This window comes from Rhinatrema bivittatum, chromosome 3, assembly GCF_901001135.1.
Source record: "Rhinatrema bivittatum chromosome 3, aRhiBiv1.1, whole genome shotgun sequence".
Classification (NCBI taxonomy): domain Eukaryota; kingdom Metazoa; phylum Chordata; class Amphibia; order Gymnophiona; family Rhinatrematidae; genus Rhinatrema; species Rhinatrema bivittatum.
Window position 1 is genome coordinate 277766725 of NC_042617.1, and position 144179 is coordinate 277910903.

General features: G+C 46.1%; 1 protein-coding gene across 2 annotated transcripts; it reads right to left on the reverse strand.

The window, feature by feature from the left end:
* Nucleotides 1–21273: 21273 nt before the first annotated feature.
* Nucleotides 21274–103943, reverse strand: RAB5B (RAB5B, member RAS oncogene family). 2 transcript variants are annotated; one of them, XM_029594763.1, is made up of 6 exons: nucleotides 103798–103943; nucleotides 61886–62143; nucleotides 61328–61479; nucleotides 60674–60796; nucleotides 49620–49713; nucleotides 21274–25563 (listed from the first exon to the last, which is right to left on the reverse strand). In XM_029594763.1, exons 2-6 carry the CDS (start codon nucleotides 62046–62048, stop codon nucleotides 25448–25450), a joined length of 648 nt encoding a protein of 215 aa, XP_029450623.1. In that variant the 5' UTR covers nucleotides 62049–62143; nucleotides 103798–103943; the 3' UTR covers nucleotides 21274–25447. The 2 variants fall into 2 exon arrangements, with proteins under 2 accessions (XP_029450623.1, XP_029450624.1); XM_029594764.1 differs by lacking the exon at nucleotides 103798–103943 and adding an exon at nucleotides 74870–75069.
* Nucleotides 103944–144179: the final 40236 nt, after the last annotated feature.

The window sequence follows — 144179 nt, forward strand, 5'->3', positions numbered from 1 at the left end:
ATTTATTAATAAAGCAAAAATAAATAATTCTTTACCTTACCTGCTTAGTGACTTTTTTGTTGCTAAATTTCATTGGCTAAATCTTCAATTAAAACACTCTCTCCCCCTCCAACCCCCCCCCCCCCCCCCCAAACTCTTACTCACCTGGATTTTCTCACACACACTCATGCTCTCACACTCACTGGCTCCCTCAAATACACACAAACCCAGACAGGCTCCCAGTCATTCTCACACCACTCCCGCTCCATCTTCCAGGCAAGCACCAATTCATTCTCACACACATAGACCCCCAGGCAGGCACCCATCCATTCACACACATACACCCCCAGGCAGAGTCCCATTCATACACATGCACCCACTAAAGGCAGACCCCCCTCTCTTTCTTTTGCCAGGAACCTCTCTCATTCCTCTGCTGCCACAGTCACTGCTGCCAGATGGCTATTGGGGAGGTGCAGATTGCTGCTACTGCCACAAGCCCATTCTGCTGTCTCCTCTGTGCAGACCCCGTGGGCTTCCACTTTCTCCATGCTGATCTCATACATTGTGAGATACGCATAGAGAAATTGCTATTCTTGCACATTCCCAAAAATTACATGTGCCAATCACTAAAAAGTAATTTATTTTTTTTTACCTTTGCTGTCTGATCTTAGTTTTCTAATTGGTTGGTCACAGGCTTTTTTTTTTCCACCTTCCCTTTCTTATTTTTTTTTGCCAATTCCTTTTATAGTCTTTTTTTCTGTTTCTTTTCTCTCCATCTTCTTCCCTCAAACACACAGTCAGGTTCTCATTCTGACATACACTCAGGCTCTCACTGTCACATGCTCTCTCTCATACAACCATTCATACACACAGTCTTTCACTGGCACATGCTGTCTGACTCTCACACACACACAGGCTGTCTTTCACACTCCCACATGCTGTCTTGCTCACACACAATCTCTCAACTCATCTCATACACACACACACACACACACAGCCTCTCTCTCACCTCTGGGCCTCCTCTTCACGGGTCGTTGCAGGATGTGCTCTGCAGCGGCCCTAATCTCGGGCCGCGGCAGCCCTGCTACCGGACCTCTTCCTCTTCTCGGGCTGCTGCGACTTGGGATTTGCGGCGGCCCGTAAGCGCAAGCACTGCTTCTCTTCTGCACGCGCTGATGCTTCTCCTTCCTGCCCACGCGGCTCCGGCCACGTTTACGTCTGGGGCCGCACAGGCAGGAAGGAGGAGAAGCATCAGCACATTTAAATGCAATCTTTTTCTTCGGGCCATAGTGATGTGAGCCTCACCACGGCCCTGCCTATCTGCCTGTCGCGCCGCATGAGCCTCCCTGCGCCCTGGGGCATTGGGGGGGGGGGGGGTGGAGGGATACTAAAAAACTAATTTTAAAGGTCAGCGCAGCCGATTAAAAAAAAAAGGCTCGGCAACAGTGCTTGTTTATTTTTCTGTTGAGCAGGGCTCTGAATCTGAGCTCAAGGTTCCTATGGCCCTAATAAATCAGTTCCTGGAGGGTGGCTCCAGAGTACCCCACGGGGTATTCTTAGGACAGGAAAGGAGTTGCGGGCAGGTATTCCCTTGCAGCTCCCCATTTTTCACCTTTTTGCCTGTTCTTGCTCCCAGAGGTTTTGGTAGTGAGGCAAACCCCCCCCCCCCCCCCCCCCCCCCCCCCCCCCGCTTTGGCCACCAGATGTCACTGTCCCTGTACAGAACGCACGATTAAGGAGCCATCCATCCCCCTCAGTATCGCCCACTTGCAGGTCAATCCAGTAAGGCCGCGGTAAAAACAGTGAGGTAGTATCAGGCGCACCCTTCCTCCCCGCATGCACAGTTCTCTTCACTAACTCCCCGATACTCTCCTCTAATCGCATGCAAATGCATGCCGCGGCTGTGAAGCGTTAGGGAAGGGTTATGCCCGCGCAACCCATTTTACTGTATAGGCGCTGTAACAGCGCCTATACAGTAACCTGGGTGCGCTGGTACCTGTCATTTCAAATGACATTTGAAATGACAGGCACCAGGAAGTGTAAAAAAGTTTAAAAAGTGTAAAAAACAAAAAACCTGTGTGTTATATAAAAAAATAAAACAATTTTAAATACCTGTCGGAGGGCCGTGGGTCCCGGTGGGCGGCGGGCAGCCATCAGCGGCATCCGGTAGTCCCTTCTCCCTTCCTCCCTCCCTCCCCTGCCTGGATGAGCGCCAAAATCGCACGGGCGGGTCAGCAGCGGGGGGGGGGGGCGGCAGCGGCAGCATGTTCGATCGGGTAGGCAGCTAGGTGGCAAAGTAAAGATGGCCGCCTGCACGGGAAAATCGTGCAATTGGCCGCTGAAGACGTGACGTCACACCCCGTGACGCCAAACGTCGTGACGTCACGTCTTCAGCGGCCAATTGCACGATTTTCCCGTGCAGGCGGCCATCTTTACTTTGCCACCTAGCTGCCTACCCGATCGAACATGCTGCCGCTGCTGGCTCCCCGGATCTCGCTGCCACCCCCGGACCCCGCTGCCGCTGCCCCCCCGGACCCCCCTCCCGCCTACCCGCCGCTCCCGGATCCTGCTGCCGCCTCCCCCCCCCCCCGCTGCCGACCCGCCCGTGTGATTTTGGCGCTCATCCAGGCAGGGGAGGGAGGAAGGGAGAAGGGACTACCGGATGCCGCTGATGGCTGCCCGCCGCCCACTGGGACCCACGGCCCTCCGACAGGTATTTAAAATTGTTTTATTTTTTTTATATAACACACAGGTTTTTTGTTTTTTACACTTTTTAAACTTACCATAGCAAGCCCGAGCCTTGCTACTTTTTCGTTTGTTTTTTTTTTTGCCCTGGTCCCGTCCGGTCTCCTGCAGCCCCGTCCGGTCCGGACGGGGCTGCAGGAGACCGGACGGGACCAGGGCGGGTAAGCAATGTTTTTACCCTACACTACACTAACTCCTACTAGGGGGAGGCGGTAAACTAGCAGGTTAAGGCCGCGGCAGAACAGCGGGTTACGGAGGAGATAATATCAGCGCCCGTTACAGTATCGCAGGGGAATAGCTAATTCCTTCATTATACAGCTTTTTCGTTCATTTACATGCCGGGTGCGGAAAGGGTTATGCGTCTGTTTTCAGAAGCGATACGGACGCGTGAAACTGGAGACTGTATCGCCGAATTGCCTTGCGCGCCCGAATTGTGCGCTACGAGCACGTTACAGACGGGCAATCCTCGAGCGGACGATACTGGATCGACCTGTTGGAGAGCTGTGGTTCGATGCCTCAGCGATATTTAGCCTAGCCATTTTAGGACGGTTGAAGATCAGTCTAAGGGAGCTTTGTAAAGGTGAGGATGTTTAGGTTTTACACTCTGCTGAGGCCTTCTAGCTTCATCCAGATGGAGTTTCAGTTAAGTGACACCTCATCATGCACTCCCTGCCAGAGGGCCCTCCTACTAATTTACACAAGAGAGAGATTTTCTCACCTAATACCCTTTTCCTGACAACTCTTTCATTGTCGCTTATGAAAAGAACTGGTTCAAGGACAGATTCCTGAGGCACACTGCTAATAATCCCCCTCCTCAGAGAAAACTATTTACCACTACCCTTTGTCACATCCCAGTCAGTCAATTTCTAATCAAGTCTGGCACTCTAGGATACATACCAAGGGTGCAGAATTTATTTATAAGGTTTCTGTTTGGAACTGTGTCAAAGGCCTTGTTGAAATCCAAGTACACTACGTCTAGTGCTCTCTCCCTTGATTCAACTCTCTGGTCACCCAAAGAAATTGATCAGATTAATCTGACAAGATTTACCTCTAGTAGGACCATGCTGCCTCTGATCTTACAATCCATTGGTTTCCAAATATTTCACTATCCTCTATTTTAGCAGCAATTTCATTAATTTGCAGATTACAGAGGTCAGACTAACTGGGCTGTAGTTCCAAACTTCCTCATTACTTCCACTTTTATGAATATGAAACATCTGCCCTTTTCCAGTCTTCAGAACTACTCCAGACTCTAAAGAAGCATTGATCAGCCAGTACAGCTGCCAGGATATCTGTTCCCTTTGCATTATCTACTTTAGGTTTAGTTAGCTGTTCACAAATACACTGTTCTGAAAATTGATTGAGGTTTACCTCACTTCCTTTCTTATTTATGTTTGTTTTTTGTGGTCCTGTCCAGGCCATTCCACAGTGAACACCGAACAGAAATTTGTTAAGCAATTTATCTTTTTCCTAATCAGCCTCTAAATATTAATCCCCTTCAACTTTGAGTCTCACTGTGATTTCCTGCAGTGTTTTAATACAGTGTATTAAATCACAACTACCTGACATTGCCCTTATAGAGAGGATTACTTATTCTTTACGGGAAAAGATGGATAAATACGACCAAGTTTGGGGGAGACACTAGGACTATGTATAAATAAAATATGGTAAGCTTATTATATAGGGGCACTTGAAGGATCATGTACTATCTAAAAGGGACCTGTGGATGGTTGTATTTGACTTTTGTCTGTAAACTCACCTTTGTGTTTGCTGTTTTTTGTTTTTGTGTACACATATCTGTTAAATAAAATATATATTTAAAAAAATGCCATTGACTGACATATTCCTAATACTGCATTAGCTGTAAATGTACCCAAACTGTCACTATTCATAATTAAAAACTAAAAAAAAATTTGAAGAATAAAAATGAACAGTGTATGTATCTATCTTGGAAAACTGGACCAAAAACAGAGGAAGGGAAAGGGAAGAGACAGTATGGAGAGAGAAAGGTGGAAGAAAAGGGGGAGGACAAAGTGGACAGGGAAGAGGGAGACGCTGAGTGAGGTAAGGAAAAGGGCAGAAAGGGGAAGGTGGTAGGAGAGAAGGGGCAAGGGGGAGAGGGAGAGAAAAGGGCAGAAAGGGGAAGGAAAAGAAAAAAGAAGGGGTAGGAAAGGGATATTAAGAAAGTGGAGAGAGAAGGCGGGGAGAAGAGGAAGAGGAGAGGAAAAGAGGGAAGAAAGGGGCAAAAGGTAAAAAAAATAAAAGAAAAAAGGAAAACATTAAAAATACATATAAAAAGTTAAAAATAGAAACCAATAGAACATATAGAAGGTATTAAAATAAAAATGATAGTAAGACTATAAAATATATGCACATACATAAATTATAAATAAAAAACTATATAAAATATAATATTGATGAAAACTAAGAAAATATATAATAAAATGATTGTTACAAACCATCAGAACAATGTAAAATCTGAAAATTACTCTTGATACAGGTGTCCCACAGGGCTCAGCATTGTCTGCCACTCTGTTTAATGTATATGTTACCTTTGTGCCACCTACTGGCTGGATTAGGCTTAATATACTATATCTACTCAGATGATATTCAGATTTTAATCCCAGTTAATGAGACTCTGGAAAAGGCTTACAAATTGGCGACCATGTACTTAAATATTATCAATCAACTGCTTACGCACCTGAGATTATGTCTAAATATTAATAAAACTGAGATAATGCTACTTGAAAGAAAAATAAGACAGGACCCCATCCCAGATATGTCATACGATAACATAACGATTAATTTTTGTTGTAATATGCTTTTTTAGATTAAGTTCTGTATCTATTATGATCCCAAGATCTCTGACCTGATCTGCTAGTTTAAAGGAGGCTATAGAAAATTAAATGACATTAAGGCAGCTAAAGCCTCTACTAACAGACGAGGATTTTATAACAGTACTGCAGCTTTTAATTTTCTCGGGTATTGACTACTGTAATTCCCTGCTGTTAGGTCTACCAGACTCAATAAGCCCTCTACAAATTTTACAAAATGCTGCGGCTAGGATTTTAACTGGGGCAAAAAAGTGCGATCACATCACACTTATATTGTAAGAACTCCACTGGTTACTCAAATGATTGGTTAAACTCAGCAATTAGATTACATAAACCGCAAAGAAACTTGAGATCAGCCAATAACAGGATTGTTAATACCATCGGTAAAATCAGCCCGTCTTAGTCAGATAAGAGAGAGAAATATCTCCCTGGCAGGCCCAAAACTGGAATGAGATGCCTGTAGAGTTAAGAATCCAAACAGAGAGAAAGACCTGGCTCTTTAGAACCGCATATGAAGAAATTGACTGAGAGCTATCTTAATGTTATTTTAACACCATTTTAAGTATTTATCTAAATATCATTAGGCACTTAACTCTTAACTGAGAGGGAGCACTTTTTAGTATAAACAAGTATTTTAATATATATTTGATTTGTTTTTAATTGGATTACATTTTTCTTCATTTTAATTGCTTATTGTATTTGCTTTTGCTTTTATTTTACTGTTTTAGGAATAATTGCTCTTTAATTTATTATTTGTTTTATATATGGAAACCGTTGTGATGGCCAGTCTGAACGATGGTAAATAAGAGCTTAATAAATAAACAATGTCATAAATTATTATTAGATTGGGGGAACCACCCCTTGATCCTGGGAGTGAGCAACAAGGAGTGGATTTAGCCAATTCATCTAGGAAACCCAGTTTAGCCATCAGCAGACAGGCTACTGGGCTCATTGAACTTTGAGGCAGCACAACCTCTGCAATGGATCAAAGATCAAGGCCACCGGCTGCAAGATGCAGAAAATTGCATTAGATCTACATAAAGATTTACATTGCTCCAGATGCTCAAAACCAAGAACTGTGCATTTTGAATTTATGCATAATGGAGAATTTATTTACCTGATAATTTAGATGGACTCAGGACCAATGGGTATTGTGCTCTTTTGCTAGCAGATGGGAGACTGCATCAGATTTCAAAGCTGATGTCACTAGATATACCCCTGGCAGTAACCTCAGCTCTTCAGTATTCTCTTCGAAAAACCATTGTGGATATATCTTTGCTTAAATAATTTGATTAAACTCGAGTAAACTTGAACTGGTTAGACTAATTTCCAAACTGGAGACCGCCAGTGCACTCAACCAATTAACGCAGACACTGGACAAACTGTGGGTGTCTTGAACTAGGGGTAGGCCGCGGCTTATCCGTATTTGCTTAGTCTCGAGATTTGCAGGATGCTGAATCCATCTGTCTACACTAAGGAAAATGAAATTATCAGGTAAGTAATTTCTCCATTTCCTAGCATGTAGCCAGATGGACCCAGGACCAAAGGAATGTACAAAAGCTATTCCCGGACAGGGCGGGAGGCTGCCCGTGGCCCACTTAATACTGCATCTTCCCGGGCCTGAACATCCAGGCAGTAGAACCTGGAGAAGGTGTGTATGAAGGACCATGTCACCGCCCGAAAGCAGCTTAGTTTCTGCCCAAGAGACTGCCTGGATTCTTGTAGAATGAGCCTTAACCTGTAGAGGTAAGGGCTTTCCTGCCTCTATGTAAGCAGCCTTGATAACTTCTTTGATCCAGTGGGCTATGGTCACCCGCGAGGCTGCTTCTCCTTGTTTCTTCCCGCTGTGAAGAACGAACACTGGTTCCGTTTTGCGCACCGGTTCCGATCTTTCTGGTATCGCACTAGGAGTCTGCCGACATTCAAGTGGGGAAGAAGGCGTGAGTCTTCAGAGTCCTTATATTCATCCAGAGCTGGTAGTGAGATGGTTTGGTTCAAGTGAAACTCTGAAACCACTTTCGGAAGGAAGGCGGGGACAGTGCGCAGTTGTATGGTTCCAGGTGTGAACCTGAGGAACGGTTCCCGACAGGATAGAGCTTGTAGTTCAGAAATGCGACGAGCTGAGCATATTGCCACCAGGAATGCAGTCTTCAATGTTAAGAGGTGTAGTGACAGACCGCGTGTTGGTCTGAAGGAAGCCCCAGCTAGGAAGTCTAATACTAGATTGAGATTCCATAGAGGCACCGGCCACTTTAGGAGTGATAGGAGTTGTTTAACCCCTTTCAGGAAACGGGACAAGTCCGGATGGGTTGATAGCCGGATACCGTCCATGTCTGCTCTGAAGCAGGCCAGTGCGGCTACTTGGACCTTGAGGGAATTGAGTGATAAGCCCTTCTTCTTCATACAATCTTGTAGGAAACTCCAGAATCATGGGAATCTTGGTTGTCTGCGGGAGAATCCCGCAGTCCTTACACCAGGCTTCAAATACTCTCCAGATCCATATGTATGACAGGTATGTGGAGAACTTGCATGCTCGGAGCAGGGTGTCAATCATGGCCTTTGAGTAACCGCGCTTCTTCTGGCGAGTCCTCTCAAAGGCCAGACCATAAGAGAGAATCGTGATGGATCTCTGTGGAGAATCGGGCCCTGCTGGAGAAGGTCCTGTGTGGAGGTAGGTACAGAGGGTTCCCCGCAAGAAGTTTTTGCATGTCTGCGTACCATGGTTGTCTTGGCCAATCCGGGGCCACTAGTAGAACTAGTCCCCTGTGATGTTCTATCTTGCGGATATCCCTGCCCAGTAGTGGCCATGGGGGGGGGGGGGGGGGGGGGGGGGGGAAGGCATACAGTAAGTCTTCCTCTGGCCAGGTCTGGACGAGAGCATCGATTTCTTGGGATTGTGGCTCTCGTCTGAGGCTGAAGAACCTGGGGACTTGGGCACTGAGATGGGTGGCCAGTAGGTTTGGAAGGCTGTGGTCGACAGCGTCCATTCCCCCGGGTCCAGGCTCTCTCTCTGCTGAGGAAGTCTGCTGAGACGTCTTTTCCTGCGATGTGGGAGGCCGAGATCCCTTGTAGGTTTATCTCTGCCCATGCCATGAGAGGGTCTATCTCCAGATACACCTGGCAGGATTATTTATCTGGAGAGAATGCTTTCCGGAAGAGTCAGGTTTTGAGGTTCTTTTGGAAAGTAGGTGTGGAGGGGGTCAGTCCTGAGAGCAGGTGGAAGGTTGTTCCAGAGGTGAGGGCCTGCTACGGATGCAGCACGTTCTCTAGTGGAGACTATGTGTTTCTTTGGTGGGGGGGGGGGGGGGGAATGGGGAGTAGGCACGTGTTGGATGAGCGGAGATTTCTGGTGGGGGATCAACTGTCCTTGTAGCCAGCTGGCTTTGTCATTATGGATTGCTTTGTATTGGGATCTGAAAGGGATGGGCAGCCAGTGGAGTTGTTTGAGTGCGGGCGTGATGTGGTCTGATTTTTTCTTATTTGTTAGTGACCGCACAGCGGCATTTTGTAGAAGCTGGAGGGGCTTGAGGGTGGACGCTGGGAGGCCGGTTAGGAGGGCGTTGCAATAGTCGATCTTGGCGAACAGGAGGGACTGCAGTACTGTCCGGTAGTCTGGGGGATGAAGTAGAGGTTGGAGTTTCTTCAGGATTTGGAGTTTGTAGAATCCTTTTATCAGAGTCTTGATGTGAATTTTGAAGTTTAATTCCTGGTCCAGGGTAATTCCGAGGTCTCTAACTGATGAGAGCATGTTGTAGTTGGATTGAGCTGTGGGGTCGGGGATGGGTGTTATGATTTTTCTGGAGAGGTGGAGGATTTCTGTCTTGTTCTGGTTGAGCGTCAGTGCCATTTTTGAGAGGATGGAGGTTGTGTCTGTCCGGTGTGTTTCCCATTGTTTTAAGGTATTGCCGATGTTGTCTCTGATGGGGAGCAGGATCTGTAGGTCATCGGCGTACAGAAAGTAGGTGAGCCCTGTTTTGTCTAAGTATTTGCATAGTGGAAGCATATAGACGTTGAAGAGGGTGGGGGATAGGGATGAGCCTTGTGGGACACCCTGTGGGAGGGGAATTATTTCTGATGTTGTATTTCCTTGGGCTACTTTAAAAGATCTGTTTGTGAGGAATGATAGAAACCATTGGAGAATGGTGCCGCTGATGCCTATTTCACTGAGTCTGTGGATTAGAATCTTATGGCTGTGTCAAATGCAACGGAGATGTCCAGTAGGATCAGGAGGAAGGATATGCCCTTGTCAAATCCTCGTAGTATGGTGTCAGTGAGGGTGAGTAGTAGTGATTCGGTGCTGTGGAATCGTCGTAATTGTTCCATCAGTTTCCTTCTCCTCGGGGGAGGGAGGAAGACTTTATTCTGTTTGGTGTCGAAACAGGCCCCAGGTACTCTAGCGCTTGAGAGGGCTGCAGACTGCTCTTGCCCGTGTTCACGACCCAACCGAGTTCCTGCAGTAGGCTCTTGACTCTGGTCACCTGCCAGCTCTCTTCCGAAGACTTTGCCCTGATTAGCCAATCGTCCAGGTAAGGGTGTATCAAGATCCCTTCCTTCCTCAGTGTTGCCACCACGACCACCATGATTTTGGTGAAGGTTCTGGGGGCGGTTTCTAGGCCAAAGGGTAGTGCTCAGAACTGGTAATGGTGATCCTGTATCGCAAAGCGCAGGAAGCTCTGGTGATCCTGATGGTCTGGGATGTGAAGGTAGGCTTCGGAAAGGTCCAGGGAGGTTAGAAACTCTCCTGGTTGTACTGCCATTATTAAGGAGCGAAGAGTTTCCATGCGGAAGTGTAGAACCCGCAGATGACTGTTGACGTTCTTGAGATCCAAGATGGGCCGGAAAGATCCTTCCTTCTTGGGAACAATAATAGATGGAATAGCACCCCGTATTTTGTTGGGGCGTGGGAACTGGAGTTATTGCCTTCAGACTGAGTAGTCTTGATAGAGTGTTTCTACTGCCAGTCTCTTGGAATGGGAATGGCAGGGTGACAAATTTGTCTCGAGGGATGCTGCGGAACTCCAGAAAGTAACCTTCTCGAATGATGTTTAGAACCCATTTGTCAGACGTTATCTCGACCCATCTTTGGTAGAAGAGGGCAAGTCGACCCCCTATATCTTTTTCCTGTAGATGGGTTGGCCAATTCTCATTGTGGAGCATGGCTGGAGCCTGCTCCTCTCTTGGTCTGTCTGTTCCGAAAGGGCTGGGACCTTCCGGAGGGACAAGGTGCCTGGAACTGTGAGTTCCTGTAGGGTCTAAAGCGCTGCGATCCTCTGCCCTTGGTTCTTCTGGGGGAGGGACACAGATCTTTTACTCCTATCTTCTGGTAGTCGAGGCACTGGGGATTTGCCCCATTTGCTGGCTAACTTCTCCAATTCGCTTCCAAACAAGAGAGATCCTTTAAAAGGCATTCTTGTGAGATTCACTTTAGATGTCCGTGTCCACAGACCAATTCCGTAGCCATAGTTGTCTTCTGGCTGCCACTACCAAGGCAACGCCCCTGGCTGAGGTGCGCACCAGGTCTGAGCTTGCGTCCGTGAGGAAGGCTGCTGCAGGTTCCATTGTCTCACTGGTATACTTTAGAGTTATTTGCCGCTCTCTCTCTCTCGAGAGGAGCAAGCAGGAACGTGCCCACCAATGCGCAGCAGGAAGCAATCTGCAGTGTCATTGCTGTTGCGAAGGCCTGCTTAAGGATGGACTCCAATCGTCTGTCCTGAGTGTCCTTCAATGCAGCCCCTCCCTCAATGGGAATTGTTGTTCGCTTTGAGACAGCTCAGACCATAGCGTCCACTTTCGGGAAACGCAGGCGTTCCTTGGTCGCTGGTTCTAGAGGGTATAGGGCTTCCAAGGCCCGATCCCCTTTGAAGCTGGCCTCTGGGGCATCCCATTCCAGGTCAATCAGTTCCTGGATGGCTTCCATCATTGGAAAGTAGCATGAGGCCTTACGAAGGGACACCAAGGTGGGGTTCTTCTTTGGTTCCGCCATAGGGTCCGTGCCAGGAATACCCAGTGTCTTCAGAGTCTGGGAAACAAGGGCTGGTAATTCGTCCTTGTGGAAGGAACGAAGCATGGTTCGGTATGGTTCCATTCCTGGAGGGATTTCTCCTTCTTCCAGGGAGTCGCTCTTCATCTGAGGTGTCTGGGTCCCTGTTAGGGAAGTTCTTGGTTAGGCGAGGCATGTCTCAAGTATCAGAGCTGGGCCGGATCTTGTGCTTCCAGCAGGGGTTGAGCCTGGGGCGCAGCTGGGGCTGATTGTGCCTGAACGAAGGCTTGCAGCCCTTGGAAAAATTCCAACCAGGAGAAGGTCCATGGGTCCATGTTAACCCCATGGGGGAGTCTGGAGTAGGGCCCCCAAGGTGCCCTCCTGTGGGGAAGCCATCTCGGAGATGCATAAGTCCGGGGAGCTATCGTCAGTAGTTCCGGAACCATCTCCCGACAGTAAGGGGCCAGGCTTTGGTTCCCCCTGGGCTTCTTCGCAATGTTGACACAGGCAGGACTCCAATTCAGGCTGCATGGTTCTTATGTGGCTGGCTGTGCAAAGGGAGTGCTTTCTGGGTGCCATTGTCTCTATATGTGTTTGTGCGCGTGCAGTTGTAAACGCGGCTGTGCGCTTAGATATGTGCCCGGGCCTGCTCAGTTGTGCGCGTCTGTATTGGATGTGCGCAAGTTAGGCGCATTAGCCGTCTGGCCTGCCCCGTGCGTACTGCTGGTTGAGAAGGGAAGATGGCACAAACTACCCCCGCGCATAAGATGGCACCCCCTAGGGTCTCCACATGTGTGGACCTTTGCACCAGATCGGGGTCTGGCCCAAACAAGGCTGCTCAACCCGATTGGTGCTCCCTTCTAACCTCGCCAGGGACAGATTCGGAATAGCAATCCGAGCTCTGGAGACCGGAGACCTGAATTTAAAGATATTTTTCTTACCTGGTCTCGGCGCTTACCGTTTGTGTGTTGGATTGTCTCCAGCTGCAAGGGAAGAGAGGGAATTACCTTCACCACAGCGCTTGTTTTTGCATCCGCTGCCTTTCAGCCACACTGGGGTGCTAAGTCCACACCAGGAACTGGCTACTGGACCAAGGCACACCTCAGAGATATCGGAGATTAACCTCAGGAATTCGACTGGGGGAGGGACCCTTACGTATCACCGCAGGAGAGCGGGGCTGGATCTTCCTTAAGGTAAATTTTGTTTCTTCTGTAATTCTTAACACTATTCTAGTGTGTGAGATAGTGTTCGCATCTGCTAGGAGACAGATACTGAAGAGCTGATGTTACTGCAGGGGTATATCTAGAGTGACATCAGCTTTGAAATGTGACTCAGTCTCCCAACTGCTAGCAAAAGAGCACAATACCCATTGGTCCTGAGTCCATCTGGCTACACGCTAGGAAATACACTTTTACTTTGTAATCATCCCATTGTATGTACCTAAGTCTTTCTTCAAGACATAGAGGGTACCAACAGTAAGGAGAAATTACTACTTACCTGATAATTTCCATTTCTTTAATAAGGCAGGTGCATCCAAAACCAGTGGGTTATGCACCTCTATCAGTAGATGGAGCAAAGCTGACAACACAGTGTATATATATACATACACACACACATATACATATGTATATCCCTGTAGTGACATCAGCCCGCCAGTATTCTCTGCAAAAGCCAACTGTGGACATACTAACAAAACTTGATTATTAACAGATAACCATTCCAGCACTCAGCCAACAGGAAAAACTCTGAGTTCAGACAAAGTGTAATAACACTAGTCTAGGGACTGGAGTAACATCAGTAACCCCCGGAACACGCAGCCACACAAGAGGACAATAAGCACAACCATCCAGCAGCCAAGGGCATGAAGGTGGATCCACTTATCTTTAAAGAAAAGGAAATTATCAGGTAAGTAGTAATTTGTCCTTAGCATATGGACAGGTAGATCCAAAATCAGTGGGATGTACATAAGCTACTCCCGAACAGGGCAGGAGGCTGCCCGCAGTCCAACACCACACGTGCAAAGGTTGTGTTCTCCCAGGCCTGCATATCTAGGCGGTAGTGCTTGAAAAAGGTGTTGGAGGACCACGTCACAGTTCGGCAAATACTGACGGGAGACAATCTAAACGTCCGTCCATGACACTGCCTGAGCCCTAGTGGAATGAGCCCTAACCTGATTAGGCAATGGCTGCTCAGCATCCACATATGCGGCTGTGACTACCTTCTCAATCCAACAGGCTACTGTAGCCTGCGATGCCGGCTTGCCCCGTTTACTCCCCTTGTGAAGAAAAAAAAAAAAAAAACAGGTGATCAGTCTGAGAAACCTCCAAATACCTCAAGATATGCCTCTTGACATCCAAGGGTCGTAACAGGTGATTTTTCCACATCTTTTCCTGTCCAGAGCTGGCAAGGAAATTGATTAAAGTGAAAATCAGAGATTTGACAAAAACGAAGGAATAGTATGCAGCTATTTTGCCTCCAGAGTTAAACGGTAAAAAGGGCTCCCAGCAAGATGAGGCTTACAGTTCGGAAACCCTACAGGCCAAACAAATTGCCACAAGAAACAGTTTAAGGTCAGTAACCTCAAGGAAAGGCTACACATCAGTCAAAAAGTGAGGCCCGCCAAAAAAAATCCAAAACTAGATTAAGACTCCACAAAAGCACCGGCATCCACAAGGGAAGACTAAGATGCTTTACTCCTTTTAAGAAACGGAGCACATCTGGATGAGCCGACAAGAGTCCACCATTCACCTGACCTTGAAAACAGGCAAGAGCTGCCACCTGTACTTTTAATAAGTTAAGGGCCACCCTTTTACTCAATCCATCCTGCAAAAATTCCAAAATGAGCAGGATCTTAACCGAACGAGAAACCACCCCTTGATCTTCACACCAAACCTCAAACACTTGCCAAGGATAAGGAAGTGGAGAACTTTCTCGCTCAGAGCAAGGTGGCAATCACCACAGTAGAACATTCAAGCTTCAGCAATTAATCTCTCTCAAGGGCCATACCATAAGACAAAACAATCTTCATGAAGAACAGGCCTCTGCCATAACAGGCCTCTGCAATAACAGATTCCTATGAGCCGGAAAACTGAGGGGAGAGTCTACCAGGAGCCTTTGCAAATCTGTGTAACATGGTCTTCTGGGCCAAGCTGGTGCCATCAAAAGCACCAACCCAATATGACTTGATCCTCTGAATCATTCTGCCCAACATGGGCCACGGGGGTAAGGCATACAGTAGCTTGCCCTCTGGCCATTCCTGCATGAGGGCATTGGTGCCGAAGGACATTTGATCTCTCCTGTGACCAAAGAAGCAAGGAACCTTCACATTGCTAGAAGTCGCCAGCAGGTCCAGAAATGGAAGGCACCAATGATCTACTATGAACTAGAATGCCTCATTTTACAATTCCCATTCTCCTGGATCCAGACTGTCTGCTGAGAAAGTCAGCTCTTACATTGTCTTCTTGCAATGTGCGAGGCTGAGATCTTCTGAAGATGCACTTCTGCCCTTTCCATAATTTGGGCTTATTTCCTGCGATACTTGCTGGCTCTTGGTTCCTCCCTGCCAATTTATGTAAGCCACTGTCTTCACACTGTCCAACGTTATCCAGACCATTCAATCATGCAATTGGTTACTGAATCGCAAGCATTCCAACCAGACGGCACGGACTTCTGATTGATGCCCAACTGTGAGCTCCCCAACCCTGGAGGCTCGCATCTGTTTTGAGTACTAGCCAGTCTGGTGATCTTAGGGAAAGCCCCTCTCTTAGATCTGCTTGCAACCACCACTGCAGTTTTATTTAAAAATTCTTATATACTGCCTATACAATTGGGTTATAGATCTAAGCGGTTTACAAGACTGCATACATACATAAAATTTCAATACAAACAAAAATAAAAGATAAATTAATAAAAATTAGTTAGGCAAAAATGACAATCATAGAAATGATAGAGGATCAAAGAGAAGTGGAAAAAGGTGATGTACTTGATGGGATAGAGTATTGTATGTATGTATTATTATAAGCCAGGGTGCAAAAGTATGTTAAGTACTTTTTAGAATTACTTTGGTATTTGATAGGAGGTGAATGTGTTCTGGAAGAGAGTTCCACAAAGTTGGTCCAGCGACAGAAAATGCATGCTTGCAAGTCGGATCCAGTCTTGCCATGTTTATTGTAGGAACTTCAAGGATACATTTGTCCATTGATCTTAATTGACAGGAAAGTTGGAAAAGTCTCAACCATGAACATATACAGTCAGTTTGGTTATTAGATTGTGTATGATGACGAGCACTTTGAATTGTATACGATATAAGGGAAGCCAATGCAGAATTTGTAGAACAGGTGTAATGTGTTCTTTGCGGGGTATGTTGTATATTATATGAGCAGCTGAATTCTGAATGAGTTGGAGAGGGCAAGTAGTCGAAGCGGGGAGTCCTAGCCAGAGTGATTTACAGTAATCGAGACTTCATAATATTAATGCTTGAACCACTGCATGGAAATCAGAAGGAAATAGAAGAGGTTTTAGGGGTTTTTTTTTTTTTTTAGTATTTGTAGTTTGAAGGATTTTTTTTTACAATTGCAGAGATATTGTTGGTCATTGAGAGCTTTGAATAGATTAAAACACCTAAATTTCTAGTGCAGTTTGTTATGGGAATTGTGTGATTATCAAATGTAAACTTATCTAGGGGACAGTGTGTGGGGTCCGGGATAGTGGATAGAAAAATCAATTCTGTTTTTGATGTGTTCAAGTTTTAAGCGATTATGTGATAACATAGAAACATAGAAATGACGGCAGAAGACGACCAAACGGCCCATGTAGTCTGCCCAGCAAGCTACACACTTTATCCATTTTTTTTCCCCTTTTTCTCTCTCCCACCTGTTACTATTGGCTTCCAGTACCCTCCAGCCCTAATTCCCCTCCACCCCACCACCAATTTAGAGAGCAGCGCCGTATCTGCATCCAAGTGACATCCAGCTCAATTAGGGGTAGCAACCGCTGTAACAAGCAGGCCACACCCTTGCCCCATACTCTTATCCACCCGTTTTTATTTTTTTTGTTTTTTTTAATTAATTTATTTTTTGGAGATAGCAGCCCTCCATTCTTCCGCTCTGTGAAGGTGGAACACTAACTACTGGCCACTGGCATCCCGCTCCATGAATGCCTCTGTGGCTACTGCCGCTCTGTGCAGTGTTTGAATGCCTCTGTGGCTACTGCCGCTCCGTGCAGTGTTTTGCTGCCTCCACTTTATTCACTTATTGTTTTTAAAGTAAAGTTGTAACAGTGATAGAGTTTTGGGCCAAGAGAATTTGAGACTTTGGATTTCGTTAATATGTAGGTTATAGTATTGGAATTAATAGGATGAAATTCAGAAAATGAGCTGATAGCATGAGGGAGATTGGGAAATGGAATTGGTAGTAAAATGAAATCAGAAGAAATTCTCTTTTTTTTTTTTGAAGAGCTGAGCAATATTATTGCAAAGGTCATTGGTATAGTGAATAGATAGATTTTGAGGTACATATGTAAGGGTCTTTACAATACTGAACAGAATATGAGGATTACCATTTGCCGCTTGTATTTTTGAAGCATAGAATCTTTCTAGAATGATTGATTTCTCTTTTGTAAGTAAGTAGGTATAATAAGCCTGTTTATGCATAGAGGATTCTTACGCTAGCGACATTCCAATTTTCATAGTTTACGTTTCACTTTATGTAGAGAGAGTCTGTATAACAGGGTGAGTTTGGCTTTGTAGTAATGTTATGAGATGTTAAAGGAGCCAGGAGTAAACTATTTTCAATTACAGAGTTCCAATAATGTATCATAGAATCAGGATCTGTATGAGGGTGTATGCAGATCTCCATCAGCAGGTGGAAGCAAATAAAAATAATCCTGAGACAGTGGGTTCCAACGAGTCAGAGTGCACTAAAGATTCCAAATATGCACTCTGCTCACGGCACCACCTTCAGGGTTGCCACTATCAACCTGAGTACCTGTAGGTAAGACCACACTGTCGGACGTATTGTGTTAGTCAATAGATGCACCAACACTACCAGCTTCTGAATGCAGCCCTCCACCCTGCCCTGCTTTGTGTCGAACCGAACACAGAGATATTCCAGTGACTGTGATAGCTGAAGATTGCTCTTGGCCAGGTTCACCACCCAACTTAGCTTCTGCAACAAGATCACCTTGTGTGAGACCCAAAGACTCTGAGACTCTTGGCCCTAATCAGCCAGTTGTCTAAATATAGGCGTACCAGAATCCCATCCTCTCTCAGCTGTGTGGCCATCACCACCATAACCTTGGAAAAAGTTCAGGATGTGGTGACCAAACCAAAAGGTAGCACTCAAAACTGATGATGCCCTAAAACCATGAAATGCTGAAATTGTTGGTGCTCTAGCCGGATGGGAATATGAAGGTATGCCTTGGACAAGTCCAGAGACTACTGAAACTCCCGACTGTACTGCCATTATCACTGAGATTATGATTTCCATGCAAAAACAAATCACCCGCAAATGATGGTTAACCCCCTTGAGATCTAGGATGGGGCAAAAAGAGCCCTCCTTCTTGGGCAAACTAAAATTGAATATTGGCCCTTTTCTTGAGACATGGGCACTGGAACCACAGCCCGCAGGCTGAGGAGTCTTGACAATGTACACTCCACTGCCTGTCTTCTGCGGAGAGTTGCAGGGAGACCATGAAAACGTCCTTAGGAATACTGCGAAACTCCAGTGCACAGCCATCTCTTATCAACTCCAGAACTCACTGGTCTTACATGATCTCAACCCACCTCAGATTTAAAAAAAAAAAAAAAAAGAGGCGACCCCCCTAGCTCCTGCACTCAGGGATGGGTGGTAACACCTTGACTGAGAGGCTCGGGGGGGGGGCGCTCCACTACCCGAGCCTGCACCCCTTCTGGAGTGTCTGAGATGAAAAGGGCTGAGACCTACCTGAAAGTTAAGTTCTCTGAAAGGCCGCTCTTCTCTACAGTCGAAAACATCTGAACTCTTAGTACAACATCATCTCGTGCTGGAGGAGCATGGCATCTGTTTCTTATCCTCTGGTAACATAGGAACCTGGGACTCACCCCACTTATTGGCCATTTTCTTCAGCTCACTCCCAAACAAGAGCGAATCTTTAAAGGGCAATTTTGTAAGGTTAGACTCAAGGTTGTATCGGCCGACCAGTTTCTCAGCCAGAGCTGACATCGTGCCGCTATTACCGAAGCCACTCCCCTGGCTGAAGTGTGGACTAAACTGCAGCCTGCATCTGCCAAAAAGGCAACTGCTGGTTCCATCACTGCCCTAGAATTCACAACAGATTCACCAACCTCCTGAGAGAGAAGTAAATAAGAGCGAGCCACCAGGGAACAACAAGAAGCTATCAGCAACTTCATTGGCATTGCTTCAAAAGCCTGCTTAAAAGGATAGTCTCAATTCTCCTACCCTGTGCATCCTTAAAGGCCACTCCCCCTTTGATCCGAATAGTCATCCGCTTGGTAACTGGGTACACAAGTGCAACTGCTTTTACAGCTGGATCCAGGAGGTACAGTCCTTCCAAGGCTCGTCCCCCTTTAAAATTAGCTTCTGGGGAATAGCCTCCATAATAAGGAAGAAAGAAGAGGCTTTACACAAAGTAATCAAAATAGGATTTTTCTTTGGCTCAGACATGGATTAGGCCCCCAGTCTTGGAAATCAGAGCTGGCATCTCTATGAAAGATGCAACATGGTTTAATACGGCTCCAATCCTGGAATTTCCCCATCTTTTAATGAGTAAGAATCAGCTTCATCATCTGTGCCATCTGGGTCCCTATCTGGGAGACCTGCAGCAAACCTAGGTGTACTCTGATGCTTAGCCACAGCACCAAAGTGTGGATCCTGACCTGTTAAGATAAGGTACAGTCCTTTGCCCCAGCCAAATAAGACACTGCAGTCCTTGAAAAAAATTCTACCCAAGTAAAGGCAGAAGGATCCATGCCAAAACCAGTAGGCATCAGACCTGTGCCCACTGAGCTATTTCCCCCCTCCGAACCAGTTAGGGGAGCCTCAAAATCAGGTGACACCTCCGACAGCTCTTTTTCCATTCCCACACCAGGCTGGGAAGAAGTGGGCTTAGTAAAATCAGGTGGAAACAATTCTCCCTGAGCCTCTAAACAGTGCTGACACAAATTAGAGGGAATGCCAGGCTAGGATGCCTGAATATGACAAGCAACACAAAGGGAAAGTCGCTTAGGCTTCTTTGTTATGGGCGCCATCAGTCTGTTAATACGCCCCAACAGGCACCTGATAAGAGTGCACCCAGAGTTTTCATAATGCAAGAACTAGGTGCCAAAATTTAGGCGTTCAACACTGTGCCTCGAGTTCCCACCACAACCCTGCCCAAAAGTATGTGCTCACGCACGCACTTAACTGAGTGCTCTAGTAGGTGCTCCTATGCGTCCAACCTGGACGCACAGCTGGATGCCCAAGCACCAACAGAACTAAAGAGGGCAGTCTTAAGTGCAGAAACACAGGCGAAAACACCACTGCAGCCCACCACGCAACAAACACCTTAAGCCTGACAGAAGGGCCTAGCCAAAAGGCTGCTCAATCCGCCAGGCTGCCCACATCCCCTTAAGCTCCCCCAGAGGCAGGAGCAAACATCGAATCAGCACACCAAGCATGGAGCCAGAGAGGAGAGGAATCCCTACAAAGCTCCCCCTTTTTTTAAAATTACTCTTTACCTTCTCCCAGCTGCAGGGAGAGGGAGCAAGGACCTTCATCACCACCATTTGGCTTCCTGCACCTGCTTGCCTTTCAGCTTTTTTTTTTTTTTTTTACAGCTAAGTCCTCGCTGGCTGAAAAACCAGCTACTGGACCAAGGGACTCATCTGACGGAGGGATCAAAAGTTATCACCTCAGGAATTCTCAACTGAGGGAGGGACCATAAGGTATCACCACAGGAGAACAGGGCAAATCGCCTCCTCTGAAAAATGTTTTAAGCAAGCCCTAGTAGGGAGATGGAGAATACTGGCAGGCTGTCACTGCAGGGGGTATGTATACTATGATGTCAGCTTTGCTCTGATCCATCTGCTGGTAGAGCTATTTAATCCACTGGTTTTGGATCCAGCTGTTTGTATCTTAAGAAAAGTTATATAAAGCAGAAGCCAACATGTGCTGTAATATTTTCTCTTTCACCATATAGAGGGGCAACCCAAGAAGCATTCATTTTTCCATTTATTCTATGGGATAATGGACATACATGGTAATTATTTTGGGTAATCCAGCTCAATTTCTGTGCAGACTATTTACATACCATAGTTACAGGCCTTCACACAAAGGCAGGAGTTCACGCCCTAAGACAGCCCTCCTATACTTACAATTAGCTTGTGTCCTCACTCAAGCAATCCGACTTAAGTGTTATATAGCACTATTTATGAGCCCATATCTCTTGCTATCTTTATTAAAGCTGAAGCATGTAGGGCATCAAAGAGCCATGTGATTCCACAGCAGTACTTCCACAAGTTGCAGGCTATAGCAACTAATGGACTGCAAGCCCAAGTCCAGGAGTAGATGCACATTACGAGCACTACCCTCTCACACTCTTGTGACCTCAAACAGTTCTTTCAACAGCACCTCATACACAGCTACTTAAGAATTGGAAAAATAATCAGTAATCCTATCACTTTTTCCTCCTGAGATGAAGGGCCAGTGCAGAATAGGATGTTAGCAGTACCTAAAGGGAGGAAAAAAAAAAAAAAAAAAAGACACCTGAACAGTACACTTTATACAAAGAGAAGTATAACAAGTTCAATTAATATACAAAGTCCATTGTTCCTCTTTTTTTCCTTTACTTACATTAAATACATTGGTAGAACACCATTATCATGATTGTTATGAATGCAAAGTAGGAACTTAAAGCAAAAACAGTTTAAAAATTGTAGACAGTAAAGAGATGTGAATAAAAAAAAAAAAGCTGCAGTGCCCTCCCTACCTGAAGCTATTTGGTCAAAGGCTCTCATTAGGAAAACAGGGTAGTCATGCTTACACGATGGTGTGTGAAATCCCTCCCTTCCTGGCTCCTTGTTCCTGGGCAGGAGGCTCACGGGTCTGCTCTGGAACATTCATCTAGTCAAGTAAGAGGAACCAATGCAATGCAGTGAGCACTGACCATGTACAAGGGAACTCAACTACTACTGCTCCTCTGACACCATCTAGCACTAACATTACATAATGCATCAAGGCACAGCCAGATCAGGAAGAGCACAGAAAAAGCTCTTCTATTGCTAAAGAGAAATGTGTTATGTGTATATATGCATACACACACTACAAAAGGTTCCCTATAGTTTGTACACCTTCCCTAGCCTGAAAATCAAATGCACATACTGCATCCAGTAGCTAGTGTTCTAACAGTTACCTAACAGCCTTCCTCCAGTGAAAAGTCACTATCAGGTGGAAAGCCTGGCTTAGGGTAGATATGTTAGGGTCTGGTATGGTTTCATAGTTGCTCCAGCATGTATTTTCCACCTTCCCCACTTCCTATCACTTATTTACACATGCTGAAAGACTGACAAGTGTGATTTTTGGGTATGGACATTATCAAACCCTGAAACTGGAACAATAAGCAAAACAAATGACAAAAAGCTTTGGAGACTATTGTTTGTAGACGTGTGAGATACATAAGGGCCAGCAATCAAGATGTACTGCTTTTCAGCCAAAAGATAATAGGAAATTTATTGAAAGCAAAACAACTGACAATGGCTATAAACTGCTGCATAAGTAGTGACATGGACTGCATCTCTGCATTGGTTTTTTTTATACATGCAATCAACAACGGAACCAGACTGCCCTAATTATCCTTATGTGACAAAGGGGGGAATAGGACGGCAGCTTAGTTATCAAAATGAGAGTTCAGAAACTAATTAGAAGAGGTGGGGAGGAGAGAATTATAAGTTAACTCTACTTGAGAGGAAAACAAAGTTGAAGACCACCTTGAATTTTCCCTGATTTGGTTTCACAGCAGTACAAGGTCAGCTGGAGGAACCAACGAACATGCTGAATGCAATAGCAAATGCTCAGAACACTGCTCTTGTGCCTGCAGAAACAATGGGAGTGAATGTGCTGCTGCTTTCCATCATATTTATAACTCCATTATGACATCAGAGGTGCATTTAGGACCCACGGGGTCAAATGTGTGCTCCTTTTTAAAACAGCTCCAGATATGTATTCCTTTAATAAGACTGGAGGCTGAGGCTCAGCCCACAATTGCCAAGTGCCTCTGACAAGCTGTCTCAGAAGGGCAAGCACTGCTCTGGCGCAGAATCAAATAAGCTACTCGCTATAGTCCACTTAGATAGATCTGACCACCTCTTTTTTTTTTCATGAAGGTTAAGAGAAAAAAAGGCACAACTCTAAAATGTTCGCATATGTTTGCAAATATGTTATTTACATATGGCAGGAGAACAAAGAAAGCTTTCCTCCATAGCATCAGCACAGCTCGCTGCACCTAGTCACTAACCAGTGGCACAGCAGCTTTTATCAGCAACAGAGAAACAGAAAGAGGGGGTTTGTATAGTAGAAGAGAAACTGCTGAGCCAGACATAAAAAAAAAAAAATCAGCAAAACAGGTATACGCTTTAATAAATCATGTTATGAAATGATAAAAGTTATTAATCTCTATTCATTCCTTATCAATCATAGCTCTGCTTCACCAATCAGTTCTTTTTTTCAGCAAATTTTGTACATGTATTGAGGCTACCTGCAAAACCTCCAAGGCTGAAGCTATGTTTGACGTCCTCTTTTCTTGAACATTTGATGAAACTGAGAGAAAGCAAAACTAAGGACTGGGTAGCACCCTTTCAGATTGCAGTAGGTCTTATCCTTTGCATTCTGTTAGGTTACCCCATACCCACTAGTCCTTGCCCATGGGAGCTGTCACTCACTTGGAAAAAGGCAGCATGGAACAGTGCAACAATGGCCAAACAGCTCTTCATTCAGAGGGCGGATCGCCAGCTTCAGGCATGCTACATGGCACTGTCCTCAAACTAAAACGCCAACATGAAGAGTCATCAATATGCTATTCCAGACAGTTCCTCAGGGTAAGGCAATATAGTTTTGTGTATCGTGAACATCCCCCCATACAGGCTGCTTGGAAACAATCCACAAGTCCACTCAGCAAAGCCTGCAGCCAGAGGAAGAACTGGGAGGTTTTCCAGCTTATACTAGACACCCAAGGACAGGCAAGGAAGCAAAAATTACTGACCCACACTGAAAAGTATCTGCATGATTTACTTGTGAAGGCAAAGAGCTCAAGTCAGGAAAACTCTGCATACAAGTTCACTTCTCTACCAGACAAGAGGAAGGTGGTTATGGTCTCCTCCCCCCCCCCCCCCCCCCCCCCATCTTGGTTTATTTGACTAGATGCAATTCAAACAGCAGCCATCCTCACCAGCTCTGTTCCTGAAATACTGTAATTAAAACAGGGGAAGAAGATTCAGTCACTGTAAATCCCAAGCACCAACACTCCCCCACCCACCCAGGAGGCTGGAACTGCATCCAACACTTTCTCCTCACAGCCATACACCGAGTGCTCCTGCCTCTGCTTCAGCACTAAAAACATGAGAGACAATGAGGCAAATCAACAAAACCTGTCACAGGCTAAAGTGCACATTGCTTAGAGAACAAAAGATTCTGCCCAGTAATTACACAACAGATGTGGACTGAACCAATTTGGCAGCCTGGGGAAGGAGTATACAAAACAAGCTAGGAGAGGGGAGGCAGAGAAGACATTTTGACCTTTTTCTTCCAGCACAACCAACAAATCCCTGCCCCTCCCCTCCCACAAGAGCCTTCTCGCACAGGTAGGCTGCCACCTCACCTAGGTCAGCCTGGTGAGGTCAATTCATTCCTGGTTTTGCACATGGAGGTGTAGGTTGGATTTTACAAAAACAGGACTATATACTCATGAATACTATAGGACAAAAGCAGGCAAAGATCAGCCTCAGACTGCTACCTTAGGCACGTGCTGTAAAGAGATACCACTGCCCGAATCAATCACCCAAAGCCAGGAGTGAAATGAAACGCCCTCCCCCCCCCCCCCCCCAGAGCCCTGTGGTGATCATGTGCACCTCTATTGCTCACACCAGATTAATAGCAGCAAGGTCAAGCCCAAGCTTCCATTCTGCTGCTCAAAAAGGGAAACCAGAAGTTTACCCAAACCCATCACTAGCATGAGTCCCAGAATCATTTGTGCCCAGCACAGCAGAAAACACGGATGGTAAGAGGGCGGGACACTGCAGCTTTCTCAAAGTGCAAGAAAGATAATGCTGAACACAAATGAAATACGCAAAGTTAAAGAAAAAAAAATCTGTGGGTCCCACTTACAGAAGTTGGTTCTGAATTAAACCAAAAAAAACAAGAATTTATCTCCTTACCATAGAAGTGTTAAACAAAAGAAAGAGGGAACAGTGTTGGTAATAGGAACCCCCCCCCTGCAAACATAATTTTCCGATTGCGCATTTAACAAAAACAAGAGGGGAGGGAAGATAGGTGAAAGCTTAAGGGATGGAAGTGGATTAATGTGAACCCTCCATCCCCAAACATAACAGTGAGTAATTAGATAGCTATTTGCAGCTATAATACAAAGTGAAGAAAAGTTTGTTGTTTTTAGAAGTTAAGAGTCCCAGGTACTCCATTCCACAATCATCAAGAGGGGATGGTGAAGGAGCAAGAGGCTGGCGGTGCTTTCTGAAGCATTAGAAAGTGCTGTTAACTGAGGGTGCCAGAGGGGAGTGGGGGTGTTTCTGGAGGCACTGCTGCAATTATCAGAGGGGAGAGGAGAAATGCTGGAAGGCTTTCGGTTCTGGGAATGGAGGTTACGTCTTATCTCTCGGTCTCCTTTGTCCTGCCAGCGCCAGGGAGGGGAAGGATGAGCTGGAGGGTCAGTTGCTGCAGCATTGACTCTTGTTCTGCTGCGACTGCTCATGCAGGTCCACGCCCCGATTCCTGCCCGCTGTGCCACTCGTGCTCTGGGGCTCATTCTTTGGCAGTTTCTTAGCTGTGGAGGTGGGGTAAAAAAACAAAAACACAGAACAGTGAGAGGCAAGTCCCTAGAAACTCAGGCTGATGAGATAACCCATGTGTTAAAACTGTGCACTGAAATCATAATGTTTAAAGCGTGCGCCAAAAAAAAAAAATAAAAAAAAAGGAACTCCTGATTAGTAGGCAAATGGTATGCTGATGCATGGGAGTTAAAGGTCACACAAAAATGTGCACACAAATTGGAATTAAAATGTGTGCTCAGCCTTTTGTGTTTAGGATGAGCACACTAACTTACAGGGGGGGGGGAAAAAAAAAAAAAAAAAAAAGTCTTGGACTCCTGATTTATGCACACAAAATAAGCACAATCCTTGTTCTGTGTGAATAAAAATCTACCCTTCCTAAGCTAGATCAGAATGCTCTAGATCCTTACTAACCTGGCTTTTGACTACACTACAGCACCAAAACTATACTAATCAGCCTGGTGGATGAATTTTGCCTATGCCTGGATCATGGCCAATCAACAATAATTCTCTTGAATCTCGCAGCAGCCTTTGACCCAAGAGGCCATATCCTCCTTACCTGCAGACTGACAGGCCAATACAGTACAGTGCGCTCCGGTGGAGCGTACTGTTAACCTGCATTTGGACGCGCGTTTGATGTGCTAGCTTTACCCCTTATTCAGTAAGGGGTAGCACGTCGAAAATACGTGTCCAACCCCCCCCCCCCCCCCCCCCCCCCGAGACTAATAGCACCCGCAACATGCAAATGTATGTTAATGGCCCTATTAGTCATTCCTGCGCAATACAGTAAGTACAATGTGCAGCCAAGCCGCACATTTTACTTTCAGAAATTAGCGCCTACCCAAAGGTAGGCATTAATTTCTGCCGGCACCAGGGAAGTGCACAGAAGAGCAGTAAAAACTGCTTTTCTGTGCACCCTCCAACTTAATATCATGGCAATATTAAATTGGAGGTCCCAAAAGTTAAAAAAAGTTAAATAAAAAAAAATTTAAAATCAGCCCGCGGCTTGAAACCGGACGCTCAATTTTGCCAGCGTCCGGTTTCCGAACTCATGGCTGTCAGCAGACTCGAGAACAGACGCCAGCAAAATTGAGCGTCTGCTGTCAGACCTGCTGACAGCTGCCGCTCCTGTCCAAAAAGAGGCGCTAGTGTCCCTAGTGCCTCTTTTTACTGCGGGCCCTAATTTAATTGTTTTGTTTTACTGTGTTGCGCGCACAGGAAACTGGCCTGTGCACGCGCTGGGAGAGCGGGCGCTCGCTCGCTCTCCTGCAAACTTTATTTATTTATTTACTTTTATATACCGGTGTTTGATTTTACATATCACATCGGTTTACATTTAAACAAAATTTGCAGGAACTTATGCGTTACCTTTGTCAAATACATTAAACATTTAAATATGGGGATTGTTAACAAGGGATATATTATTGTATTGGCCTGTCAGTGACCTAGGAGTAAGTAGCAGAACCAGCACTGGCTTGCTTCACACCCTCTCCTTCTATCTAATGGCACTCAATCTGTAGCACTGGAAACAGCTCTTTCCAAAACTTGTGGCCTCTCCTGCGGTGTGTCACCTGGCTCCATCCTATCACCTACATTAGTCAATATTTGCATAGGCCCCCCTGAGCAAACAGCAGAAACTGTCAAATCATATATACAGACAGATTCTGATCACACTCAGCACTAACTAATCCCTAACCATAAGCAACCTCAATGACTGATGAGCAAAAATAGCAGATTGGCTGCACCAAAACAAAACCTAAACCCAAAGAATTGCTTTGGACAGGGACGAGGGGCGGGGGGGGGGGGTGGAAGCAGGCAGAACAGCCACCACCTTTGAAAACTGTCTTTCAATGAAACAACTCTATCCTCCAGCTCTCTATTTGAGAGCTAGAGTATACGATTTATACTGGACCTATATCTAAGCAGTGTGCAAATCAGCTTTTTACCACCTCTGACTCCTTCTGGATGCAATTCCTTTGTAAAGGTTGTACAGATTTAGTTAACATCCCACCTGAATTACTGCAACTCCCTCCAAGATGGGATAACCCAAAACCCTTAACCATCGTCTGCAGCTCATACAAAAAGCTGCTGCAAAGGCCAACGAATTCAACCATGTAACTCGTGTTCTAAAAATCCTCCGCTGGCTCCTGCCACCACCACACTAAATTCAAACTCTTAGTTCTGGCCTATAAAACACTTAAGCCTGGCCCTGATGTACCTCAAGAAATCTCTTGCACATCTACCTGCCCACTACATCTACCTGCCCACTGCACTCAAACTCAGGCACAACTAAGTACCATCCACAAATCAAGTTTCACCAGCCCCAGGAAGAAATCCTTTGTAGTTGCTGTCCTGCCATTGTAGAACTCCCCTACTGCTGCACATCAGACTTGCCCCAGAAACTGCCTTCAAGAAATTTGGTGAAAACCTGGCTTTGTGACTTTAGTTGGGGCCAAAATCTGGTTCAAACCCAGTTAAGGATTCTGTATACAACTCCCTACTGTACGTCACTATTACACATCTTGAATCTTCTCAATGTTACTTAATCCACAGATCTACTGGTTTGTTTAGCTATATGCAACAAATATCTTACACAATGTTTGTTTATATGATTTTCCTTGCCTCGACAATTACTGTAATCTAAATTATAGCTATATTTAATGAGGATCTAACTTTTCAATCACTATACCATAATACAGAAGCTCAGATACATGCCAGCTCCTTGGCTTTGTTCTTAGCATCTTAAAGCATCAACACACCAGCAGCGGCTCTTAAAAGTATAGGAGCTCATAAGAAATTGCCATACTGGGTTAGACCAAGGGTCCATCAAGCCCAGCATCCTGTTTCCAACAGTGGCCAATCCAGGCCATAAGAACCTGGCAAGTACCAAAAAACTAAGTCTATTCCATGTTACTGTTGCTAGTAATAGCAGTGGCTATTTTCCAAGTCAACTTAATAGCAGGTAATGGACTTCTCCTCCAAGAACTTATCCAATCCTTTTTAAACACAGTTATACTAACTGCACTAACCACATCCTCTGGCAACAAATTCCAGAGTTTAATTGTGCGTTGAGTAAAAAAGAACTTTCTCCGATTAGTTTTAAATGTGCCACATGCTAACTTCATGGAGTGCCCCCTAGTCTATTATCTGAAAGAGTAAATAATCGATTCACATCTACCCCTCCTAGACCTCTCGATTTTAAACATCTCTATCATATCCCCCCTCAGCCATTTCTTCTCCAAGCTGAAAAGTCCTAACCTAGTTAGTCTTTCCTCATAGGGGAGCTATTCCATTCCCCTTATCTGTACCTTCTCTATCACAATTATATCTGAGATGCAGTGACCAGAATTGTACACAGTATTCAAGGTGTGGTCTCACCATGGAGCGATACAGAGGCTTTATGACATTTTCTGTTTTATTCACCATTCCCTTTCTAATAATTCCCAACATTGTTTGCTTTCTTGACTGCTGCAGCACACTGAACCGATGATTTCAATGTATTATCCACTATGATGCCTAGATCTCTTTCCTGAGTGGCAGCTCCTAATATGGAAACTAACATTGTGTAATTATAGCATGGGTTATTTTTCCCTATATGCATCATCTTGCACTTATCCACATTAAACTTCATCTGCCATTTTGAAGCCCAATTTTCCAGTCTCAAGGTCTTCCTGCAATTTATCACAATCTGCTTGTGATTTAACTACTCTGAACAATTTTGTATCATCTGCAAATTTGATTACCTCACTCGTATTTCTTTCCAGATCATTTATAAATATATTGAAAAGTAAGGGCCCCAATACAGATCCCTGAGGCACTCCACTGCCCACTCCCTTCCACTGAGAAATTGTCCATTTAATCCTACTCTGTTTCCTTTCTGAGAATGTGTGTAATCCTACATGCCTCTTCCTAGCTATAGCATGAGCCCTAAAGCTTGGTCACTAATGGGCAAAATGCAGGGCATGGATAGCTGGGCCCCACTTTGTGCAGCACATATTGCATACAGCACCTACTTTACCCCTTTGGGAGTTCTTACAGTCTCTGTCTTGCCTCCCGGACAAGTGAGATGTGGATTGCGTGCAAGTACTCTGAATGCTGGGAGCAGCCGCAGTAGAGGAGCTCCGACAGTCCCGAGCAATAGCCATGGTAACTGGGCCAGCTGTCCCCCCCACACAGACTTTTCCCTTATCCTGCAGTTGCACATAAGAGAGAGCAAGTCTATTGTGATGGGTTTGTGTCTCTGCCCCCTATTTTAAAATTTGGAAGGGGGACTGCTGGGACTTTCAGTGCTCCGCTAGCTCTTTTGGCTACAAGTCCTCTCCAAGCCCGCACTGCCTGCTGCATAGAGGTTGGTGTGCCCAGGGGCAGATTGGCCTATCAGAGGGTTGAGCCGGTTGATCCCACTTTTTTTTTTTTTTTTTAAAGCTTCAAGGAAAATGAGATGGGCTGCTGCAGCCTGAAAAAGAGGTCTACAAGGTTACAGCAGAGCCAATCAAGCTGCAGCGGAATTGAGGCCCGTGGGGCTGCGGCAAAGCCCATCCTGCCACAGCAAGGAGCAGTGCTGCGATTCAAAGAGAAGGCCCAGAAAAAAGGGGGAGGCCTGAAAGGTGTATGTACGAGAGCAAAAGAGCCTGCGTGTGTGTGTGCAGAGAACCTGGTTGTGTATGAGAGCAAGACTATGTATGAGAGCGAGAGAGCCTGCATGTGTGACAGTATATATGTGAGTGAGAACCTGTGTGCGTGGGGCCCCTGGCCCCCAATCCACAACAATCTGTGAGTGAAATATTTGGTGTTCGGGAAATATTAGAAAACATTTATGAGTCATTTTAATTATTGGATGTTCATTGGCAGTTGCCTGCTTGACATTTATTCTTATTAGTATGGTTTTAATATGATGTTTTATAGCTTTTGACTTTATTGCTTAATGTTTTAAGAGGAATGATTTCTGGTTTTCCATTGTTGCACTGCATAATGCAGTCAAGTTTGCTGGGCTTTCCAGAGCATGTGTGAGAGCCAATGAGCATGTGTGTGAGCAAGAGCAAGTCAGTGAACATGTGTGAGCCAAAGTTTGTGAGCCAATCAGCATGTGTATGAGAGAATATAAGGGAGTCTGTAAGAATGAACATGTTAGAGTGTGTGTATATGAGAGAGAGGAGAAAGTTTGTATCCCTGACTAATCCATGACAATATCAGGGTGACTGGAGTCTAAAGTTCCCAGGCATGGAGAGCAGGGGATCATTTTTTAGCCTTAGTTTTAATTGGGTGTTATCTGATGTGTGCAGTTTTGAAATATTTTATTGATGTTTGGAAAATTTAAACACAATATTGTATGTTTTAATCATTGGCTGTTCTATTTATCAGCTGCTTTAAAATATGTTGAGTATGGTTTTACTATTATAATGGGTTTATTTATCTTGATTTTATTGCTTGATGTTTAATGAGGAATGGTGATTTTTTTTCCCACTGTTGCACTGCATACAGAGTCTGTCTTGTTATGTTTTCAAATTCAGTTTTTTTCTGCATTTTTCTAGTTATAATTTACCTCTTTATTCTGTTTGGTGGTGAGGGTCTATGTTCTGCATGTATGACTCAGGTGAGGTATTCAGCTAGCATGTAGTTTCTGTGTAGGGATCCATAATAGCTTGGCTTGTTCTGTTTTCCTAATATCAGATGTATTGATGTTTTAGGGCCTGGTGTAATATTTGCATTGTTGCTTTTTCATAGGTAGGGTAGTTAGTCTGAGTGCTAGCGATTAGTACTGTTTTCGTATGGGAGATTTACTATATTGTAATTCACTTTACTTAAAGCTTTCTGAAGGCCAACATGCTTTACAATAATCCTAATAAATGACTGCAAGTGTCTTTTTTGCAAAGTTTTCTGATTGGTACCATAGCAGTGCATGTAAATAATATTCATGTTGTAAGTGGTATTTTTACCTTAGAATACTGAATGTTCATGTAAAATCTGTTACTATAAATGCATATTTTTTAAATTTTAGGGAAGAGTGGGGCCAGGAGTTGTGTGCAAGGCTGAAAGACTCACCTAAATACCCTTGCACCAGCCCTGGATCCACAAGGAAAAGAAGGATTCCATCTGGAACTGTGCTACTTTGGGTTAGTGGCTCTCCCCAGTTTCAGCCAGGGCTTAATTTTCTCTTTTTATAAGCCCAAGGAACAGTATGGGTCTCTTCTGGTCCCTCCCTCCCATAAAAGCAGCAGTGTGCAGTCAATGGGAATACATTAGAGTGGTGGAAGGGTTGCAGAGAGGTGGAAGCAAGCTACAGACAGAGGAAGTGCCTATGCAGTGTTGGGGAGGCTTCTGTCTGAGGTGACTGAACTGAGCTCTGAGACAAGCAGCTGGCTATGAAACCAGCGAGGCTCCTAGAGAATGGGATTGGGAAAGGGAGGGGGGGGGGGGGTGGAAGTAAGAGGACCCACCATTCAAGCTCCTGCAGGGCTGCTGTTTCCTTCCTTTCTAAACATTTGCAGGCAGTTTCACCCTTAAAAAGAGAGAATGTCCCCCCACCTTCCCAATGTTACTGCCATTTCTGAGAGGAAGCAGTGGCCTGGCACTGTTTTGAGGGAAAGAGGAGGCTGAAAATATCTGGAGGGTGGGTGGGAGAGGGGAAGAGAGCACAGCCCCATGGGGACATTTTAAACTTTTTTTAATGGAGAGAAGGAAAGGAATGGAAGATTTATGCACATAAATTCCACCAGAATTCTCAATCAGCTCCACACTAACACTAGCGGCAGAAACTGGCTGACAAGGGGTAAAATTCCGTGTGTAAACAGAACACGAGAAGGGACCTTCATTTTCAGTTTTTTATTTTCCTTGGGAATTTCAATATTATAACAAAATAAAAGATCAGGAGAAAAGTAATTTTTATACTGATTTTTTGTTATACCATTAAAATTCCCAGGAAAAATAAACTGAAAACGAAGATGCCTCAAAATGAGGTAAGCCAGTGCACCTCTCTGCATTGGGAGGGAGGGGGTAACAGCTAATGCATGGGATTTGCAGAAAGGACACTATCCTGTGCGCACATCAAGGCCGATGTTATAAGACCTGCACTCAAATTCCGCGCTTTTTGTGTGTGGATTTTTTTGGCGTGTACAAAAACCCCCCAAAAAACATGGTAGTGCAGGATGTAATAACCACATGCGTTTGGATATGCACATAGAATCCGCACCCCCCAAACAAGCCTGCCATAATATGTGCAGCAATGCACGCTCATGGCCCTATGTGGTAAATTGCGCAGAAAACCACTCTGATACTTAGCATGTGAACAACTGCGATTGATTCTCAGGGTGAAAGCCTCTCTTTTTTGAAAAAATGAATAAGTTAGTGGTCCGGAAGTTGATGTGAACGTTGGGTAGAGCAATATCTAAACCCCTTCATGATAGTCTGACCGCCAGCGAGAGCGTGAAATGCAGATCAGCAATTCTGCCTTATTTAGAAGTTGCCTTCTTTCTAACAGTTCCATCCATCACTTGGCTGACCCTCAAAAGCATTTAAAAAAAAACAAACACACACAAACCACACCAGTCTCCATACTGGTGCTTTCACTTAACTCCTGCCCTGACTCAGGTGCTAAAAACCTGCATTAAAAACCCACACGAACCTGAACTCCCTGCTAGTGCAGCTCCCTGCATTACCCATGAATAGATAATTGACGCTTTCGCATGCTAGTAGTATGCATTTGTGCAGGAAAAGCTATAGGTCAGTAAGCGTATTTGTATGCACTTTTTCCCCGTGCACAAAGCCCTTATTACATTCCTGTATAGGGCTTTGCGCATACAAACGCGCTTAGAGGCGCACACAAACCCATGGCAGCTTCAGTGCACTTTGTTACATCAGCCCTATCGTGTGCAAAACTACTTGCAGCATTGGCAGTAAAATGTGTGCACAACTGTTGGTCAAACTGTGCACTCTGCTGAGTTCTTTATTTTTATATTTCACCTTTTGACGCTTCAAAGCGGATTCCGTTCAGGTACTGGAAGGCTCACGATCTAATGGGCCAATGCACTAAGACGCACATTAAAACATATTGAGCATCCATTTTCCTAATGCAGGATTAGCCATGTCTCCTGGGCACCCGATGCAATATTCAAATGAGCTGCTGCATTAAAAAGGACACTAGGGGAGAATTGTACGTCTAGCACTGAAATGCATTGGCGCCCACAGTTGCAACAGGTGATCAACAAGAGCATCAGTTTTATCCCGTTTCAGGTCGTATAATGCAATGGCTTGATGGGAAAAAAAAAAGTTCTAGATGCAAAATAGCAAGGGGGAGAAACCAGCCTGGAGCGTGTCTATTGTGTCCCCATTATTTTTTTTTCCATCAAGCCACTGCATTATACCATTATTCTTAACCACCACAAGCAGTAGATTTAAGTATCACAAGTATACTAAGTAGGAGGAACCATGGAGGACAGTTTAATTTCTCCTGAGCCCTTGAGTTGCAGATTGACTTAATGCCAGCTCTGGGGCTGGAGGTAAAGTTTGCTACATTAAAAAGCGTGCATTGGGCGCCCAGAGATTTTCCGCATCAGCGGATAATAGCTAATAGCCTCATCTACATGGAGTTTACACGTGATGAGCGCCATCGGCTGTGGGTTTGGGCATGTATTTTTTTTTGGAAATGCTAATCTCCTTATTGCATCAGGTGCTAGTCTAGCACATCCAAAACGCATGTCCAACAGTGCATAAAATCTGCGCTAGGCTGGGCACTCTATTGCAGCAGCCGATAATTTTGTACCTGAGGCTGTGGTGGGTGAAGTGACTTGCCCAAGGTCACAAAGAGCTTCTCAGCCCACTGCTCAACCACTAGTTTTTCACTCCAATTATATCAGCCCCTCTTGTTTGGCAATGGAAGGGAGGAGCATCAGATGTCACACCATATTTTACGAGGTTTGTGGATGCACACAGGAGACAGTGTTAAAAGTCTCCCTCTCCTAGGAAAAAATAAAAAGGAGTGATGTAGGCTGAATCCATTTTTTTCTCTTTTTAAGTCTTATGCTGGTTCTTTCAAGCATCCCCCTCCCCTCAAGGGCATTCTGTGGCTACTTCCTCTTAGGAAAGGGCCATGTATAGCATATTAAAGTGACTTGCTGGGACTCCCTTTTCGTAGTTGTGCCCATCCTTGCTGTGCCTGCAGCAAGACCCCAAGCTCCTGCAGGTGGATTTGTTTTCAATAACTCAGGCAAACACAGTAAGCCATTTTTCACTTTCCCTCTTCCCTTTCATACTCCAGCAGCAAACAGTGCCCCAGCAACCTCCAACTTACCAAGCATCTTCCAGGGATTTAAAAAAAAAAAAAAAAAAAAGTAAAGCACAGACATACAACAGAGATTTCATTCTAACAGCTCAGATACTCAAGTGAAAAAGTTTTTTGCATTTACACAACTTTTTATTTGACCTTAGATCATAAAGCCAGCAGAGGGTGCTGTATTTTTAAATATCCATAGTCACAAGATGAAAGGCAAGACAACCATCCATGTCAGTGCACAAACGCGGACTGATTTCATAAATAAAAGCTGGTGAGAAAAACCTTCAAATCAAAATCCAGAATTCTCCTTTAAACCCTAGCCTAGCAGGCTTCAAATGTATCTTATACAATGCTACAGAAATAAAGGTTAACATATATAAATATACAGCGATACCTTTTTATTGAATTACTACATTTGACTAGGTTTTGAGAGGTAATACTCTTCCTTCAGGTAAGAAACCAAATGAACATAAGATAACATTACCAATGGAGCTGCTTGAGTATTAGCTGAATGATAAGAATAACTGTGTATATTTCCTATATGCTTTTGTCTTTTCCAAACAGGACAGCAACACCCTTCTGCAATCTAAGGCATGTAAAGAATATTCAACTGATGAACCATAAGGCTTTGGAAAGAAAGTCTGAAGATAAATGGACCTCTTGAAGTGCGTAAGAGCGTGCGCAAGTGCGTAAGGTGATTGTTACCCAGTGCTTGTAGTTCGCTTTTTCTGTGCACTGTTATGGCTATAAGGAAAAGTAGTTTACAAGTCATCCATTTAAATTCTGTGGTTGCTAAAGATTTTAAAAGATTTCATAAGTTGAGCAAGAACTATGTCCAAAACTCGGCGGCACATATCCTCACCAATGCCCACCGAAGTGATCACATCACCCCAGTCCTCCAAACACCTACAATGGTTGCCCATCAACGCCCAGATCATATACAAATCCCTAACTATCTGCAACCATGACATGCCCTGGTTCAAAGAACATCTCCAATTCCTTACCCCTAACAGACCTATCAGTTCACAACACTGTGCCACGCTACACACTCCCTCTCCTAAAATGACAAAGCTTAAGTCTACTAAAGAACGTGCCCTCTCCATTGCTGGTCCCACCCTTTGGAACAAGATGCCTCCTAGTCTCCACCAGGAGCCTTGCCCAAAAAGATTTAAACAGAACCTAAAGACTTGGCTCTTTAAGCACACATATACCTAAACCACCTCGATGCACACGTCCCCTCTCCCACCTCCCTCCCTGTAATTTCCTTGTAAATATCTTGTAAATATCTCCCTCATACTCAGTTAATCAATACTATAACTTGTATCCTGTTGATACATTTTGTTATGTGTTCTTTGTAAAGCTTATTGCTGTATTACGTTAACTGTAAACCGAGATGATGTTCCCAACGTATTTCGGTATATAAACGCTTAAATAAAATGTTTACATCCCATTGTGTACGTGGCATTTTTTTTTTTTTGTATTTAAAGATTTTATTGTCAATCAGTGCAAAAAGTAAAACACAGTAATATACAAAAACAGGTAGCATAAACCAGAACGATAAGTACCCCTCGGTATTGTCTATCAACTTCTAGAGAAAGCAGTACTTAACCAAGATTGACCAGTTTGTCATTTGTGTAATCACCCCTTCCCACTCATCCCTCCCCCCGCCCCCCTTTACACAACAGGGTTCCATTAACCGTCAGGGAATGGATGGACTTAAAATCCTGAAAGTGGGTGAGGAAAAGAGGCTGAAAGTTAGAACTAGGAAAGAAAGAAAGAAAGAATGAGGCAGGGAGGATGGGATAGTAGAAACGAAAACAGGAGGAAAAAACTCGCCCGACCTTCCAGAATGAAGGACCCGAATAAGAAAGTATGTATGGGTAAAGAAAACAAAAAACCAGCATGGAGACAGAGCTAAAACAACGAAGAATGCCACAACACTCCAGGACAGGAACAACCTCTTCAGGGGAAACAGTTAAGTAGATGACTTTTGGGTTGCTAGCCACTGGATGTAGGAACCCCACATCCTATCAAACCCTACCAACCGGTCCATGTGCACTGCTGTAAGTCTACTGAGTTGATAATATATGTGAAGTCGGTATTGAATTTTAGCCAAGCTGGGAGCATTAACCCCTTTCCAATGTAATGCTATCTCGGAGCGGACTGCAATAAAAACTTGTAACAAAAACTTTTGTGTGTCTTTATTATGGTCGGGGAGGGGGAGACCTAGGAGTACATGTCGGGAGTCAGCTCGCACTGGGGCCGACACAACTAATGATAGCCATCTTAGAACCTCCTGCCAGACTAGAGCCACTCTGGGGCACTCCCACCAGATATGGTAGTAGGTACCAACGTGGCCACATTCCCGCCAGCATAAGTTAGAAATTGTGGGCTGAAATTTATGGAGTCGTTCCGGCGTATAGTGCCATCGATAAAGTAATTTGTAACAGTTTTCCTGCAGACTGGCCGAGATGGAGCATTTATGGGCTAGAGAATAGATAGAATCCCACTCTTGGTCCTCTAACTGACATTAGAAATCAATTTCCCATAATGTACGATGGCGTGGAGTCTCCTTCAAGAGCCCATTGAAGAGACCGTATATCTTAGAAATGACACCCCGTATGTCGGAAGCAGATTTACAATATGCTTCAAACAGTGTGCCCGTCAGTTTCAAAGTACCCCCCCGTGTCCCACGCTTGACAAAGTGATATAGTTTAGCATAGTGCAAGAAATCCCCGCCGCTCACTGAGTATCGATCACTTAGTTGTGCAAGAGTCATCAGGGACCCCTGATTCAGCACATGTACCACTCTGGTAATACCCACTGATGCCCACCATTTCACAGTCACAGAGTTGTCATGAATGGGATATACAGTATTAGCATACAGATGAGTCATGGTCGAGTATCGTTCAGGCCCAATCAATTTGGACTTCCATTGAAACCATATCTTAAGTGTGGTGCGAAGTGCGAACGGCATGTAGGCAACATGGCCCCCAGTCTGGGGTGGCTGCCACGGAAGAGCCGAGATCGGCACCTTCCCTACCAAAGTCTGTTCGAGAAGCACCCACTGTGGGATATCGTTTGTACGGTGAATAGCCACCAGGGCCCGGAGCTGCGCCGCTAGGTAGTACCATAGTAAGTTAGGGAAGTGAACTCCCCCCTGTGGTTTAGTCCTATATAAAGTCGTTCTAGTCACCCTGGGGGGACGTTTACGCCATATGTAACTACAAAGCATTTGCTGCCATTTCTTTAGTAGGGAGGGGTGCAAAAAAATGGGTATCGTGGTAAAGAAGTATAAAAATCGGGGCAGGATGTTCATCTTGATTATAGAAAGTCGGCCCAACCACGAATGCATCTGATGCTGCCAGTTAGTTAAATCCTTACGGATAGTTTGTACCAGGGGGTCATAGTTTAACATATAGAGCTGACTAGTGGTGGAGCCCAATCTAACACCCAGGTATTTAAGGGAGGCAGTAGCCCACTTAAAAGGAAATTGTCGCCCCAGTGATTGCACCTCAGAAGACGGCAGGGTAAGGTTAAGAATCTCCGATTTGTCAAAATTAACCTTCATACCAGACACAGAGGTAAACCGCGTCAACTCGGACATGACCTGCTGCAAGGAGGATTCCGGATCGGTAAGGGTGAACATCACATCATCTGCAAATAGAGATATCTTAAAATGATGTGCCCCCCTCCGAACACCCACGATCCCCTGTGAATGACGAATAGTCGTAGTGAAAGGTTCAAGGAACAGGGCAAAGAGCAAGGGAGACAAAGGGCACCCCTGTCTGGTTCCCCTCTGTATCTCAAACGCCGCACCATAGCTCCCATTGACCTTGACTCGTGCGAGGGGATGGCTATATAACTTTTCCAGCCAGGTCACAAAAGAAGTGCCAAATGACATTTTATGCAGTGTCTGAAAAAGAAATGGCCAGTGAACCAGGTCGAAGGCCTTCTCCGCATCTAAGGATAGAAGGACCGCCGGTACCCCCTCAGTATGCACGAAGTCAATGATGTCAACTATCCTGCGGACATTGTCCGCTGCTAACCGTCCCGGGACAAAACCCACTTGGTCATTATGTACTAAACTGGGCAAAACGCCGTTAAGACGCGCGGCCAAAACCCTAGCTAGAATTTTAAGGTCTACGTTAATTAAGGAGATGGGCCGAAAGGAACCACATTTTGTAGGGTCACGACCTGGCTTGGGCAACACCGTGATACCTGCAGTGTTGGCGTCCCGGCCAAGGGTCAACCCCATTAAGAGGGAGTTGAAAGAGTCTGTCAGAGGTCCCGCCAGGAGGCGTGAAAACTTGCGGTAATAGGTGCCTGTGAAGCCGTCGAGACCTGGAGCCTTGCCGGGCTTTAAGCGTTTAATGGCTAGGAGTACCTCATCCGGCTCAATAGGCTTGTCTAGGAACACCCTCTGGGAGTCAGTCAAGGAGGGCAAAGTCACGGATTGCAAATAATCGGTAATGGCCCCGTCTGTTACCATACCGTCAGCCGAGTAAAGCCGTTTGTAAAAAGTAGTGAAAGCATGCCGTATACCCTCCGATGTTGTGGTGGCCGAACCCTCTGGAGTTACTATCTTGGCAATGGTCGAGTGAGCTCTTGCGGCCCTCAACTTTTGTGCTAAATATCGCCCAGCTTTATTACCACCCTCGAAGAATTTCTGTTTTAACAGAAGCATATGATGGCTGATAGCCTCATCATCCAGGGAGCGAAGGGTGCTCTTAATCTGTAATATTTGATGGTAAACAGAATTCGAGTGGGTGGCACTATGCTGCTTAGTTAAAACCCCTAATTGAGCCAAGAGATCAGACCTAGTAGCCTCCCGTATCTTGTTGCAGTGTGCCGCCTGTGAGATAAATAATCCCCTCATTACAGACTTAGAGCATTCCCATACTGTTAAAGGATTCATATCCTCTGTCTGGTTTTCTTGAAAATAGAATTTCAAATGCGACTATTTTAGCCACAAAATCCCGATCCTTAAGTAAGCCCTCATTCAGCCTCCATGGTCTGTATCCAGAAGTAGTATCCTGTAGTGCAACTTCTATCCAAATGGGTGCATGATCAGACCAAGTAATATGGTCGATCTCGGCTTTTTGAACCCTATTTTGCATGTGAGTGGATACAAAGAAGTAATCAATCCTTGAATATGTGCCATGGGGGTGAGAATAGAAGGTGTATGATCTAGAATGTGGATACCTTCACCGCCAAATATCTAAAACACTCCATTTATCTAGAAAGGTGTGCCACTTAGACCGAAAGCCAGGGGCGCCACCCGTACCGGGGCTATTGTCCAGAGAGGGGGTTAAGGTGGCATTAAAGTCACCGCCTAACACTAAGTCCCCCTCTAAGTGCTGGAGTAGGACTGCATCAATTTGACTCAGAAAGGCGACCTGATCTGTATTTGGGAAGTAGACATTAAGTAACGATAGGATACTTTTACCCACCCTAATTTTCAGAAAAAGATATCTGCCCTTTGGGTCCACCAGACGAAATAATTCCTCATGAACACAGGCAGCCGAGAATAATATACCCACACCAGCATATTTCTGCTCTTTAGAGCTGGCCGCCCAATAGCAGGTGGGGAATTGAGGGAAGACCAAAAGCCTTTCGTGGTGTCGTCTGACATGCGTCTCTTGTAGAAACGCTATTCCCGCCTTTTGACGCTGAAGCTCTCTAGTGAGTAGCAAGCGTTTCCTCGGAGTGTTTAGCCCCTTCACATTAAGTGATAAAATCTTAGTAGCCATCTCATACATTAATTACATAACCACCCATACATGAGAAAGAAGATCCCCCTCCCTTGAAATAGAGCCCACGAAGTACGAGAATCCCTGACGCCTCCTTTCCAGACCCATTATACTCAAAGAAAAACTCATGGTTCCCAGTGTGTTTCCCCCCAATACTGCAGTATCCCTCCAACCCTCCTGGGGATACATAAAGTGGAGGCCGCGTATTCCCGACTAACAGCAACCACCAGCATACAGCGCCCCCTCCCCCCCCCCCCACCCCTGCTAAGTATACAAGCAAGAACAAAGAAACCTGAGAACAGCCTGTAACTGCAATAAAGTACATATAATAACCAGATATCCAGCGCAAGGTGCAGCTTGTCGTCCCTCGCACCCTGCCACATGGTCAAAAGATGACAGGGCCCTGCAGTGTCAGAAAAATATCCGTATCTGCACGAGGTCAGCCAGCTAAGTCAGAGAATCCTCCAGGTAGAGAAAAGTCAACCTTGATCTTGCTGAGAAGAAGAACGACGAACATCAGACTGCCTCCGAAGCCTCTTCCCCCCTTTGTCCGCTCGTTGCCATCGGGGGGCCGAATCCAGCCGCTCCAGCGTAGACGCCATCTTGGGGGCTTGAAATGTGACAGGGAGCTGCGCTTTAGTGAAGGCCTCCAAAGCTTCCACTTTGTTTTTGACCTTGTAGGTCACCCCCTGAGCATGAAATAGTAACCCAAAGGGGAATGTCCAGCGGTATTTTATATTCCTTTCTCTCAGTGCAGATGTTACTTCTCTCAGCTCATACCTCTTCTGCAACGTAACCGGAGCCAAGTCTTGAAAAATAGTGATGTGCAGATTTTTCCACGTAATCTCCTTCATCAGACGGGAGGCAGCGTAAACCTTCTCCTTGAGGAGGAAGTTGTGAAAACAAATCACTAAGTCCCTCGGTTGCTGGTCCCGGCGCTGCCCCAGGGCTCTGTGTGCACGATCCAGTAATATTTCTGGGGCTGTGGGTGACGATTCATTAGCACTCCCCTGACTGTCTGAAAGTATGTGAAGGCAGATTTGTTGAGCCACCACCATCGCGTCAGCATATTCTGGGGTGTCAGGAACCCCCCTGATGCGCAGATTCTGCCTTCGACTCCTATTTTCTAGATCTTCAAGCTTCTCCTGAAGCACCTGGATGTCCGCGCTGTGTTGAAGCCCTTGGGATTGCAAAGTATTCAAAGCGTCCCCGTGCGAGTCGACCCTGTTTTCAAGTTCGTCTGCCCGGTTCCCTAAAGCTGCCAGTCCCTCCTTCACCTCTGCTACCGAATCCATGATCTCCCTCTTATGCTGCTTCATGTCGCCCCTGAGGTCTATAAACCATTGTCTCGCCTCTTCGCGAGTGAGGGGAGTGCCTGCTGGAGTAGCTTGCATGTCCGGGCACGTTTCAGCAAGCGCCATGACAGCCTCACCCTGTCCTGCTGCGTTATCCTCGTCCTGGCCGCCATCTTGTTCAGAGTCGGGAGTTTGTTTACCATATGAATATTGCCGTAAATCGGCAGTTCTCCGCTTCGCGGCCATCGGGTCAGGTTTGGCGGTTGTGCGAGGCACTTCCAGTAAGCTTTGTTAAGTATTTTGGCTGCGATTGCGCCGGTTTCTGCGGGGTGGGGGCCTCCGGGAGAGCGGAGCTCAGCAGCTATGTGACTGCTTTCATCGGCTGCTCGACAGCGCCCCCCCCCCCGGTTTCTGCGGGGTGGGGGCCTCCGGGAGAGCGGAGCTCAGCAGCTATGCGACTGCTTTCATCGGCTGCTCGACAGCGCCCCCCGTACGTGGCATTTTTAATGGAGGTTTGAGAGGTTTTAATATTGAGCCTCAATATTAAAAAGCTACTTGAGAAGTAGGACTTCTTGCGCTTATTGATAAGTACATTTGTGGTTAAAAGAATTCTAATTGAATCCGACTTCAATCTCCTACTGGACAGATGGCAAAACAAGTGATTTTCACTATTCCTAGAACAAAGCTGAACATTCTTTCCATTTAAAATTATGATCGTGTGGCACGTTTTTGGGGTTTTTTTTAGTAGCCAGTATTACTTCCGATGAGAAACAGTAAACCATTTATAATTCACAGTGTGAATGTTGAACATGAAATAGGGAGTCTGGAGATTGGTATGAAGAAGAGTGCTTTCGAATTGGGCTAGGAGATCCAAGAAGATTGGGAGGTGTATGGCTAGTTTTCAAAGCTATAGAAACCACACTTGGCAAGGCCAAAATTGTGCTATCATTGCACCTCTGTCCCTTCTTAGGTGCAACAGTATCTTGGCTATTAGCAATAAAGGGGGAAAAACATATGAGAAATGAGTCACAGGCATAAGCTTGGTTGGCTTCTTTAAACAGAACAGGCACGTTTGTGATTGCATGGTGATGCCAAGAGGCTTATCAGAGTTGTTCCCCATTTTCTGAAAAGGTCTCACATTGTGGATGTACAGAACACTTGTGCAGTTGAAGACATTTGAGAGTGTCCACGAGAATAGTTTACTTGCCTAGGAGATATATCACTATCATGGTAAGAACATGCCATACTGTGTCAGACCAAAGGTCCATCAAGCCCAGCATCCTGTTTCCAACAGTGGCCAATCCAGGCCAGGCAAGTACCCAAAAACAAAGTCTATCCCATGTTACTGTTGCTAGTAATAGCAGTGGCTAATTTCTAAGTCAACTTAATTAATAGCAGGTAATGGACTTCTCCTCCAAGAACTTATCCAATCCTTTTTTAAACACAGCTATACTAACTGCACTAACCATATCCTCTGGCAACAAATTCCAGAGTTTAATTGTGTGTTGAGTGAAAAAGAACTTTCTCCGATTAGTTTTAAAATGTGCCCATGCTAACTTCATGGAGTGCCCCCTAGTCTTTCGATTATCCGAAAGAGTAAATAACCGAATCACATCTACCCGTTCTAGACCTTTCATGATTTTAAACATCTCTATCATATCCCCCCCTCAGCCGTCTCTTCTCCAAGCTGAAAAGTCCTAACCTCTTTAGTCTTTCCTCATAGGGGAGCTGTTCCATTCCCCTTATTTTGGTTGCCTTTCTCTGTACCTTCTCCATTGCAATTATATCTTTTTTGAGATGCGGTGACCAGAATTGTACACAGTATTCAAGGTGCGGTCTCACCATGGAGCAATTCAGAGGCATTATGACATTTTCCGTTTTATTCACCATTCCCTTTCTAATAATTCCCAACATTGTTTGCTTTTTTGACTGCTGCAGCACACTGAACAGACGATTTCAATGTGTTATCCACTATGATGCCTAGATCTCTTTCTTGGGTTGTAGCACCTAATATGGAACCTAACATTGTGTAACTATAGCATGGGTTATTTTTCCCTATGTACATCACACGTTGCACTTATCCACATTAAATTTCATCACAAGCAGATTGTGATAAATTGCAGGAAGATCTTGTGAGGCTAGAAAATTGGGCATCAAAATGGCAGATGAAATTTAATGCGACTGAAGAACTGGGGGATGTTTGCATTGTGAGATGTGGCCAGTAGATCCATGGCCAGGAAACCCCAGCAATTTACTAGAAGCTGGAAGCCTTTGGTAGACCGCGTCCATTCCCCAGGTCTAGGCTTTCCCTGCTGAGGAAGTCTGCTGCAACATTGTCTTTTCCTGTGAAATGGGAGGCAGAGATCCCTTGTAGGTTTAACTCTGCCCATTCCATAAGGGGGTCTATTTCCAGAGACACCTGATGGCTCTTGGTTCCTCACTGGTGGTTTATGTAAGCAACCGTTGTGTTGTCAGACATCACCTGGATCGCTTGCCCCTGGAGCCTGTGGCTGAACTGCAGGCATGCTAATCTGACTGCTCGAGCTTCCAGGCGATTTATGTTCCAGTTCGTCTCTTCCTTGGTCCATTGTCCCTGGGCTGTCAGCTCCTGACAGTGGGCTCCTCACCCTCGGAGGCTCGTGTCTGTCTTGAGGATGATCCAGCTCGGTGGGGATAGATTTAGGCCCTTGCTTAGGTGGATTTCCTGTGGCCACCACTGGAGCAGAGAGCATACCTCCATTGGTAGGTGGATGCAAATCAAGTAGTCTTGGGAAAGTGGGTTCCAATGTGACAGTAAGGAGTGTTGGAGAGGCTGCATGGGGGCCCTCACCCACGTACGTCTTCCAGTGTTGGCCGAGGACCTGAAGATAGTCCCATACCTTGGGGCGCATTGTGGTCGTCAACTGGCATACTTGGTCCATCAGTTTCCTCCTCATCGGGGGAGGGAGGAAGATCTTGTTCTGCTTGGTGTCAAATCAGGCCCCCAGGTACACTAAGGACTGGGAGGGCTTGAGGCTGCTTTTTTCCCATGGTCATGACCCAACCAAGTTCCTATAGGAAGGACCTGACCCTGCTGGTCACTTGGAGATACTCTTCCACTGACTTTGCCCAGATCAGCCAGTTATCCAAGTAGGGGTGCACCAGAATCCCTTCTTTCCTCAGTGCTACCGCCATGACCACCATAATTGTGGAGAATGTTCTAGGGGTGGTTGCCAGACCGAAGGGTAACGCCCGGAACTGGTAAAGGCGGCCCAGTACCACAAAGCATAGGAAACGATGGACTGGAATATGAAGGTAGGCTTCAGAAAGATCCAGGGAGGTTAAGAACTCTCCCAGTTGCACTGCCATTATGACAGAGCGGAGAGTTTCCATGCGGAAATGCAATATCCGCAAATGACTGTTGATGCTCTTGAGATCCAGGATGAGCCTTCATTCTTGGGCATGATAAAATAGATGGAATAACGCCCTGTATTTACTTGGGGTGTGTGTACCAAAGTTATAGCCCTCAGCCTGAGGAGCCTTATCTTGGATTCCACTGCCAGTTTCTTGAGTTGGGAGTGGCAAGGTGATATCATGAACCTGTCCCGAGGAATGCTGTGAAATTCCAGGGCATAGCCTTCTCATATGATGTCCAGTACCCATTCGTCTGAAGTGATCTTGATCCATCAATGGTAGAAGAGGGAAAGTCGACCCCCTATCTCCTATTCCCATGGATGGGTCGGCCCAACTTCATTGGGAAGCTCGGGTCGAGCCTGAGCCTGAGCCTATCCCTCTATTGGGTTGTCAGGTCCGAAAGGTGAGACCTCCCCAAGGGTCAAGGTGACTGGAACGACTGATTTCTGTAAGGCCAGAAGCTCTGGGAGTCCCTGGTCCGACCCTTCATGGGAGAGGGGTGCTAAGACATTTTCCCTGTCTTCCGGTAGTCTGGGCACTGGAGATTCATCCCACTTACTGGCTAGCTTCTCCAACTCACTTACGAATAGGAGGGATCCCTTAAAGGGCATCTTTGTGAGGTTCACCTTAGAGGTTGCATCCGCTGACCAGTTCCACAACCATAGCTGTCTTCTGGCCGCTACCACCGAGGCTGCTCCTCTGGCCGAGGTACGCACTAGGTCTGAGCTTGTATCTGTCAGGAAGGCTGTGGTGGGTTCGATTGCCTCTCCGGCGTACGTCCCAGAGCTATCTGCCTCTCTCGCGAGGAGCAAGCAGAAGTGAGCCACCAGGGCACAGCAGGAAGTGATCTGCAGCATTACTGCTGTTGTGTCGAAGGCTTGCTTAAGGATGGATTCTAACTGCCTATCGTGAGCAACCTTCAAGACTGCTCCTCCCTCAACAGGGATGGTTGTTTGCTTTGAGCTGGCACAAACCATGGCATCCACTTTGAGGAAGCGCGTTCATTGACCGCTGGGTCCAGAGGATACAAGGCTTCCAAGGCCCAACCTCCTTTAAAGCTTGCCTCCGGGGCATCCCATTCCAGGTCAATCAACTCCTGGATGGCTTCCAGCAGTAGGAAATAGCAAGAAGCTTTACGACAAGACCAGGATGACATTCTTTAGTTCCACCATAGGGTCCGTGCTTGGAACTCCGAGTCTTCAGGGTCTGGAAGACTAGTGCCGGTAATTCATCTCTGTGGAAGAAAAAGCATGATCCGGTATGGGTCCAGGCCTGGAGAGATTTCCCCATCCTCCAGTGGATCCCTGTCGTCATCCGAGGTATCTGGGTCCCTGTCAGGGATACTCAGTGAGGCATGGCATGTCTCGCAGCCCACAGGCAGGGCCAGGAGAGCAAGGACCCCCCTCCCCCCCTTTGGTGTTCAACTTCGGCAGGGACTGGGGCTGACTGCACCTGAACAAAGGCTTGGAGGCCCTGAAAAAATTCCAACAAAGAGAAGGCCGCCGGATCCATATTTGTCCCAGGGGGAACCGGGATAGGGGCCCCTGAACTGCCCTTGCCCACGAGGATGCCGTCCCAGAATTGCTCAGGTCCAGGGAGCTACCAGATAAGGTCATGGCTGACCTGTCCTCCGACTGGGATGGGCTTGGAAAATTTGAGAATCCAGCCCTCCCTGGGCCTCCTCACAGTGCTGACAGGCAGGATTCCAGGTCAGACTGTGCAGCTCTAATATGGCAGGCCGCACAGAGTGTCACCTGAGCTTCTTTGCTGCCGGGGCCATAGCCTGTGTGGTTTGTGCTTTTTGCCGGTTATTGTATATTGTGCGCACACTGACTCGCCTTGGCGCGTATATATGTAAGCGGTTGATAGTGCGCTGTTATGCGCGCACATTAGACGCACAGAAAGCCAGCCCGCACTGTGCGAAACGACGGCCGAATGGGGGAAAATGACACCGCACCAAACCATTCGCAAGATGGAGCTGCCATGGATCGCCACGTGGCGAGTTGAAAGAGCCAAAAACGGGGCCTAGCCCATCGGGGGGTGGGGGGGGGGGGCGGCCGCTCAACCTGCTCAGGACTCCCTTCCCATGCCCGAATGGAGATCAGGAATGAAGTTGGTATAGCGTGTCGAGCAAGGAGACCGGAGGAAAGACTTACCAAAGCCCTTCCACGTCTCTGGATTGTTCTTCTCTACTTACCTGGTCTCAGTGCTTACCGGCTGAGTACAGAGACTGTCTCCAGCTGCAGGGGGGAAGAGAGCTTTGGCCTTCACCGCCATGCTCTGCTTCTGCACCTGCTGCTTTTCAGCTGCTTCAGCAGTTAAGTCCACACCGGGAACTGGCTGCCGGACCAAGGCACACCTCTGAGGGATCTCGGAAATTGCCTCAGGAATTCTCAACCGGGGAGGGACCCTTAGGTATCGCCGCAGGAGAGCAGGGCTTGACCTTTTAAAGTGAAGGCAAAAATTTCTGTGTGCTGCAATCCCACTAACACCGTGCTAGTGTGGGGATAGTGTCCGCATCTGCTAGGAGACAGATACTGAAGAGCTGAGGTCACTGCAGGGGTATATCTAGGGTAACAACAGCTTTGAAACCTGACTCAGTCTCCATCTGCTAGCAGAAGAACACATAACCCACTAGTCCTGAGTCCATCTGGCTACATGCTAGGAAAACAGTGCTTTTGAGGATTGGGATTTAAATGTTCCTGGTTCCATTGTATTGCTTACACAATGAAATAACTTGAGCCTTAAGACTCTAGTGGTCATTGACAGACAAATAATTCTGTTCATCAGTATACTGAAATATGTATTTGTTTTAATCATGTATTTCCATAGTCATGTTTTCCACAATAAATCCTGAATTATAAAAAAAATTTGAAAACACCACTTCCCATTGAAATTTCGTTTTCAATTTTTATATGCATAAAGTAAAAAAAATTTCAAAAAAGTTATGAATATTAATTGTTGGATCTACAATTACATATGACCCAGGGAACAGCGTGCAGTAAAACACTGGTATTCAGGGCAGCTGCATGAATGCTATAATGATCCTATTTAAGTAATAAAAAGCCTGTTTAGTAGACTCAGCGGAGAGTTCTTATAATAGAAAAATATATATAATAGATGTTATTTGTATAGGATATCACAGATACATCTGGATTTCTTGGAATATTTTGAGCAGTTTCAGACCACTCAGACTCACATGGCACCAAAGGATATTTCCACACAGACACTTGCTTTGGTGTCAATTCCTCAGAATGGGTTTTTCTTCTTATGGGGCTCTGATTCTTTTTTGCATAGGTTTACTGCTTTTATAATCTATTGTTTTTGGTTCATCATGTCTTTCGACAAGTGTCCCTTTGAAGAGGTACTAATCACTTCTAAAGGCCAATGAAAGCTCATTATTTGAACTTCAAAGCTATTTATTTATTACGTTTATATACCGTCACTAAGACAGGCCATCATAACGGTTCACAAAATATAGCAATAAAACAATCAGATGCGGCCATAAAACTCATACATAAAATAAGAAATGTAAATAAAATTAAACAAAACTAAGGCCTAAAAATATACAAAAATACAAATAATAATAAAAAAACAAAGTAACCATTAAAAAACGTTCGTAGTAGACTAACACACACTTTAGCTTGTGGAGACAATTTGCAAGAAAGCTTACAATCAGAAGGTATATGTTTGGGAATAAGACATTTTAAACAAATCTTATAAAGTCCTCAATTTCTACCTTGTGATGGGACTTCTCACACTGCTTGAAAGGACTCTTTCCCAATCTTGGCAAAAGAAATAGCAAAAAAGTTCACAGAGAAAGCGCTGTATTTTCTCAATCGTTCACTACTGCTGATCAAAAAACTGAAGGTACTCGCGCAGGAACAGCAGCATGGGAATTGCTGCTCCTGTTCAAAAGGTTGTTTGATTTTCACAAGCTGTGAGAGTTTACATTTCTATACCAGTACCGGACACCACCATCTGTGTGACTAATTATGCTGCCTTTCCACAAAGAACCTTACACCGCTGCTGCCCATGTTGTACCTGTCCTATGGTGGGGCAGTGTGCATGTGTGAGGAAAGCTTGCACTGCTGCTGCTCATGCTGTACCTGTCTTGTGGTGGAGCAGTATGTGTGTGAGGGAAGTTTGCACTCCTGCTGCCTGTGCTGCAACTGTTCTGTGGAGGGGCAGGGAAGAAGGTACATATGTGCGTAGCTTGCCCTGCCACTCCCCATGCTTTAGCTGTTCTGTGGAAGGGCAGTGGGTAAGGGGAAAAGAAAGAAAAGGATATCATTCAACCAAAGTCATATCACTTATGCCAGCTCTCAAGGTCTCAGTCTTACCTATCGCCAGGAAGAGATCATTAACATTCATTGCAGTCTTGGCTGATGTCTCCATGAACAAGAGGCTGTTGTCATCTGCATATGCCTGTGCCTCCTACAGGAAAACAAACCAGTGTGAGCAGATGGGCACACCTAGCAGCACAAAATTGGAGAATCTTAGGTTCCAGTTCTACGGTGACCTTGACCAAAGTTGCCTTATCTCCCTGTGTCATTATGTTTAAGCAATGTAGACTAGAATTTCCTGTGTAATTTAAAAAATAACCAATTCTTTTTATTTATTTATTTTTTTTAATTGAAAGAAAATTACACTGACATTTTAAAAGTTTCAAGGATTACAATTATACCCCAAACATGGCAGGGTGGAAGTGCTAGGACCTGAGGGCAGGGAAGGGCCCTCAGAATGTTAATGGGATTCAGAAAAGATGTTCAGCAAACAGGAGAAAAAGATTAGTAGGCAGGAACCTACCCCCACCTACCCAGCCTTTTGTGGCTGGGTAGGTGGGGGTAGGTTCCTGCCTACTAATCTACAGATCAGAATATAAACTCCTCAAATATTTCTAAATCTTATAGAAATTATAAAAAGTTATGATTGTGGAACTTGATAAAATAATCAGTAAATATTCTATAATAGTAACCTAAACTGAGGAAGAGACCTCAAACAATTCAATTCAAACAAGCCAAGATGTCAATGTCAATCATTGGTCATAAAAACTTTCATCCATTTTCAAAAAATGTTTTCTTTAATGAATTTTTATTCAAGGGTTATGTGAACCAACCTCCCAACAGTGTCTCATTTAATTAGAATACTATTTTTAGATGCTTACATTTACTAATTTTTGTTTTAATATTTAGTCCTCTGGGATTCAAGACTTCAAGTGTTGTATTAGTACAATAATCTCTATATTGCAGCAATAATCATTAAAGTCTCAAAAGCATACAGACAATTTAATTCCTTAAACAGAGCTTATCTGAATACATTTTATATCAGAGGGTTAAGGATATATAGGAAAATTGAGTCTTACCTGCTAAATTTTCATTCCTGTAGTACCACAGATCAGTCCAGACTCCTAGGTTTTGCCTCCCTTCCAGCAGATGGAGACAGAGAATGTTTCGTCGACACTGGCATATAACCTGGCATGCCACCTGCAGTCCCTCAATATGGACCTGTACCCAAGCCAAGATCTCACTGAAGATAAACATCCCCACATAACACGTCCCCCTGAACGAGCAGTAGGATGTGGACCCCCTTAATGGGAACGATCCTTTCCAACACGAACAAGAGAAGAAAACCAAATGAAACTGTTCCATTCTTCAGTCTTTTTATAACAGATCATGTGGACTCTCCAATTCTTTTCACCCCAACTGGGCGGGACTCTGGACTGATCTATAGTACTACAGGAATGAAAATTAGCAGACAAGAACCAATTTTCTTTTCCCTGTATGTACCCAGATCAGTCCAGACTCCTGGGATGTACCCTAGCTTCCCTAAACAGGACAAGACTGTGAGAATCCCACTTGAAGCACCCTTTTCCCAAAGCCTATGACATCTGGAGCCTGGACATCTGGAGCCATAATGTCTGGTGAAGCATGCAATGACTTCCAAGTAGTCTCCCTACAAATCTCTTGCTGTGACACTTGCTAACATTCGGCCCAGGAGGTCGCCTGCGATCGAGTAGAAGGAGCTCTCTCAATCCCTCAGGAACAGAGTGATCCTGACATAAGTATGCCAAACCTATTGCTTCCTTCAGCCACCATGCTATGGTGGATTTTGAAGCCTTATGTCCCTTTTTGTGCCACTCCAGAACACAAAAAGATGGTCAGATAGTCGAAAACTATTAGTGACCTTAAGATACCATAGCAAAGCAAGTTTCACATCCAAAAGCCAACTCTCACGTGAGGCGCAGCTGCATCCAGAGTCTGAAAAGCCAGTTGTTCCACCGACTGAGTCAAATGAAAAGACTATACCTACTTTCGGAAGAAAGGAAGGAACCGTACACAGAGACTCCATCTGTAATCCGAAGAAAAGATCATTGCATGAAAGCCTGTAGCTCTAAAATTCTCCTAACAGAACAAATTGCCACCAAGAAAACATTTAAGACAAGATCCTTCATAGTTGCTCTTCGGATCGGTTCAAAACAGAGCCGTACACAATCCTGAGAACCAAGTTAACACTCGGGGATGGGACTTGCACAACTTCTGGAGGCCATAAATGCTTCGCCCCCTGGAGAAAATGCACCACATCTGGATGTACAGCCAAGGTTGCTCCCTGGACCTTGCCTCTAAGATAGCCTAATGCCACCACCTGGACTCTGGGAATTAAAGGCCAAAGCTTTCACCCAACCCTGTTGCAAAAAAGTCAAAATGTGCACGACTGACGCTGCAGTAGGATCAACACCCCGCTCTACGCATCACACCCTCGCATAGCCAAGTGAGGTCGTAGTCTTCCTAGCTTGCAACAGTGTGGAGATTACATCCTTGGGATATCCTTTGGCCCTTAGACATTTCTTACTCAAAAGCCAAGCCACAAGACAGAAGTGAGCCACTTTATTTGAAAATATGGGTCCTTGATGGAGGTTGGGAAGATGAAGTGGCCTGTCCACTGCGAGACTGATCAAATCTGCAACCCAGGGCCACAGAGGCCACTCCGGTACCATTAAAAACACCTCTCCTGGATGAATCTCTATTCACCTCAACTTTGCCCACCAGCGGCCATGGTGGAAAAATGTACAGGAGGACCCCTCGTGGCCATGGGAGTACTAAGGCATTGACTCCTTCCCCTCCATGACTGAAGTGCAGAGCCTTGGCACTGCTTTGAGTTGCCATCAACTCTAAGCAGGGGATGCCTTACTTGTGATGAATAAGCCACATCACTTTCTTTGACAACTCCCACTCCCCAGCAACCATGACGACTGAGAAAGCTGGAATAGACAGTGTTCAAGCAGTCTATGTGAGGCCGCCAACTCCTCCAGATTTTGTTCTGCCCAGCGAATTAATTACTGGCCTCCTGAGCCATCGCCCAACTGTTGGTACCCCCCTATCGGTTGATGTAAGCCACCATTGTCACATTGTCCAATAAAATACTCATTGGCCGTCCTTGTAAGAGGAAGAGGAAGAAAGGCACTCCCTCATGAGGCGCACTGCTCTAGTCTAAGCAATTGACCACGATGCCTCTTCTAGCAATCACCGGCCCTGTGTTGACTGAATCAGACACACAGCCCCCCAATCAGATAGGCTGGCATCGGTTGTGACCATCCAATTTGGAACTTCCAAGGGTACACCCTGACTCAATTGGTCCCAACCAAGCCACCATGAGAGACTTGACCTGGCTACTTCTGTAAAAGGCAATGGTAGATGAAACCGTTCCGATAACAGATCCTCACTGGGAAAGCAACTTGCTCTCCAGCAGCCCCATATGAGCAAGTGTCCGTGGAACCAATTCCAACATGGAAGCCTTGGAGATGAGAACCTGCATTGAGTCCCACACCCTGGGAATTGCAGTCTCCAACAAGATGCAAGCCCTGCCTCTGTAGCTTGATGATCCATTCCATGGTGAGAAAAAGCTCTCCCAATCTTGGTGTTGGAATGTAGAGATTACTTACCTGATAATCTCCTTTTCCTTAGTGTATGCAGATGGACTCAAAACAAGTGGGTATAGTGTGCTCGTGCTAGCAGTTGGAGACTGATCTGACGTCAGCACGGGTACATATACCCCCCACAGGAAGTGTAGCAATTCAGTAATCTTCCTTGCAAAAGCTTTTATGGATATATGTGTGACTGACCGATCGTTTAAATGAACAGGATTACCCTGACCAATTTGATGGTAGCTGGAGACCGCCAGTGTTCTCAACCGGAAGGCGTCGACACCCTGCAGGATGGGAGCCCTATAGAAGCAAACATGGCTTTCCTTGAGTCGGCAAATCCCCATGTATACTGGCAGCCGGGCGGGATGCTGAGTCCATCTGCATACACTAAGGAAAAGGAGATTATCAGGTAAGTAATCTCTACATTTCCTAGCGTGTAGCAGATGGACTCAAAACAAGTGGGATGTACAAAAGCTACTCCCGGACTGGGCGGGAGGCTGCCCGAGGTCCTTTTAGGATTGCCCTCACAAATGCTGTATCCTCCCTGGCCTGAACGTCCAGACGGTAGAATCTGGAGAAGGTATGGAGGGAGGACCACGTCGCTGCCTTACATATCTCTGCAGGTGACAGCATCATAGTTTCTGCCCAAGAGGCCGATTGCGCTCTGGTAGAGTGAGCCTTGACCTGTAGATATGGCAGTTTTCCCGCCTCTACGTATGCTGCCTTGATAACTTCTTTGATCCAGCAGGCGATGGTTGGCCATGAGGCCGCTTCCCCCCGCTGTGAAGGACGAACAGATGGTCCGTCTTTTGTACTGCTTCTGACATCTCCAAGTATCTGGACAGCAACCTGCCAATGTCGAAATGGCGCAGTATTCGACCTTCTTCAGACTTCTTCAAACCTTCCGTGGTTGGCAAGGATATGGTTTGGTTGAGGTGAAATTGTGAGATTACTTTGGGTAAGAAGGAAGGAACCGTGCGAAGATGGATAGCCTCCGGAGTGATCCTGAGAAACGGATCCCGGCAGGACAGTGCTTGTAACTCTGAGATGCGGCGTGCTGAACACACAGCCAGCAAGAACACCATCTTCAAGGTCAACAAACGGAGAGACAGGCCTCGAAGGGGCCTGAAGGCGGATCCCGCTAGAAATTCCAACACTAGGTTGAGGTTCCACAGGGGCACTGGCCACTTCAGTGGCGGACGAATGTGTTTGACTCCTTTCAGGAAAGGAGAGACGTCTGGATGTTTGGCAATGGTGTTGCTGTTACTCCTGGGACCGTAGCAAGACAGAGCTGCCACCTGAACCTTGATGGAGCTGAGGGACAGACCCTTCTGAAGTCCATCTTGCAGGAAATCCAAAATGATAGGGATTTTAGTGGCCTGTGGATTGGTGCTGTGAGTGTCACACCAGGCTTCAAAAATTCTCCAGACCCTTATATATGTGAGTGATGTGGAGAACTTCCGTGCTCGGAGAAGTGTATCTATTACCGGCTCCGAGTATCCCCTTTTCTTCAGTCTAGACTTCTCAATGGCCAGACCGTAAGAGAATTGAGCTGGATCCTCGTGGAGGATGGGACCTTGCCGCAGCAGGTCCCTGTGTGGAGGCAGGGGAAATGGATTCCCTGCCAGTAGTCTTCTCATGTCTGCGTACCAGGGTCTTCTTGGCCAGTCCGGGGCCACTAGAAGAACTAGGCCTCTGTGCCACCGAATCTTGTGTATAATGGTGCCCAGCAGGGGCCATGGAGGAAAGGCATATAGCAGGATCCCCTGAGGCCATGGCTGTACCAGGGCATCGATCCCCTGGGATAGCGGATCCCGCCTGCGGTTGAAATATCTGGGAACTTGAGTATTGGACCTGTCTGCCAATAGGTCAATGCCCGGCGTCCCCCACTGATCCACAATCATCTGGAAAGCTGTGGGCGACAGCTGCCATTCCCCTGGATTCAGGCTTTCTCTGCTGAGGAAGTCTGCCGTGGCGTTGTCTTTCCCGGTGATGTGAACGGCGGACATGTCCTGGAGATTTACTTCCGCCCAAGTTATCAGGGGGGCTATTTCTAGGGATACCTGTTGGCTTCTGGTTCCGCCCTGTCGGTTGATGTATGCCACCGTGGTGGCGTTGTCTGACATCACTCTGACCGCTCTGTTGTGAAGTCTGTGGGCAAATCGCAGGCACGCTAGCCTGACTGCCCTTGCCTCTAGCCGGTTGATGTTCCACCTCGACTCTTCTCTGTTCCACCGCCCTTGGGCGGTGAGTTCTTCACAGTGTGCTCCCCATCCGGTCAGGCTGGCATCTGTAGTGAGCAGGGTCCAGGTTCGGGAGGACATTCTTGACCCCCGGCTCATGTGGCCGGGCTGCAACCACCACCGTATCTGATTCCGCACTCTGGCCGGTAGAGGTAGGTGTGTGGTGTAGTTCTGTGAACGTGGGCTCCACCGAGATAGGAGGGCACGTTGTAATGGTCTCATATGAGCCCGCGCCCATGGTATCACCTCCAGAGTGGATGCCATAAGGCCGAGGACCTGTAGGTAATCCCAAGCGGTGGGCCGAGTGGTGGAGACTGAAATTACTGAATTGCTACACTTCCTGTGGGGGTATATGTACCCGTGCTGACGTCAGATCCGTCTCCAACTGCTAGCACGAGCACACTATACCCACTTGTTTTGAGTCCATCTGCTACACGCTAGGAAATGAGCCCTGAGGAACTCCAAACCCTACGAAGGGGGTTAGGTGACTGATAGATTCACAACACAACCCAGGGACCATAAACACTGCAGTATCACTGCCACCACGTGCATGCAAAGATCCTCTGACTTTGTCTAGATATGGGTGAATTAAGATGCCCTCCTCCTTGAGAGCAGCCGACGAGAATCACTGGTCCCTGGTGGAGTTCGATTCTCCTGAGAACTTTCCCCACCAGGGGCCACGGGGGGGGGGGGGGGGGGGAACCACGTACAGAAGGACGTCCGCTGGCCAAGGCAGAGCCAGAGCATCCACGCCCTCTGAGCCGTGCTCCCTCCAGCGGCTGAAGAACTGACTGGCCTTGGCATTGCGCAGAGTTGCCATGAGGTTGAGGTTGAGGTGAGGTGGACCCCACCTGTCCACTATCAGAGCCATGGCCGCATCCGAGAGCTCCCACTCTCCCGGATTGAGTGACTGACGGCTGAGGAAGTCTGCTTGAACATTTTCCTTGCCCGCGATGTGGGAGGCCGCAAGGCACTATACGTGTCGCTCCGCCCAAGAGAGGAGACGGCTGGCTTCTAAGGCTACCATGGGACTGCGAGTGCCCCCTTGGCGATTGATGTAGGCAACTGTGGTGGAGTTGTCGGACAGGACTCTTACCGCGGATCAGGGGAAGGAACTCCTGAAGAGCCAGGCGTACCGCCAAGGTTTCCAGTCGATTGATGTGCCAGCGAGACTGAGTCGGCGACCAGGTTCCCTGGGTGGATTGAGAGAGGCAGACTGCACCCCAGCCCAACAGCCTGGCGTCCGTGGTCACTATCGTCCACTGTGGAGCTTGAAGAGGCATCCCTTGCAGAAGATGAGGAAGAGACAGCCACCACTGTAAGTCATCGACGTCCAAGAACAGAAGTACTATGTGAAACTGCTCAGACACTGGCTGCCAACGGGATAGCAAAGCTTTCTGCAACGGAGCAAAGGCCCAGGGAACGAGGTCGATGGTGGAAGCCAGGATCCTAGAACTTGCAGATAATCCCAGGCTGTCGGGGAAGGTAGCGCAATCAGATTCCGGACCTGATCGATCAGCTTGAGGGCGCGCGCCCGTGGTAAGAAGACCTTGCCTACTTGGGTGTCAAAGTGGGCTCCCAGGAATTCCAACTCCTAGGAGGGCTGAAGCTTGCTTTTGGAAAAGTTCACTATCCACCCGAGGGAAGCAAGGAGATACAGTACGCGATCCACCGCCTGTTGGCAGGAAACTGCCGACTTGGCCCTGATGAGCCAATCGTCCAGATAGGGGTGGACAAGAATCCCCTCCCGGCGCAGAGCCACCGCTACTACTACCATGACCTTCGTGAAAGTGCGGGGCGCGGTCGCAAGGCCGAAGGGAAGCGCCCGAAACTGGAAGTCCTGATTGAGGATGTGAAAGTGCAGATATTTCTGGTAGTCGCGGTGAATGGGAATATGGAAGTACGCTTCTGCGAGATTGAGGGAAGCAAGGAACTCTCCGGGACGGACTGCCGCAATGACCGCACGCAGGGTTTCCATGCGGAAGTGAGGGATCTTGAGGGCCCGATTGACCCTCTTGAGGTTCAGGATTGGGCAGAAGGACCCGTCCTTTTTGGCCACGGTGAAGTAAATAGAATACTGGCCGGCGCCAATCTCCCTCTCCGGAACTGGAACCACTGCACCCAGATCCAGAAGTTTGGAGAGAGTCTGCACCACCGCATCCATTTTGGCCCGTGCGCAAGGCGAGAAAAGAAAGAGATCCAGCAGGTCCCTGACAATCTCGAAAGCGTACCCGTCTTTGATAATGTCGAGGACCCACTGATCCGATGTGATTTTGACCCATTCCTCGAAGAACAAGGAGAGGCGTCCGCCGAGGTAAGGAACAGAGGAATGAGTCAGCTGAACTTCATTGCGTGGCAGGTTTAGGGGTGGCACGCGCGGGCTGGCCCTCACGAAAGGGCCGCCTCCCACGAAAGGGCTGCGACCAAGACTGAGCACGAGAAGAACCCCTCGAGGAACCGCCCCGCACCCGTGGAGCGAAATGACGCTGACCTCTGAAACGAGAACAGGAGGGCGCGCGTAAGACCGGGCAGGTTTAGGACGGTCTTCTGGAAGCTTATGAACCTTGTTGTCAGCCAAAAAATCCATAAGCTTCTCGAGATCCTCTCCAAAAAGCATCTTACCTTTGAAGGGCAGCGTGCCCAGTCGAGTCTTTGACGACTGATCAGCTGACCAATGGCATAGCCAAAGGAGCTTCCGGGCAGCCACCGCCGAAACCATCGCCTTCGCCTGCACACGGACCAGATCGTAGAGGGCGTCTGATACGTAGGTGATTACGGCCTCCAGACGTTCAGCCTGCTCTGCCTCTGCCGGCGGAAGCTCCCGGGCGCAGAGTAACTGTTGGACCCACTGAAGGCCTGCCCGAATCACGAGGCTGCTACAGCAAGACGCCCGGACCCCGAGAGCCAAGACGTCGAAGATGTGCTTCAAGTGAGCCTCTAATTTACGATCCTGTCCATCCTTCAGAGCCGTGGAACCCTCCACCGGAATCGTAGTGTGTTTGGCCACCGCAGAGACATAAGAATCCACAGAGGGATATTTCAGCAGCTCCAAACCTTCCTCCGGGAGGGGATAGAGCTTATCCATCGCACGCCCCACACGGAGCGCACCCCCAGGGGCCTCCCATTCCCGCAGGATTAGGAGCTTGAGCATGGCGTGGAAGGGAAGGGCCGAGGCCGGAGCCCAGAGCCCCCCCAGGACCGGATTCATATCCTTGGGCAGTGAGGCCATGAGATCATCCACAGAAGGACTCTCCAGACCCAGCTCCTGCAGGACAAAGGAAATGAGGGGCTCTAATTCCTCCTTACGGAATAAGCGGAGGGCTCTAGGGTCATCCCCCTCTAAGGCGGGGGCATCCGCCGAATCCGGGGAAACTGTGGGGTCCGAGGGCCTGGGAGACACCGGGGGAGAGGAAGGGGGGGCACCCCTGGGACCACCCGCACCGGCCCCTGGGACTCTGCAGCCAGTCCAGGTGTCAACGGCACGGAGCGAGGGATTTTTGGCGGGGGGGCTTTCGTCCTGCTCATGCAAGCTAGCTAAATAAGATTTATGCATGAGGACGACGAAATCCGCAGAAAAAGGGACCCTGGATTTGACCGGGGGGGGGGGGGGGGTCCGCGGGGCTCAAATCGGGGGTTAAATCAAAAAAATCTGGCCCCCCAGCCCCAGGGAGCTCTGAAATCGACCCCGATGAAAAATCCAACATGCCCGCCGTTCCCGGGCTCTGCCGACCCAGGAAAGGCCTGGCCATGCCGGGAGAAAAAGCTAAAATTTGCTTGTCCTGCTGAGGAGGGACCTTCCCCACCCGGCAGGCAAGCAGAACAAAGACCCTGCCGCGAAAAACGCGAGGAGGGCAGCCCACAAGAAAGGCAGGCTGCCTGCCGGGACATAGTCCAGCCGTGGCTGAAGAAAAAAAAAAGTAGAAAAAAAGCTTTGATTGACAGCCTGCAGTGCCAGACAGAGCAGGAGGGAAACCTGCTGCCTCCTGCCTGTCTGGCTGCCGGTTCAAGGCCTGCTATGACCAGAAAAATTAAAAAATGCTGGTCAACTGCTGCAAATAAGTTAGAGGTAGGTGAGTACCTGCAACTTATTTAAAGTTTGAAACTTTTGGTTTTTTGGTTTTTTTTTTGTACTGAGCGCAGCAGCGGGTTCAAAAACCCTCTCGGCAGCCAGATGGGGGGGGAGACGAGACCCTGTCCCCCACACCTGGAAGCGTCCACGGACTCAGGCTATGCGGCGCAAAAGGGGCAAAGCCCCCCTGAGCCGGGCAAGAGCTGGGAGACGGAGCAGTCTCCCACACAGAAAAAAGAAAAATCACTAAAAAAGCAAAACGTCTTTTTTTTTTTTTTTAACAAGCGAGAACCACAAGAAATACTTGCTTGAGCCTACAAGAAGACAGAAGAAAAGGCTGACTAGCCTACAGCAGAGAACTGAAGGGGAGATGCTACACCTGCTGGAGACAGACGAATACTGAAGGGTTAGAGGATAGGCTCTGTCCTGATATAGGGCATCCTTCAAGTTTTAGTCTGTTTCCACCTGCTGGAAAGGAGGCTCAACCCACTGTCTGGACTGATCCCGGTTCGTACAGGAAACAGCAGTTCACCCATATAAAATGAAGAGCTAGAAATTGGCCAGTCTGCTCCACAGCACAGGAACTTTTAGCCACAAGAAAAAAAAAAAAAAAAAAGGGGGGGGGGGGGGGGGGCAAGGTTAAGTTGGGAGAAGGATTTAATCTTGAAATACCCACACATACTTCCCCATAGGTGCAAAGTATCAGCTGTCCCCCTGCTGGCCCCCAGTTTCAAAGGCAAGGCCTGAATCTATGATAAAAATATTTTTTTGTACAAAAAGTTTGGATTTCTAGGCATTGGCACCACACACACAATATAGAAGACTCCCTGCCAACACAATTCCAGCAGCACAAATCAATTCTTTAATTCTCACCCTGTTTAGTTTACCTGGGATATAATACTCTCTATATATTTTCATAATTGCTCTCCTATTCATTAACTAAGATTTACCACTCCAAATCCTTTTAAAGATGGATTCATTCATGATCATGAAGTGTTTTGCAAAATGGGTGGATTTAATTTAAACTAAGGAAGAAAGTGAAACTGGTCAAAGGCTGCTTTGAAAGCTCTCTTTTCTAAACTGAATGCAAGTAGTGCTGGAAGTCTTCTGATTAGAAAAAAAAGTTGGCACTTTATTCTCCTTCCCAATCCTGGCACTCACCTCATACTCCACCATGCGCTTGTTAGCCAGGTCTGCCTTGTTCCCAGCTAGTGCTATCACTATGTTGGGACTAGCTTGTCGCTGCAGTTCTTTCACCCAGGTTTTCGCTCGTGCAAAAGTTTCCTGCAGGAGGAGATGAACGCATCAAAGGGGTAAGGCTGGAACTACTTGTGGCTCTCAATCTCTAATCTTTCAGCATCACTGAACACAGGGAAAATTTACAGAAAGTTTACATCACTAAGGAGTTCTACATAAAGGTATGAAGTTAATTAATCCTAAGGAAGATGTGGTAAATGCCAATTTTATACTATGGGATTTGTTACTAGAGAACGTGGTAAAGAAAATAGCACTGCAGAGTTTAAAGAGGTTTCAAGTTTCTGGAAGACAGGTCCATTAAGACTTATTAGCCAAGCAGGCCAGGAGGAATGCCACCTTATTTCAGAATGAGCAACAGGGAAAGGATCTTCCGGGCAGTTCCAAGTGACCCCAAATGGGCTTAACCCATCATGACACTTATGTTCCAGAAAATACAATTTGACAAGCCTTCATGCCCAATCTAAGCCATGTGATTTGAGGTCTCCCTGTACCAGTCAGGCTACTCCCCTTTAAATTACAGGCTAAAACCATCGGGGGAAATGTGGGCAACAGATGTACCTGGTTGGTGATGTCGTAGACCACAATAGCAGCTTGTGCACCTCTATAATACATTGGGGCCAAGCTGTGATACCGTTCCTGGCCGGCTGTGTCCCAGATCTCAAACTTCACAGTTGTGTCATCCAAACAGACAGACTGTGTGAGGAAGGCCGCTGAGGAAGTGGAGATCAGAGGAAGAAAATAAACATGGAAAAACAGCAGCTTTTGACCGTGCTACACCTGTTCTGTGTTGGGAGCAATGGGTGCATGTGTGAAGGAAGCCTGTCCTGCTGCTGCCCGTGCTGTACCTGTTCTGTTGTGGGGAAGTGTGTGTATATGCGTGTAGAAGGGAGGAAAGCTTGCTCTGCTGCTGCTTGTGGATAAAGGAATGACTATTTCCAGTATTATAAACCTGGAATTTCCTCCACTTGCACTAAACTTTAGAAAACCAAATCTTATTCTGAGTGACCAAGTACAAAATGTATTTATATAGTATTCTAATTTATCTTGCCCTACCAAAGCCATTTCACCCTCTCCATCCTTCTGTTTTTCTACAAAACCTGTGGGTACTGCACTTACCACCAATAGTGCTCTCCTGGTACTCATGGAACTGTCCCTTGACGAAGCGTAGCACAAGGCTGGACTTCCCTACTGCAGACTCTCCCAGCAGCACCAGCTTAAATTGACAGATTTTACTGGCCTGAGACTGCCCATTTGGCCTTGTTGCTCCCCTGCTGGTCATGGCCTGGGCTCAGATAGCACCCTCTGCCCCAGCGGATGGACACGAACCAGCCTGCTGAGGACTGGTGGCAGCTTCCCCTTGCAGCGCAGAATTTCCTGATTTAGAGAACAAATCAAAGACTCACTTTGCAGGATTCCATGCATCACCTATATACCCATTTTTACAGAGCTGAAGGAAATCTAACTGCTCAGTTCTATGACATGATTTTGCTACTAAGTGAATGTGTAATGGTGCATGTCAAAATCAAAGTCAATAACTTATCAAAATTTCATCACATTTTCTGGTTTCACATACTGACTACAAGCTATCCCCTTTCATTTTATGAAGGATTATCAATGTTCTCTGGAGGCAGTTTCACTACTTCACAGCACCAAGATGATAGGCTGTAAGTAATGCATATATAACAAGGACCCAAAAGAAGAAATAAAATTGGCAAAAAGAAAAAAAATAGCCTATTATAGGGGGGGGAAAAAAAAAAGTGGGTTCACACAGACTTATTTTCAGATAATAAACACACCATTCCTGAGAAAAATTAAACTGCAAACTAGGTGGTGCTGTACAAGGTGATTTCAGAGAGAGTGTTGTACAGACAGCACATCTGACACCAGATACAAGATTCCACCCCTTCTCTGAATCATTGCATATCCCCGCCATAAACTTTAAAGAAGTGAATAAAAATCCTAGTTGAGCAACTACAATTCTAAAAAAAAACCCAAAAAACCAAAAAAACACCCCAACCCAGATTCTTGCAAGTGGATAACTATTTTAGATATCGGTTGGCAAGTTCCAATGCTCTATGGCCATGCATTCAATATTCATGCTATGAGGATGAGAGAAGATTATAGACGATGTAGGAGAGCGCCCTCTTCCTAGGTCAGAAGGGTTGGGCTGTTCCCCAGCTTTTATGGAAGACTTCTGATAGTTGTACGAGATTCACATACCATGGTTGTCTCCCAGCCATGCCAGAGCTATTAGTATCATCTTGGCCTGATCCCACATGAATTTCTGGATTGTTTCAAAGATCAATGGAATCAGGGGAAGGCATAGAGAAGGCCCTTGGATCCATGAAATTAAGATCGCAGCCGGCACTGGGACAAATGGAGCAGTAACATTCTACTTTTCTGTTGCAAAGATCTATCCATGTCATCCCCATCGAAGGAAGAAATTATCTGCAACTTCCTGTGTTAAGGTCCATTTGAGAGGGCCGAAGATTCTACTTAATCTATCCACTTCCATATTCTCTAATCCTGGGATATATGTCGCTTGCAATATTGCTCCATTGAGGTTTGCCCAGTTCCATAACTAGGACTTCTTGCTACTAGCTCCAAGAGCCTGTCATAAGAACATGCCATATTGGGTCAGACCAAGGGTCCATCAAGCCCAGCATCCTCTTTCCAACAGTGGCCAATTCAGGCCACAAGAACCTAGCAAACACCCAAAAACTAAGTCTATTTCATGTTACTGTTGCTAGTAATAGCAGTGGCTATTTTCTAAGTCAACTTAATTAATAGCAGGTAATGGACTTCTCCTCCAAGAACTTATCCAATCCTTTTTTAAACCCAGCTACACTAACTGCACTAACCACATCCTCTGGCAACAAATTACAGAGTTTAATTGTGTGCTGAGTGAAAAAGAACTTTCTCCAGTTAGTTTTAAGTGTGCCACATGCTAACTTCATGGAGTGCTCCCTAGTCTATTATCCAAAAGAGTAAATAACTGATTCACATTTACCCATTCTAGACCTCTCATGATTTTAAAATACCTCTATCATATCCCCCCTCAGCCATCTCTTCTCCAAGCTGAAAAGTCCTAACTTCTTTAGTCTTTCCTCATAGGGGAGCTGTTCCATTCCCTTTATCATTTTGGTCGTCCTTCTCTGTACCTTCTCCATTGCAACTATATCTTTTGAGATGCGGCAACCATAACTGTACACTGTGTCGCACCCTATTTGTTTACACAGAAATAGCTATTTGGAGTCCATGTGGATTATATGCTTTTCACGAAGCAAGTGCTGAAACACTGTAATGCATAGTGCATTGCTCTTAATTCTAGGAAGTTTACGATACTTTCTCTCTTTGTAAGTCCAGAGATTTTATGTTTTGACCAGATGGGGATGCATCTGTAATTAGGTTTACTTGGTGAAGGGTTGACTGAAATGAGGCCCCCCTTCTCCAACATTTCTGGTAGAAGCCAGAAAAGCATACCTGATTTCATTTGATCAGTTATTCGAACTGGGATTGTCAATGGTTGGAGAAACTGATCCCATTGAAGGTTTCTCATGTGTAACCATGCGTGAGGGAATACATTATTGCCGCTATGTGCCAGAGGAGCACCAAAATGTGACAAGCCATTGTGGAGTTCTTGTGGCTCAATTGTCTCACCCAGCAACAGACTGTTATAGCTCTGTCTTCATGGAGAAAAGCTCTGGTTTGAACTGTCTCTATACAGGCTTTCATGAACTGCAGCGATTGAGCCGGTTGTAGGTTTGACATTTTGTAGTTTATCATTAAACCTAATTGTTCTAGGTACATTATGGCCCTGTGTCCAACCATAGAGCTTCCTTTGAATGGGCTGTGATTAACAATCATCTAAGCATGGGAACATCCGTATTCCCGATTGTCACAAGTATGCCACCGCCACAGCTAGTCATTTCATGAAGACTTTGGGAGCAGACTAGAGTCCAAACGGGAGAACCTTGTACTGATAGGGTTTATTTCTGATTCAAACTGAGGGACATCACCTCGGGGGTGTTAGGGGATGTAAGTATATGCATCCTTAAGATCCAGAGAGCACATCTAATTATGTTGGATGAATGGTACTACTGACCCCAGGGAAGTCAAACATCTTTGAGAAAAATTCAGAATAAGTAGGATGGAGCAAAGGCCCCCCCCCCCCCCCCAATTTATTTGGAATAAAGTAGTATTTGGAGTAACATCCCTTACTGTACTGGGGTTAACTCTCTGATGGCATTCTAATTTAGTAAATTTTTGATTTCCTGGGACAGGATAATCAGAAGGGATTCTTTTAAGAAAGATGGTACATGGAGATATGATCAGGTTTGTTTTTTTTAGAAAATTCAAGTGGTATCCCTGCTAGACTATAAATACCCATTAGTCCGTACATTCAACCACTCCTTTCCATAAAGTTGGATTTTGCCTCCCATGTGTGCGCTATGCTGCCTAAAAACTCTGCTGGTTTTTGGCTAGTGGCTGGGTATTCAATGTTTGCACTTGTGGATTTTGCCATCGAGGTTGTTAGGTCTTTTGCCTGTATGTCTGGTAAGGTCAGCAAGACCTCCTAGGGTAAAAAGGCCATTTGTACTGGGGACAGAAGTGCTTTGGTATAATCTGCAAGTTTCCTGTTAAGGATAGGGATTGTACTGCAACATTTTGCTCATTTGTGACAGTTTCACAAAGCTTCTGTCTGAATAGGTTGCCCCCGAAGCAAGGAAGATCTGCCAATTTTTCATGGACATCTTTGCTGATGTTACTAGTTCTCAGCCATGTCATTTGCCTTGCTATTGCAGCTGCTGACATTCTGAAGTTGTGTAAATCCTCCTTCCAGATCATAGAGTGTTTGTGGTATAATCTGCTGCCCCTCCTCCAATCTGATATAGGGTTTTAGCCCTTGAAGACACTCATACAGATATTGTACCATGTAGAATTGGTGCTGTTGTAACATTTAGGTAAGCACAGTGCTTTGGAACACTTTTTTCCCCAAAGTAATCTAAGAGCTTGTGATCTTTTCCTGGTGATGTGTTCAAGTGTAACCTGACCTTTTTAAGCTTTCTTCATAGTGGATTTCACAACTACAGAGTTGTGGTAATTGCAACACTCAGTTTGTTAACGTTTTCTTTAATCGGAATTTTAAGTCCACCTTACAAGCAATTGTTGCTCCCGAAAAGAGGTATTCCCATGACTTTCAGAAGTACTTTATCTAGCACTTTGTTTGATGGCAGAAATGATGGTTCCGCCGGTATGTCCAATATCTAATATCCCCATCACCTTGGCCCATGAATTGAGGTCACTCTTTACACCTCTTCTTTAAGAGATGTGCCTTTTTTTTTTTTTTTTTTTTTTTTTTTTTAATATAAAAAATGGTAGGTTAAATCCTCTGGTGGATCAGAGGATATTCCCATTGAACTACTGGAATACTCTCCTGGAGAAGGGAGGATTGGGCTGATGGATTTTGGCACCAGCAAGCAGTCCCTTAAAGGGACAAACAATGAAGGAAGTTCTTCTCTGTTCTCTTCTGAAGGAGATGAAGGCAGTAGCAGTGGTGCTCCTGGAATTACTGCCTCCATAGTTATTGGAAGGATATGATACGCCGAAGGAAAAACTGGTAGCAGTATCTGCAGAAACAGAAGAAATTCCTTACAATATCAGTATTTTGTCCAACTGCTTTTTGTGATCTTCCTCTGGTACCAATATTTGATCCTGTTTGTTGGTCATCACAGTTCCTAATGGAAGAATGGAACAGACTGGTTGTAGTGCCTGGAGACAAAGTTCGTGCTACCACATGCTGGAGGTGAGAAATTAATTTGGACCTCCTGCAGCTAGCTGAAAGGAGGAAGAATAAATTCCATAAGGAAGTCTTGGAAGAGGAATTGCCGTGCCCAGAATGTCATAGGCTGAGCAATCCAATGGTAACTGTATAGGTACTAGCCAAGCCTCTGTTTGGGGATGCGGGGTATCGTTCCCTAGTAAGCTCAATGTCCACTGGTTCTCGTAGACTCCTATGGCATTTGGGATTTATGCACCTTTTCAGGTGTGTGAAACTTTTCCCTAGCACCTGTATCCTTAGTTTTGATTTTTCCTTAGAGAGACATTGTCTTTTCTTGTACTGTTGCGTTGTCTGACATGGTCTTTTTGCTTAGATCTTTTGTGCCATTTGTTTTGGATTGGTGCAGCTCTTTCACCATCAGCACCGATTGTGTCGTACTATGTGCTGTTCGGGGTGCATCTTGAGCCACATGAGATGTTGTATCATGTGGAGCATTCTTTTGTGCGTTGTGCATTGGATGAGATATGCGTTGGCTGTTTTTGCTTCCGCTTGGTCCTTTGCTTCGATGATGCTTTTGACACATGAACCATTTCTAGAGACCCACCCTTTCTCCGTCCAGAGGAGGAAAGGGAGGATCTCCTTTCACGGTCTGTACCTGAGGATGCACTGTGAGGCTGATGCCGAGGAGACTCCTGCCAGCAAAGAGGGGGCACCTTCTATCCAGAGGTGTGCTGTTTTCTCTGCTCACTGATGCTGGGCCCCAGGTGACATTCTGCCAGAGTCTCGGCACAAAAATAATTGTGGCCACAGGAGCAGTACTTATAGCTGGGTATCTTTTTCTGGGCCATAATAGCACTGAAAAGGGATTTTTTGGGGTCAGTTAAGCAAATCTTTTGAGATGACAAAAATTCTCTTGAAGACCAAATACACCATTCGTGCTGCATGCGGATAAAAACAGATTGAGGAGATTTCTGAAACGCTGATTAGCACGGAAGAGCCACACATACCCAGTAGTGATGAAAGCTCTACAAGCTTTGAGAGACTGCTCCGCCTAGTGCCACCTGATGACATCATCCATGCAGCATGGCTAATTCAGACTGCTTATCAATGGAAAAAGGAGTGAATAAAAGGAGGTGTGAGGAGGTACGAGGAGTACATTGAAGAAAGAGAAGGGTGTTGAGTGGAGAGGGAAAGGAGGGGGGAAGGGATGGGGATCTCACACCTGGAGGATGAAGGCAGTGGTGGTAAAAAGGGAGAGAGCCAGAAGGGCCACTGCAGCTGAAAAAAGGGCCAGCAGCCAAAGAACTCAAGGCAAGCAAAAGGCCCTAATGGAGAGAGCATGTTCACTCCTTTTAATACCCAACACTAAAGAGCTGGAGAGAGAAAAAAAACAAATAGTTTTTGACAAAGGCTAGTACATTTTATTTTTATATCAATAGAACTGAACCATTCTTTACACCTAACTATGCAGAGGTACTTTGTTGAACCTACTTATAAATATAAAACTCTTGTTATTTTCTTTTTGTATTTGTTATCACTGTTTTAAATTGAGTTTATGCTGTTATACTGCAAATGTGAACTCTGTAAACCATCCCAATCAATGCTTCTTGAAGGGTACCGTATATAAAAACTTTTTTTAATTAATAAAAATGTATTTGTATGTATGTGTATTAAACTGTTTGAATATGAAATTTGTGCATCCCCACACCCTCTGTCACAAATTCACAATCTCAGGGTGAATGGAAGCCAAATGTTCCCAGGTATTGAGCATGGGGAGTATTTATTGTCTTTATTAGTTTTAATTATTGAAGTATGTGTGATGTACCTGCTGTTTTGAAATATTTTATTGGTGTCTGAATTAAAAAAAAATGATTTATGAGTTTTTAATTGGCTATTCTAGTTTTCACCTTTTATAAAATATTCTTTATTAGTAAGGTTTTACTTTTATGCTCGATATTTTATTTCTTAATTTTATTTGATATGTTATGAGTAATGTTGATGCCTGCTGGATGCCTGGAATACCCTCCCGGAAGAGGTGGTGAAAACCAAAACAGTTTAAGAATTCAAAACTGCATGGGATAAATATTGTGGATCCCTAAAGGCTGAGGGATTTTGGGGGGAGGGGGGGGGGGGAAGAGTAGAGTGCATGGAGTAACTTAATTGGTGTGGCGGTTACTACCCTTCATCAATAAACCTTGATAATGTTGATGCAACCCCATCATTGCTCTCTGCTTCAATGACAGGGAAAAGGGGAATTGGATTCATACAGTGACAAAAGGCCCTGACTTAAACGGTCTGGGGAAACAAGTATGAGGGAAAATTGTTGATTCAGCGGTTACTACCCTAAACCAATAAGCCCTGATACTGTTGATGCAATTCTAACATTGCTTTCCGCTTCAATGGCAATGCATAATGGGGAATTGTATTCATACACCAACCAATGAGGACCCTGTCTTTTATGGTATGGGAAACTGATAAGCAAGGAGTAACCTACAGGGTGCATTAGATATTACCATAAGCTTACTGGGTAGACTGGGTGGACCAACTGGTCCTTTGTCAACATTTCTATGTTTCTATTTATGTTTTGATATTTCAGGGGGGGGGGGTTTGTTTTGTTTTTTTATTTATTGTTGCACTACATAGAGTCTGGCTTGCTGTGATTTCCAGTTCAGTTTTTGTTTGCATGTTCTATTTATATTTTATGGCTCTTTATTACATATTTAGTGGCGGTCTGTATGCATGCATACAGACCGCATTCAGCTAGCTTGTAGTTTCTCTACAAGGATCTATAACAGCTTGGCTTGTTCCTTTCCTAATAGGCCTTCTCACTGAACTGACCTGTGCCTTGGGGAGTGGGCGGGGGAGTTGCCATCTCATACCTTGCCTCAGGTTGCAATTGCCTTGAGACATCCTCTTGGCTATATCAAGACATGAGTGGGAGACTGTTTAAAGTTATTCGGGAACATGCTCCAGGATAACTTTAATGGGCAATATTTTAAAAACTCCACTGGTTAACGAGTGAACACACACAAAAACCTCCACCTCCCAAGCAGGCCTCGTGACCTGATCCCATGGCCCCTTCCCAGTCAAATATTCCCCACGCCAGTACTAAAGTTGTGGGCCTTCAGGCCTGAAGATTGTTCCCCCCTCCCCAAAGTTGAAATAAAAAAAAAGAGTAAGGGCTGCTATTTTAGAAACCTCACCCCCCAAAAACCTTCCTGGATAACTAGGAGCTCGGATCTTGTGTCCAGATCCCAGTGCTGCTCTGATGGAAGCGCTGGAGGTTTATGGGACCAGTACTGCCATTAGACCAACACTAAAGACAGTGCTGGATACAAGATCTGAGCTCCCAGTTGCCTGGAAAGATTTTGGGGGTGGGAGGGTCTCCAAAGCAGCAGCCTTACATTATTTTTAATTGTACTTGGGAGAGGGGTGGGAAGAGGTAGGAAGGATTTTCAACCCTAAATAATATTTATCTTTTAATATTACCACTGCTTAACCAGCAATAATTGACAACCAGCAATATTCAAAGTACATCCAAGTATGTATTTGCAAAAACTTTGCAACCTAACAGGCGATGTTCAAATCTAGACTATTAGATTTACCCAGATAACTATTCAGGAATATTCAGCAGGACATTTATCCTGCAGAATATCTGGAATAACTTCTCTGGTTAAAGTTAAAGTTAACCAAAGTAGTTATCCATTGCAGACTTTGAATATTGGCTTCTCCATGTGTTGCATCTGTGGACCGAGGAAGGATTGGCTCTATCTGCACTGAGGAGCCCTGAAGGTTCCTACCATCAGCAAGCAGACCCACGTGAAGCAGAGACTGATCAGGACCTTCACTATACCAGCCCACATACCCATCAGGTTAAGCCTTTTGATGCCGGGACTGGCAGGACTTAGGTATGGTCTCTGCTGGCAGTGTAGAAGGTCCGTGGTAAAATAGGTCATATGCAGGTGACAGTCAGTTGTATCAAAGGTCCATCCAAGGAAAGAAACAGGCAGGCAATGCGAATGGCGAAGACCGAACACCAGACACTGGGGCGCAACATGCACTGCTAGGTTGCTGAGGAAGTGAGGGAAGAACAGGAAAGTGATGAGTACCTGAGCCTGAAAACCAACATGGAGAAAGGCAACTGACCCAGAATCCTCTGCTCTCAGCCTATGTGACCTCAAAGTCAATTGCTGAGCCTGACCTGCAAAAATTCCCAGAACACCTGGACAGGCAGTCAAAACTGGCTCCATACTGTGATGCCTAATTACAGGATCACACAAAGCAGAAGCCAATGGAGGGAACTTCAGGCTATACTGTCACAATAGAGGCACTCTCTCTCAGGGGTTTCTATAAACAGCCTCAGATGTGTTAATTGCCCTGACCAGCAAGATTCTAATAGAACAAAGGACTATCTAAAGAGTGATGGTAAATGGGCCCCACCTGGGAGAAGTAATCAGGGCAGTTTAGGGATGATCTTATGCTGTTGACATGACAACCAATGTGAATTATTCTCTAGGCAGTCATGCAACTCTAGAATCTTCTAACCCAGTACAATATTGTATGCTATCTATAAAAGAAGGATCACTTCCTGTATACGATATGCTGATAGTTTGTCAGAGAAATGGCATCAGCATCTCCCAAGAATACTTATACTGATCAATAAAAAAATTATGCTTTCTACAAAAATCTAAATGTTCTTGTATCCCTGGACATAAGCGTCAAAGAATGGCCTAGCACTTAACAAAAGGCCCATAAATAGAATGATATCTGTGCACAGATGCCTAAGGGAAAGCATGGTTAGTCGGGGCTGGCAGTGTCTTGCTGCATCAGAAACAGGCCGGGGAGGAAAGTGCAGTGGTTCATAAGAGCAGCCCACAAACTGCCAAACACAACACTATGCATGACTGAAATTTAACAGTGGAGATTTACTACTATCCACCCGACCAAGATGGTTAAAGTGTGGAATTATATAGGCTACTAAGGATGGAAACAATAATAATGGTAAGCTTCAATTAACCAAATAAGTTGCTTAAAGTTTAGACATGACGAGTACTTCATGGAGCAATTCGCCCTAGAACCAACAAGAGCTGGATGGGAGCTACTTTAGATCTAGTTCTCCACAGACAAACAGGATGAAATTCAGCCACACAAGTCTGATGCCATGCATTAGCACCGACATGGAACATGCTGTTGGAGGATTTTTATTTTTTTTGTTATTTTTGCTGAGAATGTATTTGGAGGTTAGGATGTATGGATTCAGAGTTCTCACCCAGATAGACTAGTTTGAAGTCCACAGGCTAACCTGCGTGAACTATTTTACCGTTTTGCACTGTGAAATGTTTATGAACAGGCAAGAGTGTATTTCAGTTATTCCAGTAGGTTTATGATGAGAAAGCAAGCAATTAACATATTAAAACCTGAGAGAGAATGAAGGCCACACAGCTGCACCTGAGGCTGATAAGAACTCAGAGGGAGGGAACATTGCTGCTTTCCCAAGCATTTTAGTGTATAATGAGAAATAACAGCTAGGGAGAGGGAGTGCACGCACTGGACATGACAGCACAGGCTGATCCTTTGGAAACATGTAAATATATATAGCAATTGTTATCTTCCATTACATCAACTGTATGATCTCATTTTATTTGTTCTATCCTCCTATTGCTCAAAAGCTTACTTACCTACTCTCCCGCCACCATTTTTTTTTTTTTTTTTAGTTTTTCATTCCTGTATTTATCAAACTTTTTAAATACATTCTCCATCTTTCTCCTCAGTCCCAAAAACATGATATATAAAAAAAAAGTAGTGGCTAGGTTACCTTTCTTTTCTACCATGTCAAGAAATCATTCAAACTTTGTACTAATTGTAAGCATAAGACGGACAGCTTGGAAATCCATGAAGTTTGTAATCAGTGTTTAGGAACTACTATGATTTAAAAGCATGTGGTAAAATAACTTCAGAGCACTCATGTTTTGAGAGCTAAAGCAGAAATATGAGAGACTGGCTCAAATGAGAAAAAGATGAGCTTCTCTGAAGAGACCAGAGTTTAGAAACAAAAAATAGGTCAGAGGCTCCTAAGCACTGAGATTGCCACCCTTCCCACTTTGGCCACAGACTAGACTAGTCATCAACTAAAAGCGGAAGCTCTTGGCACCATCTGACACCGCACCAAAACATTCAGCACCATTAACATCAAGTTCTGCACCAAAGGTATACGTCAGTAGTATCAGATTCTGCACCAAAGCGATTGGCACCATCAACATCTGGCTCCAAGACGAAGAGATCAGCACTGTCCAGATCTTTAGATTCTAAAAGATCATCAGCACTACAGAATACTTCTATGCCTTATCCAGTTCTGGTACTGATACATCTTCCATAACTCCACTGGAAGATGGCCATCCTTTTTTGCAGAAGATATACACGAATTTTAGCTATATCATGAAAAATATACCAAGATTCTTCCTGAATCATCTCATTTGGTTTTGATTTCTCAAAGATTAGGATTCAATTTAAGAATTCAATCTATCATTCTCTGTATCAAAATCCTATGAAGCCATTTAAAGAAAGTTGAAATTCATCAAAACTGATGCCTAGAGGGCAAGATGTTAGAGATAGGAATTATCTTCTAAATACTAAATCCTGCTAATCCTGATAAATAAAAGTCTAATTCTGAGGAGAACATATCGTCTTTTCCTGAACTTAGGATCGTGAAGTGAAGTGGGAGGGGAAGGAAGTGTCCTGTAGCAGACAAATCCCTGCACCCCTAAACTTAGTCTGGAGGTTCCACCAAGATAGTATAGGCCACCCCATCCACAGAGATGACATCAGATGCACAGTTAGATTTAATAGATTTAGAAGATAAAGCGTTCGTGAAAAAGCAGGTTTTCACTAAGAAATAAGATGTGCAATTCCAGATCTCACTTACCCTAGAGAATTTAAGGGAAACACCTACAAATTAGGAAATGTTACTAATTACCGGACATTGAAATTTTTGGTTAGTGAGTAAATTAACCCTTAAGATGGTAGCATATTCATATAATACTTTGCTCTTGAGAATTACTGCAAAAAGATAATTCACATATTAGTCAGGAATTAGAAATGGCTATTAAAACCCACCAAGAGGATTAAGTCTTTGAAAAACCAACAGACCTACAACTGAAATTAGCTATGACTGATAACCAAAATAGTGATTTAAAAAAATGGAACAAGAAGTTCACTCAGTTGGAATTTCAAGACTCTGAAAGACAGTGAAGAATCCGAGAGCTTGAATTGCAAAGGCTGATGCACTTTACTGAAAGTGAATTAGCAAAAGCTGAAAGTAAAACATTAACCCAACAGCTTTCAGTAGAAAAGCAAGATAAGCAACAAAGCATAGCTCAACTTCGTTTGTTATAAGAAAAATGTAATTTAGAAATGGAGAAACAGGAATTATTTAATTTAAATGAATCCGGGCTATCAGCTCCAGCTGTCCCAAAGTATGATCCAGTTACTGAAAGAAGACAGCTGTTATGCCAAGCCCTGTCTCCCTGAAACAGAGCATTCAGGCAGCAGAATATTCTAATACCACCCAAGTGCCCCTCACCCTACACCTCTAAGGATCAGTGGGTTGGAAAGAGGAATGGACAGAGCCACAGACAGCCTTTTTCCCCAAGAATGTGAGAAATTACCAGAACTAAAGGGAAAAGCTCAAGGCATGGGACAAAGCAAAAGTATTAGCTAAGTACAGCTGTAGTCTCTCGCCAGTACATAGGCAAGAGAGATACACACCTGCCCCTCCCACATACAGCCTGGGATGGGGAGAGGAAGCTGCCCTTCCCATCCTCCCAGAAGTGGTGCTGGGATCAGAAGCCCACACCCAGACCAGCTTACCACCACCCAACAATAGGGGGAGCTTCAAACCTCACTAATCACTGCTTTTAAGGAAAATTCCGGCTCATATTTTGTAGCACTTAACAAGGTTGCATGAAATTTTTTAGGTAGCAGATGCCCATTCTAAAAAAGACTGGGTGGCCCACTCCCACGGAGTTTCAATGAGGAAGCTAGACCATACATAGCTAGCATCCCCACTGAGGTAAAAGGGTCTTGGACATGTTTGAGTTCGCCCTCAAAGAGCACTTTGGGACTTATGCTAACAGCATTTTGGCACGGCAAGCCACCTACAATCTAAGATATAGCCCTGAAGAAAGTCCCTGAGCTTTTAGCTACTTCTTAAAGCAGACTCTCTTATGGGGAGAAAAGAAAAAGCCAAAGAATGCAAATTTTTGCCCAGCTGGAAAGGACTTTTGTGTAATTGTGGATAAAGTCTCAGTCACTTATCTTACTTGAATTAAGACAAATCCTGATGGTGAAGATATCCTTAAATGGGTCCAACATTAATCAGCTCAGTCCTCGTCACCCTCAAATTTGTGGATCAAAATGTTCCCAGTGACACAGACGTTAACAATAAAGCAGATTAGTAGTTCTCTACTATTTTTCAGATGAAGAGCCAATCATCCTAGTGCTGCCAATGATAGGAGCAGAAGCTGCCAAGCTGGTCGAGCTTGGTCCCTCAGACATAATGATGCAAGGCACCCCAGGCTTCCTCCTCACGCGGTCTCAGATTGTCACCCAGAAAGTCTGTGTCGCTGGACCTCCATAAAAAAATTTATGGAACACTGTTAAAGAACTGCAGGACAATATGAAAAAGTATATGTAAACTGAAAAGACACAAACAAAAACAGTTAACTTCTCAAGATAACACACCAAGTAACAGTCACCTTGGTTAAAATACATTCTCAAGCAACCGAGCATAACAAAAGGACATTACCACTATTAAAACCGTGCTAAGCAAGGACTGCCGTTTTATCCAGCTCATTCAAGCACTCACCAATGACTTGTTTAGAGAGCTTGCCAACAGCATGATTAACTTAATGAAAGGACAGATTCCAACCTATTTAGTCTCTCCAGATGTCATTACAATGCTTTCGCTAAAATTACTCAAAGTAACATCGAGCCTATCCAGGTCTAGACTGCTTATCATATGGGTAATGCTATTTCTCTGTATGTGGACATCGAGAGTATGGAGGCTATGTATGTTTTGAATTTGTTTCTCATTTTATTTTATTTATTTATTTTTTTATTTAACTTCTCTTCTATACCGATAGCCGTTCACACATTGTATCGGTTTACATCAAACAAAAAACTTTGGGCTGGGCCCTTACAGGTAACAATTTAACATAATTTGTTAAAGACAAAGTAACTGAGTATGTTTACTAACTCAAACAAGTAATTAATTTAGGTACCTGGACAAAATGTATACCTGAATGTAGACACCCCTGTCCTTCTAGCCTATCAGAGCAACAACCCACAGCAATATTTTGTTCCTAATTTAGGCCTATCCACGGACTACGTCCAAGAGAAATGTAAGATTACCATGACAAAGTATGATGAATTCTCCAAAATCAGGGTTGTTGTTGTAAATATTTGGTTAGTTAGCCCCCCACTGAAAGAGCTTGCTATTTCTAACAAGCATGATGTTACCAGTAAGGCTCCCTTACCCAGTAATGTTTTAGTCACCATACCTAAGAACTCAATAGTTACTGTAGGGAGTATGTCCTTATTATACTACCGAGAACCAGACCCGGTTCCCACAGAGGAAGAAATCCTGGACGTGTTTTGGGGCCATGAAATCAAAGGATGAAAACCTGGTATATCTTTTAGGCTATAAAGACTCACACTGTGGAATTGACTGTAGACCATGACAGCAGAAATTGCTGACTACAACTATGATTCCAGAGATGAAGATTTTTACAAACTGACTATATCCTGTTTTATGCCTTACCTGCCCTAGCCATGGTGATCGTGGCCCAGCAGCTATTTTCAAATCACCCTCTTTAAGAGAGTAAGGGGCCTCATGAGACAAAGGAAAGATCTCATTGTAAAGTAATGCACTTTCGAGACCTCCGATGAACCCCATCTCTAGAACTGTATAAGGAACCGGATAATCAGTGATCATACTTTGTCACTTTCCAGACTAGGGAAAGGAGTGTTGCACACACAACTATCTCACGCCTGAGATGATGTGCCTACCTCATATTTCTATATTTAACATGGAATAGACTTAGTTTTTGGGTTCTTGCCAGGTTCTTATGGCCTGGATTGGCCACTGTTGGAAACAGGATGCTGGGCTTGATGGATCTTTGGTCTGACCCAGTATGGCATGTTCTTACAGTATGCATCACATGAGAATTTATTTCCTTATTTCTTAATTATCCTTTTATATATTTCCTGTTACTAGTCCCCATTTATTTTCCTTCATTATACTTTTACTACTTTGCCTTTCCTCATTATAATGATTTTATTCACTGTTTTTCTATTACATTACTCCCATTCTATTATTACTATTAAGATTCCTTATAAGTACAATGACTATTGTTGCTACATTATTCCTACCTCATGTTGATATCGTCATTGGTGGTCATACAGCTGAGGCCTGTATAGTAGCCTGATAGGCACAAGCAGGGGAAATGTAGTTAGGCACCTCATGTTTAACCATTGAAAGCACCAAGTATGAATCATAATAGCCAAAGAGGGATGCAGACAGGCCCAAAAACTGTCACAGCTAAAGAAAAACTTTGCCCACATGAGAAATTTAAACCAGAACTGAAGATCTGTCTGCTTATAAGCTCCTATGTAAATAAAACCAAGGCAGAGTGACAATATAGCAACTTAAGCTCATAAGCAGAAGTCATGGACCAGCCAACGGGGGAGCATTCTGAAATGGAGAAAACTGACACTGGCATACAGCTTGGCCCACAGATGTGGCAGGAACCCCCCTCCCCAAGAAAAGGGGGAAGGGGAAAACCTGCATTCTGGCAAAGTCCCTCCCATCCACTATGATTATGCACGAGTTTATGCATATTTAATCAGCTGGAAAGTATAAGACCGGGGGGAGACAAATAACGAGAAAGCACAGACCCGAAGCAGCCCCAACCACCTCTGCTATTGAAAGCATACTAGGTGTGGCCAGGAGATGCCCTGCCTAGGGTCAGATAGGGGCATGCAGTCTGAAGCGGGTGAACAGAGGGAGCAGCCTGGCAGCTCTGCCAGTACCAGAAGCAAGCCTCTTCCCCTGCCCACATTCTCCAGGCAAAGCCTGCTTCAGAGATAAACAGGGAAATCGCCTGAAGTTGGGACCGGGGGTAAGTTAGCCATAAGTATTAATATATTTGGCAGGCTAAGGATTATGGCATGTTTGAAACCACCCATAGTACAGAGCTTTCTTTAGAGTAAGCTTGTGCCTAGAGGCCAGGATGTTAGAGACAGGAATTGTTATCTTCTAAATGATAAATCCTGCCTAACCTAATAAAGTCTACTTCTGAGAACACATTTCCTGAACATAGGATCATGAAGTGGGAGGGGAACTGGAAACGTCCTGTAGCAGACAGGACCCTGCACCCCTAAACTTACTTAGGACAAGGGAGTATGAAAACAGGGTAAAAAGCAGAACATATCAGGAACACAGGAAAGAGAACAAACAGAAAAGATGAATATAGAAGCTGAAGATAATAAAGACCTCTGAATATAGCAGTGGAGCCAGAGTATGAGGACCAAAATGTAGGGCCAAGCTCTGGCAACTGACTACTGCGACTGCCTCAGTAAAAATACAAATCTATACAGAAAGCAAGATAAATGCCAAGGCGGGGCAGGGAGTGAGGAGAAGAGATAGGTCAGGCAGCTCACAGCACCATGTGCAGGCCTGGAGGAGCAGCCGGAAATGAATCCTTCCACATCAAGCACAGTATTGTTTCCAACAGTGGCCAATCCAGGTCACAAAGTACCTGGCAGGATTGCAAAAGGTAGATAGGAAGCCAAGCTGCTTGTCCTAGGAATAAGCAGGAAATTTTCCCAAGTTCACCTTAATTGTTAATGGACTTTTCTTCCAAGAACTTGTCCAAGTCTTTTTCAAACCCAGATATACTAATAGTTTCCCCACATCCTCCAGCAGACCTCCCCTCTGGCAGTGAGGAGCAGTGCAGAAGGCCCAGAAGAAAGGGGGAGGCCTGAGAGCTTGTGTGTGTGAGCGCAAGCCTGTATGTGTGTGAGAGTGCACCTGTGTATGTGAAAGGGTCGCATGAGACAGCACCTGCATATGCCTGAGAGAGAGCCTGCATGTAAGGAGAAAGGATACAGACTTGTGGATTTGGGGGAAGGGGGGCCACAATTTGAGCAACTAGAAAGCAAAAAATCCCAGGTATTTTATGGTATGGAGAACTGGAGATTTTTTAATCCTATTTTAAGTTTTTGGGTGTTATTTCATGTGTCTGCTATTTTGAAATATTTTATTGGTGTCTAGGAAATATTAGCACAAATTTGCATGACTTTAAAAAATGGAATTTGTCAGCTATTTTGACATTGGTTTTAATATTATGAATGTTTTATATCTCTCGATTTTATTGATTGATGTTTTGAGGAATGTTTCTGTTTTTCCACTGTTGCAATGCATAATACATTTGGGCTTGTTGCAGTTTCCAAAGCATGTGAATGAGTAAGAGCAAGTGGGCATGTGTGTGAGTGAGAGAGAACAAGCGAGCCAATAAGCATTGTATATGAGCAAGGACTATAAACCAGTGGGCCTGTGTGAGCATAAGAGCTAGTAAGTCCATGAACACGTGGAACCAGCAAGTCTCTGAATAGTAGGATTGGAGAGGGCTTCTATAGAATGGGGAAAGCCTGCAGTAAGCAAGAACTTTACACTATGATGCGGCAGTGCTGAGATGGGCACTCACTGTGACAGCATATAAATAGCAGCATATCAGAGAGCAGCAAGTTTGCTTACCGTAAACAGTGTTTTCCCATATATAGCAGGCTGAATTAGCCACAATCTGTGGGGCGTTTCAAGCTGAGGGTTTATCTATCTATCAAGTTTTATATACCATCATTCGGTGATGCCATCACATGTTGTAGAAGAACATTTACTGGCAAGAAGCCAGACTCCACCATGGAATGCAGACTTTGTTTTAGCATGTGGTGCAGCACTGCCTGTCCAACGGCACTGTCTGAAGCAGCCAGGCTATCCAGACAGTAGTGTGATGTGAAAGCATGCACCAATGACCAGGTAGCAGATTTTCAAATATCCTGAATGAGTACTTTCCCGAGATGTGCAATTGAGGAAGCTCTAACCTGGTGAGCACTGATTGGATTAGTGATATCGAGCCCAGGTGCAAGCATAGCAATGCTGAATGCAGTTTGTAATCCAGTTGGATAAGGTCCTCTTGCTTACAGCAATGCCAAGTGAGTTTGGATCATAAGATATAAACAGCTGAGAGGCTTTCCTATGCAACGTTTATAGTAAGCCAGAGCTCTTTTACAGTCTAATATATGTAGTGCTTTCTCACTGTCACACATGAGGAAGGGAAAAGAAAATAAGCAGTACAACTCACTGGTTTAAATGGAACATGGACACCCCTTTTAGCAAGATTTTGGGAAGTGTTCAGGAGTACCACCTTACATTGAAAGAACTCCACATATGGAAGATAATGCACTAGAGCTTGAAGTTCACTTACACAGCACAAAGTAGCAACTGCTACTAGAAAAACCACTTTCCAAGTTAGATACTTGAGCTATGTCGACTCCAAAGGCTCAAATGGAGCCCGCATCAGGTAATTGACTACATTGAGGTCCCAGGGAACTGGTGGATGTAAGTGTAAAAGGCCCCTCAAACTTGGTAACAAGTGGATGCATGGAGGCAGGTGTCTCATTGTTGGGGGAATGTTATGCATCTGAGCTACTTTGCCTTCACAGACACTGTTGCAAGGCTAGATTGACAAAAAATAAAAGGTAGTGTTTTGGTTCACAAGTGAATGGATCTAGGTTGCAGGAAACACAACAGTTCACATCTCTTTTCTAATTAAAGGAGTAACTGTCTTGTGGACAGTATCTTTGCTGAGAGGAGAATGTCCTGAATGGGTTCTGGTAAGGCCTAGATGCTAAGATCAAGCACTCAAAATCCATGCCGTGAGGCTGATACTCTGAAGAGCAGGAGACTAAGAACTAGATGTGATTATTATTCTTGTCTTGGCCATGCCGGTGTGATCAGGATCATGGTGATTAGGTCTCGCACAAGTTTCTGTACATTCTTGTTATAAGTGGTATAGGAGGAAAACCCACAAGACCTCTGGACCCAGGGAAATTAGAAAAGTGTTTTGTGCAGTGCGCTGGGAAGTATAGATTTAGTTTCCGGTTCTATTCCAAAATGAACAGGTCGATCCAAGGTTATCCCCAGAGTCTACAGAAGACGGAAAATCCTGAGGCGATCTGCCAGGGTATTTGCTATACTGGGCAAATAAATGGCCTGTAGTGTGGCTCTCTTCTATTGTCCATCTCCATATGAGTAGGGTCACCTGGCAAAGGATCCACAATGTGGTTACCTCCTGTTTATATAAAACATTACAACTTTCTCTTTGAATGTCATCTTTGCCTTTCAGGATATGACTGAGGACATGTAGCATATTGCGCATCCCTCATTTCCGGAAGACTGATCTGAAGACTGCATTCTTGAGGGGATCAGACATCTTACGTTTTGTATGGACCAGGGTGAGCACCCTACTCCAGAGTTGAATGACCAGTACAATTTGGTAAGGGACCAGATGAAGGTACCCACACTTTAATCACTGGTTTCAATACCATCTCTGAAGTAACAGATAGGTGCATGGAGGGATTGTAAAGCAGGAGTTGCTTACTTGTAACAGGTGTTCTCCAAGGACAGTAGGATGTTAGTCCCCACATGGGTGACATCAGATGGAACCAGATACGGAAAACATGTCAAAGTTTCTAGAAACTTTGACTAGTCAGTTGCCAGAGCTTGGTCTTAGGTACACTGAGCATGCTTGGCATGCCCTATTCCACGCATTCACGCAGGGGTCCCTCTTCAGTCTCGTAAGAATTACAATGGATAACAAAAATACAAGAAATCCAACTCCACAAGGTGGTGGGTGGGTTTCATGAGGACTAACATCCTGCTGTCGTTGGAGAGCCCTATTACAGGTAAGCAACCCTGCTTTCTCCAAGGACAAGCAGGCTGGTAGTCCTCACACATGGGTGAATCCCTAGCTACAGGCTGTTCCCCAATACAAAAGGGATCAACAGACACCTAACCATATGTCAACAGGCAACACCACCTGCGCTGTTGATAACAGGGGGGGGGGGGGGGGGGGGTAAGAGATACAGTCTGAACCCAAACAGGCCCTAGGTTGGGTTCTACACTTCAAACAGGTTCCTGAGAACAGATTGGCCGAACCTACTGTCATGTCAGTCATCCCTATCCAGACAGTAAAGGGATGTGAATTTGTGGAGAGAACTCCACATCGCAGCTTTGCAGATCTCCTCCACGGAACTGCTCGAAAATGGGCCACCGACATTGCTATGGCTCTGACAGAATGAGCCTTGACATGACCCTCAAGATGCAGTCTTGCCTGGGAATAATAGAAGGAGATGCAATCTACTAGCCAATTGGATAGTGTCTGTTTGGCAACCGCAACACCCAACCTATTCTTATCAAAAGAAACAGAGTTGGGTGGACTGTCTATGGGCTTCTGTCTGTTGCAGATAGAAGGCGAAGCTCAGTTGCGGTCCAAACTGTGCAGTACTCATTCGCCTTGGTGCAAATGGGGCCTAGGAAAGAATATTGGCAGGACAAACTGACTGGTTAAGATGGAAATACGTCATCACCTTAGGTAGGAACTTAGGGTGCACACACAAGACCACCCTGTCATGAAAGAATTTAGTATAAGGCATCTAAGTCACTAAGGCCTGAAGCTCACTGAAGTGACCGCCACCAAATATATGACCTTCCAGGAGCATTTATCAGCTAAGCTAATACCACGCTGATGTCCCAAGATGCACCAGGCGGCCTTAGGGGAGACTTCGATTGAAGCAGGCCCCATATGAAATGTACAACTATAGGCTGTACCGAGATGGGCGTACCATCTACACTGTGGTGGTAAACGCCAAGCGCATTAAGATAGACCCTAATGGAGGCAGGTCTTCAAGTCAATCTCAGATTGTAGAAGGTAATCAAGCAGTTTGTGTGGGGCAGGAGAATGGATCTAGGGCCTTCTGCTCATGCCACACAGAAAACTTCTTTAGTCCATAGGACTTTCTACTGGAAGGCTTTCTAGAAGCTACCAGGACCCACCTTCCGAAAGATTGAGCGGCTGCAGAATTAACCTCTCAAGATCCAGGCTATGAGCGACAGGGCCTGGAAGTTGGGATACTGCAGCCTGCCCTGATCCTGCGTGATGAGACCTGGGGAAGTCTCCAGGCTGATCAGTCTCCAGATGGACAACTCCTGAAAGAGCAGAAACTAGATTAGTCTCAGCCAATGAGGGCTATGAGAATCATGGTCCTATCCTCCCGCAGTTTCAAGAGAGAGTCTTCGCCACTAAGGGAATCTGAGGATACGCATACAGAAGCCCTGTGCCCCAATGGCAGGGATCAGAACTGAGGCACCTTTCTGTTGCAGAGGGATGAGAACAGATCTATGACCAGGCTCCCCCAGAGATGGAATATCTGATTTGCTACCTCCTGGTCCAGGACCACTCATGGGGTCTGAAGGCATGACTCAGCCTTTGCGCTACTATGTTGTCTGTCCTGGCCAGGTACATGGCCCTGGGCACCTTCCCATGGGACTGGGCCCACAACCAGATCTGGACTGCTTCCTGACCACAGGAGATATGATCCCATGCCTCCCTGCTTGTTGCCACATTGCTACTTGGTTGTCGGTCTGGATAAGGACAACTTTGCTGCATAGCCGATCTCTGAAAACCCACAGCACGTACCTGAGCATTCCATAAGCTCTGGGTGCTGAACCCATCCATATGAACTCTCCACCCCAGGGTAGATACATCCATGATTAACACAATTTGAGTGGGAAGACTCCGAAAGAAGATTCCCTGTTCCAGACTGGAAAGTACCCATCAGGACAAGGAGTCCCAAAGGAATTGGGTAATTTGGATGCAATCTTGGAGGCTCTGTGTGGCTTGCCACCGCTGAGACCTCAGGGTCCATTGGGCTCTGCACATGTGTAATTGTGTCAAGGGAGTAACATGGACTGTCATGTCCATGTGGTCCAACAACCTCAACATGTGCCAAGCAGATACCTACTTCTCTGTTGAACTTCTGCCACAATGGCCGCTACTGTGACAGCCCTCTGGTGCAGCAGAGAAGCATTGGCCCGAGCCATCTCTAGCAAGGTTCTGATAAAGTCCAATTGTGGTGACTGACTGAGATGGGGCTTTAGGTAGTTGAGCACAAACCCTAATGACTTCAACACCCGAATGGTCAAGCACATGGCCCTGGCTACCCCCGCCTGAGATGTGCTCTTGACCAGCCAATCATCCAGAAAGGGAAAAACTTGCACTCCCAGGCTACAGAGCATTTTGTGAATACCCATAGGGTAGATGCAAGCTCGAAAGGCAACACCCAGTACTGGAAGTGCTGTTCCCCCACTACAAACTGGAGATACTTCCTGTGACCATGGAAGTATGAGTCCTGTAGGCCAAGGGAGCATAGTCAGTCCCCTTGTTGCAAAATGGAGAATCAAGGTACCCAGGGAAGACATCTTGAACTTTTTTTTTTTTTTAAACTTTGTTCAAGGCCCTCAAGTCTAGAATGGGACGAAGTCCTCCTGTTCTCTTTGAAAACAGGAAGTACCTGGAGTAAAATTCCCACCTTTTTTGCCATGGTGGAATGGACTCAACCACTCTGGCCATTAAGAGGAAGGACAGCTCCAGTAGTAGTACTTCCTGATGCACTTCCATCCTCCAATACGGGCACAGAGCGCAATTTGTGGGACATCCAATAGATTTAATTGGTACCCCTGACGGATGATGGACAGAACCTACTGATCCGAGGTTACACTGGGCCACTGGTACGTGAAGAACAGCAGCCTGCCCCTAACCATAGGGTCCATCACCACAGGTACGAGCGACTGGCTGATACTTCCTGTGGCCCAGACAAAACCCTGTCCCCAGATTTGACTGAGGAGCCAGCTGGGACTTGGGCGCTCTTGGATGCCTGGGACAGCTGCAAAGGCTCTAATGTTGAGGACGGAATTAAGGCAGTGGAGGTTAGTACTTTCTTTGGCAAAAGAAGGACTTCCTTGACCCCTGCCTCAATGGCCTCCTGGAAGAGGACAATAGGACCTAAGTGCTGGCAGAGAGTTGTTGGAGGGTCTCATGACTGTCCCGAAGTTGGGCCACAGCATCCCTCACCCTATTTCCAAAGAGATACACGGCACGATAGAGTAGTTCCTGTACCTCCAGTTGGAGATCAGAGACCTGGGCCATGCCATTCTGCGGGCATAGATTCCCACAGCACTCTCGAAAACATCGTAGGCTGCAAGGACCTCATGTTTTCCACACTCTAAACCCTTGCACATCAGTGACACGAGTGTGTTGCTGCTGTTGAGGAAGCTGCTCAGCCACCTCCTACACCTGCTTCCAGATGTTCTGTGAATATTGGCTCATGCACAGCTGGTAGGCAAGTGATGCAGGCAATAAGCATGGTGCCTTAGAACACTTTCCTCCCAAGAGCATCCATTGCTCTGTGGTCCTTCCCCAGGGGTGTAAGGAGTGGCCTGAGAGCGCTTGGCCCTCTTGACAGTGGATTCGACCACCACCTACTGGCAGGGCAGCCAATGCTTATTGAATCTGACAGCCTTCTGGATGAGGTAAACCCCGTCCACCTTCCTATCAACAGGAGACTCTGAGGGGGATGTTCCCAAATCCTCAGCAACTCCAAAAGGATCTTGTGTACCAGGACCACCACAATCTCCTTAGAAGCCTCTACAAACAAAGATCTCAAGCATCTTCTACCTCGCATCCTCCTCCAACAACTGGAATGGGATGGCTTCTGCCATCAACCTCTCAAAAACTGAGAAGGTTAAGTCCTTAGGCAGAGACTTCTTTTGCTCCGGAGGAAGACTTCATCTGATCACCCCCCCCCCCCAAGAGGTCAGAGACCCTCATCCTCACTGTATGTCACAGGGAATGGGGCCTTTGCTGCTCAGCCAATGTCCAGAGGTGCAAGCACCAATGGAACTGGACAAGTGCTATAGGTTTTGGCAATCCTTCCTCCTCTAAGGAAATGGCAACGACCCCCATAATTGGTAGGAGGCGGCCCCAGTGCTGGCCTGGGAACAGAGGCCAGCTGGATCAGTAAAGCACCGATGAGCATACTGAGCTTCTCCAGAAGTAGTATGAAAATGGGTGGTACTGGCTCTGGTTCCATCAGTGCCACAGGACCATGGCCCTGCAGTACCTGCTCCACTGCCAGCTGGACCCAACACTCCAGCGGCCAAATGGGAGGAAGGATGGGTGGCCAGTTCTTCTTCGGACCCACAAGGGGGAAATCAGCGACTGGTACCAGGACCAGTGGAGACAGTCTCAGACCCCGGGCATCGATGGAGGACTGGCACTCCTCACCATGAGATCGCTTTGGGGGTATCACAGCAAAAGCTGGTGCATTCCTGTGTGCTGCACCATGCATTGACTGGGATCGGTGCAGATGTTTCTTGGCCCAGTCTTTCCCCGGTGCAGAGTTCAAAGACGAAGAATCTATCGTCAATGATCCAGAAAAGATAGACAGTTGTCTGTGTCTGGCACCTCTATCCACTGGTGGTCCTTAGATGCCAATGCCGTTGGTGGGTTGGACTTCGACCTAAAAAGGTACTCCATCTTGTCAAGTTAAAGTAAAGCAGACATCTCGTCATGCAATGCCCCCAGGCAGAGGATGCAGACTTCATGTGGATCGGTGATCTACGGGCACTGGGGCGTCAGCAAAAACTGGACGTGGCCATGAAGGAGTAAAACAAAAAAGGGCAGAAGGATGGAATGGTAGCGGTGGGCATCGATGACAAGCGGGCACCAAGGCACCTCTACCACAGGGAAAAATAGACTGCAAAAGGAAACTTACCCGAAGACGTCAAAAACCCTGACTGGGGACACTACAGGAAAGCACCAACAGAACAGAGAAAAAAAAATCATGAAAAACACGAAAAAAGTTTTCCCAGTAGGCCAGAAGGCCAAATCTTTAAGAGCTCAAATCAACTCTCAAGGCTCAAAGCTCTATGGAAGAGAGACTGAAGAGGGACCCCCGCATGGGCGTGTGGTTACAGGGCATGCCGAGAGTGCTCAGTGTGCCTAGTTGAAAAGTTTCTAGAAACTTTGACATAAGTTTTCTGCATCAGTCTCCATCTGATAATGTCACCCATGTGTGAAGGCTACCATCTTGCTTGTCCTTGGAGAAAAGGGTATTCCATTGGGTCTGTAATCCCACTGCAGATAATGCATATGCAGAGGGACTATGTTAACTGCCACTGCTAAGAGACTCAAAATTACTAGGTGGTGGTATGCAGTTATGGTTGGGGAGGTGGCAATCTTGTTCAACATAGCTGCTCTGTCCAAAAGGTAGGAACTCTCATACATGGTCCGAATCTATAATTGGCTCCAATGAACTGAAGGTAGAGTGGGTTCCAGGATTGACTTCTCAAAGCTGACTAGGAACCCAAAGGACTGTACTGTCTCTACAGCTGTTAAAATGCTCCTGAAGACTGTCCTTTGTCAGGGCTGCTAAGAATCAGTTGCCAAATATGGGAACACTCAAATCTCAACAATGTAAAATGGGCCACTACCATTACAAAGCATTTTGTAAACACAAGCAGGAGGGAGGGGCAGCCAAAAGTCCTGACAAGAGCTTTGTATTGAGAATCAATTGTGTCAGCCTGGAAACAGAGGTAATACTGGAAAGAAGGGTGTATTGGGTTGTGCCTATATGCATTCTTGAGGTCTAGGGAGCACATCCCATTTCCCTGCTGAAAATAAGGGAGAATAAATGCTCAAGGAGATTATTTTGAATTTCTTCCAATGAAGGATGTTGATTGAGATCCCACAGGTCTAGTATGGGTCACAGGCCTCTAGATTTCTCAGGGATAAGGAAATATTGGGAGTAGAAACCCTAGCCACATTGAATGGGAGGAACTTTCTGTATTGTCCTCCATGCTAATTGCTGTACCTCGAGTTACAAGAGGCAAAAGGTGTACAATTTGGATGGTGGAACATAGAAACATAGAAATGACGGCAGAAGAAGACCAAACGGCCCATCCAGTCTGCCCAGCAAGCCTCACACATTAAGTACAGTAGTATGATGGTATCACTGGTTGCAGTTTGAAGCTGAGGAGATACCCTTGGTGGACAATTTTTAGAACCCATTTGGTCTTGTGATAATTGATTCCAGACTGTTTCAAATGACTGAATTCTGCCCCCACCGGATGCAGAGTCACAGTCCTGGGTTGCTCAAAAATATTTTACTCTGTTTTGCCAGAGGCAGTTGTATTTGTTGGTGGCACTTTCTCAGGTGCTGGTTGTGTCTGCTGGTGCTCAGAGGAAGAGGAGGCAGATAATACTGCCAATACAACCACCTGGGATAAGGTCATTTGTATGCCTTATAGTGTCTTCTGCTGGAGGGATGCAGTTCCACTACTATGCACAATGACTGGACTGCTATATTGATTTGGGACACCATCTCACGAAGTTTCAAACCGATTGTCACCAAGGCAGGATAAGTAAGCCAGCTTTTCGTGTACATCTTCCCAAATACTGCTCAATTTGAACCATGATATGTGGTGCATTCCAATGAATACAGCTGAAGAATGAGCTGTGGTGTTGAAAAATTCAAATACTGAGCAGAGGTGGTGACTAATGGCTTCCTCAATCATAGAGGGGAGCTGGTGAGACTTGTTCTCTAGTTTCCAAACAAATGAAGGGCTCTTAAGTTTTGGACACAGACAAATATACCGGACCATGTAAAACTGATGTTGCATGTTTCTTGCTGTGAGCAATGTGCCCAGGAAAGTCTTCTTTTAAGTCATCTAAAATTCAATGATCTTTTCCAGGCAGAGTGGAGTGAAGGCAGGTCTTTTTCACATTTTTGGAGGGTGCAGTGCACTATTAGAAAGTGGGAAATTGAACCACATCGTATGCCAGTGATTCTCATTTGAATTTTCAAATCTAACTTCCAGGCAGCAGTGATGCACAAGTATGGTGTTTCCCCCTTCTTCATTAAGACTAATACTGCATGGGTAAGTAATGCAGACTGTTCCACTGGAATGTCTAGGATCTTTAGAATGCCCATGACTTCCGCTATAGGATCCAGATTATTGCACACTGCTATGTTAGGCATCATGCCTATTTTCTCCACAAATATGGAGTATGTTAAGTCTTCTGGAGGTGAAGTACGTTCCAGCAGCACCAGAGGTGGGTCGGAAATAAAACCTAAGGAACTGCGGTGGGAATATATACTGGACAATGAGGAACGCAGCATGGCCCAAGGGCTCTGCAACCTGGAGGGAGCCAGGATGGATGGCTGTCGCTCATTGGAAGAAGAAGATCGCAAATGACCCGAAGACAACTACCTTTGTGGAGATGAGGCACTTAGCATTACACTCTGCAGAGTGTATGGCTGGATAGGGTAGGCTGGCGGAAGATTGGTTGTTATGGTTCTGAGACAAAAGAAGAGAAGCTACAAACTTATGTTCCATTATTTGTTGTGACCTCTGGGCAGGTGTCAACAGAAGTGCATCTTCCTCGGAAACTAGAACAGACTCCTGTTCTGCTACAGTCGATGGATTGGACGCTAAGGACAAAACTGAACAAACTGGCTCCGGAGATTGTAGGCAAAGGCCTTGGGTTAGCATTTGGGACACTGAAAAAACTAGTTAAGGGAGCTTCTTCAATGCGGCATGCGTCGACTGATGAGATGCACTGTGCACCCTAATGTGTTATGCAGCAGCAGCTATGATGCATCTTTTTGGGGAACAGATTTCACCTGATATGGAATTGTGCCTTTCTTCTGTTTGGAAAGCATTGAGGCAGAATGCACCAAGTGTGTTGAGTCTCTGTGCTTTACCTTGACAGGCCATCTGACAGACTCACAGAAACGAGGCAGTCTAGGGCTCAATGCACCTGGGGCTGATCCAAGTCTGGGTCATCACAGCAAGATAAACCCCAGCTGGAGGATTTGCTCCAGCTGCTCCTAGAAAAAGCAAGGGAGTGAGGACTTCTTGAAGCTGACCTTTTGCTTTTTGGCCGCAGGCTTACAATTTTTTGCAGCTTAGGACTGATGAGATTATGGGGGGTCATCCAGCCACACACTGCAGTTTGTTTGGTCGTGATCTGGACATATACAGCATTCATCCTGACCACTGGTAATGGACATGATTTGAAGCCACTAATGTTCTTTGACGCCATGTTCAGCAGAGTTGCTTACCTGTAACAGGTGTTCTCACAGGATGGCAGGATGTTAGTCCTCACATATGGGTGAGTACCAAGCTGAGGATGCCCGAGCAATGCACCAAATGTACCCAAAGATGTGCAGGCGGCACAACAACTGGGGTGGAATTTGGTAGAGGGTATCCTGAACCCTAACGAGTTGGCGGAAGGATGTTGGTACCTCAGTTCGCAAATACATTACGTAGCACAGACTGGCCGAAGATGGAATCTTGTCTGCCAGCCTTGTCTAAACAATAATGGGCTGCAAAGGTGTGGAGAGAGCTCCAGGTAGCAGCCTTACAGATGTCAGCAAGCGGCACCAAGCGTAGGTGCGCTACTGATGTTGCCATGGCCCTGATAGAGTGTGCCTTGACACGGTCTTGAAGCAGAATGCCTGCCTGTTGATAACAAAAGGAAATACAGTCCACTAACCAGGAGGAGAGAGTCTGCTTACCCACAGGTTTACCTAATTTGATGGAATCAAATGAAACAATTGAGTGGATTTCCTGTGGCCAGCTGTATGGTCTAGATAGAATGCTAGAGAACGTTTACAGTCAAGGGTATGCAGAGCCCACTCTCCTGGATTTGAATGGGGCCTGGGAAAGAAGGTGGGTAGTATAATGGATTGAATGATATGAAACTCCGATACTACCTTAGGCAAAAACTTAGGGTGAGTGCGGGGAACTACCCTATCATGCAGAAGTTTAGTGTAAGGCGGGTAGGTGACTAAGGCCTGTAACTCACTAACTCTGCGAGCGGATGTGATTGCCAAAAAATCACTTTCCAAGTGAGATAGCGGAGATCACAGGATTGGAGAGGTTCAAACGGCAGTTTCATGAGCTGCCCAAAACCATGTTGAGGTCCCAGGAAGGGGCCAGAGGGCGCAGAGGAGGTTTAAGGTGGAGCAAGCCCTTCAAAAAGTGTGTTAAAAAGGGGTTGTACTGAAATAGGTACATCCCCGACACCTTTATGGAAGGCGGCTACCGCACTGACATGTACCCTGATAGACGATGTTTTGAGGCCCGACAGGTGCCAGAGATAGTCCAGAAACTTTGGTGTGGAACACGTGAAGGGATCGATGGACATGGAAGTACACCATACCATAAACCTGTTCCACTTGTAACGATAACACTGCTTTGTGGAAGGTTTTTGTGAAGCTACTAGGACACAGGAAACCGGCTCTGAAAGGTTAAGAGGTTGAAGTATTAACCTTTCAACATCCAGGCAGTTAGGGAGAGGACCTGAAGGTTGGGGTGACAAAGGCAGCCGTTGTTCTGAGTGATCAGAAGCGGGTCCTTCCCCAGAGGAATGTGCTGGTGTACTGATAGGTCGTGGAGAATTGGAAACCAGACCTGGCATGGCCAATGAGGGGCTATCAGAATCATTAGCCCCTTGTCCCTTCGCAACTTCACGAGAGTCTTGAAAATGAGTGGAAGTGTGGGGTACGCATAAAGGAGACCGATGGCCCATGAGAGGGAGAAAGCATCTCTTGGCTGCCCTGAGTTTGCAGGTTTCCAACATGTGCACCCCAGCTGAGGTTGGAAGCATCTGTTGTCAAGGTTATTTGAGGTTCTGGAACCTGAAATGGAAGGCCTTGTAGCAGATTGAATTGGTCTGCCCACCAGGCCAGCAATAAGCGGAGCTGTTTGGTGATGTGGACAATGGTGGACATTAGCCAAGAAGACTGAATCCACTGCATTACTCTCATGGCAAGGCGAGCCATGGGAGTGACATGCATCGGAGGATGCCATATGACCCAGTAAGACCAGAAAAATGACATGCAGTTGAATGTTGTTGAGACTGTAGTCGATGGGCCAGAGAAGCGAGAGTGAAAGCTCGATCCAGAGGTAGGAAGGCTTTCGCTTTTGGAGTGTGCAAGTCAGCCCCTATGAACGACAGGGTTTGAGAAAGAATTAGCCTGGATTTTGGATAGTTTATGAGGAACCCTAGGGAGATCAGGGTTTGCAAAGTGAGATGTAGGAACGTCAGTGCAGTTTGCTGAGTGGGAGCCCTGATCAACCAATCGTTGAGATAGGGGTAAACGTGCACACTGACTCCTGAGAAAGGTAGCTACCACTACGAGGCACTTGGTGAAGACTCGTGGGGCAGATGCTAGGCCGAATGGTAACACTCGATATTGGAAGTGTTTTGGGCCTACTAGGAACCGCAGGAATCTGCGATGTGACGGAGTAATTGAAATGGTGTGTGTAGGCATCCTGGAGGTCTAGAGAGCAGAGCCAGTCTTCCCTTTGGAGAAGGGGAAGAAGAGAACCCAAGGTCACCATCTTGAACTTTTCTCTTTGTAGGTATTTGTTTAAAGGTGTGAAGATCCAGTATTGGGCGAATACCACCTGACTTTTTTGGTATCAGGAAATACCAGGAATAGAACCCCTGCCCTGTTGGGAGAGGGGTACTGGCTCTATTGCTCGGGACACCTCCTGCTCCAGGAGTGGTCGGATGTTCCCCATGTCAGCCGAGGTGGGGAATCCGGTGGAACAGAGAAAGTTGAGGTGGTAACCTTGAGTTACTACAGCGAGTACCCATTGATCTGTGGTGACTGTGTGCCAAGGTTTGGAGAATTGGCACAAACGGCCTCTGACGGGAATAGCCAGAAGTGGAGGCTGGGTACTGCTCTCTAGGAAGGAGTCAAAAGCCAGATGCTGGACCTGGCTGGGGGGATGGCTGTGACTTCCATACTCGAGGTTGCCTGGGTTGGCTTTTCTGGTAAGGCTTAGAAGGCCGATCCCTGGATGCCGGGGGATAGTATCTCCTTTGCCAGTAGACTTGTCTCTTGGAGTCTCTCCTAAAGGATCTTTTGGAAGAGGAAGAGAGATCAGAAGGCAGTAAGGAGAGCTGACGCAGTCTCTTGATGGTTCTTGAGCTGCACCACTGCTTCTTGAATCTTTTCTCCAAAAAGATTATCCCAGCATAGGACAAGTCAGCTAACCTGTCCTGTACTTCTGGTCTGAAGACTTTAGCCAGGCCCATCTCCTCGCACTAATTCCTGCCGCTGAAACTCTGGAGGCAGTGTCGAAGATGTCATATGCAGACCATACTTCATGTCTGCCAGCATCTAGATCTTTTTGTGCTAAGGCATGAAGCTGGTCCTGGAAGGCTTCAGCAAATTCCTGAATAGGGCCCTGTTGTATTGGGACATGTACAATTGGTAAGAATGATCCGCCTAGTCTTCCATGCCATCCGGGTCCCCACTGGGGAAACCTGTGGCAAACTGAGGGGTGCCACAGCGCTTAACCTTAGGAGTAGAAGAGGGAGGGGCCACCAGCTGGGGGTCCGACCTGACAGAGGTCGGCAAAGTAGAGGATTGAGCCTGAAGAAAGGCTTGTAAATCTTGAAAAAAGACACTCCTCCCAAGAAAAAGCAGCTGGATCCTGACCAAGCCCAGAAGGTACTGGAGTGGGCCCAACTGAACTGCCATCTCCTGCAAAGGAGCCAGTCAAGGGAGTACCAAGATCTGGCGCACTTTCAGCCAAGGCTGCAGCCAGACCATCATCAGAAAGAGGAATCCAGGCTTAGCAAAATCCGAGAAAGAGAACTCCCCCTGAGCATCCGAGCAGCACCGACATGTTGAAAGACAGGTCAGGCTGAGAAGCCCTAATGACAGGCAAAGAGAAAGCTACTTAGGCTGGTTTACCCTCACCATGAGCGGCGCTAACTGTGCATGCAAACAGCTCATGCTTAAAGTTGCACGGACAAATTATAGGCACCCCAGCAATAAGCGCAGGAAGGCGCACGCACTACTAATGCACCCCATTGGAGTGTATCACCACACAAAAATGTTATGCGTACAAGTGCCTGGCATGCTCTGCTTAATACATGTGCAGAGCTGACGCACTGCACATACCAATGTCCTGTAGAGGGCAGTAAAGCACGGACAAGCGTGCACGAAAACACCGCCGCGGCCTACCACACAGCACACCGAGAAAAGCCTACCATGGGGCCTAGTCCACGTGGGCTACTCAACCCACCAGGCTGCCCAATTCCCCTAACCCCAACAGGATGGTGCACAAGGCACAGAAACCGAAGGCAGGCATATAACCCCGTCTCTCTAGGTAAGATTTATTTATTTATTTTACTTACCAGAGCTCAGTACAGAGATGGTTTCTGGCTTGGGGGGGGGGGGGGAGGGCATCTGCCATCACCCCCATGCTTAGCCTTCTGCACCTGCTGTCTTTCAGCTATGCAAGCAGTTAAGTCCATGCTGGGAACAGGCTACTGGACCAAGGCACACCTCTGAATCATCTCAGGAATTCTCAACTGGGGAAGTGACCGTTACGTATCACCGCAGGAGAGCGGGGCTTTCCTTTCTTAATATAAAATTCTTTCAAAATTCACAGCAATCCCCATAAGGAGATGCATGGCCACCATCTGCTGGAGACTGAGAATACAGGCAGGCTGGGGTCACTGCAGGGTTATATATATCTACTGTGACAGCTTGCTTCGTCTCCATCTGCTGGCAGGGGAGCATAACCCACTGGTCCCAAGTCCATCTGTCTACATGCTAGGAAAATCTCCTTTCATTTCAGTGGGATAATGGCACCTGTCACTTCACCCTACAGAAACCACAAAAAAGTGAAGTAGTAAACCACAGGAAAACCTTTTACTAACCCTGCAGTAAAAGCAAAACCAACCAAAAGTTGCAGAGAGGCCAGGAAACCAAGGTTAGGAACTGGCAACACTTGTGTCCAGCAATTTATAAACTTGATTCCAAAAAGGTTCTTGGGTCCCTCAAACACCATTACTACACCATGCTCAAAGGGGCAATGCACATGATACAAGCAAGCAGCAGCATAGATGTGATTATCACCACAAGCTAGCAGCACCAACTATCCATATTTATTGTAAACGCAGAAAAGCACATGCATCTCTAACTACATGATCCATATAGTATGAAGAATGAACCACCTAGGCTCTGGACCGATTATGAAGTGTATGCGCCCCTGAAGGTGCTGCTGCAATTTTTCAGGCTGGGGTGAAATGTGCAGAAGCCCACACATTACAAACCTTTAACTGCAGACCACTCAATTACTACCCATGAAAGAGTCATCACAGCGTTCCTGCCACATCAAGGAAGTGTTGAGTCCAGGAGAGCGGCCGATTGTGCGCCTAACCCCACAGCTGACCAAACGTAACATGGATCCACAACCCCTGTCCACGTAGGCTGCCCCACAATCTCTTATCTATTGAGTTATCAAAGCCCTCGAAGCCACCTAAACCATATATCACCTCATTCGAAAACTCAGGAAAGGCTCCCTGCATGACATTTGCCGTTCTGAAACGCACCTTGCAGAACAAATTTCCACAAAAGTGACGTAAGAGTGAGATGCTTGACCAAAGTTTTCTTTATAGGCTCAAGCTTCTGATAGTTAAAAAATTTGAGAACCAAATTCAAATGCCAGGCAGGAACTAGTTCCCTGACTGGAGGATAAATAAGCTTACCACGAAGGAAATGAGAAACAGAAGTTGTCAAAGATCTGTTCATCAAGCAACACCTAAAACAAGCAATAGCCGCTACCTGCACCTTCAGAGAACTGAGGGAGAGCAAGATTTATTCAAGCCATCCTGCAGGAATTCCAAAATTGATGGGACTGAGGCACTCCTAGATGAAAGCCTTCTGCTTGAACGCCAATCCTCAAAAGTTCTCCAAATGCTCACATACACCAAGGAAGTAGATGCCTTCCTGACCCATGAGCATACTCACCACCGACTGGGAATAAACTTTCACAATTTCACACATTATTGAATTTGATTAATTCTAACATTAATTTCACTAATACTATCATTTTGGGCGATTTCAATTTACATGTTGATCAGATGCCATTATATCCCTCTGCCGATTCCTTCCTGGAGATATCTACTTGTGGCTGGCAACAATTGATTACTCTCCCTACTCATCAAGCTGGACATATCCTTGATCTCATTTTTGTCAATACTTCAATCTTTTCAGATAACATTGCAGACATACTTGCTTATAAGCTTACCTGGTCAGACCATTCTCATACATTGCCATCTCTTAACTAAAATACCTTTGCCTACAATAATTTTGAAGTGAGGTTGCATTGACCAAGATAAGTTCAAGGAGAAATTTCTTCTATTACTACACATGCCATTAGATACCATAGTTTCTTCATTAGAAGACCACTAGAATTCTTCAATTACATCAGTACTTGACAAATTGGTTCCTGCCCAAAAGAGAGTCGCTCGCTGCTCTCATTCTGTTCCACGATATTCTCATATAGTCTGGGAGAGATGAATCATACTCTATGTAAATTGGAAACTGTGTGGCGCAAGTCACCTTCCCCTGAGAATTATTCTGAATACAAAAATCAACTGGCCAGCTAACAGGCAGCCAACAATTCTGTAAAAAAGGATTACTAACAGCATATCTCCTTGTCTCTTTATAATCCTTGTTAAATGACTAACAGTATAAAAAGATTTAACAGACTCCCTTGACTCATCACAAATATACTCAGCCTCTTCTCTATTCTAGTTTCACACAACCATTTGCATCTTTACTACCAATGTCTCATCTTTGTGCTCAATTTTCTGATCATGTCATCCTTCCTGTGGATAATGTCTATACAGGTGAGACTTTTTCCACCCGTTTCTCAATTTGATGATATTTCTCAAATTATAATCAAGATGAATGTTACAATATGCCCATTAGACCAGAGTTCTACTGCAATACTAAAAAAGTATTACATCAAGAAATTGCTCCCTTCCTGACTGGTCTTGTGAATTTCTCTCTTACTAGTGGAATGAGTCCACAGACCTTGAAAAAGGCTTCTAACTTTTTTTTTTTTTTTTTTAAGCAAAGAGTCTGCCAATCCTTTATTTTCAAATTTTCCTTCTATCTCTTCGCTTCCTTTTTTTTTTTTTTTTTTAAACTAAAGTTATCGAATCAGTGTTACATCAACTTACTCAGTTTTCCAATACACATGGTCTTGATCAATATCAATTTGGTTTTAGGACAGTACTGTTACGAGCGCGCGCGGGCGTCGTAAGCGGGTGGTGGTGAGCCCTTGGGCCACGGCAGGACTCAAGGAGGAGCCCTAAGCCACACCGTGGGAGGTGAGCTGAGCAGGCAGGGTGAGCCAGGCAGGCAAAAACAGAAGCAGGGAGTCCGACCCTCAGCCGGACCTGCATGCCCATGGTAGCCAACACGGGGAAGTTGACTAATGAACGGTCCTCCGACTGTTCCCGGCCCTTTCGGACCTGCCGCAGGGAACGGCAATGGGCAGCAGGCCGGACAGAGGCGAGGGCAGACAGAGTCCTTAAACAGAAGACATCAGACGGGGCAGAAGCAGGCTGAAGCAAGACGGAGACATCAGGACAAGGGCTGAAGCGAGACACAGGAAGGATCCAGGCGAGCAGGAACTCCGATGCTGGGATACTCACATCCGAAGCCCCCTCGGCTGGCAGAAGCTCAAGAGCCCGTGGGACGAATCCCTCCTGTTGGCCACTCCAGGGCCCCAACAGGACAGAAGGCTCAGGAACCAGACGAGGACATAGGTCAAGGCAGAGACAGGAAGACATCTGGGCAAGGGCTGAAGCAGATACTGTAGACAAGGCTGGACGGAAACATGGCACTGTCCATCAGGGCGCCCTACTCAGCCCACCCGTGGGACTGAGTCGCGGACCACCCTGTCCCAGACGCGCCCTACACAGCCCAGGAAGGCTGGTCGCGGACCACGCTGAGAAGGAGGGTGCAGGGAAACTCCAGGCGAACAGGAACTCCGATGCTGGGATACTCACATCCGAAGTCCTTATGGCTGGCAGGCACAGGAACAAACATCTAGGCAGAGACACTGGACAGGGATCCATCAAAGCATATGATGATCACGGAAGACCTGGATCAGCAAGGATACAGACGACTGTAGGACCTGATCCAAAGGCCTCTTGCAAGTGAACAGAAAGTCCTTAAATACTGGAGGTAGAAGGCAACTCCCTGGGAGGAGCTTGCCAGGACCGCCCACCGCTGGTCCTATAACTAGGGTAGAGAGCTGCGGGCCAGCCCCTAGGGAAACGGGCGTGGCTGAAACCCAGGAAGTCCAAACGCAGAGGCATGCAAACCACAGGCACAGCTAGGCCTCTCAGGCCCTGGAGCAAGTCCCGGATGGAACGTAGGCGAGGCCCTGGCTTCAGAGCGGCCTCTGGAGGAAGGTAAGAGACCTCCTGTAACGCAGCAGGAGGGGGGATCGCAACACAGTACCACAATACTGAGATATTATTGCTCTCTATTGACATTGTCTGCAGGGGCTTTGACTTGGGTACCAAGTATATGTTGATTACTCTTGACACTGCCTCCACCTTTGATTCAGTAAGCCATGATATCTTACTGAGCAGACTAGCATCTCTCGGAATCATTGGGTTCAATATGGCCTGGTTCAGGTTCTACATCTCAGCGTGCCCAACAGGTGCACCTATCTAAATGTGACTTGAACCATTTAGGAAACTTCTCAAAAGCACATTTGTTTAAACAAGCTTTTCCTTCTACCTGATTATGTATTTAATATCTAATGTACTTTTGATATGTAATTTGTCTTACAAAATTACAAAGATAAAAAGTAATATACCATTTTATTGGCTATTATTTTTATTGTTCTAATCCACATAGACAGAATAGAAATTTTTTTTTAAATAAAAATCTCTCCTGTACTGTAATATTTGGGTCCCCAAACCTTCATCAAGTGCTTTGAACACTGGCAGCTGCACCAGTGTATGGGCCTTTAACTCCTTTTATTGGACTGAAACCTTCTATAGGGCTTAGAACACCAATTGCCAGACAACTCCTTCTCTCCTCCTTTTGGGATCCCAACAACATATCCAGGGCTGGAGTGGAAAATAAAGCCTTTTATCCTTAGGCAACCTGTGCTCCTTAGATTTCCCCAAGAACTTCAAACTTCTCCAAGAATTGAACTCATTTAAAGGGGAACTTCATTAACTGTGTCTTACAAATATTGTCTGCTGACCAATTGTATGACCATAAAAAACATTGTGCTGACACCATAGAGAACTTACTCCTAGACAGTACAAACAAAATTGTAACATGCATCAGCCAACAAAGCTGCCCTGGGCTCCATCTGAGCAGCTTCATCCAGGGTGGAAACAAGACCCTTCAAAGAACTATCCTGGATGCACTACTCCAAACACAGCCCAGCCCTGGCCACATTCCCGCTACATAGAAAGCCAACCCAACAGCAAAGACTTGCTCAAGGGCAGCCTCAATCCTCCAGTCTTGTGCATCCTTAAGTGAAGCTCTCCTTCCATAAGAATGGTGGCCTTTCTGGTAACAGCAGAAACAAGAGCATTCACTTAGGATGCAAAGTCTTTCTTGCTCACTCAACCTGTGTCATGGTTTTCCTTCCTTAAAACTGGTCTCCGAAGTCCCATTTCCCCCAAATCAATTCTTTAATAGACAAAGGGAAGGGAAACATTTTGGGAGGCTTTCACAGCCCCACCATAATTGGATCCCCCATAGAATCCATCTCTTTTCCCAAGCTATATTTAAAATCTCTAAGTACTGAGAAATTAGGAAGATTGTTCCTTCTTATGAAAAAGACAAATCCCTCCTTCCAAGTTTCCCTCATCTACACTAATTGTTTCTCTAAAAGCTAACAATGAAACCTTAGAACCAGAGGATATAATACCCTCCAGGTCCTTTTCTATTTCCTTTCTGGCCCAGAACACAATAGCATATTTGCCTGGAGCTTCTGGAACCACAGTCTGCCCCAGGCAAAAAGTCTGAGGCAGGCATTTTAAAAATTCAGCAAAGCTGACCAGATAGAAGCAGGTAGTCTCCTGCACTGATGAACAGCTCCTGTGGACCTCCTTGCCCAGGCCCCAGAAGTCCAAATTCAGTTTCCAATGCTGCAAAAAATAAAAGGAGGTGGCCCCTGATCTAAACTCCCTCCTTCCTGTGGAACCAAGATGGCTGCTGAACCTGCAGTAGCAGCAAGCCCACCAGAACAGGCTGGCTCGATGACCCCCACTAGGCAAAGATCTCTCTCCCCCTCTCCTACTGACAGGATGTGCAATGCTTCTTTCCCCCAGCAAAGAATGTATAGCACAATTGGAGCAGAGTGGGGTCTTTTTCCCATGCTCCTGATAACATCTCCCATTGCTGCCCTTACTTCCAAGTCCTGGAGGAATGCTGAAAATGCTAGACTCCTGCCACGAGCCAGTCCAGCCTCCACAGCTGCTCCAGTCAAAGCGGACTGCCTAAAGCCTCTAATCATTTAGATTTTTTTTTTCCTAACCCCCAACCCCCTCCCATATAAAAAAAGGCAGCAAGGGCAGCCACTAGCTAGAAAATGGCAAATCCAGGTCAGTGGACAGGCCCCTAAAGAAAAACAGAGGAGGTAGGATGATGGGTACCCAACAGTCCAAGACCTGGTCCCAGAGCAGAGCCCCCTTGAAGAAGTCACAAGATCACCACCCTAAAAGCAAGCACAATCCAAATTTCTTCTTCACCAACCTAAAAAGCAGGGCTGTCACAGCATAGGATGCTTCCATACCAACTTCTGGAGACAGAATATTGGCAGGCTGACTGCAGCTTTTATTTTCTTGTCTTCATCTGCTGGCTGGGGAGTACAACCAATGCATCTGGACTGGACTGGTCTGGCTGGCTGAAGAGGATGCAGACTGGCCCCACCCCCCTAATTCAGGGTAACCTAGCAGGTGTTAATGGTGTGAACTCTGTAGAAAATTCCATGAATCCTTTTCTGTACAGCCAGCCCTCTACTATACCAATTCTCTCTGTCATTTCCCCACAGTGGTAGCTTGACAATGGCCTATCGGTACAGGTATCCAGAAGACAATGAGACCACCACCACAGGAAAGCTTCTGTTCCATGATTCATCAGCAACAAGCCAAGAGGGAACAGCAAGTACAGAAAACACACAGTGCACACAGATTAACGTTTAATATATTCTTATTAAAGTATGCCTAGTTGGGGAGAGAACAGCAAGAATGACTTATGGAACCAGGTTGACAGGCATGTGTGATGTTGCTTCCTGACTGATCCCACTGCACACACTAAGCTGACAGCACCATGAGTGATGGCATCTCCAACACACACCAACATGGAAGAAATGGCAAGAGGATGCCTAACGAAAATTTCTTACCTCATCAGTATCTATGGAAACATGCAGTTTACATGTAATCACAATTTTTGGGGCCATTTCTAAACACATCTGAAACTGTCTTGACTGCAAAAGCCAATTTGATAAGAGGTGGCAATTGTATATGGAAAAACATTTGCTCCTAAGTTCTAGCATTCAGAGGAGGTGGGGAGCAGGTGGAACAGTCTTCCTAGTCAGACATAAGAGATTGCACCAAACACCTTGTGCTGACAGCTTTCCTGTTTTGTGCAGAATTCTGTGTCCTGAACATGGGCAACACAATTATTAGCAGGATTCATTTTAAGGTTCCCACTGCACAGCTATTTGATCTATTCCAAATACTCTGATCTTGATTAGGCACAGACAAGTTTCTTTACCTACAAAGAGACAGTTCAGAGCTTCTTACCTCTTAAGATGTTTATTCAGTGCATCTTTTTTTTTTGGGGGGGGGGGGGGGGGTGGGATGGGAAGGAAAGGCAGGAGCAGAAGCAGCACTTTTCTCCTGCTCTATTGAGCTTCCAGCTCAATTAGAATGAGACTGGGAACATCCTTTGGAGTGTTTGATTTTTGTGCACGAGTATGCAGGATGGGTGTGGTGGACGCTGTTTGGCTTTATTAGCTAGGTGCATGGTTTATGGGTTGCGGTTGCTTTAAAAAAAAAAAAAAGTCATTTCATGAGGCATATCAGTATGTTTATAGTGTTGCCATGCACTTTTCTTTACTCCAAGAGCTTGTATACTTTTTCTTTAACTTTGCTCTTGTTTTGTTTCTGAGTCTCATGAATAAAGAGATACTGCATATTAACATTTCATTTTATGCAACAGATGGTGTCAAATATAATCAAAGTAGCAGCAATGCTCTTTAGTGGTCAGTCCTCTTGGAGAGTCCCCAAAAGAACAAAGGTCCTGAATAAACTATTGTTGCACTGCCAAATATCCATAGGGCTGATTCAACCAACCAGCATCTTGGGAACACTTTCTATTGTACTTTCACTTCTGCTCCCTTAGATATATATCCTCTCTTCCTAGAGGAGAGGAGGTAAAGGGGAGATATGATAGATACCTGAAAGGTTTTAATGATGCACATACTTCGAACCTTTTCCATTGGAAAGGAAATTGTAGAACTAGGGGGTCACGAAATGAAACTCCAGGGGAATGACTCAGAACCAGTCAGGAAAAATGTCTTCATGGAAATGGTGGTGGATGCCTGAAATGCCCTTCCAGAGGAGGTGGCGAACACAAAAACAGTCAAAGAATTCAGAGGATGGAAGGACAGAAATTAAAGAAAGGGTGCATGGTGGTAATCTGCTGGGTGGCAGTTATTACCCTAAACAATATGCATGGGGATTACTACTCAACCAATAAGTCTTGATGCAATTGCTCTCTGCTTTCAGAGAACACGGGGCCCGACTTTTATGGCCCAGGGTACTGATACGACATAAGGGAAAAAGCACAGGACTGCTTCTCCGGCCAAGTTCAAAAGCAAAGCACATCAAGCAGCACCGTCTGAATTTTCAAGCAGGCTCCTCACCCAGTAAAAATGTTGCTTTGTTAAAATACAAGGCTTGGGGGTAACTTGCATGGAGTGGCAGTTGCTACCCTAAGAAATTTACTGGGAAAACTTTTTTGCCATCAATACTATGTTTGGATTGTACTGGCCTTCTGCTTCTCTCAGTCAATGCTCAATCTTAAGTTAATTCCTTTGATGAGTATCCAAACTAAATAGGCTCCATGCTGAATGCATGCTGATAGACTCTATCCATTTTGATTACACTCTACAGAAGCCTAGTATGGTGGTCTACCTATATGGGTTGAAAATTTTGATACTCAAGAGTACCTTTGTTTCACCTAGTTTATTTTGGGACTTGTTTGGTTTATTATCTATATCCACTTTAACACATCCTTTATCACAGCCTGAGGATTCCTCTTTCTACAGGTTGCATCTCCTATGAACTCTTACTCAAATGACAGGCAGCTATAGAATTGGTCCATGGTTTAAAGTATTTGATTTTGAATACAGATTTAAATTAACCATGATCAGTCACTGTCATAAACATTGTTTAAACATTAAATTGTTCGTGTGTTCCACAAATATAGTTTAACGGCAATGGTGTGAGGAGAGAAAATAAAGGAAGGGTACATGAATGAATGACTTGCTACACTCTGTGAACTTAACAGTTAATCACTCTTTCAAGTGGCAAGAGCTTCCCACCAATGTAGCTAAAGATCGCATCCTGAACCACGGACACTGCTGCCCACTAAGAGTCAAAAGGCAAAGCCAACGTGAGACATCGTCAAACCAGCGTTTCGGAAGGACAGAAGTCTCTTTCCAACTCAACCGGACACCTGAGGAAAAGCTCCGGCCATAAGGGAAAAGCCGGCCAACGCTAAACGCGGGGCTGGGACTGCGACCCCGACGCGGGCCACTCCCGCTGACATCAAGTTAAGAAACCCAGTCCTGAATCAGCGCTGCCTCACATGGGGGGGAGAGAAGGGGAAGAAGCTGCAATTCGGCGTTAGGCGATGGGCACAACATACAACCACATGTTTGTCAATATAAAGGTCTGGCGGGGTGCCGCCGCCGCCGCCGCCCCCCATCCCATCACGTTCCTCTCAGGTCTCTAGACCCCGCCCCTCTCTCGCTTCTGCCGGGCCTGCTACAGCCAGGGGCTCCACGAGACGCGCTGCGCCTCCCGCGACGGCAGCGGCTAGGGAACTCGGGTCTCGGCCTGGGCCAGGAGCCACCAGAGCCCTTGGGAGCACCGGTGCAGATTCAACGTCTCAGAACCGCGGCGTCACTCACCCGCTCCCGAGCCTATTCCACCGTCGAACACAACAGCCGCGCAACCAAACCCTCAGGGCGGGGCCCCCGACCTGATAAGCCACCCTCTCAGCCAATACGAACTCCCTGAATATAGGAGGAGGAAATTCGACGGAAGGAAGACAGGCGAGCTGCCGGGCGAGCCAGCCAATAGAAAGCTTCTCTCCTCCCATCCTTCGCTGGGCAAAGTAATCAAACGAATGACAAAATTGTTGAGCCTACGGATCGCCAGCCAAGTTTTGATTGATAGATTTTCAGCCCAATAGAAAGTAAGCAAGGTATCCCTTGCAGGCTGCAGAGCCAAACAACAAAATCCTTGCCCCAGGGGTGGGAATATACAGGTCAGGAAATGTCCAGAACAGTCACAGATTGGGCAGGGCTTATCGTTGGATTCGTAAACAGAAAAACCTACCCTTCCAGTGGGTGGATATTACGTCTACTATTTACCAATCAGATATATTATTATAATTTATTGATAGCAGTGAGCCTAGGCTTTCTTCAAAAGAGGAATAGATTCTCCCGGGCTAGTTTTGCTTGCTTCCTCTTCAACAGAGGGAAAGGGTGACGTCAAGGAGAGGCGAGTTAACCCCTTTCGTTCCATGGCGTTGATAAGCAACCCAGACCCTTTATAGCAGCACAAGTTTCTAGTACGTCCATTAGATCTTATGCAAAATTCTTAAGAAAAAAATGGTAAAGGATAGCTCCAAAGCCTCCCCTTGGAAGGCTATTTAGGATAGTTAGAAACCGGATTCTAATGTTTGCATTGGCCATGCGTTTGTTCTGGATTTCATAATTCCTAGTTTCACCACAGGCATTAAGAAATGACAGGCCAGTCTTCATCACACTCCGTGACAGCCTCATATATATATATATATATATTTTCAATTGTGAATCACTTTTAATTGTTATAGAAGGGAAGTGGAGTAAGATAAATAAACTACGGCTTCCCTGAGATTTGAACTGAACGGAGGTGAGGTGAGCTAGTCTGTTTCCTTATAGACAAAAAAAAAAAAAAAGAAACAGGAATTGTAAGTCTTAAGGGAAGGAAGACAAATGTGACAGAGGTCATAGAAAGGCTCATGCAGAAAGATAGGTTCAGTCCAGTGCAGCTTTCTGCTTGTATTTGAGCGTGCATGTTCTGGATGCAAAACTTACTGCCAATGCAGCACAGCATTTCTTAGCGGCATGATAGATGAATCCAGAACCTGTAGGTTATGCACCTCTACCAGCAGATGGAGATGGAGCAAAGCTGACATCCCGCCCGTATTCATCTCCAGCAGATGGTGGATGTGCATCTTCCTTCTGGGGACTGCTTCAGGTTTTAGAAGAAGGAAATTTAATTTGCGCTGCTCTCCTGTGGTGATACTAAATGGTCCCTCCCCAGTTGAGAATTCCTGAGGTGATTTCCGTGGTCCATCAGATGAGTGCCTTGGTCTTCTAGCTGGTTTTTCAGCCAGCATGGACTTAGCGTTGGAAACAGCTGAAAGGTTGCAGGTGCAGGAAGCCAAGTGTGGCGGTGAAGGTATATGCCGTCTCCCCCTGCAGCCAGAGACCAATTCTGTTCTTAGCCGGGACAGGCTTATTATTTATTTATGTTATTTATTTTTAATTTTTATATACCGATGTTCCTGTATACAACACATATCGCACCGGTTTAAATGGAACTGAACAGTCGCCTCAGGGGCAGAATACATTAAAACAGGTGGACAAGAAAACTTTAGGAAGACTATTATAAAGACACCCAGGCCCCTTCTCTGTCTTTTTATAAAGACACCCAGGCCCCCTTCTCTGTCTCATTATAAAGACACCCAGGCCTCCTTCTTTATCTTATTATAAAGACACCCAGGCCTCCTTCTCCATCTTATTATAAAGACACCCAGGCCTCCTTCTCCATCTTTTTATAAAGACACCCAGTCCTCCTTCTCTGTCTTTTTATAAAAACTCCCAGGCCCCCTTCTCTGTCTTATTATAAAGACACCCAGGCCCCTTCTCTGTCTTATTATAAAGACACCCAGGCCTCCTTCTCTGTCTTATTATAAAGACCCCCAGGCCCCCTTCTCTGTCTTATTATAAAGATACCCAGGCCTCCTTCTCTGTCTTATTATAAAGACCCCCAGGCCCCCTTCTCTGTCTTATAAAGATAGATAAGGAGGCTTAGGTGTTGGCCTCAGTATTGTTTTTGTAGGAAGCAAGTGGAAGATGGGAAGGCCTGAAATGACTCACTAGAGTAAAAGATAGAGGCAGAGTTTGGGCATACTTGTGCCAGGTGTGGAGGGCAGTGGTGGTGAAAGGCTTGTGAGGACAGGTGAAAGGCATGAGGTTGTGGAAGCTGGTGTTGGGCTGCACATGGGAATATTTCCTACCTAGGACCATTTGACCTCAGCTCACCCTGATATTAGAGGAGATTAGCAGGAAGGAGAGTGCAACGTGTGAGCATCTGAACTTTCTCTCCCAGACTTTCCTTCTTCCGCCGCCCTCCTACAGTTTTATGCTTTATAATGATTGTTTGTCTTTAGGAATTTGTTAATACAATATTTATATTTCTATACATAGATAGGTAAACTGTTGATTTTTTTATGCTTTCTTTGCATTTGATTGTTTCTTGTTTGCTAATAATATGCAGTTCTTTTTTATATTTATTTTATTTCACTTTATTTCATTTTAGATTTTTTAATGTTTCCATTCTGAGTTTTTTACCAGCTTGGTGTATTTTTCTATTTTGTATACACCGCTCTCTGCTTTACAGACCTTTACCCAGTTGTACTTTTTCTTCAAATTGTCCTTTCCCTGGCAGTTCTTGCTGATTATTGGTTTCATCTGGTATTTAGCCTTTGATGGATTATACCACAGCAAAGGGGAAAACCAACACCAAGCTGTAACCCATCTGCCCCTTCCCCAAATGACTCATTTCATTTTCATTTCATTTCATTTATTAAAATTTATTGATCGCCTAACACAGAGAGGCCTAGGCAATTTACAACATTAACATACATAATGAAGACATAAAAATAATAAATACAATACCACACAAATTACATGTATTTCACAGAAACAAAAATAACCAATCTCATATAAACAAAATAAATAGTCAATCACCCAAAATATGTAACAGAATCCTCACATCTGTAAAGGTATTTATTCTACAGGCAGCACTCTAGAATATGTTGTATGCACGATGGAGAAGGTGCTCTTTCAATAACTGTCTGAACTTTTTTGCATCATCCAAAGACCTGAGCTCAAATGGAATAAGATTCCATTGTGTTGGCGCAGCAATGGAAAAAGAGGACTCACGAGTACTATATAAGTGAGTGTGTTGAACAGAAGGAACTTCTAGCAAATTCAGTTGAGAAGAACGTAAACATCTTGATGGTTTATAAATGCGTAGAAGAGCATTTAGCCAGTAAGAGGAATCTGAAGTTAACAACTTAAAAACAATCATAGCTATTTTATAAGTAATGTGTTCAGTTATTGGTAGCCAATTCAGATTATATAGGACTGGAGAAATATGCTCACAACGCTTCGAATGGGATACTAGACGCGCAGCCGAATTAAGCAGTAATTGTAACGAATGTAATGTCGTTTTAGGAAGACCGATAAACAAACTGTTGCAATAATCTAAGTGAGGAAAAATGATGGCACGAATTACAATCAGAAAATCTCGAACAAATAGCAATTGCCTCAACCCTGCAATAAGACGAAGTTTGAAAAATCCACTCTTAATAAGGGATCTAATATGAGGACGAAAGGACAGAGTGGGATCAAATAAAACTCCTAAGCTCCTAATGGGTTTATCAATGGTGAATGAGATGTCATCAATGCGAATTGAATCGTTGGAAGGTGTACAATGAGGCCGATGAATCAATACGATATTGGTCTTGTTAGTATTCAGCATGAGTTTATTTTGTTTTAGCTATCGCTTGATTGAATCTATGCACAAGTGCAAGGTGTCAGAATTGATTTGCCATGACTGTTGTACCTTAATGTAAAACTGAATGTCGTCCGCATAGATTTTAAATCCATCAGTAATGATGGACAACAGTTTTGTAATAGGGGCCAAATAAATGTTAAATAACATAGCCGACAAGGCAGAGCCTTGTGGGACCCCAGTTTTTAATGACTGAGAAGATGACGATTGAAAGTTGAATCTAACTGTTTGAGACCGATCTGACAAATAACTTTCGAACCAAATAAGAACTGTCCCGGATATACTACATTTCTGCAAACGAGACAACAAAATCTGATGATCAATAGAATGAAATGCGGAAGTAATATCAAGAGACACTAACAAAAACTGATCACCTCTATCAAGGTTCCTTTTAAGAGAGTCAACGAGTGAAATAAGAAGTAATTCTGTACTGAAGCCACGACGAAAGCCGAATTGATGCGAACTCAAAATCTCATTAGTGTCCATAAAGTCAGTCAGTTGTTTAAGAACAATACCTTCAATCACTTTCGCTAATATAGGAAGAGAAGAGATAGGCCTATAATTGATCAAATTGCCACTATCTAAATTTGCCTTTTTTAATAAAGGTTTCACCACTGCCGATTTCAAAGCCTTAGGTAATGTACCCACTGACAATGAAGCATTCACAATATATGTGATAGAAACTTTCAAGAGGACAAAGATTTCTCTGAAAGTAACTGTTGAAATATTTAAAATAGGACAGGTGGTATTGTTCAATTGTGAAATTACATTCAGAATTTCTATAGAGGAAACTAAATCAAACTCCATATGAAAACTACATCAGGCCTCCTCCAGAGATTTCCTCTGGCTTCTCCCTGTGTCCAGGGATAAAGTTCACCATCTTCTGGCTTCTAGATGGTTTGATTTGTGTTTTACTCCTCGTCTGAGGTCAGATTTGAACATCAAGACCACTACAGGCCTCCCTCAGAGATTTCCTCTGGCTTCTCCCTGTGTTCACTGATGTACCATAACATCTGGACTCCACCAGGACTCGCTCTATCAGCCACATTTTTAAACATTTACATGGCTCCTCTTTGTAAATATCTGGCTGGGTTCTGTGTGAGTTACTGTCTCTATTTGGATGATATCCACTTTGTCATTCCTGTCTCTTCACCCTGGCCCTCAACTTTTCATTTAGAGACCACATGCATCTCTACCTTCAGCAGATGACTATGGCATAATGGTCTAACTTTAAACCTGAACAAAACTAAAGTAATGATTTTGCGGACCAAAACTTCTCTTGGTAAAATTATTCTGTTCCACTATGAGTTTCCCATGCTCAGCATTAAAAGATAGCTTAACTCAGTCCTTACTCACAGAGGAGGCCAGTTCAACTCCAACTTTATTAAGATGAAAACAAAGAACTGTGCATAAACTGAAGACAAGAGCTGCCAGCATTATCTGGGCCACTGAAATAAGGATAGGTAAAATTAAAATAATTATGCAGGGTTGGCCAAGTTTGCTGCTGATTCATATAGGCCTAACCAGTACTGAGCAGAGATGAGAAAGCCACAAGGAAAGAAATCTCTCCTCAGCTTCAGTCACTGTTAACCCTTTAAAACCATCTAAACAGATTATAACAGAAGCTGTGAAAGTGCAGCCTGACCACCAGTTGGCAGTATAATAGTAAACACAGAAACTAAACTATGCAAAGTAAAGCATGCAACACAGCATCAGTAACAGAAACAGACAAGCTACTGTGAAAGCAGGACACTGTGAAAACAGGACAACAGTGAAAAACTAGGAAAGTACCTATCGAGACAGAACACTCCCTGCCTGAAATTATAAAATGTCATTATTAACTTTCCTTTAATTTATTTATAGTAATTTTTACTCCACCCAGTTACCAGACGTATTCTGGGTGGTTAATTAAATTCTAACAACATTGTAGTTAACGTAAGGAGTCCAAAGGGCTCATGCTTCTCCATGAACAAAGAGAAGCATTCTTTCAGAGACTGATTATAACAAAGTTCTTTACAGTCCCTTGTGTTACGCTTGTCGCCCGCGGGAGACCTGCGGCGCGGCCCTCTCACCTTCCCAGACGGATCTCAATGCTTAGCTCACAGTCCTGGCGGCAGTCGGCTGCCGGCTCCGTACTCGGGCCCCCGCCATTGTCCCTGGTCCTGCCGTGCTGCCCGAGACCTCCAGCCAGGATTCCTCCCTCAAACAGGCCTCTCCACTTGCTCAGCGGAGGGACGCCACCAATGGCGCCATGCCCCCTCCTAGGCACGCGCGCAACTCTGATGGTTTTAAAGGGCCCGCGGCAGGAACCCAGCTGTGGACCTGGATGCTGACATCACCACTTATTGTGTATATAAGCTCGGGCAGCGCTCCTAAGCGTTGTCTTTGCAACAGGTCTCCATGGTTCCCTGTTTCCGGTTTCTGAGAGCTAGTTGCTGACTCTTCGTTGTTCCTGTGTTCCTGGTTCCTGTCTCCCATGTTCATCTTGTTTGTCTTCTAGATCTTCTACTCGGTTTGACCTCTTCTTTGCCTGACCACGTTTGCCTTCTCCAAGCCTGACTTCTGCTATGCCTGACTTCGCCTGCCTTCTCCAAGCCTGACCTCTGCTTTGCCTGACCACGTTTGCCTTCTCCATGCCTTGACCATTGCTATGTCTGACCATGCCTGCCTTCTCCGTGCCTTATCCATTGCTACGTCTGACCATGTCTGCCTTCTCCGTGCCTTGATCATTACTACGGATGACCTTGCTAAAGACTCTTTCTTGTCCAGAGTTCCACGTTGCTTGATGCATCTCTCTCTGTCTCTATCCTCTGGACGTGGACTTTCAAGGCTTCTGCCTTTCTTTGCTCAAGCACCCTCGGTCTCCCCTGGTTCCTTGGTGCTTTAGTTCCAGTTCTGCAACCCATCTTGGATAGACCTACGCCATCTGCTGACTGCTGTCTCTGGGCTGAACTATCTACCTTCATTGTCCTCTCTCGAGGCCCACCTAAGTCCTGCCAGCCCCAGCACCCAAAGGCTCAAACCGAGGGGAAATTGGCTGGTATAGGTGAAGCACCAGTGGCCTCTAGCTTCAGCCTACTCCACCTGCTGATGGTAGGACCCGTGGGCCCTCACCTTCGGTTGTGTCAACCCCACCTCAATCCAAGAATCTACCTCCAGCGCAACAGATTACAAAGGCCATGGATTTGGTGGAGCCACGTGCCCTCCAGGCCATTCCAGGCCTGGCTTCCAAGGTGCAAGAACAGCAGCAGTTCTTCGAGGCATTGGTCTTGTCCTTGGACTGTCTTCATACCCGGGTCAATGCCTTCCTAAATGACCCAGCTCCGTCTCTCTTGTATGATCTTTATCCTATTGGATTCTATACCCTCCCGGACATAATGTGTCACACCCCCATCAAGTTGATCCTCCCTATCATTGCGATATAATTTGTACCCCGATATAGCACTGTCCCACTGGTTATCCTCCTTCCACCAAGTCTCTGTGATGCAATTATGTCAATTTCATCATTTACTGCTATACTCGCTAACTCTCCCTTCTTACTACTTAGACTTTTGGCATTGGTATACAAACATTTCAAAGTGGTTTTTTTGTTTGTATTAAAAACCAGTTTTTAAATTGTTAGGGATAATGTGGAAATCATTAGCTTCAGTGATTTTTTACATATTGGCACATGGACTACGTTTACTTTTATTGGAACCTCTCTGTTGGATGCCCTAACTCTCCGTTTCATTAGTATCCTTCAAGGATACATTCTCTGAACCATGCATTGCTGAGTGACTGTCGGCTTTCCCCCTTGTTCTAGTTTAAAAGCTGCTCTATCACCTTTTTGAGACCGCATCTTGAATACTGTGTATAATTCTGGTTGCCGCATCTCAAAAAAGACATAGTTGCGATGGAGAAGATACAGAGAAGGGCAACCAAAATGATGGGGATGGAACAGCTCCCCTATGAGGAAAGGCTGAAGAGGTTAGGGCTGTTCAGCTTGGAGAAGAGATGGCTGAGGAGGGATATGATAGAGGTCTTTAGGATCATGAGAGGTTTTGAACGAGTAGATGTGAATCGGTTATTTACACTTTCGGATAACAGAAGGACTAGGTGGCATTCCATGAAGTTAGCAAGTAGCACATTAAAGACTAATTGGAAAAAAATCTTTTTCACTCAATGCACAATAAAGCTCTGGAATTTGTTGCCAGAGGATGTGGTTAATGCAGTTAGTGTAGCTAGGTTCAAAAAAGGTTTGGATAAGTTTTTGGAGGAGAAGTCCATTAACTGCTAATAATCAAGCTTACTTATGGAATAGCCACTGCTATTAATTGCTTCAGTAGCATGGGATCTTCTTGGTGTTTGGGTAATTGCCAGGTTCTTGTGGCCTGGTTTGGTCTCTGTTGGAAACAGGATGCTGGGCTTGATGGACCCTTGGTCTGACCCAGCATGGCAATTTCTTATGTTCTTATGTAGTGCCAGCAGCTTGGTTCCCCCTCTGGTTAAGATGGAGCCCATCTTTTCGGAAAAGTCTCACCCTTCCCCAAATGTTTCCTCAGTTCCTTACAAAACTGAATCCCCTGCTCTATCGTCTTATCCATGCATTGAAACTCTGGAGCTCTGCCTGCCTCTGGGGACCTGCACGTTGAACAGAAAGCATTTCAGAGAATACCACACTGGAGGTTCTGGATTTCAGCTTTCTACCTAAATTCCTAAATTTGGCTTCCAGAACCTCTCTCCCACATTTTCCTATTTTGTTGGTTCCCACATGTACCACGACAGCCGGCTCCTCCCCAGCACTGTCTATAATCTTATCTAGGTGACGCATGAGGTCTGCCACCTTTGCACCAGGCAGGCAAGTTACCAGGCGATCCTCACGTCCACCAGCCACCCTGCTATCTACATTTCTAATAATTGAATCACCAACTATGATGGCCGGCCTAACCCTTCCCTCCTGCGAGAGGACAACACATCACCTGGAGAGCAGGTCCTTGCTACAGGATCTCTTCCTGCTACACCAGTGTGATGTTCTCCTATTGGGAAGCCTTTCTGATCCAAGGCAACACTGGGGCTGCCAGACTGGATTTGGGACTTGGCTACTATTTCCCTGAAGGTCTCATCAATGTACCTCTCTGTCTGCCTCAGCTCCTCCAAGTCTGCTACTCTAGCCTCCAGAGATCAGACTCATTCCCTGAGAGCCAGGAGCTAAATGAAATAAACTTACAAAAGGACTGGAAGGCTCATCTTCATACTGCTTCCAGCATCCCCTGGGAGAGGAGTCCAGAGGTCACCGCAAGTGATCCAGGGATTGATTTCCACAGCTCCAACTTCCAGAGGCCCCACACCCTTTGCAGTGGACCAGAAGGCTCATCTGCATACCGCTCCCAGCATCCCGCCGGAGAGGAGTCCAGAGGTCACCTCAAGCGATTCAGGGATTTAATTCCACAGCCCCAGCTTCCAGAGGCCCCGCACTCTTTGCAGTAGAAGAGGACCAGAAGGCTCATCTGCATACCGCTCCCAGCATCCCCTGGCAGAGGTCACCGCAAGCGATCCAGGGATTGAATTCCACTGCCCCAGCTTCCACAAGCCCCGCACCCTTTGCAGTAGAAGAAGACCAGAAGGCTCATCTGAATACTGCTCCCAGCATCCCGCCGGAGAGGAGTCCAGAGGTCACCTCAAGCGATCCAGGGATTTAATTCCACAGCCCCAGCTTCCAGAGGCCCCGCTCCCTTTGCAGTAGAAGAGGACCAGAAGGCTCATCTGCATACCGCTCCCAGCATCCCCCGGGAGAGGAGTCCAGAGGTCACCTGCTGCTTCAGGGACTATAAAATATACTTAAGGAATACTTTTTAAGAATGTGTTTTGAATTCCACTTACTAACTTATGTGTCACATAGACGCCAGAATCAGGACATGGCGTGAAGCTTGGAAACATGGTAAATGTTGGATACAGATGTGGAATTCAAAACGCATTCTTAAAAAGTATTCCTTAAGTATATTTTATAGTCCCTGAAGCAGCAATCACTGTGAAACGTACGTTGGACTTCTGTGAACCAGCGTGGCGGCGCTTAACCCCGACTTGTGCAGCAGCGCGGCGGCGCTAGTATACAACAAACGGGGGACACCCGTGCGGCAAAGCAGGATCTCAGCGAGCAGCGCGGTGGCGCTGAATCTAGATGAATGTACAGCGTGGTGGCGCCCATAAAAACAGCGAACGGAGGAAGAGATTTGTATGGTGAACCAGCAACGCCGAACAAGTAGGCAATTGTATTGCTCTTATACGCCAGTAGAAGTACCTGAGCGGGACTTGCATGACAGCAAAACTTCGCCTCACTGAGGGAAGTATTTTTTCCACATACTACATGAGTATATAAAAAATGCAAAAATTACAAAAACAAAAAAAGACTGTTTAAGTTTAAATTTTATAGGACCAATGATTAAAGATGACCCAAAGTGGCTAAAAATACAGGCATCAAATGCATGCAGACCACGGGTGTTATGATGGTCTTTAATAAGTTAGTAAGTGAATTATATTTAGAAAAATACACACATCAAATTTGAAATAATATTGTACAACGTGTTTTTCAGTAGTGCTTACCTAATCGTTGTATTTTGCATAAGCTCCGGATATTTTTGGTAGATTTCAATTACCCCAATATTGACCGGGTAAATGTAACATCAGGACTTGCTAGAGACATAAAGTTCCTGGATGTAATAAATGATTGCTTCATGGAGCAATTGGTTCAGGAACCAACAAGAGAGGGAGCTATTTTAGATTTAATTCTTAGTGGAACGCAAGATTTGGTGAGAGAAGTAACGGTGGTGGGGCCACTTGGCAACAGTGATCATAACATGATCAAATTTAAACTAATAACTGGAAGGGGAACAATAAGTAAATCTGCAGCTCTAACACTAAATTTTAAAAAGGGAAACTTTGATAAAATGAGAAAAATAGTTAGAAAAAAACTGAAAGGTGCAGCTGCAAAGGTTAAAAGTGTTGAACAGGCATGGACATTGTTTAAAAATACAATCCTAGAGGCACAGTCCATATGTATTCCGCGCATTAAGAAAGGTGGAAGGAAGGAAAAACGATTACCCTCATGGTTAAAAGGTGAGGTGAAAGAGGCTATTTTAGCCAAAAAAACATCCTTCAAAAACTGGAAGAAGGATCCATCTGAAGAAAATAGGATAAAACATAAGCATTGTCAAGCTACGTGTAAAACATTGATAAGACAGGCGAAGAGAGAATTTGAAATGAAATTGGCCATAGAGGCAAAAACTCATAATAAAAACTTTTTAAAATATATCCAAAGCAAGAAACCTGTGAGGGAGTCGGTTGGACCATTAGATGACAGAGGGGTTAAAGGGGCTCTTAGGGAAGATAAGGCCATTGCAGAAAGACTAAATGAATTCTTTGCCTCCATGTTTACAAATGAGGTTGTTGGGGAGATACCAGTTCCGGAGATGGTTTTCAGGGGTGATGAGTCCGACGAACTGAACGAAATCACTGTGAACCTGGAAGATGTAGTAGGCCAGATTCTAATGTAGTCATCCTAACTTCATAATAGGCAACAAGATAAATTAGTAAATTGATTATTCCTTAGGTGTATCAATCAAATAACTTACCTAAATGAGTACTATTCAATGCAACTGCTGTGGAGCCTTTATATTGAGGGTAATCATATGGAAACTTAAGGCTTGCCCCTTTTGTTCAAAACTCTCTACCTTGGAAAAGGAGCTGGATGACTTTAAAGATGAATTAGCTTCAATAAAGAGAGTCTCAGCCACTGTACATTATTCAGGAAATAATTTCCCCTTACCACTGAATAACCAAAACTCAAGAAAAAAGAGATTTACTGTGGGCTCAGGTAGGATAAGACCTATAACCCACAGACACCCATTATTGAAAGCTGTGCAGCCCACAACTCCATCCCCCCACTCACACAGACCATTAAGGAACTTAAAAAGTATTACAGTGGGCTCTGGTAGAATAAGACCTGTGTTCCGGAGACACACACTATATCAAGTGCAACAAGTACAAAATACCTTCCCTGTATTAAATTCTGAAGAAGTCCTTGAGAAAAAGATTGAAGTGTTATCGGAGAGGAGAGAAAAAACCCAATGCATACAGAAATTCCAGATCAGAAACCAAAGGAAAAAGCTCACGGTGATGGCTGACTCTGTCATCAGAGGCATTAATCTCTTCCCTTGCACAAATGCAAAGAGAAAAGTGGATAACAAAACTCAACTAAATAGGTCACAAAAGGAGTCCAGGAACAGCAGTAACCTGAACGAAGAAAGCTGGAAAGCTATGAGCACAAATGCTCGTAGTTTGGGTAATAAAATCCCAGAGCTGCAAGCCCTAATGGTGGAGGTGGACTTGGACGTTGTTGCTGTCATGGAAACGTGGTTTACGGAATCTCATGACTGGGATACGGCAATACCAGGCTATAACTTGTTAAGGAAGGACAGAGAGGATAGGAAAGGGGGAGGAGTGGCTCTTTATGTCAGAAACAATATCCAAGCATCTGAGCTGCAAGGAAGATGGGGCAAAGAAGAAGCACTATGGGCCGACTTAAAAAAAGATGGGGCATCCATTTTTATTGGAGTGGTTTACATGCCTCCAAACCAAAAGGAAGAGCTGGACAGAGATCTGGTTGATGACATCCATAGGATAGCAAAGAAAGGATAAGTGGTGATCGTTGGAGACTTTAATATGCCAGATGTAGACTGGAGAATCCCATCTGCAGAATCTAATAATAGTAGAGAAATAGTAGATGCCCTGCAAGTAGCTTTGTTCAAACAAATGGTAATGGAACCCACGAGAGAAGGAGCTATACTCGACTTAGTGCTCACTAATGGAGATAATGTCTCAGACGTCCAGGTGGGTGCCCACCTCAGCACCAGTGATCATCAAACGGTATGGTTTAATATCACAAAAAGGACACGGAAAAGAAGCACAAAAACCCAAGTTTTGATGTTCAAAAACACAGACTTTGAAGAAATGGGGAAGTACCTGGAGGAAGAACTAAAAGGCTGGGAGAATGAAAGAGATATGGATCAACAGTGGACCAATCTAAAAGGAGCAATTACCAAGGCAACCAATCTGTATGTTAGAAAAGTAAAGAAAAGCAAAAGAAAAATGAAACCTATTTGGTTCTCAAAGGAGGTGTCTGACAAAATAAAGGCTAAAAGAACAGCGTTCAAGAAATATAAAAGATCCCAAAAGGAGGAGCACAAAGAAGAATATCTGGTAGAACTGAGGGAGACAAAGAAATTAATCAAGATGGCAAAAAGTCAAGCAGAAGAGAGGATTGCCAAAGAGGTAAAGAGTGGTAACAAAACATTTTTCAGATACATCAGTGAAAAGAGAAAAGTTCAAAGTGGTATATTGAAATTGAAAGGTGGAAAGGATCAATGTGTGGAGAGAGACGAAGAAATGGCAGAAATATTAAATGAATACTTCAGTTCTGTGTTCACTAAAGAGGACCCTGGAGAAGGACCATCACTAGTTAACAAGAAACTGGAGGGGAATGGAGTAGATGTAACTCCATTTACAGTAGAAAATGTATGGGAAGAGCTGGTGAAACTGAAAGTGGACAAAGCCATGGGGCCTGATGAAGTTCATCCCAGAATACTGAGGGAGCTCAGAGATGTGCTGGCGGGTCCACTGTGTGACCTGTTCAATAGATCCCTAGAAACGGGAGTGGTGCCGAATGATTGGAGGAGAGCGGTGGTGGTCCCGCTTCACAAGAGTGGGAACAGAGAAGAGGCTGGTAACTACAGACCGGTTAGCCTCACTTCGGTGGTGGGAAAAGTAATGGAGTCACTGTTGAAAGAGAGAATAGTGAACTATCTACAGTTGGGAGAATTGCTGGACCAGAGGCAGCATGGATTCACCATTGGAAGATCCTGTCAGACAAACCTGATTGACTTTTTTGACTGGGTAACCAAGGAATTGGATCGAGGAAGAGCACTCGATGTCATCTACTTTGATTTCAGCAAAGCTTTTGACACTGTCCCGCACAGGAGACTGGTGAATAAAATGAGAAGCTTAGGAGTGAGTGCCGAGGTGGTGGCCTGGATTGCAAACTGGTTGACGGACAGAAGACAATGTGTGATGGTAAATGGAACTCTCTCTGAAGAGAGAGCAGTTTTAAGCGGTGTACCGCAGGGATCAGTGTTGGGACCGGTCCTTTTCAATATCTTTGTGAGTGACATTGCGGAAGGGATAGAAGGTAAGGTATGTCTTTTTGCGGATGACACTAAGATCTGCAACAGAGTGGACACGCCGGAAGGAGTGGAGAGAATGAGACGGGATTTAAGGAAGATGGAAGAGTGGTCGAAGATATGGCAGCTGAGATTCAATGCCAAGAAGTGCAGAGTCATGCATATGGGGAGTGGAAATCCGAATGAACTGTATTCGATGGGGGGAGAAAGGCTGATGTGCACGGAGCAGGAGAGAGACCTTGGGGTGATGGTGTCTAATGATCTGAAGTCGGCGAAACAATGTGACAAGGCGATAGCTAAAGCCAGAAGAATGCTGGGCTGCATAGAGAGAGGAATATCGAGTAAGAAAAGGGAAGTGATTATCCCCTTGTACAGGTCCTTGGTGAGACCTCACCTGGAGTATTGTGTTCAGTTCTGGAGACCGTATCTCCGAAGAGACAGAGACAAGATGGAGGCGGTCCAGAGAAGGGCGACCAAAAAGGTGGAAGGTCTTCATCAAATGACTTATGAGGAGAGATTGAAGAATCTAAATATGTACACCCTGGAGGAAAGGAGGAGCAGAGGTGATATGATACAGACTTTCAGATACTTGAAAGGTTTTAATGATCCAAAGACAACGACAAACCTTTTCCGTAGGAAACAAATCAGCAGAACCAGGGGTCACGATTTGAAGCTCCAGGGAGGAAGATTCAGAACCAATGACAGGAAGTATTTCTTCACGGAGAGGGTGGTGGATGCCTGGAATGCCCTTCCGGAGGAAGTGGTGAAGACCAGAACTGTGAAGGACTTCAAAGGGGCATGGGATAAACACTGTGGATCCATAAAGTCAAGAGGCCGTCAATGAAGAGTGGGTGGCTTGCCAGAATGAAGGCTACTGCCTGGAGATAATACCCTTATTCAATAAACATACACATGGTTACTGTGACTCCAACATCGCTCTAAGCTTCAACAGCAAGAGGAAATGTGGAAAAAAGGATTTGCACTCACAAAGCGGGGAGTAGCTGGCTTGTTACGGCGGTTACTACCCCAAACCAAATAAGCCTGATACTTCACGTTCAACCCATATCCAGCATAGCTCTCTGCTTCAACGGCAGGGGAGAAGAAAAACTGATACTTCACACATATCCAGCATAGCTCTCTGCTTCAACGGCAGGGGAGAAGAAAAACGGATACTTCACGCATTTCCAGCATAGCTCTCTGCTTCAACGGCAGGGGAGAAGAAAAACTGATACTTCACGCATAACCAGCATAGCTCTCTGCTTCAACGGCAGGGGAGAAGAAAAACTGATACTTCACGCATATCCAGAATAGCTCCCTGCTTCAATGGCAGGGGAGAAGAAAAACAACCAATAAGGGCTGAGTCTGGGTAAATCAAATAAGCATGGGTGTAGCTTGCTTATTGCGGCGGTTACTACCCCTACTACCCCAAACTAATCAAGCTTGATATTTCACTTGGATGCAGCTCCATCACTGCTCTCTACATTAATGGTGGGGGTGGAAGGGAAATAGAACCAAAGAGCTAAGAGAAACAGATAAGTATGAGAAAAAAATGTGTGAAGCTTGCTGGGCAGACTGGATGGGCCGTTTGGTCTTCTTCTGCTGTCGTTTCTATGTTAGATTGACAAACTAAAGAGTAGCAAATCACCTGGACCGGATGGTATGCATCCTAGGGTTAAAATTTGTAACCTATCATTAAAATGATCCATTGTACCTGAAGGCTGGAGGGTGGCCAATGTAACCCCAATATTTAAAAAAGGCTCCAGGGGCGATCCAGGTAACTATAGACCAGTGAGCCTGACTTCAGTGCCGGGAAAAATAGTGGAAACTATTCTCAAGAACAAAATTGTAAAGCATATAGAAAGACATGATTTAATGGAACACAGTCAACATGGATTTACCCAAGGGAAGTCTTGCCTAACAAATCTGCTTCATTTTTTTGAAGGGGTTAATAAACATGTGGATAAAGGTGAACCGGTAGATGTAGTGTATTTGGATTTTCAGAAGGCGTTTGACAAAGTCCCTCATGAGAGGCTTCTACGTAAACTAAAAAGTCATGGGATGGGAGGCGATGTCCTTTCGTGGATTACAAGCTGGTTAAAAGACAGGAAACAGAGAGTAGGATTAAATGGTCAATTTTCTCAGTGGAAAAGGGTAAACAGTGGAGTGCCTCAGGGATCTGTACTTGGACCGGTGCTTTTCAATATATATATAAATGATCTGGAAAGGAATACGACGAGTGAGGTTATCAAATTTGCAGATGATACAAAATTATTCAGAGTAGTTAAATCACAAGCAGACTGTGATACATTGCAGGAGGACCTTGCAAGACTTGAAGATTGGGCATCCAAATGGCAGATGAAATTTAATGTGGACAAGTGCAAGGTGTTGCATATAGGGAAAAATAACCGTTGCTGTAGTTACACGATGTTAGGTTCCATATTAGGAGCTACCACCCAGGAAAAAGACTAGGCATCATAGTGGATAATACTTTAAAATCGTCAGCTCGGTGTGCTGCAGCAGTCAAAAAAGCAAATAGAATGTTAGGAATTATTAGGAAGGGAATGGTTAATAGAACGGAAAATGTCATAATGCCTCTATATCGCTCCATGGTGAGACCACACCTTGAATACTGTGTACAATTCTGGTCGCCGCATCTCAAAAAAGATATAATTGCAATGGAGAAGGTACAGAGAAGGGCAACCAAAATGATAAAGGGGATGGAACAGCTCCCCTATGAGGAAAGGCTGAAGAGGTTAGGGCTGTTCAGCTTGGAGAAGAGATGGCTGAGGGGGGATATGATAGAGGTCTTTAAGATCATGAGAGGTCTTGAATGAGTAGATGTGACTCGGTTATTTTCACTTTCGAATAATAGAAGGACTAGGGGGCATTCCATGAAGTTAGCAAGTAGCACATTTAAGACTAATCGGAGAAAATTCTTTTTCACTCAATGCACAATAAAGCTCTGGAATTTGTTGCCAGAGCATGTGGTTAGTGCAGTTAGTGTAGCTGGGTTCAAAAAAGGTTTGGATAAGTTCTTGGAGGAGAAGTCCATTAATGGCTATTAATCAATTTTACTTAGGGAAAAGCCACTGCTATTAATTGCATCAGTAGCATGGGATCTTCTTAGTGTTTGGGTAATTGCCAGGTTCTTGTGGCCTGGTTTTGGCCTCTGTTGGAAACAGGACGCTGGGCTTGATGGACCCTTGGTCTGACCCAGCATGGCAATTTCTTATGTTCTTATGTTCTCATCCAAGTCCCCTCCAGGAGGGGTTGGAGGAGTCAGGGTAACATCTGCCTGGCCGTCTCCCGTGGGGGTCAGATACTGCGGCTGCTGCCCCAGGGAGAGATGAGCTTTTAAGCTTCTTTACTCACAGCAACCCCTGGGGGTCTTGAGATCTCGGCACCTTGCTTGGGGGACCATCTGGCCGCCCTTGTACTGCAGCCTCCCTCTGGATGAGCTTGTGTGGCCAGAAAAGCCCTGTGCATGAGGAGGACAAAGTCCAACGAGAAGGCCTCAGCCCCGCCCTCCCCGGGCGGTAAAATATCGGAATCACTCCCAAAATCCTCTCTGGGCTGCTCCCACAGGTTTTCTGGGCTGCCGGGGACCGGAGAAAACTGAGGAGGGAGCTCCCCTACCCCTAAAGCCCAAACTTCTCCCACTGCAAATGATTCTAAGATGGCCGCCTTTCCCGCGCTCAGTGGGATCAGATCGGCCTGACTGCCCTGATCAGGCTGCCACTTGCGAGACACCGGCAGCAAGACTGAAGTGCCTTCCCTGCCAGGAAGGCACCGAATACAAAGGTCTGTGCGGGAGAGCCGAGAATCAGACTCCCCGCAGGCCGTGCAACGTGATGGGCACGGCATAATGGGGGGGGGGGGGGGGGGTTTGCAACGAAGCAGACCACAAAATGGCGTGAATCTCGAAGCAACCGCCGATAGCGTGTGCCGCACCGCATGAATGCTCCCCGCAGGAAGCGCTGTGCTGATCGCCGGTAAAAGCTGTGCCCCCAGAAGGCTGTCTTACTTTTTTTTTTCTTTCGGATAAATTTAAAACTTCCATTTTTTTTTTTTTCAACAGACCGGGACTGAGGGGGAGGCACCAGACTACCAGTGTCACCCCTAAAGCCTTATCTTCAGGGAGCTATGCGGGACCGCCGACGCCAGCTCCTGAATTGCCTACTACCAGGGGGGATAGTCTCACTGAGACCTGCCAAGCCCCTGGGAGGCTGATCCTCTTTTAGCAATTGATCTGCAGAGTTCCTTTTACTTTTTTTTTTTAACAACTTTACTCTTAAGCACTGCAAAAAACTATCCTCTCTTTCTACTTCTTCTTTTTTTTTGAGCCTAGCCTACACGTCAACCAAAAGTGCAGACCGCAGGTTTTGCACCACCTCCGTCTGCTGGAGACAGAGAAATACTGAGGAGCTGCTGAAAGGAAGGCAAAACCCAGCAGTCTGGACTGATCCTGGTACGTACAGGGAACTTGTGTGAGTGGGGGGGGGGGGGGGGGGGGGGGAGGTTTTACAGCCTGTGCATGAGAGTGTGACTGTGAGAGAGAGAGAGAGAGAGGTTGTGTGTGTGTGTATAAGTCCACGTATGTGTGTGTATGTGACAGTGTATGTGGGAGACAGAATGGACATATGAATATGTGTGTGAGAGAGAGGATAAAGTTTGCGTGCCCCCCCCCCCCCCCCCCCCATACCCCTAATCCTCAAAAATCTCAGAGTGACTAGAAATCAAGAGTTCCCAGTTATGGACAGTAGGGGCTTTTTAAAAATCCTTATTAGTTTTAATTATTGGGTGATATTTGATGTGTTTGATGTTTTGAAACATTTTATTGGTGCTTGGGAAATTTTTAAAAAATGTATATGTCTGTAATTAATAGATGTTATTTTATTCATCAGTAGTTTTGAAATATTTATTCTTTTATCAGAATAGTTTTACTATTATAATTGATGCTATTATTTTGATTCTATTATTTGATGGTGGTTCTGTTTATCCATTGTTACATACAGAATCAGCTTCTTGGGGTTTCCATTTCAGTTTTTGTCTGCATATTGCTGGTTCTAATTTGTGACCCTTTATTCTGTATTTGATGAGGGTCTGTCTCTGCTCTATGCGTGTGACCATGATGAGAGATTCTGCTAGCATGTAGTGTGTGTGTAGGGATCTATAGCGATTGGTTTGCTTTGTTTCCTCAGTAGGTGGAGTATTGGTATTCTGAGACCCAGTGTAATATTTACCTGTGCCTTTTCACAGGACGGGTTATGGTTGTTTGAGTCCTTGGTGTTATTATTACATTATGATAGGTTTTCTGTATAGATTCTGAGTGTCTTTTTTGCGGGGTTTTGGGTAAGTTCACAATGTGTCTAGCAGTGGAAGATGTTTGTGCTGCTGTTACTGTGAGGTGACACCAGAATTTGAAAATATTTTTTTGTTTGATGAGCTGTAAGGGTGTTGCGACCGTCGCTGCCCGAAGTCTCCACTACGTCCACCTTACCTCTTTGGCGACGCCCTCTTTGCCTGTTGGAAGTTTGGCTGCCGCAGCGTCATCGTGCCATTCCCTTCCAGCGTCCCCGGACGGCTAGACGCTGCACTCCGCCATGTTTCCCAGCAGCCTAAGGGCATGCGCGCGGTGTGGTCATGACTCAAGTACCAGCAATGGCGCGAACCTCAGGGGCATCCCCCTGAGGTGACGTCATCTTCACTGGATATTTAAAGTCTCTGAAAGTGCTAACGTATCGAGTTTGCAAAGGTTACGCTTACAGGGCTTTCCTCCAGGTATCGGCGGATGGGATTCGCTCTCCGCATACCTTGCTACGCTGCCTCCTCGGACTTACCAGGGGTATCCGCTCCTCGGGGGGCCTCGCTTTCTCTTTTGCTTTTCAGATCACAGTCTGGAACCGGTACTCGCTCCTCGAAGGCCTACGTTCCCTGACTTGCTCCTGAATACCACTTTTGCCAGGAAGTCACCGCTGCCTTCAACACCAGTGAGTTACCATCTCTCTCTCAGAGCTTTCCCTGGAACCAGGTACTCACACCTCGAGGGCCTATTTCATTCCAGCTCCTAAGAGACTACTGTGTGAGTGTTACCATCAAGGTTCTGTTCCTGAACTCTGCATACCCTGCCTACTCACTATATTCAGTTTCTCTACAGCTCAGTTATCCAGGATCACTGTTCCAGTATCTGAGGGCACAGCCCAGCCAGGCACTTCCAGCTCACTACTGCCACCTCTGGTGATTCATTATACTGTTTAATAAAAGAACTAGTGTGTGTCTGTCTCCATACTCTGAGCCTGATCGGTGGTCCCTCTCGGGATCTTCTCCCGAAGGCGTGGTCATCTGCCACTGGCCCAAGGATCCACCCACAACTACCACGAACACTAACAGATTGCTAACTCCATGGATCCGGCACAACTCCATGCCTTGCAGGCCATACCGGGCCTGGCCCAGCGCATTGTGGAGTAGCAAGACGCCTTGGAGAAACTTACTTCAGTGTTTCATCAGCTACACACACAGAAGGTTCAAGGCACAGCTTCCAACCATGAAGGTCAGTTACAGGAGGTAACTTTAAAAACTGCTGTACCACTGGCGGCTCCAGTCCACTTTTCCAGTGAAATCCAGAAGGCCCGGGGCTTCTTAAACCAGTGCTGCATGCACTTTGCCTTACAGCCATCTTTATTTCCTATGGCTCTTTCCAAGACCACCTACATACTTTTATACCTGGATGGTAGGGCCTTGTATTGGGCATCTACCTTGTGGGAGCACAAGGACCCCATTTTGAAGGACATAGAAGGATTTATGGACTTGTTTAAATCCATTTTCAATGACCCTGCTTGAACTGCTCTAGCCGGTTCTGCTTTGGTGGAATTGAAGCAAGGCAGCAGATCATTGGCTGAATTTGCCATCAAGTTCAAAACTCTTGTGGCAGAACTTCGCTTGGACCCCCAAATGTCTCAAGACACTCTTTTGCAGAGGCCTGGAAACCCGTTTAAAGGACGAGCTGGCTGCTCGCGAAACACCTGACTCGCTGGACGAATTAGTAACCTTGGCCGCTCGGATTGATCACCGGCTCCGGGACAAGGTGAAGGAACTCTGGCCTAAGGTGTTACCTGGGTTGAAACTGGCTAGTTCTATATCCGCACCTCCGATGGTTCCAGTAATTCTTGCTGCTGTTAAAGATGAACCAATGCAACTTGGTCATGGACATTTAACTTCCAAAGAAAGAAGACTTTGGAAAAAGCGCGGCCTTTGCATGTACAGTGGTCAGCCCGGCCACGATGTCTCTACATGTTCCATTCGTCCAGAAAATGGATGGGCCTAAGTCCTGCAGGAGGACTGTTCTTAGGCCGTACCGTGCCCTCACCTCTGCTTTCTCTTCCAGTCTTGCTGATTCACGGACCAGTCACGGTTCAGACTCTTGCCCTGGTGGATTCAGGGGCAGGAGGCAACTTCATTCTTAGACATCTAGTGGAGTACTTGAGGATTCTCCTCATCAAGTTGAAAGATCCACTACTGTTATCCTGCATTCATGGAGAGCCCTTACCGGGCAACGTGACTTGCCAAACCGTACCAGTTACTCTCTGTACCGGAGCTCTCCATATGGAATTGCTCTCCTTCTTTGTACTGGAAAAGGCCACGCACCCTATCATCCTGGGGTTACCCTGGTTACAAGTGCACCAACCCCAATTTGACTGGGCATCCTTGGATCTCTCCAGTTGGGGCCCAGAATGTCATGGGAAGTGTCTTCAGGAGATTTCGCCTATCATGTGCATGCCTACGACTCCAGTAATGCCAGGGCTGCCGCCCCAATACGCATCCTTCAGGGATGTATTCTCCGAAGAAGCGGCTGACATTCTTCCTCCACATAGGCCTTATGACTGTGCCATAAGACTGAAGCCCAACACTGAGCCACCAAAGGGAAGAGTGTACCTTCTCTCAACTCTCGAGAATAAAGCAATGTCAGAATACATCGAAGAAAATCCCCAGAAGGGCTTTATCCGACCATCAAAGTCACCAGCCAGCGCAGGCTTTTTCTTTGTGGGGAAGAAGGACGGTACCCTGCATCCATGTATCGATTACCAAGGTCTAAACAAAATCACAATCAAAGACTGTTACCCCTTGCCGTTAATCTTGGAGCTGTTTGACCGGCTACAAGGGGCCAAGATACTTTCAAAGCTTGACCTGAAGGGGGCCTACAACCTCATTCGCATTTGGAGCGGCGATGAATGGAAAACAGCCTTCAATATGCAAGACAGCCACTTTGAGTATCTTGTAATGCCGTTCGGGTTGTGCAATGCACCCGCCATTTTCCAAAATATGATGAACGACATCTTGTGGGATCTTCTGTATAAGAACGTGGTGGTCTACCTGGACGATGTACTCATTTTCTCCCAGGATTTGGACACCCACATTGCAGACGTCAAGCAAGTACTCTACCGTCTTCGTGAACATCGGCCGTATGCCAAACTCTCTAAGTGTGAATTTCACAAAGACTCAGTGCCTTTTCTAGGCTACATCGTGTCAAAAGAAGGCTTCCAAATGGACCCTCATAAGCTTGAAAGTATCAAGAATTGGTCCCAACCTACCAGCTTGAAGGCTTTAAGGAGATTCCTGGGGTTCACCAACTATTATCGAAGCTTCATAAAGAATTACTCTTCTTTAACCATACCCTTAACTGCGATGACCCGCAAGGGTGCCAACGCTTCAAAATGGTCAGCAGAGGCCATTTCCGCATTTGAGAAATTAAAAACTGCCTTCTCCACGGAACATGCTTGCAGCATCCAGACCCCAACAAGCCCTTTATCGTCGAAGTTGATGCTTCAGATGTGGATGTAGGGGCCGTGTTAAGCCAAACAGGAGACTCGAAAGCCTTACATCCCTGTTCATTCTTCTCACGAAATTTTTCTCCTGCTGAGAAAAACTATGGGATTGGCGATAAAGTGCTCTTGGCAATAAAGCTTGCATTCGAGGAATGGCAGCCTTGGCTCGAAGGCGCTCAACATCAAATAACCGTATTCATGGATCATAAAAATCTAGAGTATCTCTGTCACGCACAACGCCTGAATTACAGACAGGCCAGATGGTGCCTATTTTTTAATAGGTTTGACTTCGTGCTCAAGTTTCGCCCTGGAGATAGAAACACCAGAGCAGACACTCTTTCTCACTCTTTTCACTCGGAGGATGTGCCTGATGAGCCACAGCACATTATTGATCCGAAGAAAATCCTCTTGGCGTCTACCCAGTCTGTGCCCGCTGGTAAAACCATCATTCCAAAAAGACTCAGGAAGAAAGTGCTCTTTTGGGCGCATGATTCCAAGGTGGCTGGTCATCCTGGCCAATGCCGTACCCTGCTCAAGATACAGGAGCTATATTGGTGGCCTACTATCAAAAAGGATACCTATTCCTACGTGGCATCCTGCACCAGTTGTGCTAAGAACAAACCTGCTTCTGGACAACCGTGGGGTCAGATGCAACCACTGCCAGTTCAGAATCAGCCCTGGTCGATTTACCTACTTCTGGAGGAATGAATACCATCTGGGTGACAGTGGATCGATTTAGCAAGATGGCACACTTCGTGGCACTCCCTGGCATACCTTCAGCCTTGGAGCTCACAAAGCTCTTCATAAAGCACATATTCCGCCTCCATGGAGTACCTTCTTACATCATATCTGACCGTGGGTCCCAATTCACGGCACGATTCTGGAAGGCCTTGTGCAAGTTTTTCGACATCACTCTAGACTATACTTCAGCCTACCATCCACAGTCGAATGGCCAAACGGAACAGTTGAATCGTACCATGAAGCAGTTTATTTGAGCCTATATCACATCACGACAGAACAACTGGGCCGAATTGCTTCCATGGGCTGAATTCGCCATCAACTCTCATCCAGCAATATCTACTGGATTATTACCATTTGAAGTGGTTTATAGACGTTCTCCAACACCGCACCTCCTTGCTAGCGTGACCCCCCTAATTTGAGATTAGCAGAACGCCCCCCTTGAGGGCGCCATGCGTGCGTTAAGAAAGCAGACGCTGACTTTTCAGCACCCGCTTCCGTTCTTTTTATTGTATTGGCCCCTATGATTTTTAAGGTGGAGCAAGCATCTAGCCTGGTCAGACAAAGGTTAAGGAAGGGTTGGAGGGCCATTCCTTTAAAGATGGATTAGAAATGATTAAAAAATAAATAAATAAATTCTGCACCTAAGACCCTTACATCAGCCCTGTGAAAATGATGCTTAAAATGTTGCACTTTTGCTTGATTCAAATGCCTCGGAAAAAGAGCTGTGTGAAGGTCTAAAACTCATGATGATGTTGATGCTAACTTCATTGGCAAATAAAGCACATCCAATGCTTAAATCAAGCAAACACAGTTTTATGCACGTAAATGGGTTGTTGAAAATTGCCCTTGTAGCTGCACAGGTTAAATTATATGCTGAAGTAATCCTGTGTGTACTTTTTCACATACAGCAGGGTAGGGTGCAAGCTGTGGCCAGGATAGCATTTACATATGCATTCAATTTTTAAATTAGAGGATAACTTTCAAACTGTGCGCAGCGGCATATACACACGTATCTGGCCAACCACCGATTTCAGATACGTACATATTATAAAATACACAGATCTTTGCCCTACAACATATGTGCGTGTGTATGTTTACGCCCCAGTACATTCAGTGCACTAAACGCGCGCACTTTTCCTACCTATTTTTAAAATGTACGTGTGTATATTTTACACATGAAACTAAACTGGGATGTACGCATGTCATATTTTTAAAACATGTTTACATAATTGAAATTACCAGTTTTATCAATTACTCCAGCAGTTACCCAGTCCTTCTCCAGGACATCGAGACCCTCCTGGTTCTTCAGCCTGAACCCCGCCCACTTCCCTCAAACTTCCCACCCAGTCAGCTCCACACACTAAACCCATTTAATATCACTTACACCGGATTGTAGGGGACAGGAAAATATCTACAGTACCTGAATGCACTCCGCTTTGAAATTCATGAACGGCAGAATATAAAATAAATAAATGAATAAATAATTAGCTGCTGTAACATTACGTGAGTAAGTAACAAATCTACGTAGATAAGTGTCTTTTTAAATAGCAACTTAGGTGTGGGACCACCACCAGACTGCCCCCTTTTTACGTTCATATATGTTCATGTGAAAGCAAAAATAAATACATGTCTGATATTTATAAAATACCATGCACACAAGTCGCTTCTGCTTACACACATATATGCTGTGTAAGCAGCTTACACACATATATAAACCGGTGCGATATGTATTGTATACAGGATCATCAGTATATAAAAACAAAAAATAAATAAATATGCTATTTTTACTCTGTAACTTTGAAAATTCACATCTAGATGCATAAATGAATTTGCACATGAGTAGGTGTAAATGTGTGTGCATGTGTTGCTGTGGATTTTGTGAACACACTAATTTTCAAACTGGATTTAAGCATTTAAGTCCGCTTTGAAAATTCAGTCTAAGGTCTGCACATACTTTGTACATGCAGACTGAGCCCTCCATGGACTGATGTAATTATTACATCAGTCCATGGAGGCTGATGTAATAATTACATCAGCTCCCTGGAGCCGATGTAATACGCTGTAGTAGATCTGCCCCGGGTTTTAGCATAAGGTATTATGTCCATTTCCCTGCCCTAATCTTACGCATATATATAATAACACGATTAGCATGGAACAAACTTGCGCACAAACCTGCTCAAAAACTGCAATTGATTTAGCGCAAGGCCAGGCTAATCCCATACAAAGGAGACAATTAACTATTCTTGGGCAATGCAGAGAGCTGTGCTGGCATTAGTGCGGGATTTTTTAAGCAGGTTTTTTAGTACCTGGGTTAGGGCAGGTATTATGTGTAAACGAGCGCCTGTCTAGAGGTTGAAAAATAAAGCTGCAGAAGCCAGAAGAGAGGTTGGAGAGGGAATAGGCACTTGTCAGAAATGCTGAATGCTTGTGTAGCCCCTTCCAAATCTCTGCTACATTTACCCTGCTCACTGGCATCTGCCATTATAGCTCCCTTGTGGATGCTGACAGATCAGATCATGAAGGGTTTAGACATTGCTCTACCCACCTTCAGCCCCACTCCCGGACCACAAACTCACTACTGTCTTATGAAAGGGGAAGGCTTTTAAATGAGAATCAATCATGGGCCACCACATTAATGCAGGTTTATATGCAGTTTATTGCATAGGGTTTTCAATACGCATTGTAGCATGCATGTCTGCGCAGATATTAGTTTTGCGTGGATTTTCTGCACTTATCTTATTTGCATGCCGTCCCCTTATTACATCCCATGGAGGTGCCTGCTTTTGCCATGCATGCTAAATAAAATACACGCTGAATGATAGTGTCGATTTCACTGCTGAGTCTAATGCTAACAGCTGCTCAGAAGAAACATTATTTTCATGGCTAAAAAAGAGCACAAATGAACTATGGCCAAAAAATGCCACAGGAAAAACTGTCTGCACTGAGCCTTAGGTGCAGAGAAATGGGATAAACTTTATAGCTTAGCATTTGACTACATCATCAATCACTTTGCTCTCCAAAAATCATGAAAGTGTTTTAAATTTAATGCCATGTGCAGAACACACATGTTGTATTGTATTCCTTCTTCCAATTAGTAAGTCCAAAACTGCTCTTGTGTTGCTGTGCACTAAAAGGAAGAAATCAGAAGATATTTACATTTCAAGGTATCTCATACACAAATAGGCTTACTGCAAGATAAATGTTTTAGTTAGCTTTATAGGGCCCGATACTGAAAGGACGTTCTACGCTTTCAATATTGGATAAGTAGAAAGTATCCGGCTACTAGCGGTTTGCCGAATATCAGCAGCCGCTAGATAGTGATAAGTAGTGATATTTAGACTTAGCTGGATAAGTTATGCAGGTTTAACTTAGTCAGATATAACTTATCCGGCTATGTAGCGGCTTGTACAGGGATATTCACTGGCATAGCCATATCACTGAATATCGCTTGTAACTTAGCCGGGAAACTCATATCAAGCTAAGGGGGTCATTTTCCAAAGGTATCGCACGCGAAAAGTCCCTTTTTGCGTGTGATATCTAAGTCGGGGTGGAGTCTGCACCGGAAGGGGAGGAGTTGGGGCGGCCTCGGAGCGGACTCCGCGACAACTTCGCTGACGGCGAAAGGTAAGAATCCTTATCGCCGCCAGTATCGCGCCCAATAGCGCCACCTTTCATGGTGGCGCTATTGGGTGTGAAGGCCAGCAGCAATCGCACCATGGAGGTGCGATCGCTGCCGGCTTTCGCCCCCTGCTTTGCCCCCCCCCCCCCCCCCCCCGTTCCCCATTACCACTGGATTTTTTAAGGTCTGCGACCTTAGAAAATCCAGGCCTAAGTTACTTAAATGGACATCTTTCAATTTGGGGCCATTATTCCTAGTTTCATTATACTTTCTGATAGAATAATGTACATATTTTGTAATGCTATGGAGCTTCTTCATGTTTTTAAATGACCCTGCTAATGTAATGGAGCATAGAGCAAGACGTTTCAGGGAAGCTCACAATAATATAGAATAAATATCTGTATTTGCATTTAAAGCTGCCAGTGGTACTTTCCCAGCACATGTGAGATCACTACTGAGCTGCCATGGCCTTGAGTGCATCTCTAGCATCAGCGCATGACAGGGAGCAGCCAATTGTGAAGTCACAAAGCACGGTGACATCACTGCTGAGCTGCTGCCCTTTGCTGGTGTCCAGAGCTGCTGTCTCAGTTTGTGTCTCTACTCTTAGAGGGGGAGCTGCTTTACGATTGGAGGTAAGCACATTTTAGATCTGAGGGTCAGTGGCTTGTCCTGACCCCCCAAAAAAAATTTCTCGCCTTCCTTAGCCACCTCCGTTCCAGTAACTGCAGCCAGCTATGCTTGTTGGAGTCAGCAACTTGAATGCAACTTGGATTGTGGGCCCCTTCTCCAGCAGGAGGCAGCCAGGATCATGGCCAGGCCTTCCTTTTTATACTCGGAAGTCAGGAAGCCTGCTGCTTGTTGCTATGGCCCGCAGAGAAGGACACCAGAGAGGAGTAAGACAGACAAGGAGCCTGGGTCAGCTCCACAGATTAGAGATGCTGGTGCAGCTTCTGGTCTGTCGACCCCTCCTCCAGCATAGGATGGGCAGGGCTTCCATTTCTGCTGCCACAGACTGCAGCGATCAGAGGAGCATGAAGAGGAGCAAAGAAGGCAAATCTGCAGACGGAAACTTCTGCATGACTGCAGATAAGAGAAGTAAGGTAGGGACTTATGGGCAGGGGCGGATTCCCGATGACGACCGGCCCGGGGATTTGCCGCCCAGGAGATACCACGTGGGCTGCCGAGCGTGGCTGTCACAGCCGCACAAGGCAGACCAAGTGACTAGAGCGACCGGCCCACCTGGGGATGCCCAATCCCCCGATAGGCCAATCCGCCCCTGCTTATGGGGGTAGCCTGGGGATTGTGTATGGAGGACTCTGGCCACAGTTACTGCCAACGTAAGTGGCACCTCAAGCATTCAGCGGGGTGGGAGTTCCCTATCAATGCTGGCTCTGGGGGATGTGTATAATAGGAGGTGGGAGGGGCTCTGTGGAATGTATATGGGAGAGGGGCATCTCTGGGGATATACATGTGGGGGATGTGTATGATAGGAGATGGGAGGGGGCTCTGTGGAATGTATATGGGAGAGGGGCAGCTCTGGGGATATACATATGGGGGATGTGTATGATAGGAGATGGGAGGGGGCTCTGTGGAAGTATATGGGAGAGGGGCAGCTCTGGGGATATACATGTGGGGGATGTGTATGATAGGAGATGGGAGGGGGCTCTGTGGAATGTATATGGGAGAGGGGCAGCTCTGGGGATATACATGTGGGGGATGTGTATGATAGGAGATGGGAGGGGGCTCTGTGGAAGTATATGGGAGAGGGGCAGCTCTGGGGATATACATGTGGGGGATGTGTATGATAGGAGATGGGAGGGGGCTCTGTAGAATGTATATGGGAGAGGGGCAGCTCTGGGGATATACATGTGGGGGGATGTGTATGATAGGAGATGGGAGGGGGCTCTGTGGAAGTATATGGGAGAGGGGCAGCTCTGGGGATATACATGTGGGGGATGTGTATGATAGGAGATGGGAGAGGGCTCTGTGGAATGTATATGGGAGAGGGGCAGCTCTGGGGATATACATATGGGGATGTGTATGATAGGAGATGGGAGGGGGCTCTGTGGAATGTATATGGGAGAGGGGCAGCTCTGGGGATATACATATGGGGATGTGTATGATAGGAGATGGGAGGGGGCTCTGGAATGTATATGGGAGAGGGGCAGCTCTGGGGATATACATGCGGGGATGTGTATGATAGGAGATGGGAGGGGGCTCTGTGGAATGTATATGGGAGAGGGGCAGCTCTGGGGATATACTTGTGGGGGATGGGGATGTGTATGATAGGAGATGGGAGGGGGCTCTGTGGAATGTATATGGGAGAGGGGCAGCTCTGGGGATATACATGTGGGGGATTTGTATGGGATGGAAGACTATAGGGGATGTGCACAGGGAGGTCTGCAGGTTTGGATTACTGCAGACTCTCTTAGGAAGCAAAAATCTAAGGATGATCTACTGGGACAAACATTTGCCACCTCCTGTTGCTCAAGAAGGCCCTATAGGACCTGAAGAATGCAGTTGACTGTGCCACCCCCACTCTCAATGTGGGAGGGATTTTCTCCCTCAGAGTCAGCAACCCTAGCCTGGGCTGGTGCTGGTGGCAGAAGATTCCAGCAGCCCGGTGAATCTAATCCTGCTCCTCCTCCTGCCATGCGGTTCTCACAGATCAGAGCCGAAGGACCTAAAGATGTCTACTCCAGAGGAGAGGAGAAGTGAAGGGCATGAGAGATATTAAATACATGAAAGGTATTAATAACCTTTTTCAATAGAAATGAATTTATAGAACTAGGGGTTATGATATGAACCTCCAAAGGAGTAGACTCAGGAGCATTGGGAAATAATCTTTGTACAAAGGGTGATGAATGTTTGAAATGGCTTCCCGGACGAGACAGAAACTGTACTGGAATTTAAACATTTAAATCCATTCTTATGTATATTCTGCTTTTCTATATTGCATAAAGTGGCTCACAACTGTAAAAAATATTCAGTGCAGAGCGTGGGGTAAATGCAGAATCCCAGGCGAGAAGAGGATGGTAAAGAAGCACTGGAATAATGTGCACAGAGCGCCGATTACAACCCCAAGCAACAGTGGTGCAGTGATGGCATGGGGGCTTCCTAGAAGACTGGGGTGAGCTGCATGGAGGGAGCAGGGTTACACCCAAACTGCAGTGAGCATTCGTGGAGAGGGATGGAGGAGGAAGGGGGTTCATTTTACAACAGCCTCACTAACCTTGGTGGCTATGGGGAATATTACACAACATTATTGTAAAAAACTTTCTTCCAGGCTGTGCAATCTTCAGCTTGATCCTTCAAAAACAATACTGAAGCCAACACCCAAGCCCCTTCTTTGTCTTATTATAAAGACACCCAGACTCCTTCTCTGTCTTATTTTAAAGACACCCAGGCCCCCTTCTCTGTCTTATTATAAAGACACCCAGGCCCCTTCTCTGTCTTATTATAGACACCCAGGCCCCTTCTCTGTCTTATTATAAAGACACCCAGGCCCCTTTCTCTGTCTTATTATAGACACCCAGGCCCCCTTCTCTGTCTTATTATAAAGATACCCAGGCCTCCTTCTCTGTCTTATTATAAAGACACCCAGGCCCCCTTTCTTATTATAAAGACACCCAGGCCCCCTTCTCTGTCTTATTATAAAGACACCCAGGCCCCTTTCTCTGTCTTATTATAGACACCCAGGCCCCCTTCTCTGTCTTATTATAAAGATACCCAGGCCTCCTTCTCTGTCTTATTATAAAGACACCCAGGCCCCCTTTCTTATTATAAAGCCACCCAGGCCCCCTTTCTTATTATAAAGACACCCAGGCCTCCTTCTCTGTCTTATTATAAAGCCACCCAGGCCCCCTTTCTTATTATAAAGACACCCAGGCCCCCTTCTCTGTCTTATTATAAAGACACCCAGGCCCCCTTCTCTGTCTTATTATAAAGACACCCAGGCCCCCTTCTCTGTCTTATTATAAAGACACCCAGGCCCCCTTCTCTGTCTTATAAAGACACCCAGGCCTCCTTCTCTGTCTTATAATAAAGACACCCAGGCCTCCGTCTCTGTCTTATTATAAAGACACCCAGGCCCCCTTCTCTGTCTTATTATAAAGACACCCAGGCCCCCTTCTCTGTCTTATTATAAAGACACCCAGGCCCCCTTCTCTGTCTTATTATAAAGACACCCAGGCCTCCTTCTCTGTCTTATTATAAAGACACCCAGGCCCCCTTCTCTGTCTTATTATAAAGACACCCAGGCCCCCTTCTCTGTCTTATTATAAAGACACCCAGGCCCCCTTCTCTGTCTTATTATAAAGACACCCAGGCCCCCTTCTCTGTCTTATTATAAAGACACCCAGGCCCCCTTCTCTGTCTTATTATAAAGACACCCAGGCCCCCTTCTCTGTCTTATTATAAAGACACCCAGGTCGCTTCTCTGTCTTATTATAAAGACACCCAGGCCCCCTTCTCTGTCTTATTATAAAGACACCCAAGCCCCCTTCTCTGTCTTATTATAAAGACACCCAGGCCCCCTTCTCTGTCTTATTATAAAGACACCCAGGCCCCCTTCTCTGTCTTATTATAAAGACATCCAGGCCCCCTTCTCTGTCTTATTATAAAGACACCCAGGCCTCCTTCTCTGTCTTATTATAAAGACACCCAGGCCCCCTTCTGTCTCTTATTATAAAGGCACCCAAGCCCCCTTCTCTGTCTTATTATAAAGACACCCAGGCCCCCTTCTCTGTCTTATTATAAAGACCCCCAGGCCCCCTTCTCTGTCTTATTATAAAGACCCCCAGGCCCCCTTCTCTGTCTTATTATAAAGATAGATAAGGAGGCTTAGGTGTTGGCCTCAGTATTGTTTTTGTAGGAAGCAAGTGGAAGATGGGAAGGCCTGAAATGACTCACTAGAGTAAAAGATAGAGACAGATTTTGGGCATACCTGTGCCAGGTGTGGAGGGCAGTGGTGGTGAAAGGGCTGTGAGGACAGGTGAAAGGCATGAGGTTGTGGAAGCTGGTGTTGGGCTGCACATGGGAATATTTCCTACCTAAGACCATTTGACCTCGGCTCACCCTGATATTAGAGGAGATTAGCAGGAAGGAGAGTGCAACGTGTGAGCATCTGAACTTTCTCTCCCAGACTTTCCTTCTTCCGCCGCCCTCCTACAGTTTTATGCTTTATAATGATTGTTTATCTTTAGGAATTTGTTTATACAATATTTATATTTCTGTACATAGATAGGTAAACTGTTGATTTTTATGCCTTCTTTGCATTTGATTGTTGCTTGTTTGCTAATAATATGCAGTTATTTTTACATATTTATTTTATTTCACTTTAGATTTTTTTAATGTTTCCATTTTGAGTTTTTTTTTACCAGCTTGGTGTATTTTTCTATTTCGTATACACCGCTCTCTGCTTTACAGATACCTTTACCCAGTTGTACTTTTTCTTCAAACTGTCCTTTCCCTGGCAATTCTTGCTGATTATTGGTTTCTTCTGTTATTTAGCCTTTGATGGATTATACCACAGCAAAGGGGAAGACCAACACCAAGCTGTAACCCATCTACCCCTTCTCCAAATGACTCCATAAGAAAACTACATCAGGCCTCCTCCAGAGATTTCCTCTGGCTTCTCCCTGTGTCCAGGGATAAAGTTCACCATCTTCTGGCTTCTAGATGGTTTGATTTGTGTTTTACTCCTCAACTGAGGTCAGATTTGAACATCAAGACCACTACAGGCGTCCCTCAGAGATTTCCTCTGGTTTCTCCCTGTGTTCACTAATGTACCATAACATCTGGACTCCACCAGGACTCGCTCTATCAGCCACGCTTTTAAACATTTACACGGCTCCTCTTTGTACATATGTGGCCGGGTTCTGTGTGGGTTACTGTCTCTATTTGGATGATATCCACTTTTTCATTCCTGTCTCTTCACCCTGGCCCTCAACTTTTCATTTAGAGACCACATGCATCTCTACCTTCAGCAGATGGCTAGGCATAATAGTCTAACTTTAAACCTGAACAAAACTAAAGGAAAATTGGTTCTTACCTGCTAATTTTCGTTCCTGTATTACCACGGATCAGTCCAGGACAGCTGGGTTTTGCCTCCCCACCAGCAGATGGAGACAGAACAAGACTTTGCGGATTCTGTCCTATACCCTGAGGTGCCACCTAGTGTCTGCCAGTATTATTCAGTACCCAAGCAGAAATAAAGATATAAAAAAACATAACTGCCAACCATAAAAAACTACCTCCCCCGAAGAGCAGAGGATATGAAACACTGCATAAACCGCATGTAACGAATAAAACATGTGGAAAACGGAGCCCCAAAAGGGACAGAGAACAAACTTGCATAGAGTTTGACCAGCCACCAGCTGAGCGGGCTCTCCATCTTCTTCCCGTGCGGGCGTCTGGACTGATCCGTGGTACTACAGGAACGAAAATTAGCAGGTAAGAACCAATTTTCCTTTCCCTGTACGTACCCGGATCAGTCCAGGACAGCTGGGATGTACCAAAGCTTTCTTAACCAGAGTGGGATTGAGAGAGTTCCACTCGGAGCACACTGGCCCCAAAGGATCCGGGCTCAGGAGCCCGGACATCAAGCCGATAATGTCTTGCAAAGGTATGCGGAGACTGCGAGGTGGCCGCCCTACAAATTTCCTGTGGCGACACCTGCTGACACGCCACCCAAGAAGTCGCCTGTGAGCGAGTAGAATGAGCCTTAAGACCAGACGGAAGTGGACGACCCTGAATCAGGTAAGCAGAGGATATCGCCTCCTTCAACCATCGGGCAATCGTCGACTTAGATGCCTTCTGCCCTTTTTTGGGCCCACTCCACAGCACGAATAGGTGATCCGAGAGTCGAAAACCGTTCGTCACCTCTAAGTAGCGCAACAGAACTCTCTTCACATCCAACTTCTGCAACTCCTTAGCCTCTGGAGAAGAAGAGTCCACCCACGCGAAGGAAGGAAGTTCCACGGACTGGTTCACATGAAAAGAGGATACCACCTTCGGGAGAAAGGAGGGAAAGGTTCTCAAGTAGACTCCCGCATCGGAGATCCGCAAGAAAGGCTCCCTGCACGATAAGGCCTGCAGCTCGGATACCCGCCTAGCGGAAGAAACCGCCACCAGAAAAACCGTCTTTAAGGTCAGATCCTTCAAGGTCAGCCGTCGCAAGGGCTCAAAAGGAGCAGAACAAAGCGCTTTGAGGACCAGGTTCAACCTCCACGAAGGACAAGGACTCCGGACCGGGGGGCGAAGGTGCTTAGCGCCCCGTAAAAAACAAACCACATCCGGGTGAGAGGCTAAAGGCACCCCCTGCACCTTCCCTCAAAAACTGCCCAGAGCCACCACCTGCACCCGCAGCGAATTGAATGCCAAACCCATGGCTAGGCCCGCCTGTAAGAAATCTAGAACTTCCAGAATAGAGGCCTTGGCGGGCTGCACATAGTGGTCGATACACCAGGACTCAAATATTCCCCAGACTCGGACATACACCAAAGACGTAGAAGTTTTGCGGGAACGTAAGAGCGTGGTCACAACCACATCAGAGTAACCCTTACTCTTCAACCGGCGCCTTTCATAAGCCATGCCGCTAGACAAAAGCGATCTGCCTCTGTGAAACAGATGGGCCCCTGCCGTAGCAGCGTGGGAGACGGACGAAACCTCAGTGGACCGTCTACCGCCAGAGTCAAAAGATCCTCAAACCACGGGCACATTGGCCACTCCGGGGCCATGAGAATCACTCTTCCGGCATGCCTTTCGATGCGGCGTAGGACCTTGCCCACCAACGGCCATGGGGGGAACACGTACAGGAGAATGTCCTTGGGCCAGGGGAGGACCAGGGCGTCCAACCCTTCCGCCCCCGGTTCTCGTTGACAGCTGAAGAACCGAGGAGCCTTGGCGTTGCGGTGCGTCACCATCAGATCCATGGCGGGCGTGGACCACCGGTCGCACAAACGATGAAAGGCGTCGGTGGAGAGTTCCCACTCCCCGGGATTCAGTTGGTGGTGACTGAGGAAGTCCGCTTGGACATTGTCCTCACCGGCAATGTGCGATGCCGCTATCGGGTAAAGATGCGTCTCCACCCAGCGGATCAAAAGCTGTGCTTCCGCCGCCACCGGACGGCTCCTGGTGCTGCCCTGACGATTGATGTATGCTACTGTCGTCGCATTGTCGGAGAGCATCCTCACCGACCTGCCCTCCACCAACGGGAGGAGGGCCTGGAGTGCTAAGCGAATCGCTCTGGTCTCTAAGCGATTGATCGACCAGGAGGCTTCCTGCCTGGTCCACTGGCCCTGGACCGCTGTGTCCCGACAAACCGCTCCCCAGCCATAGAGGCTGGCATCCATGGTCACTACGGTCCAGCAGGGAGTCTCCAGGTCCATCCCCTGATGCAAGTTGTGCGGGGAAAGCCAACACTGAAGACTGGAACGCACCGCCCCCGACAGTGGCAGGACAATGTCATAAAGCTGCGAGCGAGGCTTCCAGCGGGACAACAAATCTGAGTGAAGAGGACGCATATGTGCAAATGCCCATGGCACGAGATCGATGTCGAGGCCATGAAACCCAGGACCTGCAAATAATCCCAGGCCGTAGGATGAGTGAGAGATAGGAAATCCATCACCTGACGCATGAGCTTCAATATTCTTTCCTCCGTCAGAAAAACCTTCCCTAAGGCAGTATCGAAACGAGCCCCCAGGAATACCAAGTTCTGAGAGGGGATCAGATGGCTCTTCTCGGGGTTGACCACCCATCCTAAGGAGTCCAACATCCAGAGGACATTCGCTACCGCGTTCCTGCAGAGACTTTCCGACTTCGCTCGAACCAACCAATCGTCCAGGTACGGATGGACCAGAACCCCCTCCCGTTGCAATGCGGCCGCAACCACCACCATCACCTTGGTGAATACCCTGGGAGCCGTCACAAGACCGAACGGAAGGGCGCAGAACTGAAAGTGGCGTCCCAGGACCGCAAACCGCAGGTATCTCTGATGATCCGGACGGATGGGGATGTGGAAGTACGCCTCAGACAGGTCCAGTGAAGCTAAGAACTCCCCCTTGTGCACCGACGCTATGACCGAGGGAAGCGTCTCCATCCGAAACCTGGGCACCTTCAGAGCGTGATTTACTCGCTTCAAATCGAGGATGGGACGAAAGGACCCATCCTTTTTTGGTACCATGAAGTAGATGGAGTAGCGCCCACGCCGTTGCTGCTCTGCAGGCACTGGAACTATGGCCCCTAGATCTTGCAGGCGCTGCAGGGTGACTTGTACCGCCCAGCGCTTTAGACTGTACGCACAAGGGGACACTATGTAATGGTCCTTGACTGGCCGTGCAAAATCTAAGGCGTAGCCATGCTCTATTATGCCTAGGACCCATTGATCGGATGTCAGTTGGGCCCACGCCTCCCGGAAACGAGACAACCGTCCTCCGATCTTTGGAACGGAAGGGTGGTCCAGCCGCACTTCATTGTGCAGTCTTGGAGCCCCCATGGGACTGGGGGGCACCGTCCCTGGCTGGGTGACGGTCCCGAAAGAACTGATTCCAAGAAGCCTGTTGGGGCGCGTTCTGACGAAAGGACGACCCGGTGGACCGAGAAGACCGGTATCGACGATTCCCCTGATATCGATTTCGCGGAGTAAAAGTACTTTTGGACCGGGGTTTATCCTCCGGCAACCGGTGAACCTTGTTCTCACCCAGAGACTTAATCAAATCGTCCAACTGTTGCCCGAAGAGGAGCTTCCCCTTGAATGGCAAGGAACTCAGCTGCACTTTTGAAGACGTATCCGCTGCCCAGTGCCTAAGCCATAGGAGCCTGCGGGCAGACACCGCTGAGACCATCGTCCGAGCAGACGTCCTCAGGAGATCATACAGGGCATCAGCGCCGTACGCAACTGCCGCTTCCAGCCGACTAGCCCGATCTGCTGCTGCGCCAGACAGGTCTGAATCAGCCTGCCAATCCTGAACCCAGCGGAGACAAGTCCTCTGGGCGAAGCTGCTACACATAGCTGCCCGGATCCCGAGGGCCAACACTTCAAAAATCCTCTTAAGCTGCAGCTCCAGCTTACGATCTTGCAGATCCTTCAAGGCAGTGCCCCCTGTTACCGGAATAGTGTGTTACTGTTATGATTACTGTGGACCCTTGGGCCGGACTGCAGGGAGGCTTCCTAAGCAGACCGGGAGGCGGAGTCTATGGGTCTGGCAGGGCCTCACCCGGGACCCAGAATCCCCCCCGGGAGGAGCCCGTAGGGATCTGGGCCCTTGGGACTTTAGGCTGAAGGTGGGCCGCAGAGGGTATGGCAGAAGCAGGCCCAGGTTAGGTAGAGATCAGCAAGCAAGTCCAGAAGCAGGCCTGGGGCAGACAGGCTGCTAGCCAATAGTGTACTGAGGCCGGACCGGGTCAAGACCGGTAACAGGCAAACAGAGTTCGGAAGCGGGCCAGGCGCAGGCCTGGCAGCCAGTGGGCAGAGTTCTGAACAAACCGAGGTCGTGGCTGGCGGTAAGCTGGCAGAGCGCTGAGACAGACCGAGGTCGTGGCTGGCGGCAAGCTGGCAAAGTGCTGAAGCAGACCGGGGTCGTGGCTGGCGGCTAGCGGGCAGAGTGCTGAAGCAGACCGGGGTCATGGCTGGCGGCTAGCTGGCAGAGTGCTGAAGCAGACCGGGGTCGTGGCTGGCGGCAAGCTGGCAGGGTACTGAAGCAGACCGGAGTCGAGGCAGGCGGCAGGCAGACGAAGTACTGAAGCAGACCGGAGTCGAGGCAGGCAGCAGACAGACGAAGTACTGAAGCAGGCCGGGGTCGAGAACCAGGAAGACAGTCGAGGAGTCTCTGAAGCAGGAACGGGAACGGAACCAGGAACCAGCAGAGTCAAGAAGGCAACTTAGCATTCAAGGAACCTCGTTGCAAGGCGTCTACTAGGAGTCTGGATGCTGGTTAAATGCAGGCCCGGGGTGTGACGTCAGCTTGGGGGCTGTCCCGTACTTCCGGGTGCTGGACGCACATAAGGGCCTTCCTCGTGCGTGCGCGAGGCAAAGAGAGGGGCGGAGCTTCTGGCGGCCTGGACGGCGTTTTCCACATGGGGAAGCCGCGACCATGCGGCCCACCGGACCGGGACCTTGGCGCGTTTTCTCGTGGACTGGAGTGGAGGTAAGCGGACCCGACCCCGAACATGGAGGAGGCGGTCGGGACCGCAACAGTACCCCCCACTTTACGCCCTCTCTTCAACGGACCAGGTTTCCCTGGATGATCGAGGTGGAACTGTCGGAAGAGGGATTTGTCCAAGATGTTGTGGGCAGGCTCCCAGGTATTGTTCTCATCTCCGCAGCCCTCCCAGGCTAAGAGGTACTCCCATCTGCGACTGAAGAAGCGCACGTCGACGACCTCTCTTACTTGGTACGTGGGAACTTCGGCCACGGGTATGGCAGTGGTGTCAGGAGGTTTGCGGGAGAGGACCAGTGGTTTCAAGAGGGAGACGTGGAAGACGTCGTGGATCTGTAAGGAGGACGGCAACCGCAACCTGTAGGAGACCAAACCTACCCTTTCGGCTATCCGAAAGGGCCTGCAGAACTTGGGTGCAAATCTCCTTGAGGGCATCCTTAAATGGATGTTCCGAGTGCTGAGCCAGACGCGATCCCCGGGAAGGAATACTGGAGCGGGTTGGCGGTGTCGATCGGCGCATCGCTTTGCTGCCGTGGCGGAGGTGGTAAGTTTGTTCTGGGTAGCCTGCCACAAGCTCTGTAGCTGTTGCGCGGATAGCTGAGCAGCGGGAGAGGAACTGGGTGTAGCAATGGGCAACGGAGGCTTGAGTTGCTTCCCGTACACAATCTGAAAAGGAGAGCTTCCGGTGGCAGCATGGCTTTGGTTGTTATATGTGAACTCCGCCCAGGGTAGGAGCTCGGTCCAGTTATCCTGTCTCTCATTTATGAAGGCGCACAGGAAGGTTTTCAAGGAGCGATTCATTCTCTCTGATTGGCCATTACTTTGCGGGTGGAAGGCTGTGGAGAAGCTGAGCTGGACTTTGAAGCACTTACAGAGAGCTCTCCAGTACCGGGCTGTGAACTGCGGTCCCCGGTCGGAGACGATGTCCTGGGGGAGCCCATGGATACGGAAGATATGCTGTGCAAACAAGATTGCTAGTTCCGGGGCTGACGGGAGCTTGGGTAGTGGCACGAAGTGGGCCATTTTGGAAAAACGGTTCACGGTAACCCAGATTACCGTTTTCCCTTGAGAAGGAGGTAAATCTACCAGGAAGTCCGTGGCAATGTGGATCCATGGTTCTGTAGGAATCGGAAGCGGTTGAAGGAGGCCACAGGGGGGTCGAGGTTGGGTTTTTGTTGAGCGCAGGTAGGACAGGAGCTCACGTAGACCTGAACATCTCGACGGAGGTTGGGCCACCAGTAATATCGGTTCAGTAGCTCCAGGGTCCGCTCCTGCCCTGCATGACCTCCTGTCAGTGAGTCATGGGCCCAGCGTAGTACTTTTAACCGGGCGCGCTTGGGGACCACAGTTCTACCTTGGGATAGCACAGTCAGATCTGCCAGGCGAACCTTAGATGGGTCAAGGATGTATCGCGGAGGTTCTTGATCTTCCTCGGACATCGAGGTCCGCGACAGCGCGTCGGCTCGGACATTCTTGGAGGCAGGACGATACTAGAGTGTAAAGTTGAATCGGTTGAAGAAAAGCGACCACCTGGCTTGTCGGGGGTTCAACCGCTGTGCTTGGGACAAAAATTCCAAATTCTTATGGTCTGTGTAGACCGTTACCGGGTGAGCTGCACCCTCTAGCCATTGCCTCCATTCTTCGAAGGTGAGCTTGATGGCTAGGAGTTCTTTGTCACCAATGGAGTAGTTAGCCTCAGCAGGCGAGAATTTCTTGGAATAGTACGAGCAGGGTAGTAATTGCCCAGAGGGTGAGTGCTGGCTAAGGACTGCTCCCACTGCGACGCTGGAGGCATCTACCTCTTCTACAAAGGGGCGTGATGGATCCGGGTGGTGCAGACAGGTGTCAGTCAAGAAGGCTTGTTTAAGGTTGATGAAGGCTTCAGCA

Excerpts from the sequence above, each read along its gene's own strand:
- RAB5B (XM_029594763.1), bottom strand. The coding sequence starts at position 62,048 with ATGACCAGCAGGGGAGCAACAAGGCCAAATGGGCAGTCTCAGGCCAGT. Across the intron at positions 61,480-61,885 it reads CCAGGAGAGCACTATTGGTG|CGGCCTTCCTCACACAGTCT; the intron begins GTAAGTGCAGTA and ends CCACTTCCTCAG. Across the intron at positions 60,797-61,327 it reads TCTACGACATCACCAACCAG|GAAACTTTTGCACGAGCGAA; the intron begins GTACATCTGTTG and ends CTCCTCCTGCAG.